This window comes from Engraulis encrasicolus, chromosome 16, assembly GCF_034702125.1.
Source record: "Engraulis encrasicolus isolate BLACKSEA-1 chromosome 16, IST_EnEncr_1.0, whole genome shotgun sequence".
NCBI classification, from domain to species: domain Eukaryota; kingdom Metazoa; phylum Chordata; class Actinopteri; order Clupeiformes; family Engraulidae; genus Engraulis; species Engraulis encrasicolus.
The window spans coordinates 17,235,440-17,357,335 of NC_085872.1; the positions used below are offsets into that span (position 1 = coordinate 17,235,440).

Consider the following 121,896-nt stretch of genomic DNA (forward strand, 5'->3'; position numbering starts at 1 on the left):
TAAAATGTAATGAACTTTATCATCTTAATCATGAACATCATACTTCCACAAGGCAGTAATGTGTTCTGAAAATCACACATAATGGGCTTCCACAATCTTGTTATCAGCCATATTCACAAAATATATTCCATCTAAATAAAGCTTAACCTCCTGGCTTGTTGACACTCTTATAACTTAAATACTATATTGCTTTAACACAATATAATTTATTTTTTCCCTTTACATGTCTACATGTCACTACTGGTATAACAGTCAACAAACAGGAGCATTGCTGTGTTTACAACAGATAGCAACACTATAAAAAATGAAAATGGCCAATGGGATTCTGAAAACAGCAAGTTAGTAACAATAAATGTCAGATTCCTTACTTGATTGAACCAACAATGTTGTCCCTTTGCCGAAAATTATTTTCCATGTCCCATCCTTCACACAATAATTTGTGGTTGAGCAAAAAGTTTGGGAGGATCTCTGATGTAATTTTTACAAGTTAAGTTATAATGCATGTAATGACTGTAAAAGTAGAAAACTAAATTATAAGGTACTCCAGGAACATTTTTCATTCATAATCTAATTTGTAGCTGTGATTTGTAGTTGCTCTAAAAATACTTTCATAATTCTAACACTAGCTAGGCACACAAGTTTTAACACTTTTTACAGAATTTATGCTGTTCATTCACAAATGTGGTCTTTTTTCACGAGTAGCCTATGTACTACCACCATCAATTCCGAAGTATTCATTATTTGAATTTTGAATGAACAGTCATAGACATGTTTGACTGTAAAATCTACTCTGGTCAGATGGACTAATATACAGTATACGTATTTTCATTTTATTTACTTAGTAAATATGAAAAAGGTCACATTTGTGAATGGGCAGCATACTGTACATTGTGGAAATAAACACACTGGACCTTTAGGAACATTGTCTCTGCTATTTTGTTTTTTGATACGAGTTTGACTCATGGGAGGGTAACTGGCAATTTTTAAGAAATACATGATCAGAATATTTAAGGTTAAAAGTCTTACTTGTATGAACAAATAAAGTTGTGCCATTTCCGAAAATGAGCTTCCGCCCCCCAGTATCCACACAACATGGATGCTCTTCACAAAAACTTAACCTGAAATACCACCTTCTGAAAATTCTGAAATCTTGTAAGAATCTACAATTAGCAGGTAACAGACTAAAATGTAAAATGGCAAAGTATACTAGTTTGCTGTAGATAAAATTTCATTCGAATTTAATCACACCGTGTTTACAGTTTTTTTTTTTAGTTTAAGACTACTGATTTGTTCTATTTACATAATACATGAGTGGATATAGGCCTAAAACAAACATTTCCTGTTTGCAAATATAAATGTAATATGTTTATGAAGAGCATCTTACTTGATTGTACAGTAATGAGGGTTCCTCTACCAAAGACGATTTTTCGAGTTCCATCATTCACACAATACAACGCAGTTCAACAAAAACACAGGCTCCAAGAGATACTAAGATAACAGCTATACATGAGCATTCAATAGAGCTTTTTTAAGATAGCAGAGGAACATTTTTCACTTATAATCTAATTTGTAGTTGCTATTTGTATTTCCTTTAAAAATTACTTTAATAGTTCTAACACTATCTCAGCACACCAGTTTTAACACTTTTATTACAGATTGTATGCCGTCCATTCACAAATGTGCTCTTTTTTCCTGAATATACTCCATTAATTTCTGAGTATTCATTATTACAGTTTTGAATGAACAGTCATAAAGTTTCACTGTAAAATATGCTCTGGTCAAATGGACCAATATACTGTATATATAACACATTAAATATATTGAATTTTATTAACTTAGTAAATATGAAAAAGGTCAAATTTGTGAAAGGGCAGCATACTGTACATTGTCGAAGTTAACAACTAAAATTACACACTTGTTTCTGTTATTTCGTTTCTTGATACGAGTTTGACTCACTGGAATGTAACTTTGGCCATTTTTAAGAACTACACTATCAGAATATTTAAAAGTCTTACTTGTATGAACAAATAAAGTTGTGCCCTTTCCAAAAATGAGCTTCTGTCCCCCAGCATTCACACAACATGGATGCTCTTCACAAAAACTTAACCGACATAACACCTTTTGAAAGTTCTGAAATCTTGTCAGAATCCGCAAAAGGCAGGTAACAGACAAAAATGTAAAATGGCAAAGTATAATAGTTTGCTGTACATAAAATTTCATACTAATTTAATCACACCTTGTTTACAGATTTTCTGCAGTTTACGACTACTGATTTGTTCTATTTACATAATACATGAGTGGATATAGTCCTAAAACAAACATTTCCTGTTTGCAAATATAAATGTACTATGTTTATGAAGAGCATCTTACTTGATTTTACAGTAATGAGGGTTCCTCTACCAAAGATGATTTTCAGAGCCCCTTCATTCACACAATACAATGCGGTTCAACAAAAACACAGACTCCAAAAGATACTAAGATACCAGCTATAAATGAGCGTTCAATGTAGAGCTACAAGGTTTTTAAAATTATTTTCATGGCATTAACTTTTCATAGGGTGAATTATATTTGATATTTATAGAATTTGTTATAGATCAATTATTTGAAAATCATCCATATACATGCCGCTATTAATACTTTCTTCATTGTGGGAACGCAACCACCTAATCGTAGTAGTGAACACATTTCTTTTAGTGATTACAGATTGCATTTTAATGTATGGTGTCACTATAAAATACCAAAGCGACCCGGGTGAAATCACAGTTAACATATTATTCAATATATGGCATATATTAAACTTACTGCTCTTTATGTTCAGTTTTGTGCCATTTCCAAACAGGAGTTTCTGTAATCCACTCTGTGTCACACTATGCAAGAGTCCTGTTCAAAAAACAGCTCCAGGTCTACAACTGTCTTAGGGTGATGATATACAGGGCAACTTTTTGGGCAATGTTGCTGGGCAACGAATGGTAATAAATGGAATTTCCAACAAATTGATGAAGTTCTGCTGATAGTATTGTGGTGAACTGTCCAAATAAAGTGCTAAACTGTCGAAATATAATATACCGTAGCCCAAAAGTGTTGCAAAAGCAGTTGTCTGGTGTATCATGGATTTTTACCACTGACATTTGACATATGCCTTTATAAAGACCACAATCCCAACTTTGGACACTGGCTATTCAGTTAGTAATGATGGCAATTGGTGTTTCAGGTCACACATTTTACTTTTTCAGATGACCAATCAAGTCCTGGCTCCACTCTGCAGGTGCAAATTTGCCACCTACCAAAATTAATACATGATATGTCTTTCATTTAATATCTGAAAATTGCCACTTCCAAATCACTAACTAGAGATGGTCAAACCACAGGTCTGATAGCTATGTACAGCAATTACAGGAATAGATTTTTTGTCATGCAGTGAATCAATAAAAGATTACGCATAATTTGCATAATTTCATGGGCCTGATAAAAACAAGATATGAACAAGAATTCCTTACTTGGACTTATCGTGAGTTTAGTGCCTGTTGCAAAGATACGCTTCCAGTCCCCTGTATTCACACAGCTAAATACAGTGTAGCACTAACCACCCTCTTGCGTTTGCAGGTGACTATTCAACAGTTAAATTCAACAGTTATATATACACCTCTGCACAAAAGGTTACATTCACCTAGCCTGGACTTTGATGGATTTTGAAGAGTTTGTCATATTGTGCAAAATAACAACCTTGCATTCTGATGAGTTAACATAAAGTGGGGTCAACAATGATGCTTACTTGAATTGACAAATAGTCTTGTTCCCTTTCCAAAGATGATCTTGTAGCCTCCATCATTCACACAATGACTAGTTGCCTACCAAAAAGTACCGTCTCATGCATACAACACTTAAGACCTCAGACTAAACTATTCTCTCAAACCTTGATTAAAATACATAAAATGTAAAACAAATTAACTTTACATGGGAAAGCACTAGGCCTATATAAATACACTGCTGTACGATATAACACTGAATACAATCAATTTAGTATGACTTCCAAACAAGGGTTTAGAAAGACCAGTATGTGAGTCATTTTGCAATAGGTCTTCAGTAAACTGTTGCATACAAACCAACACTACCTGTAGGTAGCCTATTTGTTAATGGAATAAAAAAACAGTGTTAAAAAGAAAAAAAAATACACTAGACAGTAATACTAACTGTGTTTTATAGCTGCCTGAAATAATCTAGCCAATGTCCTCACCTTGTTTGCAATTTTATCAGTAAACATGTGTATGAATTCTGATTTGAAGTGGAAGCTTACTTGTTTGAATGGTTAGTATTATTCCGGAACCAAAAAATATTTTTCTTCCATCAGATGTCACACTGTGGCAACATCCTAAACAAGTACTCAGTTACTCCTTTTTACTGCAATGAGGTTGACTAATCTCTCTGCAAGCCTTATTGCCATGCAGTTGATAAACTGCCGATATATCTATTCAATTCAAAATGTTTGTATTTAAATGTATTTTCCCCCTTACCTGAAGCAATAATGAGCCTTCTGGTGCTTATAATTATCTAATCTTTATGAGTTAAATGAATTGAATGTGTTGCCACTCTTGATATCTAGAAGAACACAATAATCTATTACTAACTGTTTCATTAAATTTCACAGTGCTGTCTTGAAGGAATGAAATGAAACTGACGTGCAAATTACATACAGATATACAATACAAAATGTTCCTTACTTGGTTCGACAACCAATTTTGTCCCACTTCCAAAGATGATCTTTTGACCAAAGTCATTCACACTGTGACAACTGGTTAAACAATAGTACCCTCATCTGTCTATGGTACATGATATTCATAAAATTACATACAGCTACAGAATTTGCAACTGCACAAAGACATAGGTCCTTAAACAGGACATAATTATGACTCCAATGATTTCAGGAAGAAAATGTATGGAAATAATCTGTTCTTTGCCATATACTGTTCACGTAAAGCAAAGGATTTATTCACAAATTGCTGATTACTTCATTTTCAAACAACTGTTTTGCTGTCATTTGCAAATTCACTGAATTGATCAATGTTGTATAGACAATACTCATTAAAATATACTTACTGGAGTCAACGGTAACTTTTGTGCCCTGACCGAACACAAGCTTGTTTCCATACATCACACTGTCATCATCTCTATAGCAATAACTTCTTAGCGCATCTTTACATCTACATTTCAGGTTTATTGCGAACGCAAATGTGATAATCCACTCTAAATGTCCTCTACAATGTCTACGTATAATGAGATTTAAAGCAACCATCTGGCTAAAAAATAATGTGACACTGTGTCACTTCTATATTTACCAACATGGGGCTTATTGCTGTCTGTCATTAAAAAAAATCAATAAAAATAAAAATAAATGGCGTTTACAATCACAAAAAACAATACTCACTTGTCCCAATTACAAGCTTTGTACCAGTGGCAAATATAATTTGCCGTGTTCCTGTGTTAGTCACACAGTCTGTTTGTTCCTAACATTAACTTAGACTCTTACTCACTTGTCAATGTTACGTGTAAGTAACCTAATAGCAGTGTAGGTCTCAAAGTAGTAAAATTAGCAATGTAATTAATTGGGTCAATCTCATAACGACCTCTTCAAATATACTTTGATTCAATGTTTTAAGTCATCTTAAAACCGAATGCCTTAATGTGTATAAAAAACATGAAGGCTTACTTGTTTTTATGTATAAAGCAGTCCCATTTCCAAAGATTATTTTAGTTGCGCCCAAAGTCACACACTGTTAAGGCCCATTACAATAATACCAAACAAGATCTCAAGTCATCTTTTGAAAAATCTGTACGCACCAACTCTATAACTACGTGTCATTCACTTACTGTTGTGAACTATCAGCTTTGTACCAGATGCAAGGAGCATTTTGAAGGCATTTGATTACACACAATGTATTTATGTTACTCCAAAAAAATTCTGAGATGATCACGTTATTGCGATCTCTAAATAATTGTTGAAGACATTATTAAAATTACGGGTACTCCGGTTGGAGAGACTATTGAATGATGGTTAAAAAACCTTCAAACTTCAGTGCACCAACCTCTGCAAAACATTGATTTGGACCTAGAACAGATGATGCTTTTTTGTAAAATTGCTGCCTTTAAAAGCTAATTCAGTTTGAGTTGCATTGATTTGTCCAGTCTAGTAGTTACAGAATATAAGGCATTCTAAGAGAAATAACCTATGTACATACAGTACATCTTCAACATACGTTTTGGCATATATCCTTCTGCTAATTAACACAAGACAAAGATGTAAACAACTTACTTTTTTCAACCCTTAGCCATGTTCCCTCTCCAAACAGAAGCTTATACCCCACTCCTGTCACACCACTGAATTCATTTGCACAAATACACCTTGCTGTATTCAAAGTCTAAAAAAGACCTTTTAAAAAGTTTTTTTTTAAATGCTGCCATGCCTACTCAATATCCATTATGATTTAATGATGCTTTGTTATAGCTTCATAGGTTTGCATTACAGTCACTCTTATCCCTACAAAATAAGTATTTAAAATCCATACATGTTAGGAATCAGAGAAATTATTGTCACTGTAACATGCAGGAGAATGAAATTATGGTTCTATATTATATAATTGAATACTCACTTGATTCAATAAGTAACTTGGTGCCACTACCAAAGATAAGCTTGCTGAATCCACTACCAGAATTCACACACTACGCATTGCCCTGACATAAACGTCTCCCAGTGAATTTCAGAGTTACTTTATTTCAGTCTATCCCAGATCGTCTCTAATAGCATGACTCTTAAAGCAACAGTCATAACTTGCTAGAGCATCTTTACATATACATTTCAGGTTTATTGCATACGCAAATGTGATAATCCACTCTAAATGTGCTGTACAATGTCTATAATGGGATTTAAAGCCAACATCTTGCTAAAAAAAAAATAATGTGCATGCCATAGAGAATGAATAGTTTGGGGTCACTTCTGTATTTACCAACATGGAGCTTATTGCCGTCTGTCATTTAAAAATAATAATAATAATAATAATGTTAACAATAACAAAAAACGATACTCACTTGTCCCAATTATAAGCTTTGTACCAGTGGCAAATATAATTTTCCCTGTTCCTGTGTTAGTCACACAGTCTGTTTGTTCCTAACATTAACTTACACTCTGTATCAATGTTACGTGTAAGTAACCTAATAGCAGTGTAGGTCTCACAGTAGTGGCATTAGCAATGTAATTAATTCGGTCAATCTTATAACAACTTCTTGAGATATTCTTTGATTCAATGTTTTAAGTCATCTTAAAAACGCATGCCTTAATGAATGTAAAAAACATGAAGGCTACTTGTTTTTATGTATAAAGCAGTCCCGTTTCCAAAGATTATTTTAGTTCCGGCAAAAATCACACACTGTTACAATAATAAGTCATCTTTTGAAAAATCTTTACGTACCAACTCTATAACTACATGTCGTTCACTTACTGTGCACAATCAGCTTTGCAAGGAGCATTTTGTAGGCATTTGGTTTCACACTATGTATTGATGTTACTCCAAAATTTGTTAATTTTTGTAAAACTGCTCTTTCATGCAAAGCTAATTCTGTTTCAGTTGCATTCATTTGTCCAGTCTAGTAGTTAAAGAATGAGGCATTCTAAAAGAAACAGCCTGTACATACTGTAATACAGGTATACATCCTCAACATACGTTGTGGCATATATCATTTCACTAACTAAGAGCAGAAAATGATGATTATATAATTGAATACTCACTTGATTCAATAAGTAACTTGGTGCCACTACCAAAGATAAGCTTGCCGACTCCACTACCAGAATTCACACACTACGCATTGCCTTAACATAAACATCTCCCATGGAATTTCAGAGTTGCTTTATATCAGTCTATCCCAGATTGTCTCTAAATGCATGACTCTTAAAGTCTGAAGAAAGATTTAACACTTATGACAATGTCACTATTAGTGAGATACACACAAAACGTGTTTCAATTGCCTTACGTCACAATACATTATTTTGTATTAGGCTATATCTTATAATATCTATAGGCTATATATAGGCTAGTTTATGTTTATCAATGATCATATCAATACAACTTACTCATAAACATACCAGTACATTTTACTTGTAACTTAAAGACATTAGTTTTGTACAAAAGAATGAATGAATTGGTACACTTACTGGTTTGAACAATTAACCGTGTTCCTTGTGCAAATATTAGCTTTACTCCATCAGTCACACATTGCTCTGATGTATAGCATTTACCTCTGGGCACACAATTGTAACTAACAATTTAATCATTTCCTTTTTCTGGTTTTGTTTCCCACCACACATATATATATGTGTGTGTGTATGTATATATTTCAGTAGAAAAGTTTAGAATCATATGACATATTGGCTATTTAATATTTATACTTACTCGAAGAGACAGATAGTTTTGTTCCCGTTGCAAAAAGTATTTTATCTCCTCCATAAGTCACACAACATTAGCTATCTAGACAAAAACTAGGCATATATTATTTTAGGGCCTAGCCCAAAAAGCACTGAAGTGATTCAGTATGGGTTGTTGGTATTGATCATCAAAAATTGAAAAGCAGGCTAAGCTAAGTGCTCTAGCCAATATTATGTTATGTTTTGAACAAAGGGTTGTAAGAATAACTCAAATACAGTAATTATACCATGATAAGGTGAATACTCACTTGACTTAATAATTAACTTTGTGCCATTTCCAAAAATAAGCTTGTTGAATCCATCAGATGTCACACATCACTCAAGTCCTTTACATAAACTCCTGGGATATGTATTAAATGGCCACAGACATAAATGTTAAAATGTATGCTATAAATTGGAGCCATGTTTTTTAAGCTTAACCTAACTAAGTATGGTATTGTGTTCAGTGCTTTTTTCAAATTAAATTTTGATTAAGACATTTTATTAGATAAGCTTTTAAAAAGGTTTTCATTTTGAAATGCTTTGAATCATCTTAAATATTATGTATACCTTTTTGGGTCAACTTATTCACAACAACAAAAAATCCTTTGTTAATTACCTGAATAAAAGTGATATTTTTACAGCAACTCATTTTTTTGGAGCTGATTGGCATAGATTCAAACCCCCTTTTACATTAAAAAACTAACATACCAGATATAACATTGTATACTTACTCGTTTGTACAATGACTTTGGTACCGTTTCCAAAGTGAAGTTTGGCCTGATTACCAGTATTCACACAGTGTCATACTTGACTACATGAACCTGAATGCTCAACCTCACAGGTAATAGTTCCGAAATTCATGGTAGTCTATAATTTAATACTGTATTACACTTAATTTGTCTATGACATGAAGGCCACACACTAAATATATAATATCTAATCCAAAATGAGATGAAAAGTAATTAGACTTACTTGTCTCCACAAGTATTTTGGTTCCATTTCCAAAGATAAGCTTTGCACCAGCAGTCACACCACAACAAATGGCTTGTCAAATATGTCACTATCTAATTTTACAGTCCAAAGCACAAAATATAGGCCTACCACTTAATTTAGTACACTGTACATTTTTAAGAAACACGTTATAACTTATTTCTGGGTACTTTATACTTAGGGCATTTAATTTTAAAAAAGCAAAATGTCAAGGCAATAACAAACCTACAGAATAATAAACAAGGCACCACTTACTTTGTTGAATTAGGAGTTTGGTCCCTTGGCCAAATAAAAGCTTCCCATATCCACTACCAGAAGTCACACATCATGTATGCTCATGACACAAACAACCCCACTGACTGTTAAAAAGACACTTGATAATTGTCCTACAAATGCAAGACTAACAATAATTATTTACTGGATTTGGTATATCCTTAACGGATATTCTGTGATATCCTGCTCATTGCAAACATTTTACCTTTATGTTGATATCTCTGCTAATACCTTGTGCATTTAACAGCATTTGGAGGTTCTAAAAAAAGTAGCCTATGTAATTTTCAATACTAATAAATCCACTTGGTACACATAAACTCATTATGTTACACAGACCTCGTGCCTGTGCACTGATTTCTTTGATTTAACTTAAGAAGTTTCACTTGCCTGATTCCACAGTTAGCTTGGTTCCATTACCAAAAATGATCTTCAGCCCACCCTGATCAGTCACACTTGGAAAGACACCATGCCAAAAACCTTGACCTTGAGCACCTCATGTCATGATTATGAGCAATAATTCATTAAATAATATATTATATTAAATAATATAATTTAATTATTTGTTGTATTCAATCATTGTGTTAATCATATTCCAATATATTAATTATAACCCATGAATTTGATGGGAGTGTACTTACTTCTCAGAGCTTAATTGATTTAACGATTAGTCATTTTGGATGTGCACACTTTCTTCCCCCCTCCCTAATGGTAATTTGTAAATAGCTTTACATTTAATAATATCTTACTTGCCTGACTGCACCGTCAATTTTGTTCCTTGACCAAAAATGATCTTCACTCCTCCCTGAGTAGTCACACTAAGATAGACACTATACCAAATACCTGATAGGTACAATTCATACCAGCTAATGCATAAGTAAAAGAACACACAGTTTTGTTAAATTTGTAGTTGTAATAAGTATTGAAACACTGTGAATTTGTACTGTGTGTGCACATATTATACAGTATGTTGGATAAGTATATTTACTTGCCTGGTTCAACTGTCAATTTAGTTCCATGCCCATAAATTAATTTCAATCCCTGGTTAGTCACACTGAGTGGAAGACAATAGCAAAAACTTCCACATCTGCGAATAGCATCATACAAAGTATTCTTAAACATTACTTTACAATGATTTACACACTAGATGTGTACTACTATTTTTTTTAAATATGGCAAAATCTGGGTTCTATTGAAAATTTGGAGAGTAATATAGAGAAAATATCATATAGCTAAAATAGCCATAAATAGGGTACTTACTGGGCTGTATAAGGAGCATTGTGCCATTGCCAAAGGTCATTTTTCCTCCAAACCCACTCATCACACAATGCATTACAACACAACAAATACCCCGTCACTGAAAATGTTCACCCATATACAGTACAGTATATTTTTGAGACTTACTTACTTGCTTTCACGATTAATTTTGTTCCTTGGCCAAAAAATATCTTATATCCTCCCAGGCTAGCCACACCAAGAAAGATTCAACATCATAAACCTACCACACCACCTACCACAGACAGCATTTGGGAGACCAGACCTGGACATACAAACTGGGCCCTTTTGTGAGAGTTTGTAAAAATGTTAATTCATGACCTTAAACTAAAGTACTTTTGATTAGCAACTTATATTCATCTGGCCAAGTTTGTGGAAATTGTCACAGCACATAATAAGCCAGTGTTATAATATATGTTTTCCTGACAGAGCTTAACTTTTATTTAATAAAATGACTTGGCTGATATCCAAAATATTTGTCATGAAGATTTTAGACATATTTGGTATACGTTGCTTTCATGTGTGTTAGTTACTTGCCTCCTTCCACAGACAGTTTAGTTCCTTGACCGAAAAATATTTTGTATCCTTGGGTACTCACACTACAATGTACATCATATCTAAAACTGCGCATGACCTCACCTCTTTTGATACAAAATATGCAGGGCCTACATACACCTTTGCATCTCTGAGTCTCTTTGAAGTAATACCGTAAATAAAATACCACTTAATGCTTCAGTTGTATTAACAATATTTAAAAAGAAGATCCTAATATTTCACACAAAACGCATTTGTCAATAGGCTACATTGGTGAAAGTTCTTTACTTTGTTGCACTTGAAGGTGAATCCCTTTCCCAAAGATATGTTTAATGTCAGCCTCACTGACACATTACTTTGTAAACCCTTTACTTTTCTCTTGACCAGACTGAATGCTAAGTTTCCATGCCAACACTGGGATAATAGGTCTATAGATTTACCATATATGTAGGCTTTTTGTATCATACAATTTCAGTATCACAGCATTGCACACAGAGAAAAAAGAACAGAACGAATCTCTGAAGCACAGAATGTTTAAGGCTATGCGCCACGTTCCATAGTGTTGGTGAACTATAAAATATTTCAACTATGGATCAGAAAATACCATTCACTTACTTGAAAGGATTAAAAGTTTGGTCCCATTTCCAAAGAACATTTTTCTAGCACCACCAGCTTCCACACATCAGTATACCTGATTACAATTTCCTGCTGCGCATTGGAGATCATTGTGAACTAATCCAGTTTATTGGCAAACATCCTTCCCTTTGTTATATGTATTATTTAATAGTATAATATAATTACTTCATCTAAAGCATGTTGTTTTAATGTTGTGACTTGTGATAACAACTTAATAACTTCATCCCAAGATTTTTTGAATTTTAAGACAAAATGTATACAAAACAAATCTGCCACGGTAGCAGATATTAAAAGACAGATTTTTAAAATGTGGGATAAACTCACCCGAAAAGACATAGAGCTTAGTTCCATCACCGAAGGTCAGTTTACCACCAGAATACACACATCACTACAACGCACTACATTAACTAAGGAACTAACTCTCTCATTAATGTGCAGTTGTATAACTTTGTAAAAGTGCATATAGGCAATGAAATTATACTGTAAGCTTCTTTGTACATTTAAATTGCAACATAGTCTAGGGATTTTTCCCAGAATGTGTCTACAAAAGCCATTTATATGTGATTTTTTTTTAAATTTGATTTTAGGCTGTACTGGGGCAGTTAGAACTGGGGTAATGTAATTTTTCCTTTAGTTTAGTTTGTTTATGGATATAGGGAGACACATAATATCCAAGGGATTACATGTGTTAAATACTTTAAAAAGTGTTAAATACTTCTTTCCAACACGATCCCTCGTCTATGATCCTTGCCGAAATCAAACGTCAAAAAAGTGATATCACTGATATTAACGGACAAGAATAACTATTCCTTTTTGAAAAAAAAATTAAAGATTAATAATTGTGCTACATTGCAGAAAAACTCTTACTGCAGAGTCTGCATTATCTGCAGCTATTGAAAATCTAAACATTATTAGTTTGGACAGACCTTTACACAGAATAAGCTATTTATAACGTGACCTGTTCAGATTAACTAGACTAATGAGTGTAATTTCAAAACAAACTTACGGGACTCCACGGTTAGTTTTGAGCCCTTTCCAAATATGATCTTTTCATACCCTCCAGATGTCACACTGGAGCACAGACCATATCAAATACTGCTTCCATGAACTGACATTTACAGTACAACCTAGCTTTCATACAATTGTGGTGCATAAACAATCTGAACATTTTACTTGGCTATGACAATAAATTGTAAAATACAATAATTTGACATGGACAGGAGATGCATTGCCAAGATTGTGATGTCTTTCATTTTTGTCAATGAGTTGAGATGATCAACGATGTAGCTTCTAGTTAAAAAAAAATGTTTAACCTACACAAAAACACAAAATACTGTAAAACGTGAGCCAAAGGTTTTGTACTCACTTGCACTAACTGAAACTTTGGTTCCACTACCAAAGAAGACTCTTCCAGTGGAATCAGCAGACCACTGTGGTGCAGCTAGGCACAATAAGCTATGGTGTGGAACCAGCATGCTTATGTATGGATCACTACAACAAATTAATTTTAGATACCAAATCTGATCACCTAATCAGCTGTTTCTAATTATCACAATGCTTCAGCCAGGTAAATGAGTTAATTAGTGATATTGCCAATGTAACCGGCACATGTTAAAAGCCTTTGCGCTTCAGAATTCTAAATCCAGATTTATCACTTGTCCAAATATTGTGAAACTTTTTAGATTGACATATAGCCGCTATCGTTGATATAGCATATACAGCATAGAATGTAGTGTGTACCACAAAAGCCATATTACAACAGGAGTACACATGCACATATGTACACATTACTGTTTAACTATAAAATGCTTGCTCGTTTGGAATCTCTGAGGTTTTAATTCAATGTCCTTTAAATAGTTTTGAAAAAGTGAATCTGGAACTTACGTGATTCTACAGTCAATTTAGTGCCTTTGCCAAAAATGATCTTGTTGACTCCCTGCTGCATCACACCAAGAAAGGCCCCATGTCAAATACTATGAAACTTCAGCATGGCATTCATGTTATATTACACACTTAATTAAGTGTGCAATATAATGTGAATGTCATGTCGAAGTTTCATTTAATTATATTGTAAAGTTATATTATATTATATATTATATATTACATTGGGGACACCCTAAAAACGAGATATCTTATCTCAATGGGCTATCCCCTTAAACAAATAAATTGGAATTATATTAATTCAACTTAACAACATAATTACACAACTCTCAATTGTTACATATTATCACTACATTATAACTACACTGTATTGTATTTTTAAAAATCTTTCATATGTACACACTTTCCCATTCATTCCTACACTGGAAAGGCAAGCTTAAAACAATGGAAATCAAAAAGTTGTTAAAATAATGAAACTTACGTGGTTCTACCATCACTCTAGTGCCATTGCCAAAAACAATCTTGTCAGTTCCTGCATTCACACCAACACTAACACTATGCCAAAAACCACTTGGGTAATTGTTTCAAGTCTGCACTGCAGCATCACTAAAATCCACAACCTCAGATATACCTCATCATTTTGATAAAGTCTGTTTTTTTGTTTTGTTGCAATCTTTAGGCCTTTATTCTGACATTTACCAAGTGCCATGCTTTTTTTACAGGTATGTTGAAATATGTATGCCATTGTATACTACCAGCAATCATTTTTATAAATATCCACTTACTTATTTCAATGACCAGATTGGTTTCCTGCCCAACAAAATATTTTTCCCAAGTTGCCAGCAGTAACACCCTACAATCTAACATCACAATAACTGGCCATAACCTTTCTCAAATGATTAACAGTAGCATGTTTCTACATAAAACTGAGTTTTCACATCAATAATTTTGCCAAGTCATGACAAATTAAAGTACAACCTTCCTCATTTGGGATTATTGAAAGATACTCTTCCACTCATATCAAACAAACTTATTGAAAACACATCACCTCACACAGTACAATGTTGACTAACTGTAGCCTATATTCTATGCTTGACTACACCAACATTATTCATAATGTATATTGTATGGCATGTGGAACTGGCTAATGAATGGATTTTTGCCCATTTCACTCACTTGCTTGAACAATAAGTTTAGTTCCCTTCCCGAAGATCAGCTTGTAACTTCCAGTACCAGTAGACACACTAAGCCTCATGCTATGACATATACTATGTCCATAAGCACTGAATTGCAGTATAGGTAAACAGACTTTAATTCATCACTTCGCCTCTCCATATACAATTGGCAGTCATGTTTCTTTTACTGTAGGCTGTCATTACAAAACAAAGGGGTCATCTTGAGCCACAGTCTAAAGTCATTCGTGCAATGCTGTAGATTAAGTATAATTCTGTAACTCCTACATATTTCAATGTCTAATTACATTTTGATCTATATACAAAAAAATACCAATTTCACTTTTGACAAAGTTGGACTTACTTGAGTTGATGGTTACAGCAGAACCACTACCAAATACGACTTTGTTGTTGTTATTCACACTGTCACAACTGCCATATCACAAACTACTCTCAGAAGCACTTTCCTACATGAGTGCAATGGAAAGGCAACAAATATATCAAAACTTAACACACAACTGCACTAATTTGGTTTTCCAAAGTTATATATTTTGTTTATAATTATGTAAATTTATATTATAACTTGATATCATTTATATAACTTGATGCTGGTTTATGCTGGCCCATGCATGGGGAGGATTTTTCCTTGGATATGATTTTAAATATCTCAGACAATAAAAAGCATTTTGACAGATTACTTGGTGGAGACATATAAAACTTACTTGCTATAATGGTTAACTTTGTGCCTTTTCCAAATATGATCTTGCCAGTTGACCCACTTGACACACAACCATATACTCCATGCCAAATACAGCTCAACTACATGAAAGCATTAGAGTAAGCATATGCCAGAAGTATGCAACATCTTACTTATAGAATAAACTTGACTTATTGCTGCTTCCTCACCATCTGTATTACAGCATCACTTCAATCCACAACTTCAGTCATATCGCATAATTTTGCTAAAGTAGTTTTTTGCAATCTGTAGGCCTATATTCTGACATTTACCAGGTGGCACATTTTTATATATATATTGAAATATCTATTCCATTGTATTCTACTCCATACATTGTATACTACTTCATACAGCAATGCTTTTATAAATATCCACTTGCTTATTTCAATTATGAGATTGGTTCCCTGCAAACAAACTTACTGAATACACATCACCTCACACAGTACAATGTTGACTAATTGTAACCTATATTCTGTGCTTAAACACACCAACATTATTCCTAATGTATTATATGGCATGTGGAACTGGCTAATGAATGGATTTTTGCCCATTTCACTCACTTGCTTGAACAGTAAGTTTAGTTCCATTCCCGAAGGTGAGCTTGGAAGTTCCAGTAGCAGTAGACACACTAAGCCTCATGCTATGACATATACTATGTCCATAAGCACTGAATTCCAGCATAGGTTAACAGATTTAAATTCATCACTTTGCCTCTAAATATACAATTGTCGGTCATGTTTCTTGGCAGTGATTACAAAACAAAAGGGGTCACCTTGAGCCACAGTCCAATCTAAAGTCAAGCATGTAATGCTGTACTAGATTAAGTATAATTGTAACTCCTACATATTTTAATGTCTAATTAAATATTGATCTATATCTAAAAATACCAATTTCACTTTTGACAAAGTTGGACTTATTTGAGTTGATGGTTACTTAAGTATAATTTTAACTCCTACATATTTTAAGGTCTAATTACATTTTGATCTATATCTAAAAATACCAATTTCACTTTGACAAAGTTGGACTTACTTGAGTTGATGGTTACTGCAGTGCCACTACCAAATATGACTTTGTTGTTGTTGTTATTCACACTGTCACAACTGTCATATCACAAACTACTCCCAGAAACACTTACCTCCATGTGCAAGGGAAAGACAGCAAATATTTCAAAACTTAACACACAACTGCACTAATTCTATTTTCAAAAGCTATAGGTTTTCTTCATAATTATGCAACATTCCAAAATTTTGCAAATCTGTTAAATATAACTTGATGCTGTTCTAGGTTGGCCCATGCATGGGGATGTTTTTTTTTCTCTGGATATGGTTTCTAATATCACTGACAATCAGGACTCTAAATTCACTTTTTTTCCATCACCAGCCAACATGGCCAGAGTGAATGTTAATCTTCCAAACACACACACTAATGGGTCAAAGTTATACCAGCCAAACTGAAGTTTCACCAGCATTTAACCAGTTGGCTGTTAATTTAGAGTCCTGCTGGTAAAAGAACAGATTTTGACAAATTACTTGGTGGAGAAATATAAGACTTACTTGCTATAATGGTTAACTTTGTGCCTTTTCCAAATATGATCTTGTAGCTTGATCCACTTGACACACAACCATATACTCCATGCCAAATACAACTCAACTATATGCAAGCATTAGAGCAAGCTTATGCCAGAAGTATGTAACATCGTACTTCTAGAATAAACTGATTTTCTACTTCTTTCACACCATCTATCTAAAACACGCTTATATTACAATCTTCTGAGATACATTTCAATAGTAAAACTACAGTATGTAGAATTTCAGTGAAACTTGAAAAGATTCCTATCGACAGTACCACAGCCTGAGTAAATGTATCTGTAGCACTTTATAGTAACTGCACACATTAAAAGGCAAATGAATGGTTTATTATATCAATAGTGACTACATTTTACTTAGATATTGTAGGCCTATTATCAGTTCATGGAAATAAAAACAAATGGATATTGAATTAGTGATGTTCTATTGATTTAGTTGGGAAAGTGTTGCAAATAAAAATTTTCATGAACTGATAGTAAAATTATATGCACATAGCATATTTATTAATCATTAACTGCTGGTTAATTAATGACCTACAAACAGTTAAATATGTTATTATAGTTGTGAAATGAACAATTAATTAGTCATTTACAGTGTATGGTTGATTTTAAATGTGACACAAACTACTACATGTACCAATCAATGGAATACTGTAAACAGAAGACAGATTTTCACTAACCTGCTTCTACAAAGAGCTTTGTTCCATGCCCAAAGATAATTTTGTCTGCAGTACTTCTCACACTGTGTGTTGTACCACACATAAAACCTTAACGATTCAGTGACATGACCCTCTTAAGATACATTGGATATCATTTAAAACTCATATTGAGACAGATTTGCTCTGGACCGAAAAATATATGTTTGTAAGCCCTTACCTTTCTTCTACTTTTCATTAATGTGATATATACAGGCTACAATATAAATAAAAGGCCTACTAATAATGTATGCAAAATGATAATTACAGTGAAAAACAATTTTTTCACTTACTTGGGTTAATGATAAGCTTAGTACCCTTTCCAAAAATGACCTTCCAATTTCCAGAACCAGTAGTCACACTGAGTATCATACTATGACATATACCTAGTACTGACTATTATGTAAGAGATAGAGAAGATGTGCTACATACACCAAGACGTTACTACTCTTAGCAAAACTTAATACACAACTGCACTAATTAGGATTTCCAAAGTTATATTTTTGTTTATATTTATGCAAATGTATATAATTTGATATTATTTCTATAACTTGATGCTGGTCTATGCTGGACCATGCATGGGACAGATTTTTTTTTCCTGGATATGATTTTTAATATCACAGACAATAGAAAGCATTTTTGACAGATTACTTGGTGGAGACATATAAAACTTACTTGCTATAATGGTTAACTTTGTGCCTTTTCCAAATATGATCTTGTAGTTTGATCCACTTGACACACAACCATATACTCCATGCCAAATACAGCTCAACTACATGCAAGCATTAGAGTAAGCATATGCCAGAAGTATGTAACATCTTGCTTATATAATTGACTGATTTTTTGCTGCTTCCACACCATATCTAAACCCCACTTATATTATAATCCTCTATTCAAGAGTAAAACTATGTATAATTTCAGTGAAACTTGAAAACATTTCTTACGACAGCACCACAGCTTGCGGGAATGTATCTGTAGCACATTATAGCAACCATACACATTAAAAGGCAAATTGTTATGTCATTGTTTATTTTATCAATGATGAATAAATATTTGACTTCGATATTTTATCAGTTTATGGAAATATTTAATTATAGCCTAGGTTATGTTCTATTGATGTCATGGGAAAGTGTTGCAATTTTAACATTTTCATGAACTGATAGTCAAATTATATGTGCATAGCATATTTAGTAATCATTGCCAGCTGGTTATGTAATGACTTATAAACAGTTAAATATGTTATTATTGTTGTGAAATAATAAAAAAAATAGCCATTTACAGTATATGGTAATTAGCCTACCAATGTATGCTATCAATATCAACGTATTTTGAAAACACTGAGACCCAGCATACACTGGATAAACAAGATTTCAAACGTGACACAAACTGCTAAATGTACCAATCAATGTAAAACTGTAAATAGAAGACAATTTGTCACTAACCTGCTTCTACAAAGAGCTTTGTTCCATGCCCAAAGATAATTTTGTCTGCACTGTTTCTCACACTGTGTGTTGTACCACACATAAAACCATATTGATTCAGTGGCATGGCCCTCTTGAGATACATTGGATATCATTTAAACTTATATTGAGACAGATTTGCTGTGGACCGACAAATATATGTTTGTAAGCCCTTACCTTTCTTTTAGCTTAATTAATGTAATATATTATAGGTTTACAATATAAATAAAAGGCCTACTAATAATGTATGCAAAATGCAAACTGCATCATTACAGTGAAAAACAACTTTGCACTTACTTGGGTTAATGATAAGCTTAGTACCCTTTCCAAAAATGACCTTGAAATTTCCAGAACCACTAGTCACACTGAGTATCAAGCTATGACATATACCTAGTACTGACTATTATGTAAGAGATAGAGAAGATGTGCTACATACACAGAGACGTTACTACAATATGAATACATTTTCATTTACAATCAACTCCCAGGTTTAACCCAAACATTTTAACTGTGGTTTTCAATGCTTGTATGTTCATGTTACGATAAAGAGGGACTTACTCAAGTTTATAATCACTGCAGTGCCTCGACCGAATATGACTTTGTTGTTGCCAGTCACACTGTCACATTCTTCATATCACAAACTACTCTCAGAAGCAAAGCTTGGCATTGGATAGTTTTTTTTAATGCACATCTAACATTCTACAAATGCATTTATATTCATTATATGTAATATATTAATTGATTATTGTTATATGGATATACTATATAAATGCATTGTGCATTTCAAACCAACATCTATGTAAACTTGTTGAGAAAAAGTGGAGAGCTTTGGACATTTCAAAAAATAGTGATTTTGTTATTCGTCACACGATATCCAATAACTTACTCATTTCAATGGTTATCTTTGTGCCGCTCCCAAATAGAATTTTGTCATCTGATGCAGACACACTCTGTTACGTTCCATACCAAATACAGCTGGACAAATCATTACTCCAACCCAAAATGTTGACTGATTTCTCCCCCCTCCACTTCTCATATAAAAATATAATGCATATCAGTCAAACCTGTTTCCTGATAAAACATTAAAATATTGTGTTCTTAAATCACTTTTGACGAAATAAGTAGTGGAAGGGCTGTTAAGCTTACCTGCTTCTACATAAAGTTTTGTTCCAAGTCCAAAGATAATTTTGTTGCCAATATCATTCACACTGTGTTTGCCATCATACATAAAAGCTGAACTTGTATCCTGTTTTTGCCAACTAATCTTCAACAGCTTCATTTTGACTACAGTATTTAGGCGTTTTGACATTAAGCACATCCTATGTTTCAGAATTATTAGATTTGATTATTTATTGATTATTAAAACCAGTTGTAATGTTCTACTGCTCTGAAGGTGAGGGTCAATTTTTTTAGCAATGTTGATGAGCAACGACATGGCTACCTCCAAATTTTCTGATGAAATAATTAGAAAATTTGTACACTGCTAATCCAAGTTGTCTTGACAAAAAAAATGTTTTTAATCCAGACAAAATCTTTTCCCTGTGTATCATCATCTTGCAGTGCAAATTGTATGCAACCTGTTCTATAATGGGTTTTTTCCTGTGTTTTTAAAACATTTAAGAAAGACACAAAGTTGTACAATGCAGCCTTTTGATAAATTGTGTAGATTATAGAAGTTACAGTACCTGATTGAACAATTAGTTTTGTGCCTCTCCCAAACAGGAGCCTGTAGTCTCCCTTGCCTGACACACTACATGTCACCACATATCAAATACTGATCAGTCAACTGCTGACATATTGAATGTTATTAACATAACATACCTGATTCCACAGTTAATTTTGTTCCTTCACCAAATATGATCTTGCCAGTGGTCCCTCTAGTCACACTAACAGAAATTCCCCTACAAATACTCTTGCTTGTATATCCTCATTAGCCTGGCATGTCGATTTCTTTTCAAGCAGACTTTTTTGTGTTTATATATGTAGTACATCACTCTTCTTGAGTTTGGATTAAGATGCAATAGCAGAATATTAATCTTACGATCAGCAATTTGCAAAGGCACCTTGGATTAAATTATGAACATGAGAAATTATAGCCTACATGACATAACATGTAAAAAATAGACATGTTCATGACAATTACAGCATCATGTGCAGATAAAATCAACACAATCAAAACTTACTTGATTGAATGATTAGTGTAGTGCCTTTTGCAAACATGAGTTTCCTTCCTCCTGAATCAGTAGTCACACAAGGCTAAACACCATATCAAATACCTATGCAAGGGCACCTGTTTCACTAAATCACTGTAAAAAGTGAAAAGTAGTACTACCTCCTTAAAATGTGAAAGCAAATTTAACCAACGTCAATAGATCTTATTTGTTTTCAAGTTGGTTTCACGTTCCATGCTTTAAATGTAAATGCTTAACTACACCATCTTAAAAAAAAATATTCTGTAATATTTTTTCACGTCATCTAGAAAATGTGTAGGATACTTTGTTTCACCCTTTCAGGTAGTGTGCAAACATAAAAAGTAACTTACTTGAATTCACAATCAGCTTTGTACCCTTTGCAAATATGATTTTGTTGGCCCCTCCAGTATTCACACTGAGATATACCCCATATCAAAAACTTTGGGGGGTGTCATTGGGTGGCCTAATGGAAAACTATAACAACAACTTACCTAAACAAGTAGGCCCTACATAAATATGAAATATTGCTTGTTAAGATACACCAGCATTTAATGATTCAAAGAATGTTGGGAAACACCCCATCACACTATCATTTTGAAGTATAAGCACTTTATATTACTGACCTACTCGAATAAGTCAAGGTTGGTGCCATACCAAAAAGTGAGCACAAAAATGCCTCTCAATAATCTAGTGCACTTTTACAAATACCACGTATAAACACGTACAAAAATGAACAACAATCATTGACTAAACCTTCTTTGAACAACATAATGCAGCACTTGGTAATTTGCTTACAGAATTGTCTGGGACCGACACAAGTGCAAGCCAATTATGATCCAAGCAACTATTCTACAGCTGGGTTTGACCCATTCTGTCCTTCGCTAATAACAACATTGTGTGCTTTACCTTTAAATTAAGTTCTTAAATGGGAAATAAATATGGACTTACTTGACTGCACATTCAGTTTGGTGCCTTTGGCAAATATAATCTTGTTACCCCCCATGCCAGATGTCACACTAAGATATACACTATGTCAAATACCTGATGACGATGATGCAAGCAGCAAGTGCACCAAAATTTAGCCTCTAATAATATAATCTATATCACCCAAACCAAAACAACACTGTTATATTGATTTTAGAGCATGCTGTGTAATTACGCATGTGCACAAGCGAATAATTTTTTTTATTCTCTTGACGTCCACTGAATTCCATGAATATCTTAGAAAATATTTTGGGTTTAAATATAGGTTTGTGATATTGTGAGCGGCAATGGCCAACTGTTGCATGATATAGCTATAAAGTGTGGAAACTTACTTGCATGCATACGCCAAGTACTTGCATGCAGGCAAGTTTAGTTCCAGTGACAAAGATTATTTAAACACCTCTATTGGTATTCACACACTCAGGGTTCCAACTTCCAATCAGATGTAATATTCCCTGACTTTTCCATGACCTGCCCTGACCTAAACTGTAATATCCCATGAGTTATGTCTGGTGTACGGAAATGTCTAATATAATGATGAGGCACATTTAAACCAGCCAAACTCATCCCAACATTTCAAGGTACTAAGCCATAACTTGTATGAGGCAGTCAATAGACTACATCCATTACAGTAAACTTTCTGAAGCACATATTCTCAGTTTTTACACCAGACATGTTGAGGGTTTGGACAAAACAAATGACTTAGATAAACAAGCAGCAATTGAATTTCAACCAAAATTCTGATATTGCAGAGATTTATCCAATTCACAAAGTTTTTAACTATTGTATGAGTTTAGTTGTCAGTAGTCAGTCTTCGGACAAATAGCAGTTACTAATGTATTATTTTAATACTTAAAATATTGCAGATAAGATTTATGATGATAATCAACTTCACTTACGCATTTCGATAATGACTTTAGTGCCTGTTCCGAAGATGATTTTGTCCCCTCTATTCACACCCCGTTCCACATCATGTCAAAAACTACCAGCGTCCCCATAACTGCATTATATTTTACATATATTGACTACACAAGGTCCAGTTGCAGAAATAGTGTGGGCATAATCTAAACAAACATCAACAGAATAACAATCTTGAAGTGACTTTTGACAATGAATGACTTTCATGACTGTACATTTATAGAATTACACTCTTCAATGAATGACTTTTATAACCACTAATTTATGACCTTTAAATTGAGAACATACGTTTGTAAATGAGAAAACAATCACACTTACCTGATTCAACAATAACTTTTGTGCCCTTTCCAAAAAACATCTTGTATCCTCCTCCACCAGTTGTCACACTGCATTAAGGATCATATCAAAAACTACCCAGTGCATCTCATTTACTGTTCTGTCATTAGGCCATTGTGGAATATTTCATTGATGCTTAAACACCAAGCTTCAACTTTTGATTATTCTTGGAATACTCAATGTCTGAGCCTTGTGAGGAATATTTTTTACTAAGAAGTTAATGTGCAAAGTGCAGCGTATTTCAGGATCATATATTGTTGTCATAAATAAATACGCCTAATTGCAGACAAGTTTACTATCAGACTAGGGTTGTTTTTGATAGATATGACAAATTGTACTTTCAATGTCTTTAGAGCACACATTTGCTGTAGTATCAAATATTAATTTGAATCAAAAATGTTTCTGAAACATATAGAAAATAAAGAAAACATTGATGAGATGCAGGGATAATAATAAATGAAACAAACTTACGTGATTCTATAACTAGTTTTGTGCCATCTCCAAATAGGATCTTACTGCCTGAACCAGTATTCGCACTACAGCACACAGCATGACAAAAACTCATCGCATCCCGGGCCAGTTCAAAATTAGTGTGAAATTGTCCAAAGTTAATTTGAGAAAATGATTGACCTTTATTATATGAATACCACCACAGTTTTTTTCAATTAATGGCCTTTTGATGTCCAGATGTCCATGTCAAGTCACTCATATAAACATTACTTTTCTGAATTGATTTCTCAGATATATTAACAGTGTTCAATCATAAATTTGTATGCTCAATCTGTTCAATTGCCCAAATCAATTCAACAGAATCATCTTCGTAACGAAAATAATGTGACAAGCCAAGATAGGGAGCTGGAATCAGTAACTTTATACTGTATGTCTTCTCTTCTTACACATCAATGTTTCACATTTGAATTATGTGTAAAATAACTTTTGGATTGGGGACTTCTGGGAACTGTTTTGTTCAGAAAGTATTAAGGCTATTACATTTTACTAATTAAGCAATTCACTGATCTACCTGTGTAATTATGAGTGTGGTCATTAGGATTATCTGCTTCAGGAATGGTTGGATAGCCTGTTCTCAGCAAATGATATAAAATGGAATGATATACCAATTCCTATATGATGCATTGTTGTTTTTCCACTTGTGCTTCAATGCCCATCCTTCACCCTAACATGCAGAGTAATTATTTTCTGGGTTTGGGATCTCCTCCTCCATAGGTGCCGCAAAGGGGGATGCAGTGGTTGCATTTGGATCCCCACTATTGTGCTTCCTAAATGCAGCTTTCTCAACTTTTACTGCAGACAAATGAGTGGGGTGCAGCAGCAGCAGTAACATTTTTAAGAAATAAAGAATAAGGGGCGCTGTGGCGCAGCGCGCTAAGCCCCCCACGTTTGAGCTTACAGTTCATGCCCACGGGGACGCCGGTTCCAGTTCAACCGGGGTCATTTCCCAGCCCTACCCCATCTCTCTCTCACAATTGTTTCCTGTCTCTCATACTGTCCTGTCATAATAAAGGCCAAAAAGTTTTTTTAAATGATTTTTAAAAAAAGAAATGAAGAATGAAGAAAAAAGATGCACCACCACTTTAAAACTCGTTCCGGGGGCCCTTGTGCACCTCTGGAAGTATTATTTTGTTACTGACCTGTTATGTTGTCTAGAAAACCTCCATGGGCACTGAGGCATCAGTAGATCCATCGGTGATGATTACAAAAGTTCTCTCCACATCCTCTGGGGAAAAGAGGCACAAGCTGTTGTGTAGGTTAGGTCTCGGAAGCAAGATATACATGCACTATTAGCACACAGAATATAAAGCATAGATTCACAACAGGCCCAAAAACCTCTCTATTAATTTCAGCAACTCGATATAGAAGATGAAGGCTCCGGTCCTGCACAAAAAAGGAACTCTTCCATAAAGTGCAGCTTATCTCCTCGCCATGCATGTCAGTGCCATCCAAAAGTCACTCCGGTATAAGAGACTGATAAAGCGGAGCCATGCTGTTTAGTACATATACTGTCGACCTAGTTACCTACATTAAGCTGACAACCATACGCTGCTCACAGCAGACAGTCACCTGTGACCCACACATTTTTAAAGCAGCATTCAAACATCTGAGTGAATATTCTTACACTGACAAACTATAACAATCTAATAGTGTCTAGTAAGGATGTGTGTAGTGTGGTTTAAATAAGGCCTAGGCTACTTGTTTAAACTACTTGTTTATGTGCAATCTAAAAAGTTATGTAGGCCTATGTACTGCATAGAATTTCCATTGGAAAATAACATTAATTTGCAATAGTGTAGGCCTACTCCATTAGTTCAAAGGTTTATAAAATAAAGGTGTTTCACAATACCATCCTACAGTATAGTTATAGCATCCTATATCCAATATACCATACTCACAGTAGACACTAGGGGGCACCAGTTCACTCTGAGGATCTGTAATAGATTTACAAATGCCATATAAAGTAGTTATTCCTACAAGGATGGTGCCATTTCACAAATTTAAATTGTTCTTGGCTTAATTAATACAATAGCTTAGCTATGCATGCCATGAAATAGATCATATATCTAAATTTTGATGGTAAGGACATTGTTTAAAAAGGCATATTGTAATGCAGAGTGGTAGCCACCTCAAAGGAGGATGACCGAGGAAGAAGATATGATTAAGGTTCTACCGGTGTTTATTATCTTTTCCTTCTGAAAGACAAAAAAAACCCCAGGCAAAACGAGGTGTTGCTTGCTACCCAAAGCGACAAACCTCTAATTATCACACAGTACGCTGAACTGTATCTGGTCGTTTTTTGTAATCTCCTCATCTCTTGATTAAACTTAGTGAATGTCTTAGAACCCTGATCAACAACCCTACCCCGTACTTATAACCCTCCTATCTAATCACATAATTACTCACTTGCCAACACCTCCACCCAATAAAAACCCACCCAATAAAAACCCACCCAATAAAAAGCCACCCTGAAAGTGATTGACATACTGACAACACAAGAGGGGGCAGGAGACTACATTCACAGGCACAAAGACACACATGTTCAGAGAAAGAGGGGGGAGCACAGTGAGTGGGTTCATTCCATTACCTAACCTCCCGTACACGTCTTGTGCTTGTGGCCTCATCATGCCAGGCAAGACGTCGTTGACGACAGAGGTTTTATTCAATATCTTGCAAAAGCACAATTCAAAAGGTCATTTTCTCATTTGCAGTCGGAATGTTGAATAGGGAAAAGTCCCCCAAAAGTTGTGTCCAGGCTGACAGGGGGAAACTTAACTGTTTTCTCCATGGAGGTGAGAATTCAGCCAAGCATGAGGCCAAAAGGACAAGAGGTTAGATAATGGACCCAGGGTGCACAACACACTGACTGTGCAGTTCAAGTCAAAAGGGGTAAAGCTTGACAATATTATACTGACTTACTGTACTACCTACTTTTCACCACAAGGGGGCCAGAGGCACTGGCTGACAGACACTGATGGTGGCTGATATCAAAAACAATTATTTGGTAACACAATGATTTCAAATTTTCTTTAATATGTTTTAGTTTGTGTTTTTATGCCAATTTTAAGAACCTTCCAGTCAGTGACATATACTTCCAGTGTATTATTGCTTATGACAATGCCCAAGAATGTCTGTGCAGATTCTGATCTACTCTGATCCAAACACTCGAAGTGTTTAGTTGTAAGAAACACGAATTGTTGTGAAGAGTCAGGGCTTGTAGCCTATATATTCCTGACATAGCCTGGTGTTCCCTCATATCCTAAACATGGTTGTGTACCCCAGTGCTGGGCAGAGGCATAAATGCAATTTCATTGTGCACTGTGGTGTGCCTCGTCACATTGCCAATGCCATGTTACCTATCCCTGCAATACAATGTAATATGAAAGGTTTCCCACATTACACATTCAGAATTTTCATAGCCTATGTATTTGGCTACGGCCTATAGGCTATCTAAGGCCCTTGCACCCAACGTCTTTGTGTTCAGGCTTAGCCCTTAGTTTATTCATTTATTCCATTAGAATCCAGGCTTATTTGTCACACTTTCTTGTCACAATGCCGCCTATCAGCACTTACCATGCTCCTGCAGCCACACCATAAAATACATCCCAGAGGAAACACTTCTGTAAAAGACAGGTACAAGCATGCTTCACTTACAATAAATAACATAAAAACACAGCAATAAATTCAAGTTTGCTGCAGTGGGCGCCAGTTTATAAGCAAGTCTTTATAACAGGTGGCATAAAGCACTCTTCTTTCATTTGTGTGTCTTCAAAAGTAGATAGATACAGCCCCGGACATGAAGAGGTGAGGGTGGTTCCGTGATTAAGTAGGCCTATGTCACATGATATGTGTGTAGCCTATTTGTGTATTTGAATTGATTTATCTGCTCATGTTTCACATTATTTTCTGTTGGCGACAAAACTTTTGTCTATCCTTTCAGTGTTCATTAAATTATTCATCTTTTTTCGGCACCACACATTTATCTTTGTACATAAAACTTCATTTGTGAGGGTTGTCTTTCATATGAGTGACTACTGAAGTCAATTGATTAAGTGAAAGTCAGGTTTTTAGCTGGATAGACAGAAGAAAAAAAACAGCTCCGGGGGCTATACACACTAGACCTACTACCAAAGGCAGGCTTATGCCCTAATATAACCTGCCCTAATATAACCTGCCATTGTCCAAAATGTTTTGCTATCCTATTTTGGACAATTCCCTGCTCTCAACATTGAGGGAACAGTTTGGAGCGGGCCTCTTCCTCTTCTAAAATGAGTATGAGGGGGGGGGGGGGGGGTGGGGAACAAAATCCTCCATGCCTGAGGGACATTATTTGGTATGATAGCCCTCTGGAAGTGGTAGCTTTCTTATATTTTTACTCACTTTTATAATGACAACCAGTGCATTTCGCAATACATGCCTATATATGGATGTAGGGGTATGCAAGTGTCTGTGATGATGGGATATATTTTTATTGATGTTATATCACATGTAGACACCTTGGGGATTTAAAAAATATACAATTTTGTGGATAATGGATAATGCACTTTCCTATGAATTATATAGGTCAAAATATATCCGTCGTACACTTTTTCAGCAATATAATGCAAGGTTAGATTGATGCAGAAGCCTGTAGGAGGGTGGGTCAAATCCTATGACTTGCTATATCATGTCTGTGGGGTGTGGGCTTTCAGAAAATATATGTTTGCTAGCAAAAGCTGACATTTTACTTAGTTACCATGCTAAATAACTGAAGTTACAATACATTTCAATGTCCTGGATTTTAGTGGGATTTATCCAGTGTGGTGGGTCAGAAAGAGGCAAGAACCTGGTAGTTTAGTGTAAATGCTGCCAAAAACACCTCCTGGATGGGAGGTGAAAAAGTCATGACTCATGAGCTTGATTTACACTGTGATAAATTGCCAGATCCATATTTAGGCCTACAGTTCTTTTGGCGAAAGTAACTAAAGTAATGCAAAAGTAGTGTAATGCCTTACATGTCAAATATGGTAATTATTTTGAAAAAACGGTAACATGTAATCAGTAATGCATTACTGTTTTGAGTAACTTGCCCAACACTGGAAGTAAGATAAAATGATAATGGCCTGGTGTGACGGAGGTCATCTTGCACCTGTTCACCCCCTCGGGGATCGAACGTGCGACCTCGTCAACTACAACGGTTCGGCAATGGGAGACACAGTACGATACCGCTGGGCCAAGAGACTAGTCTCTCGGCCCAACGGCACGAGACTGTATGAAGCTATCGGAGGGAGGTTTACCAACGTTATACGCCAACTCTGTGCTAGTTAGCCTCCGTTACACTGGCATCCATAGTAGCCCTCAACTTATAAGTGCTATGCCACGGGTGCATGTCTATATGTTCCCACAGCCCAATGGTCCCCACTAAGACTTAACATTCATTTTTAGGCCCATTGGTCTCACAGCCCATTGGTCCCGCAGCTTATACCTGCTGGCCCATGTTCCCACATTTCTAAGAATTTATTCAAATTTAGGCCCTATGTCCCATGGCGGGAGGAAGGGCATGTTCTCTTAGTTTACTCTGAAATGTGGCTACATGAAGTTGTTGAACATAGGACATATTTGAATACTTTCTTTACAATGAGGGGAAATGGGAGCAGCAAGAATAAGCTCTGGGACCGCTGACCCCAGATGCCACGCCATTATCATTTTATAATGTAAGTTATATCACTTTTAATATAAGTGCAACTCCTGAGTTCTATTGCCTTCACTGAATGGGTCCCTCTTGTTTTCACAGTGAATTCACTACAAGTCAAAATCAGATAAACAGACAGGAACATCAGCCTTCTTGGTGCCAGATGGAAATACTTGAGAATAGCAAGAAAAACGGTAAGTCTAAAACTACACATAAGATCATAATTAAGTTAAATGTGACCTGGTGGCATTATTGCATGACTGCTTAACATTCAGAAATGATTGCTATACTGTCACTCATCATCTAGAATACATCTTGGAGTTAAAACGTAAGAGTCTATGGGCTTTAAGAAAGAAAAAAAAGAGTGAATGAGGTAATCACAACTCTGCCAAGAGTCTGTTTTGGTGTTCATTAAAATTAGTGTAACTATTCTCTTCCTGTGCTTTGGTTTTGTTTTAGGTTCAAGTAGGCCCGACAACAGAGATCACAGACAACCACAAGAAGTGACCCCAGGAGGGGGACAGACCATATGTTGGCAGTTTTTGGAAGGCAGGTCCTAGCCACGCACTCATATACCGGAAAACCACCAGTAAAATTCAACAAAAAAACCTCATAAGTGAGTACCTTTTCACTACAATACCTTGCTTACATAAACAGCAAAGTTCTCAGACAAGGAATAGTTTTTATACAGTACATCCAGCAAGTACTGTCAGCACTTCACTTTTTCCACACATTGTTATGTTACAGCCTTATTCACAATGGATTCAATTCCTTTCTCAGCTTGCCTTTCTTTTACTCAAAATTGTACACACAACACCCCATTATGACAAAAAAAAAAAATGTGCAAAAGTACAAACAGGTAGCTTTTCCCATGACACTCAAAACATGTGAATTACTTAGCCTACGGGATGCACTGTAAATGTCTGACAATGTCACAAGATTTCCATCCATGCTACACGCATTGTTTTCAACAACACAAAAAACCCTCTCCCGCACATGCCACAGATTCTCAATAGAGTTTTAAAGTCTGTTCAGTAGGCCTATGTATTTTCTCATGTCTTAATTTTCCATGTGTTGGTCTGCTCTGTATGTTTGTTTGTTTGTTTTTTCAGACTACATCACAAACAAATTTGGATGTGGACACTTCAATGATCAAGCAAGCAATGGCACAGGACTGTTCAGATGAGGCAAAAATGACACCCACACAATGATCAAATAATGAAATAATAAATATATTTCGCATATGACCATTTCATTTGCTGTGTTGTTTTTTTGCTTTATGTTTATGTGAACTATGTTTTAAAATCCTATTATAATAAATCCCACAGAATACAAATCCTATAGGAATAGAAATCCTGTAAGAATAAATCCTATAGGAATATAAATCCTATAAGAATAAATCCTATAGGAATATAAATCCTATAGGAATTATCCCATCAGAATCCTATTGGATTTCTATCAGATTTTGGAACAAATAATCCTATAGGAACATTGAAATCCTAAAGGAATCCTGTAGGATTCTGCCTTCTGGATTCCAATAGGATTCCTGTAGGATTTTGGTTCCAAAATCTGATAGAAATCCTACAGGATTTACCTTACTGGATTCCTTAAGGATTTTTTGATAAGGGTTACATAACTAAGGTAGGCCTATAGAGGAATGTAGGAAGTTGGGAGATGTCACAATGCACATTATATCACATCTGGAGTGTGTAGATCTCGGAAAATAGATGCAGGGGCGGTTCTACCATTGGGCAAGGTCGGGCAATTGCCCGGGGCCCCGGACTTTCAGGGGCCCCATCGTCCCCCACTTCAAGTCCACCTGGAATAAGCATTCAAGCTCTCGAGGCCCTTTATTACAGCACGGGGGCCCCCAATCCAGACTGGCGGTTTCTACGCGACAAGCAGGTCAATGCTCTACGTAAAGTTGAGACTCTCGCGTCTACCCTGCTCATTAAGAAAGATTGAAATTTGCCATGTAAAATATATAGCCAGTGCCACACTTCAGCACGACGGTGGGACTTAAATTTGAACACAACATTATGTCACAAGAAAATTAATAGTAGGCTAGGCCTACTTTTAGCAACTGTAGGTCACATGGGTGGTAGAATTATACAAATAAATGTTTCAAATATAAATGAAGTCCATAAAAGAACGATATTTATGTGAATTTTCTTTGATTTTTTTTTGTACATTGCGGCCTTGCATTGTGGGATACATTATAGCCTACCGGTAGTAGCCTGTCTGGCTGTTTGGAGAGAGCGCCAGTTGCATCGGCAATGTTCTACCGTTATTTCTAATGTCAGCCTGCCCTAGAGAGCTGATTCGGCCCTGACGCGTGGGAACTTGTCCTTTCATGATAATAAGCCACATAAGCCACATTAAGTCATGGTTGTCACGTTTGCCTATGTTGTAGCATGCCTTCTTGACCTTGTTTATGGATGTAGGCAGAACCTGATTTGTGCATCTTGATAAAAAGTCCGTGTTACAAATTGCCCTGCGTTACTTTGTGCTCCGCGCTCCTCTACTTCAGAGACAGAATTGTAAAATGACCAAGTCCCTTCAATCGCCAGTGCTAGCATGAACATAATGGATATTCAGAAGATATGTTGTACAGAAGCTACAAAGAAGGCACGGTAGGGGTTTATTCCTTTCAATCATGATGTCCGCCGCAGCACAATTTTGATACCGTATCATGACATACTTCACGCATTGTTGTCATTCGGTGTAACTATAGTCAAAAGTTGATAGCTCTAATGTCGGTTCGCTGCATTTATTTCTGGTTAGCATGACGGACGTTTTGCTATTGTAGTCTAGCTGTTATATCACGTCACGAAGCAAGCTGGTTCACTTCAGAGTTGTGAGCGATATAGTTATTAGTTAGAACTAGAGAGGGGACTTGTTAACTATTCAACAGATGTGTGCACGCGCAGTTGGCGCAAGGTGCCTGTTGTTTCTCGTTTGTTGCCTAATTTCGGTTTCTGAAACACAATAGTGTCGACTTCAGTCACCGTTTCCTCTGTATTGGGTGTTCACTGGCTCAAGAGTGCAGTGTGCGTTAAGGTGCACCGTGGTGCGTCTGTCGAATCGTGACTGTGTTTTCATCGGTGTGTTGAGCTATGGGCTATGTTTTAGTTGAAGGGGCGCATCACCATTTTTTTTTTTTTTTAGTTTTCTTTTGTAATCAACCCTCTACCGCGAATTGTCTCATTCTATCTTCTTTTCCCATTTATGGAACGAGTGTGGGTCTATCCTGGCTATTTCTCACGTGTTGCAGGCTGAATGCTCACATCAACAGCATAACTAAATCATTTGTCACCTTAAGGAGAAATTAATCTCTGCTTTTATTACATGCAGAGTTGGCTATTGTAAAAGTCACTCAGGCAGGTGCAACTTATCCACATGTTGCTGCTAGAATTCTAAATAGCAAAAGAGATCACAACACTCCAGTATTTGGTCATTTCACTGGCTACCAGTGAGGGTTTTTTTGTTTTGTTTTGAGAATTTAGTTTAAAGTAGTCCTGATAGTCTTAAAGTCACTAAATGCCTTGGGCCCTAAATATAGGCTATTGTGGATGTGCTTGAGCAATATCATCCTTAGATGCCTTAGGTCTTCTCTGGTAGTGTCTAGGGTCAAATCAAGTGAAATGGCATAGTCATATGCTGCCTGCTGGGGCTAGCTAGATGTCCAAATAAGACCCACCCCAACAGTATGATTTCAAAAGAAATCAAAAGCAGCTTTGTTTTCATCTGCCTTTGGTGATAGTTATCTACTATCTATAGCAATATATTTTTCTCTCTTCTCTTTCTCACACTGAATGACAGTTGTGTATGATAATGTGCCATATAAATATTGATTGAATGTGGGGCCCACCTAGATAATCTTGCTTATGGGTTCCGTTGTTACGCCACTGCCTGCATACATCATCGATTATTAATTAATCATTTAAAGGGGGCCTCAAAATTGTTTCTTGCCCAGGGCCTCAGATTTCCTAAAACCGCCCCTGATTGATAGATTAGGCCTACTATACTGTAAATTCAGAATAATGTGCAGTCAAAGCAGGTATCGAATAATTTTGGTAGCTGTAGGCCTAGAGCTCTTGGCCTAAATTGGCAATGAAAAATGGCAATGCATAGCCTACCATCTCGAGGGATAACGCTTGGTAAGGCTCAAGACACTTGCTTTCGTATCGTCCGGTTTAACTTTATTTATTTCTTTACTCACCTGCTGCCACAATATTTATCTCAACATAAGCTCTGCACTGACGCCACAAAGTTGTAGCCTAGCATAAAAAAATATGTTCTGACTAGGCTACATTGCGTTTGTTGCCTTGTTTTCTACTGTGGTTAGCTCATTTCGGTCGCCACGATAGCTCTACATTTGTAGACCAGACTTAATACCTACCTGTCATAATTTGCCACTCGGCTTCTGGTAAAGACCGTGGTCATCTCTCTCACATCCTCGATTAGGCTACGGCAAGTCCGCGTGACTGCGGCGGCGCGCTGTGGCCTACTCCAAAAAAAAGTCCAAAGGCGCGCGCTGAAGGCTATGTCAAGGGCTTTGTGTAGGGTTTAGACCCAGAGGTGCGTTAGTGGCATTTGACCAACTGCACAGGTGAGCCAAAACACTATTTAATCAACTATATCTATTTACCTTTAACCACAACATCATAGCCATGAACATAGGCCTACTTAAATGAGGCAGTCATTAATTAAAAATATGGTGTCATATTGACATAGGCTACTGAACATATTCTAAAATATTGAAAATTGCTAAAAAATACTGAGAATTTTTATCAAAAATGCATGATATGTCTTTTGGGCACCAAACATTTTGAATGTTAAGAGAGGGAAAAGGACATATCTGCTCATTCATGATTAAAAACAATGTGATTAATAAGTCATGATTTCTTCCTTTTATTTCAAATACTGTATACAACAAAGACATTCTGATGTGTCAGTACCTCCTCTTCTCAGTTTAGTGTAAATGCAATGTACCCTGGCCATTTCCATCCTATACAAGTACACATTTCAATGCTCACCCCTGTTTTCGCATCCATTTAGTGCTCCGATCTCATTTATCACTTCACATTCATGTTTTTAATTTCAAACACTTTAAAAGTGTAACATTTACTGTACTTACAAGCAGTTCAATTTCAATTCTATAGTTTGTATGCACTGCACTTTAGCTTAGGCCTTCTGAGCCTATCTAAGCCATAGGCTAGATGTGAATGAAGATACGCCCTTTTGCCTCCAACACTGATGGCCACTTCTGTGTTAGGTCTTTGTTGTTTTGTTCTTTTATTCAATATAGGTTGAGTTCTGATATTTCTTTTTGGTACAGTTAGATAGAGCTCATTAAGACCTTTAATTTGACATACAGAACTCATTTTTGTCAAAAAATGCCACTTACGCCCCTCTGGCTCTAAGCCCTCGCTATAGTCATTACACAATAGACTACAACTTCAACCAATATTCACCCACATTTTGTATTTGCTGTCTTATGTCCTCTTCTGTAAGTTGCTTTGGATGAAAGTGTCTGTCAAATGTGGGCTATAATATCATATCATATCATATCATATCATATCATATCATATCACATCATATCATATCATGTCATATCATATCATATCATATCATATACTATGATATTATATTATATAATATCATATCATATCATATCATATCATATCATATCATATCATATCATATCATATAAAATAATGTAAAATATGGCACATTAACTCCTTCATGGGAAATGTAACTGCAAAAATAGTTAATGGTTCAGTTGTTACGCTCGTAAAGCAGTGTTTTTTTGGGGGGGTATATTTTCATGTGTATAGTATAATAATGGTAATTTTCAGTTACTTATGTTTACTGAACAATTCTCTAATCCAGCCATTGCAGACAAAACAAAACTTATGTGCTGCTGTTTCTTGGAAACCATGCTTTGCAGCAGATTCTTATCTGACAGTGCGGTTAGACTCTTTGGCTGGTTTCACTGTGCAGTTAAACCAGTGGTTTAAGGTGCTTCAGTATGTAACTCCAATGCATTCATTCATGACACCATGCCATTTAGACTTGTAAAATGCAGTTTTAATGAGATGTTAATGAATTATTAAAACAAACCAAAGGCATATAAACAGGTTATTGTTCATCTAAAATTGTGAAAAATGCAAGCAAGATTCTAAATGTATTAATAATGATAAATCATAGACAGCATAATGTGAAATATGTGAAAGCTAATTTGGCCCATACAGTAGGAGTTAGGTTGCCTAATGTGAAATACAGCAAAAACTCTGAGGAGACTACAATGTAAAAATGAAAATATTGTCAATGCACATACACACTAATGTCGGTAACACTTAGAATAGGGTTCAAAGGTAAGCCATTAATACATGCATAATTAGGCTACTATCGGTACAAGGGACTCTACCAGTGACACAGGCCTACTAGGTGTGATAATATGAAGTTTGAAATGAGGCCTTATTGGCATCAGATAAGAAATTTGTGAGTACTCAACCAACAAAAGAAGACCTGTCTTATAAGTCACTTATATAGATACTTGGGGATGTGCAGTGTTAGTGGCTAATATGTGAATACCTAAATGCCACAAGCTAAGCATAAACAGAGGAGAGAGGCAGTATAGACAAAAAGATGTCAAACATAGTGACATGTGAAGGGCTAGAAAGTTTGCAAATCAATCAAATGAAGTTTTTTCCATAGGCCTTCAGACAGCCAAGACATGTACTGTAGGGGGAAAAACAACAACAACAACAACAACAACAACAACGGGATTTAGTTGGATCAAGACATGAAACATGTAGTGCTGACAGACTGACAATGAATATTGACATTTGAAAAGGTACATATCAAATGAAAATGACAGTGTATCACATATTCATAGCCTACAAACACATATTACGTAAGTACAGTATAGGCCCACAGATATTTTCGGAAGTTAATATTAATTTTTAAATGTTCTTGGCTAGGTGTTTTTTTTTTTTTTTTACAAAAAAATGCAAACATACCTCTACATCCACAGTACTTTGACTGTCAGGATGACATTTAGTGCCACTGCTTTAGAAAACACAATCCTGACTCCAGTGACCAAGAGTGACATGAAATTCAGTTTTGGATCTGGACCTGAAGACACTGAAATAATTCACAATCACATAATAAAAAAAGTTGGAGTTATTGAAAAGTAGCAGTTGAGCTATACATGGCATCTAGAAGTGGTATCCTTTCTGCACTTTGTGTTGGGTGTCTAATCACAAAATATAAATCTTAGCGTTTTTTTAAAGGAACATTTCTAAGAATATATTTACAGATATAACCATAGATTATGAACTAAATATGCTTAACAATATACATATTTCTTGCTAATTTAGGGTGGCATATAACATCTTATTAACTTAGTGCAGAGCCTATGTTATAACATTACTGTCACCAAAATTGTAATGGTCTTAATCTGTTACTTAAGTCTCTTGGTACTGTCATAGCAATGTTGTTATGATGCAGTTGAGTATTTTCAGCAAATAGTGAATAGGCCTGCCGGCGACCCCATCTGCAGTAAGAGGCTACAAGATGCAACATTCATGATAAATGTAGTAGCAATTCACCAGTCTGGTTGGATGAGTTGCCAGAGACACAAGGGTGCGTCTTTGCCACTATTCCCTCAGTAACGGGCGCTTTTGTTGTTTTAGCTGAAAACACAAAAACAAAATATTCGACAACAATGCCCTAAAATTATTATTTTACAGCCAAACTCAAATACTGCAACTTTAACAGATGACACATGCATGTTCATGTTATCAAGCATGATAATGTTGGTCTTACAAATGTCTTGGTCCCCTGCTCTGCCAGCCGCAACATCTCCCACTCGACATGTTTCTATTTCTCCAGAGGCAAAGGCGACAAAGTAGTAGGTTTTGCTTTTGATGGAGAGAACTTTTTTCAGTTCAGGGGGGGTTTCAGGGGGCTTTGTCTGCCATTCTATAGCCTGACTCCCGCCGGCTTCAAATGACTCTCCCAGGCACACTTCAGGCTCCCGCGCTGGTTTTTTCTCTAACGCTGTCAGAATTGACAGTGAGGGCGCAAGTTTTGGAGGATTTTCTGTGGAAAATACAGTATATTATGATTACCATATCGCCAAGTAATTATAAACGTTTTATTACCACATTATAACATTTCAGCAACAGTAAAAACACATTCCGATGCCTTTAGGTCAAACAATGAAAACAAACAGTAAGACATAATTAAAGTATTCAATTTGGCTTATGCGGGTCAAATCTTAAGAATCAACGTGTTGGTGACGGATATGATAACTCAATAAAGGGAGAAGAATAACACACTCCTATTCTCATATGGCAATGGTTGTGCAATGCTTTATCCTACACAGTTTTTGAAGTTGTTTTTATAGCTCTCAACACCCTTAACTTCCTTAACACCTTTAGATTAAGCTTTTTATTCACACTAATCCTCAGTTGGTCAGAGAAGAAATTGGCAATACGTAGTTCATATTTTTACTAAGGAGAATGCTGTGTTCATGCAAACAATAAAACCATATTGATGGTCATAGCTCAATGTGTATCACATGGCTACCGCTCATAATTCACTGTCTTAAAATACTATGTATTATTATGAAATAACATGTATATATATAGTACATTACTTACAATTATCTGAATACTGAATACCTCTTACACATTTGAGGTACACTGTAGACATACACATGCAAGACTCCTAATAGCCTAATGACTGTTTGGTAATGCAATATCGTGCACGTTTCCCAATTTTAAGACTATACTCAATTGGAGTTAGTATGGTACAATCTGAATAATTTTACAGCATATATTATTTCCCCTCTACTGTATAAAATCCTGACACAAGTTGATGTAAAAAAAAAACTAAATTCAACATAATACCTGCTTTCACAACTTATTTTTTGTTGTTGTTGTTTTTGTTTTCTATACTCTTCCATAAGATGCAAGAAACACCATATTCACCGGGGTGGTGTAGAAACAAAGACACACTTTTTTGACAATCTATAAACGCAATAAATGTATAACAGACATGCCAATTCAGATTATATTTTCATCCTTTAGCCAGGATGCTACTGTATATGCAACAAAATAACCTTCTAATCTGTTAGTTTTCCTGGATCAGCCATAAAAAGCACTAAGTAACTTGTGAGCCACATCATCAACCCATAGAACAATATTTGAAAGAATGTACTCACTTGGAGTGACTTGAAGAGAAATTGCCTTTCCAAAAGTCAAGGGAGCCGTAGTGGAGCACTGACTATGTGCCCTCTACAAAAACTCTTCCTGGTATATTAGCATACCCCAAGTAACTTAACTAACTGCCAATGTTTAAAAACACAATACTTAACATGCATTACCAAGTCCAACACAAAATCAAATCTACAAACTAGCTCACATAATAATCTACATTTCTACTGTACTAAATAAACATTATAGGCACCAGTCTTTCTTAACACAAAGCAGAGCTGATCTTGCAAGTGACAAATGGGGACCAAAAGGAAGACATAGGCATATCACACAAAATATGCAGCACAAAAATAGGATAAAAGCATGACTTTTCCTTGTAGTAGAGTATGTACTCACTTGGAGTAACTTGAAGAGAAATTGCCTTTCCAAACGTCAAAGGATCAGTAGTGGAGCACGGACTATGTGCCCTCTACAAAATCCCCACACGACATGAGAAGACTAAGAATCTCTCCCCACAAACTAAGTTACAGCATGTTCAAATTACAAATGAGTTTATGTTACCACATCCAATATGTAAGTGGCATAGACATAGGAACAAAACATATACAATAATGACATACTTACTGGGGGTGACTGTAAGGCTGATGGCTTTCCCGAAGGTTAGTTTATCATCCACAGAGTAGGACCGTCGTACAAAAACCTCAAACATCCAACAACAGGAAAAAATGCAATAGTCCTTTCCATTTCTCAATTAGATTTGTTGATGCAGGTGCGAGTTAGCCATTAAATAGCTTCCATAGTCTCCTTTGTCCATATATCAAATACATTAACTTCTGCTGTACTTCTGTTCAGCATAAACTTATCAGAGTCAGCTAATCCAATACATGAAATGTATCCAAAGGCTGAATACAAATACAATACAATCTAAAAATACAAACTGATGCACGGCCTGTAAGAACACTTCAGAAACAAAATGACCAAAAATATAGCTTGTAAGGAGTAGCTGGAGTTCTTGTACAGAGCTCAACGTCAAATGAACCACTGTGTAAGTCCGCGTACACAGTGAAAATTGCTTAGACAAAAACCCTGAAGCCAGGGCTGGACAGGGAACGAAAAACGGCCCGGGCATTTTTGGCACAGGCTGGCTCCTAACAGAGACAGGCCCATTTCATACCGCCTGGCTCCACTGTCTATATTGATGATGGAGCAATGGGGCTCCCCGTGGCCCAATCTCCAGGAAAACAACCACATTAACGACAGCACTGGCTTCCTGAGGACTGTCGGCCCACCGGGAAAATGCCCTGTATGCCAGATCCAGCCCTGCCTGAAGCACTGAGAGTCAAGAGCCCAGGGTGGCTTTTCTTCTTGGGAAAATAACAGTTCACTGTTGGGTATTATTCCTTTCTTTCCAGCATGCATACTGTATAAATTATTGTTAAAAAGTAAATTAATAAATACATTCATTAATTTATTAGAAAAAAGTTAAAAAGTAAAAATGACAGTAAAAAATAATCCCTGAAATAGACACATCAAAATGTGGTAAAGTGAATACAATTAAACAATGTTTTAACAGAATTAATGAAGAATTGAAGACAATATGTAAAAGTGTCCCCCGTTTAATATAATAATTATTGATTAGCGAAAAATAACTTAACTTACAGTAGTTAATGCAAAGTGATAGAATGAAATTTAATGCAATCAGATAATCCACACACACCTATGGAGAACCTCTGGGGTTTTTGTACAACCATGTAGGGGAATGTAAATGCTGTGGTAGCCCCATGTACACAGTGATGTACTTCAAAGCAGAAAGTCCCTGCCAGTGAAGGGGCTGGCGCACAGAGGAAATAAACAAAAACAAATGAAAAGTTACTACTGGAATGTGGAGTAGCTAGTGACTTTCTGTTTCTAACTTTCTAATTGTATATCTTACACTAATTTCCATAGCCTATCTGTTATGTCTTGCAGTGTTTTCAGCAAAGGTTGATGTTGAAGTTGGAAATTCCCACAGTAGTGAATCTACAAGTCAACACCATGTGCTATTTAAATATATTCAATTAGCAAATGTTAAGGCAAAACATTCCCTTATTTCCTGACATTATTCAATATGAAGATGGTACAAGAAACTAGTGAGCTAGTGAGCAGTAGATTTAGTCTCAGTGTGCAACCAGCGATCTTCGCTATGGACAGCTAATATAACCCATTTTTATTTGGGTACTCAGTGGGTACTTGATTAGGTTATGTGACATTACATTTAGGCATCAGATAAGCAATGCAATCTCGTGTCAGATCAATGCAATGCTGTTCCTCAAAGTGGACATCAAACGGTGAAGACGACAGGAATGATTGTCAACTTTTGTGTTTCTTGTTTCAGAGTAAAAACATTACAGAAAGTTTACTTAATCTTACAAAAATAATTACATGTTCAAAATCTTTACATTTGGTAAAGCCCAAATGATTGGTTTACAGTTGCAGTTTCATCAACAGTTTTTGCATCATAATCTGCACCATCTAAGGTTTTTGTACAGGGCTCAATGGATGTTGTATCACTGTGTGTACCCCAGTCCAATCCCACAGCATGCAACTACATTACAAAAACCACCACGTCTGTGTGACACTTTCCAACATAATTCCAATAGCTTGCATTACACATACAAGATTTAATTCACTAAGTTTTGTTAAAAGCTTCATCAGGTTGTTTCACGAGTGAGGAACTTATTTTCGTAAGTTAGACCACCACCATCAAAGACACACCTGTCTTCTGCAGAGGCATGCAAAAGTCAATTTCCTTTTCATTAGCCATTTTGCCCTTCCCTACAATTTAACGAGACCCATTTGAAATTTACCACCACCTCAAAAAGCTATTTTCCACAAGACTGTCACACTTCATGTGCCTTTTGAACAAAATATAACATGTAATTATATTGAGAACTTACATCCATGCATCCAGCCACACATAATGTGGAACATAGTAGTCTAATGTGTATTTGTTTTTCCTGCTGTTCAATGCGGCGGAGAGGTTTGTGAAATGATCATTAAAATTATGATCAAATTTTGATCATGAGCAGCTGAAAATGTTTAAGCACTTGTGTGATATTTTTACGAAGCGAGATTTTGCAGTGTTTCACATTTGGCCCAAATGTTCATTAGAAAGCAAATTTGAATGTTTCAAAGGCCCCTTTGAGTATGTGTGTATGTCAGCGATGGGATACTTTGTACAATTGTGCTAGATTCAATTGTGAAGACACTGCATTTGTGTGGGCATGTGCAATGACGAACTGATGTACATTTGAACCAGTTAATCCACAGCAGCCTAGTCTTCCCAAAGAAGCAGAAAAACGTCTATAGCAAGACATCAGTACACCATACAACCACCAATGATCCCAGTTCACACATTAAGTTTTAATTATGCCCCATGCTCTCTACATTGGGATGATGTTGCATGTGAATTTTGAATGCTTGGCCAACCGGGGTTGGACAGATATGTAATCAGTGATGCCATGCATTCATTTCAAAAAGTGTTTCACAACACTTGTGTTACATGAATGATTGCCATACAAATCTCTACACAGTCAGTCCACACACAGCAATAGGTTTCCATAGTAGCCTATCTCATGCTGTCAGTTCTACTAGTGTATTTCTCTGCTGGTGTATTCTGTTAACCAAAAAGGAATGGTTCATGGAATGGAAAATCAATGCAACTCAAGCCTCACGACAACAGCTTATTTGAAAGACATGGATGAACTTGACTGGCTTGCAAGTGTCACAGGAACAGCTTATTTGAATTTAAGGGCATCAGAGCCCTAAATCAAGCGTGTCAAATATACGGCCCGCGGGCCGCATCCGCTGTTCTGACAGATTTTCCTACATTGTCATGTTTGTCAAACTGTCCTACATCGCCAAAGCCATAGATATCAAACATGTCTGTTCAACAACTTTTCCTGATTTTTCCGAATGTCCTTCTACTAACATGCTTCCGCAACGTCCAACAACTCTGCCAAAATGATCACAACCCAAACAAAAACGTCAGAATATGCTTATAGCCACCATGTTAATGTAGGACGTCCTGACGATTCAAACGTTCTGATGCTTGCAGAAGAGGCTAGGGCCTACTTCATCTCGTATTTGTGCATTCTTTAACCAAAATGTTGGAAGGTAACAGAGAAATACCATTGCATGCATTCCTCATTCAAGCCCTCCAAGTCCTGTAGCCTGTCACTCAGGAGAGGAGTCAGGAACGACAGCACCACCTTTGTCATCGGAGGAGAAAAGATCCCACTACTCGCAGAGCAACCCATCAAAAGCCTGGGGAGGCAGTACACTGCTGAGCTTTCCGATAAGCAGATGGGGAAAGTTGTCATGAAGCAGCTCTCAGATGGCCTGGCGAGGATCGACCAAAGCCAACTCCCGGGGAAGTACAAGGTCTGGTGCTACCAATTCACTCTCTACCAGAGATTAATGTGGCCTCTGAAAATGAGCGAGATCCCCTCATCGACCGTGAGTAAGATGGATGGGAAAGCCAACTCATTCATCCGAAAGTGGTTGGGGCTGCTACGGTGCCTCTCTGACACCGGCCTGTTCGGGAGAAACATGCTCCAGCTACCACTGAAATCTCTGCAGCTGGGGTACAGGCAAGAAAAGACCAGATTGGTGCTCGAGCGTCGGGAGTCCACAGACGAGTCAGTGAGGAAAGCCAATGCCAGGGTCCTAACTGGCCGCAAGTGGAATGCCCAGACAGAGGTCGACCAAGCTGTCAGTCGGCTGCAACACAAGGAAATCGTGGGAAGAGTCCAGGTAGGAAGAGCAGGCCTAGGATGGGGAGATGCACCACGCTTCTGGTCCAAGGCCCACTGCAAGGAAAGGAAGGAGATGGTGGTGGCGAAGGTGACAAGAATGGAGGAAGACCGCTACAAGATCAAGGCCGTGTCTCAGGGTCGGCAAGGAAGCTGGACAACCTGGGAGGGAATCTCAAACAGAAACATCAGTTGGTCAGACATATGGAAGATCCCACAGGCAAGACTCAGCTTCCTTATCCGCTCAACGTATGACACGCTTCCCTGTCCTCGGAACCTCAGCCAGTGGTTTGGAAAGGAGGAATGTTGTGCACTCTGCAGTGCTCCCAGCGCAAGCCTCCAGCACATCCTGTCAGGCTGCAAAATCGCGCTCTCTCAGGGTTGCTACAGATGGCGCCATGACCAGGTCCTGAGAAAGCTAGCCGAGGTGCTGGAGGAGTGCAGACAGGGTAGCAGAATACCATCGCCTGCAGAGGACTCTACCATCTTTATTGCGGAAGGAGGAATTGGAAGCATCAGGCAAAAAGAAACAACAAGGCCCTTCACTCCCGGCCAGGAGTGGAGCATGAAGGTTGACTTGGATAGAAAGCTTCACTTTCCCACAGAGATCACCACCACATCTCTCCGGCCAGACATAGTGGCTTGGTCTCATTGACAGTAAATAGAATGGACGCCAAATCAACGCTATTTGCCATTCAACGCTTTGAAGCCAGATTTGGGAACATTCCAACTTACATTCCACCTTAGCAACGCCAAACGCAGGTGCTGATTGGACAACAACAAGACTTCTAACGGTCAATCAAACCATGTTCTGATGCTCATTGGTCAATTTAACTTTTAATATCTCTCTAAAATAAAACATCACCACAAAAAATCACCACCCTGGTAAGTTGGAGAGCAAGGGGACCTACTAGTTGAGCGAAAAATGATCCCCCTGGAGTGGCATTTAAGGGAGATACAGGGTTTTATGTCTCTCATAGGAATGAATGGGATTTGGCCATTTTTTGGTCTTTTTGGGTCCAACCTTGGCTCCAACTTGGCTTCAACAATGAAATAGAATTTTGGCCTCCATTCTATTTACTCTCAATGCTTGGTCTGCAAAGGCAAGAGCGGTAGCTCTAATAGAGCTCACTGTACCATCGGAGGAAGGGCTTTTGGCAGCCTTTGAACGGAAAAAGGCCAAGTACACCGAACTGGCTGCGGAGTGCCGGGAGGCGGGCTGGAAGACTTCCATATATCCAGTCGAAGTTGGATGCCGAGGCTTTATGGGGCTGTCGACCATACGCCTTCTGAAGGATGTGGGAGTCACTGGAGGAAGGCTAAAGAAGGCAACAAAGGAGCTGGCAGAGGAGGCAGAAAAAGGTAGCTTTTGGCTCTGGCTGTGGAGGAAGGACAGGAGCTGGGGGAATAACAACTAACCCCCTGAAAACAGCCGCAGGGATAACATCTATCAGTTGCAGGGGGTGACAGGGAGACGTCCCTGTCACTGCCCCGCCACCGTAGACGTTTCGGGATTAAAGGGGCGAACTGATGACCCTGCAGCTGACCCATGGGCACCGGAGGAGGTGCAACAGGCAGAAATGCCCAGCAGGATGTAACACCTTCCTGTACAAATCCTTGCATGCATTCCTCATTCAAAACTTGTGTTTTGTTTTTAACCAAAGTACTCCCCGTCAAAATGAACTGTCCTGTATTTTATTCATTGACAGTTGGCAACCCTAGTTGTGTTGGACATTGAAATTATGAAATCAATGAAATTCTACATAGGATTATCAGTATTGCATTGCTTTCTACATAGTCAACACACATTTAAAACATGCTGAAAAGATGAGGCAATAGTACTGAAAACTAATCCTCTGCTTTAAGAGTTTTTTTGCGGTGATGTTACTAATGCGGCCCGCTTGAGATCACATGGGTTGTATGCAGCACACGAACCAAAATTAATTTGACACCCCTGCCCTAAATGTTGCACTGTATAACAATGACTGCAGATGAAAAGAAAGAAAGCTGGCGAAATCTTGACATGACAAATCTTGACATTGTCCCCCTCAGGACAGCGCTCAAAGTATCCAAACACATATTGGCCCCATCATCCCTGTTGACAGTGGTTCCCAACCAGAGTGTACTGCTAGGGGTACGCAAGCACACCTCAGGGGGTACGTGGAAAAATGTAATAACAAATATATGGAGTGTAGTCATGTTGGAATAGAGGAACCGACATAGAGCATGAGTGAGGGGGGTTCTCATCATGATACAGTATATTGGCTTAGACTTAGAGGATACTACACAGGGCAAAACAGCTTGGGAAACGCTGATCTAGGATGCTAAAACATTTTGGACTTTCATGAATTCCATGCTCCATGTTGTGGCAACAGTTTGGAGAGTACCCCTTCCACTTCCAACATGACTTTGCACCAGTGCACAAGCACTGCAAGGCCATAAAGACATGGATGACAGTATGGTATGGATGAACTTCACTGGCCTGCAGAGAGGCCTAACCTGAACCCAATAGAACACCTTTGGGATGAATTACAGCGGAGACGGAGAACCAGCAGGCCTTATCGTCCAACACATCAGTGTATGACCTCACCAATGCACTTTTGAAAGAATGGTCAAATGTTCCTTTAAATTAACTCAACTTTGTGGACAGTCTTCCCAGATGAGTTGAAGCTGTAATAGTGGCAAAAACTGGACCCATATCACATTGAACCCAATGGGTTACTTACGGGTGGGAAGGCATTTAAGTTCATAAGTGAGTCAAGGCAGGTTAGCGAATACTTTTGGCAATATAGTGTATTCCCACGGTGTTAAAAACACTGCTTCCTTCCTCTCAAGTTAATAAGGTCAGACATGCTTAAAGTTTCAACTTCGGATAAACCTTTTTTGTCCTCAGACATCACAGCTAACAATGGAGAAGTGATCTCAGCCAGCACAGAGAAAACACCTTTTGTCTACACGCCTGGGCATGCCCCTTTATACGAAACAAAAGTATAGCACATTTATTCATAAACTAGTGAATTAGAGCCAAAAGATGCCGCTGAGGGGCAAGTCTTTGTCTACTTTTGGTGTAGTTTGCAGGAAAAACAGAGCAGGGGACGGCTCCAGACAAAAAATAACAGGGGGGCCGAGGTGGGGCCATTATTTTTTCAGGGGGGCACATAAATTGGCAAAAGAGATACAGTTTTAATGTTTTGAATATATGAATCTAAAAAAATATGTGTATCATGTCAAGGTCATTGGCTGCTCAGCGGCCTGGCCACAACAGGGGCCAGGAGGAAATCTACAGGGCCCCTGGCCCACCCTGGCCCCTGTCTAGAACCGCCCATGAAACAGAGACGCTTCATAGTGCTATAGGCACAGAACTGCAGTGGACAGGTGGAGGACAGGGACGGCTGTGTTGACGTTGAATATGAAGTCTCTTAGAGTTGCGATTTTATTGCTGTGGTTAAGTCTGGTTGTAATCACAGCAGACGATGTAATAAAACCCAAGAATGAGGGTTTCAACCCTGAACAACCCTGCCAGCCTGACATCCACATGGTGCTGAGAGAAGTGAGTGTCCAGATAGCAGAGCAGCAAGTGGAGCTCAGACAAACCAAAGAACAACTGCAGGCGGTGGAGAAGAGGGCAGAGGCCGTGGAGAGCAGATTGAGAGCCAGTGAGAAGACGGTGGAGGAGCAGAGAGTTGCTATCAAGGAGCTGAGGGAGAAGCAAAAGGAGCAGGCATCAACTGTGGTAGCAGTAGGAGGCCGGTTGGAGGAGCTTAGAAGGGACAGAGAGGCCAGCAGGGTGTCTTTCTCCGCAGCACTAGGGGATGGATACTATGGACCGCTCGATGTCACCACCCCCCTCATTTTCACAAATGTCATCACCAATGTCGGAAATGCTTACAATGTAAACACAGGTAGGCCTATTCGTTTTTTCAAAAGCTTTTTCAGTGGAATTGAAAAATCTAAATGGACCAGATTGCCGTTTTCACAGAATATGCAGTCAGTTAATGCATTAATATATTGCTTACCATTTCCCTTAGTAACCCAACAACAAAGTCATGTATCTGTTTGGACTTACTCACAAATGTTTTCAATGTAAGACAAGGAAATCCAACATGCAACATTGAAAACTTAAGTACATTTCAAAAGCATTTGTTTATCAGCAGCAATATAATGGCTACAAAGATGATGTTTGATAAACAACAAAGTGGAAAACTGACAAACTATATTTTAGACGTAAATGGTATGTTTTTGTCACTCTATGTCTATAGTCTATAAAATGTCAGTCTTGTAAGTTATATGTCTTGTCCTGGCATGTTATAGAGAGAAAACGTAATTTCATTTTTCCTTGTATGTCTTGTGCATATGAAGAAAGTGACAATAAAAGCTGACTTGACTTGATGTTTGGCAGGTGTTGACAAAAGACTGATGTGAGAGTCTTAAGTAACGCCTTAAGACCACCTGCTGTGCAAACATTACATACCTACACTACATTCTACTACTACGTGTATAGAGCATCGTTGCACATTACTTATCAACACTTCGGTAACACTTTATTTTAGGCATACATCTATAAGCACCAATACATGCAATGTTAATGCCTGCATAAGTAACTTGTAAGGCATGAACTAAGCAAACGCTAAGGCCTACTAGCCTAGTAGGCCTTACTAAGGTTAAATTGGTAATAAATCCCTTATTGTGCATGAACAATACATTTGCGAATACATGCCTAACAGATGTTTGATTTTGCTTTGTACTTACAAGTTAATTATACAGGGACATTGTATGCAGTGTTGCCAGATTGGGCTGGTTCCCGCCCAATTGGGCTGCTTAGGATGGCCGTGTGCGGGTAAAAATGGCATTTATCAGAAAAACCCGCCCAATTTTTGCCATAGACATCAATACAATTGGGCGGGATTTTGTGCTTCTAGGCGGGTTTTGAGCACTTTTTGGGCTGGAAATCATCAGCCTCATCTGGCAACCCTGATTGTATGTATTAATGCTAATAGATGTATCCCTAAAATAAAGTGTTATCAACACTTCTTTTTTGGTTGTTGTTTTGTCTCAGGTGTGTTCACAGCCCCAGTGCGAGGCGTCTACCACTTTGTCCTCTTTGTGTTTGGAGATGCCAGTTCATCGACCCCAACAGGGGCCTCACTACATCACAATGGCAAACACGTCGTCGTTGCATATGCTGTCCAGGTGAATCCCAAACATGTTAATCCCGCCAACGGGGCGTCTCTGCTGCTGGAGGTGGGAGATGTTATCCTAGTGAAGCTGTGGCACGGAGCCCAGGTGAGGGACACCGAAGATCGCCACACCACCTTCTCTGGACACCTCCTCTTCACCTTGAGATGAAGCCTTCAGACAGACACAGGGCTTCAGAAACATGTAACACAGCTTTCTGGATATGGCACAGCACGTACTGTATGTCACAGTAGCTAAGGTAGTGACGTCCCATCCATGCGTTAATCAGTGGGTGGAGGGGGCCATACTATAGTATCCAGTATCTAGTATCACTAGTTAGATAGTCAATAGGGATAATTATATAAATCTGCTGGCTATGTATCATTGTCAGATACATGTACATGTGGAACGTGAACATGTGGAACACCCATGTGTAGTATTTGTCTCACACTGCCAGTGTTTTCTGTCCAAAGTAATCAAAATAAAAAGACCACTGACAAAAATGGAAAATAAACATGCAAATTTGCTTGAACAAGAACAGTCTCCTGTGTGAATGTACTTTGATTTATTTAGAAAAAGAATGAATACATATAATTAATAACAAGTCAAAACAGAGATGTGAGCGTGTGAGTTCACAGAGCAGTCATGACATCGTGTTTTATGTTGCACTTTGAGGTTTTGTGCTACAGTGTCATTCCACTCCAACCGAACAAATCTCCACACACTTGCCTCTAAAAATATTCTGAAACATTACCACATGATCCTTAAACACCCATGAGAAAGGATTGACATCTCCTTTCATGGGTGCCGACAAGGGGGGACAAAGGAGACAATTGTCCCGGGGCCCAGGGAGAGAGGGGGCCCAGAATTGGGACCTCATTACATTGTTTCTATGGGACTAGGGGAGCCCTTTCAGATGACTTTGTCCTGGGCCCGGCCAAAGCTGTCAGTGCCCCTGTCTCAGGGAAAAGGTATACTTTCCAAGTTACCAACTCTTTTACAACTGTTCAACAACATTTACATTAATATACATTATATACACTGTATGTGACCGTGTCTATAAAAACTCAGCTTAACCCTATCCAGACCGGGCTTTTTTGGCATTCCTGGGACCGGGGGGGGGCTCTTTTGGCCCCCACCTCATAACTTAGGAACCGAATGGCGTATGACCACCAAACTCGGAGGAGATGATCGTCAGCCCAAAATCTATGATTGACATCAGTTTGGTGTCATTATTGGGTATTATGACGTCATTATGACGTCACTTCCTGGTTTTATTGCCCAAAATGTCACTGTGATGTATTTTCCATCTAACTTGGGTAATGCACATCAATTGTAGTTATTATGTGCATCAGACCACTTCAAATGTAGACAAGGGTTTCTGATGCTAATGAAAATGTAAAAAATATGAAAAATTGTGTGACAAAATCACGTCGTAGATATGGCAAAGCGGCTTCAGTTTCGTATAACATAGCCGCAAGCATTCAGCCCTCAACAACAGGATATATTATTACCAAATTTGCAGGCCATGATCTACATAAGACACACAAGCAATGAGAAATAAAAAGAAGAAATAAAATTGAGCTGAAATGTGCATTGGGAAAGGTAAAAGTAGGTATTTGATGATGTCATCAAATTAGCATAAATTAGCATAAATTAGCAACATTTTATAATAATTAATTTAGCAAATATTATATTTGGTTAAGTTATGCTAATGTAATGGAATAACTATACAATAAGTAGTACGCAATAAGGAGGGTACACTGATGAGACTCAGATCAGTGATTTTCTGTCAGACGTACCTGTCAGAAAACCGTTGCCATGGCAACAACAAAAATGATAAACCTAATCTTTTGGTATCACACTGAAGCCAACTTCATTTTAGGAAAAGTCACAAAGTTTCGTAGTCATAGCTTAAGTCATTCAGGAGTTATACGATGTCAAAGTTGGTGCGGGCACTTTTAGCCCCCCCCCCGGTCTGGATAGGGTTAAGTTTATCATATTTGGGTGAATCTCAACTCTATGCATAAAACACTTCTACATAACATCAAGAACATACTGTATTCTGAAGATTTCAGCTCCCTATATTTAAAATTGACGGAGTAAGGCCATAGGAAAGATTCTGCTGCATACAGGCTCAGAAAAACTAACTTTTGAGAAATTCCAATGGATTTGGAACTCAAAATTCCAATGTAAAAATACCTTCAACACTGATGCATCTTAGGATCATAATTATCCCGACAGTGTCATACCAAATTCAAGCTTAGATTCTGCTTTTTCAAGTGATATCTAACAAATATATAGATAAATGTTTTGTTTATTTAAAATGTTTAATGTCTTTTTAGTATGATGAGCATGCCAAAAAACCAATTACACTGAAAATAATGGGTAACATGAATGTGACTAACATGAATGACAGGGTTATGCTTCGAAGCTTGCCTGTTATAACCCTACAGAGAAGGTATTGAATGTCCGCATTATTTTTATTTTGACCAGTGCCGTTGTCTGCATGCAGATGCATGATTCTCTTTATGTTCTCATGATTTTATGCAAATAACTTATTGAACATGTTTTGAATAGCTCATATAGCCTACCACTTCTAACTCGCTTTTGAAGATGTTTAATATGTCTGTTTTACTGAGTGTGAATAATTTCAATGCCATATGTCAGTGGTTAGATAAGTAACATTGTTAAAGTTGGTGATAATTTGCATGCAAATACCCTCCTTGAATGAGATCAAGCTATTGAGGGGTTACATGAATGATTTTCCGATACAAAATATCCTTAGTTACTTTAAACCAAATGCAACCGTTTTAGATTGTGGGGCTGTGAGGAGTTTTTGCACCAGCATCAGCTTGTCTGTTTGACTGTGGTAGCCCACAATGACAAACGGCTCAGCAAAAACTACACTATTGAGTTTGAATGGAGAGGAGCGTCCCAGGTAAACCATGTGTGCGTTTGGTAACAAACCGGAAACCACTCTGGTTTCCTGTCAGGATGTGGGTATGGCGTAGAAAGAATAAGACTGACAGGGTGCATCCCAATATGTGACCTCGCCTCCTCCACTTGCCTCCTCCACTCGCTTCTTGTCATGATGACATCACTGACAACAGCATTATATTTCAATATCTTGCAAAAGCTCAATTGTAGAGTCTTTTTCTCATTTGCAATTGGGATGGTGAATGAAAAACAGTCCATCAAAAGTTGTTGTCGCGAGGCTGACAGCTGGGAAACTTTATTGTTTTCTCCACGGAGGAGGGGCCAGGAGGCGGGACGAGGAGACAAGCACAAGTGGAGGAGGCAAGGTCACATATTGGGATGCACCCATACTGTTGTCACTTTCGAGGAATCGCTGCCAGTACACGGCACAAGAGTTAGTGGCTCCACAGTACCGCATTTGTAAAGTCATACATACTGTCTTTCTGTATGTCCGCAATGTAAAGCAGGTCCCAAAGACTATGCTTGTTTTTTTAAGTAGTCAGTAGTCCTAACAACATGCTTGTCAGTTTCATCAAAGACTTATTAAAATGCAAAGAGTCGAATTTAAGATTACAGGCCTAAGAGACTTCACTTCCAAGTACCGGTAATAGGTCTCCTTAAAGGGACACTGTGTGAGATTTGTAGTTGTTTATTTCCAGAATTCATGCTGCCCAATCACTAATGCTACCTTTTTTATGAATACTTACCAAAGCATCAAATTCTAAGTATTCATTATGACTGGAAAAATTGCACTTTTCATACATGAAAAGGGGGATCTTCTCCATGGTCTGCCATTTTGAATTTCCAAAAATAGCCATTTTTAGCTGCAAAAATTACTGTACTTGGACCATACTAGAAAATATTTGTTTATTACTTAGTAAACTTTCGTGTAAAGATCAAATTTGGCAATAGGCAGCCCAGTTTCAATGAGCAGCATAGTTGCAGTACCTTTTTGACCATTTCCTGCACAGTGTCCCTTTAAAGTCCAATAAAAAGTAAATACATTTTGGATGTCTGTGCATATATGGACATGAATTTAGCGCCCTCATTAAAATACCTTCAGTATGTCACCAGGACTAAAAAGGTTTTTGAAGGTCAAGAGGTAACACTTTACAATAACTACCCAAAAAAGCTTAATAAACACTTTAACATTTAATTATAATTAACATTTAACAAAGCATTTACAAATGTTTGTAAATGAGTAAGAACCAAACTACGACAGCAGAGTGGAAAGGGAATCAACTTCTACTGTGTGAATTTTATGGTGTGTGGCATGTGGTTTCATGCCTTCTGGTCTTTGGAGGATAAACTTTCAGGACCGATAAGACTGTGCTGTGTCTGTTGTTTTAACATAGTATTTCTTGCCCATTTATAAACATTTGTAAACATTTTGTTGATAATTAGATAATTATTTATAAAGGGTTTTTTTATAGTTATTGTAAAGTATTACCGGTCAAGACTAATAGTCACATCACAACATAGTTTGTGTTTCTTGTGCATGAAAGAATTGGTGATAAAAATCGAAACAAGCATCACAGGATGAGGACATGGTTTACTTTATTAAAGGCATAGCTGATCTCAGCATTTCCAAATGTCTACAGAAAGACAAAAACAAAAACTTAGAACACAAGCCCATAACAGGAGACATCTCTACCCTGCTAACTGAACCCTCCATCCACAGGGACACAATAGCCCATAGCTCATAAAAATGTGAACGTCTCCCTTCACCCAAAACACAAAGTATTCTGAAGGCCATATTGTCATGCAGAAGTTAAAGTCATTCTCTTCTGGCAAGCCAAAATTAAACAGGGGTACAAGTTCCACATTTATTTATTTTTTTTAGATGTGTGCTATATGCTACTACCACTTAAAAAAAGAAAACAAAAAGAAAATTGGCGGTTTTCTCAGTGGAAACACCCTGTTGGGATTTCAGAATGGAATGTTTGAACTGCCTCAAGGTGCTGGGTTAGTCCTGTATTCTGAATACGCAGGTGTACATCACAGTAAATATAGCCATATTTAGGTTGGGGAAACAGTTTGCTGCACTTGCAGCGCAGTCAGTACACAGAAACAATGGCAGTTCAGCAACAAGAACATTTTCAAATGGGTTGCCAGGGTCTGCTTTTAGAATACCAACTTAACACCCACACCTACAGGTACAGCACAAACTGCTGGCGTCTGGTCAAGACCAATACTTTTACTTCACCTCTGAAATCAGCTAAAGAGCAGTGGATCAGGACAAGAAAACCCCTCAGTGATGACATGAACGTGTAAAATAAAAAAACAAACAAATAAAAAATAAAATTAGTTAAAATAAAATAAAAAGGCAAATTGTCAAACACAGATCAACTTCATCAGCTTGTCAAACCTGGCCTACATTGTCCCCATAAGATCAATATGATTTGAAATTTGTTTCATTTTTAAGTACAATTTCTTTTTAAATGCAACAAGAGTAGCACAATCACACGGCAAATAGACACATCATTAAGTTGTCTTTAATAAATGTTCTCTACGCGAAAATAAACACACACTTTTCCCTCATACAAGATAATCAGTCTTTCTTTAAACGCTTTTCCTCAAAAATGTGTTTACTGTCTGTCTGAACCATAAAGAAATTACCACTGTGGATACATTTCCTAGAATTCTACCCCATATACAGCGACCTCATTTTTTCAGACTGCTGCTGTCCTTTCACATAACAGCGAGAGAGAGGCCAACCTAATGGTCCTAATGGGAGATAAATCCTGTCTGGTCTATAACAGCTCAATCCTAACACTTGATCTATCGCTTAAGATAAACCAGCCAATACAGTCAACACAAATGTGCACCTGCTGCACCTATTCTGATGCCTGACGCCTGACCTACAAAACGGACCATCTTGGGATCTCAGAATAGAGACAGTACAGGGGGATGCCATGGTCAGTAGTAGTAGTGTGACTAGTTCCATGTGTTGTGCTGATCTGTGTAGCGCAATGCTGGCTGTTATCACCCTGTATCCCCTCCCTGCTGACCTAGGGCCTATTACTGAGACGCTGGTTCAGGAGAAAACCAGGTTAAGTTAAAAGGTAAACCATCTAATAGAATAGCCTTCTTCTATTCCTTTCTTAAGAACATGAAAACTCCAGGCTCTTCTATTACATGATTTACCTCCTAACTTAACCTGGTTTACTCTTGAACCAGCTTCTTAGTACCACATGCCCATCTGTCCTGCTGAAGAAGCTAAAGAGACACAGCTACTTTGCAGGTTGGCGCCACACCTCTTTCTTGGACTCCTTGGGCTTTCTGTTAGTGAAACAGCCTGTGAGGCAGGGTGGCGAGACGCTCGTCCACTGATCCTAGTACACCTAGTGGTTGTGTGAAGTGCTCCCTTGTCCCAGATTACTGTCACCGATGGCTTGTGTGCCCCGTATTGCTGAACCAGCAGCGCTGATGCTGGACCCGTTTGCTCGTCTTAACTCTACAGCAGTGCCAGCCATGATGGATAAAAATCACTGTGTGTGTGTGTATGTGCACGCGCGAGATAGAATGTGTAATTTTTTTCTTCCTTTTTTTTCTTCTTTTTTAAAGAAAGGGAAAAGAAAATGTAAAAACACTGAACAGGCACAAGCGTTCATAAAGCTGCTTAAACTAGTAAAAGGCAAAAAGAACAAGAAACAAAAGAGAGTTTGTCAGTTATGTAGGTAACTAGAGCAAAAGACATACTGAAAGAAACAAGGGGGGAGGCAGAAGAGAAAGCAGGGGAGGAGAGTCAAATATATTAAGACCTCCGCCAGTTTTGCAGTAAACTATTGAACATATGTACGCAATTATATTTCAGAAAGCTGAAACTCTACAGAACAAGTCACAAAATACAGTATAGTTAATAATTGCAATCTCAAATGTATGTAGCTAATAATACTACACCCTAAGCTATGATCTAAACCCCTATTTTCCTTTTGAATCGATTGAAGTCATTATCTCTTTGATGAGCTATAGTAATATCTCATAAGCTTATAAGAGCATCCCCAGGCTACAGTGCAGTGTGGGTGCACCCCTCGCAAACACGTTTCCACTCATGTGAGCAGAGTGGCTGTCTAAAAAAAAGACCTTTCCCAGTCCACTCCTGCCATCTGGTGTCTGTGTTTGGTGCCGTTCTTCCCACACAAAACGTTCAAATCTCCAACTCGTCCGTTGACCAACAATTCTTCCTCGACATTCATTCATTCCTTCGTTCAGTCTCTTCTCTTACGGTTTTCCATCGCCAGGCACACAACTGACTGCCCTCCTATTCCATTTAGAAAAACAAACAAATTCAGACTTCGGAAATTCAAAAAGTCCTTCTCATTTTTTCTCCTTTACCGTATGACATTATTGTCTTCCTTTTCCCTTAAAAGCATCACTTCCAGCAACCTCCCCCTCCCTTACACAACACACTCACATACACACATCTCCTCTTGGTATGTGCAGTGTGCCAGCAACACACACTCCCGAGTGAATCGTGCACATCATAAGGGGACGCCGTTAGCAGAGCATGAGTCAGAGAGGAGTCTGGGTATGAAGTTGGGACTGGGAGGCAGTGGGTGGTTTTGGGGGGTGGGGGTAGTGTCTTTGGGAGTCAAGACGCCCAAAGGAGCAAGGAAGGTAGCCTTGAGCCCAACTCCCCTCCACCACGGAAGCATGGGGGCTGGGGAATGGGGGGTGGGAGGGTGCCCAGTCAGTCAAAGAGGAAGATGTGTTTCTCTTCCTCAGTGTCAAGAGTTACGTGCTGCGGCTACGTGCTGAGCAGCGCGATGGGTCAGGTGCTTGCATGCCCTCACTGCCCCTCTCAATGGGCACAGGGTGAGGGACAGAAACAGAGACAGAGAGAGAGAGGGAGAGAGAGAGAGATAAGAGAGAGAGAAAGACAGAGCAGAAGAGAGTTCTGCACCTCCCTCATTTCGGTCAGGCGAGCCGAGTTTGGTGGTGGGAACCTGTTGCTACGCATCAGTCGCCGTCTCCAGCCTCCATAACGCCACTAGTTAGCGCCGGTAAATTCCGATTGGAGCTCGTTTTATTTTTTTCCCCCATCTCTTCTTCTTCTTCTTCTTCTTCTTCTTCATCGTCGTCGTACTTATCCTCTTCTTCCTCTTCACTTTTCAGTAGAAGGTGTATAACTCGGGCGCTGGCCTGTCGCCCCTCCCTCCTCAGTGTGGCGGGTTCATGGGGCCGTGGCCGCGCTGCTGCTTCTGCTTCTGCTGCATCAACAGCTGCTCCAGAGCAGACGGGCCGGGCTGCATCATGGAACTGGACCAGATGGACTGGGGAGGAAATTACACACGCGCACGCACAACCAGATCAATCAATCAATCAATCAATCAAAATTACTTATATTGCACATTAGCATACATAATTGTTATTCAATATGCTAAAGTGTTCTAATGCACTAAAAAACAAACTATATTGTGTTATACAAAGTAGATAATTAACCATCACCAAAGACAGATGAGAATAAAGCCGTTTTTTTATTTCCTTTTAAAACAAGATACTGTTGGGACAGTTCTAATTTGGACAGGGAGTTGGTTCCAGCATTTTGGGGTATAATGACTAAATGCCATTTCACCCTGAGTAGATTTGACCCTAGGCACAACCAGTAGAGGGATGACACTCTATCCAATAGGTTTTCTTTGTCCAATGATTACATACGGGAGTCCGCACTTCCATCTGACTTGGTGCTGCATGTCCTCAATCAAAAATGCTAATAGTCTATGCTTTGTGCATCACAATCTTTCACATGTTACTTACTGAATATGTATTCAAGTTTTTTGTAATTATTCTTGGTTAACAAAGCTACTGGTCCAGTCGATCACGCCAATGTTGACAGAGATAGGATGAAAAGCATAGGCAGATGTGGCAAGTTACCAGGGCCGGTTCTAGTCAAGCTGGTGCCCTAGGCAAGCACCCCCTTTCCTTTTTGTGCATTTAGAAATTGGCATTTGTAAACATAGCGTTGTACTGTATATCTAAAGCATGGCTGATCTATATATTGAGTGGCGATAAATAATCATTGACCAATGTAAAATGTAATACTTTTTTTTCGCTTGATGTTCTAATTCTGTGGGACTCACGGAGGTTACTGCCGCCCCCCAAGACACTTGGTGCCCTGGGGGACCTCCTTGTATGCCTAAGCTTAGCGCCAGCCCTGCGAGTTACCTTGAGGCTGTCCAGCAGGTTGTTGGAGGAGTCCTCCATGGGTATGTCCTGGGTGGCCCAGCTGCTGGTGGGCCCCCCTTGGTGCCAGCTGGTCTCTGGGGCTGTGGAGGACGAGGCAGCGGGCAGGTAGTCAAGCCCAAAGCCTGCAGGGCCTGCACAAATACAAACACAAAGTCACTAGGGATGGGATATCGGTATCGGTGTATCGGTATCAGGTTCATATATCAACATATTTCAAAGATCGGATCGGAATTTTCCCCAAATATCGGAATTTTCCTTACACAGACATTGACTCAGGTGCAATGTTAATTTGAAATCATAACACTTGCATATTAGTTTTCAGGATGGGATTGTTACTTTTTTACTTGTTACTTTTTGCTTATTAATTGGTTTCCTGTTCTTCTGACTCCCTTTTCTGACCAAATAGTCTGTTTGGGCCTACCTCAAGTTGAAACCCATGCATATATGTGATTTTGGTATTGGATCGGAGTAGTATCGGTATCGGCAGACATCCAAAGGAAGAAAGTGGGAGAGCGAGACAGGGGAGGATCAGGAAATGACCTCGGGTCGTGAATTGAACCCGGGTCCCCGGCGTAACAGTGCAGTGCCCTACCATTAATGATACGGTGGTGTCTGCCATGAATAAGTCTAAGTCAGCTTGCAAGCTTACCCGTCTTCTCTGCCTTCCAGCGGTCAGTAACTCTTCGGTCCCGGCTGTCGGGTGTGCCAATCGGCCCGAAGTTGGAGAAAGGCAGTGAGCCGGGGTGGCTGTGGGTAGGTGGGGAGGAAGGCAGGCTGCTGGGGTTGGATGAGTGGGGGGACTGGCTGGCAGGCGTTGAGTGGTCTGACAAACAAAAAACAAATACATTTTTTATATAAACCAACTTCACCTCACTTTGCGGCAAAAAGGGAAAAAAAAGAAAGCAGCAACTTCCTTCACAACAGATAGGCAAGCCCTCCACATTGACGATTTCAAAAGCTTGGCTACAGACGTTAAGATGTGAGTGACTACAAGAAGGCAAGGCAACTATGAAGTACACATCAAGGTCCTCTCAAAAAGTTCACTGCGGACTGTCAAGCATCATTGTTGTGTTTCTTGGCACTGTAACCATTGCAGCAACTGATTCATTCAGACAAGTGAATGTGTCACACAAGGGAAAACACACACTAAAAAAGAAGATCAACACTTCAGATTTTCTTTTGCCTGTCTTTTAGGTAAAAGATAAAACTTTAACATGTCTTAAGGCAAAAAAAAATCTTAAAAGGGACACTGTGCAGGAACTGTGAGGTCAGAAAAGGTACTGCACCTATGCTGCTCATTGAAACTGAGCTGTCTATTGCCAAATTTGATCTTTACATGAAAGTTTACTAAGTAATAAACACATATTTTCTAGTATGGTCCAAGTACAGTCATTTTTGCAGCTAAAAATGGCTATTTTTGGAAATTCAAAATGGCGGACCATGGAGAAGATCCCCCTTTTCATGTAGAAAAAGTGCAATTTTTCCAGTGATAATGAATACTTAGAATTTGATGCTGGTGGTAAATATTTATGAAAAAGGTAACATTAGTGAATGGGCAGCATGAATTCTGGAAATAAAGAACAAAAAAATCTCACACAGTGTCCCTTTAAGTGTTGAGTTAAAAAGTTAGACATAATGAACGTAATACATATAGAAAAGAAGATGACTTGTACCAGAACTGGCAGGCAGGGAGGGGGACCAGGGGTTTCCTTCAAACAGAGAGTAGAGCGAGTGCTCCTGGTACATCATGGGGACATCAGGTTTCGGGGTGGGGGCCATGTTCTTCCCATAGGCCTCGCTGAAGATACTGTTGTTCTGATAAGAGTTCTCCTGATGATTGATGAGAGAGAGAGAGAGAGAGAGAGAGAGAGAGAGAGAGAGAGAGAGAGAGAGAGAGAGAGAGAGAGAGAGATTGTTCAGAGATATACACATCATCCTTATCACTCCCTTATCATCCATTATCACACAGAGTGAGCTGAAGCAAAATCTACAAAGCCCCCCCACTCGAGTCCCTCTAAGCGGCCCACAAACTTCCCATGCAGGGGGTCTAAGGATTTACCACCATAATCATAATTTTTTTCATAATCATAACCATAATCATCTAATGATTTACCTCTTAACTTAACCTGGTTTACTACTGAACCAGCTTCTTAGTATAGGCCCCTAATGTGGCAAACACCGTAGATTATGTTCACCTTAGTCCTACAAACACTGGGAACAGAGGCAGGCATTAGCAATTTGTTGCACCTTCCCAGCACTTCAACATGCATTTGTCTAGCCGAGGACAGTCACAGTCATAGGCCAGCACATTCACAGCTCCAGGGCAATCTCTCAAAAAGTCTTCCTAAAAGACTAAATCATCAGGTCAGGCATGCATGGACCTGACAGCTGTCCAAAGTGTGTAGTTGCGAAGCGGGGAAAGGCTGTGTGTGTGAGAGCGAGTGTGGTTATAGAGTTGGCCTCTGTCCAAGAGTTTACAAAAACACTCAATGAAAATGTGTATGAATTTTTTTCATCCCAGCAAAAATGGCAAGTATATATTCTTACTAGCCAAACACACACTCACTAATGGGTCATGGTGGCTAGTAAGTTGGTCTATTCTACCAGCCAAACTGAAATGTCACCAGCATTTGGCCGGATGGCTGGTGGTAATTTAGAGCCCTGGTTACATGAATGGATGAATTTGTCTATTTCTCTCTCACACTCAGTCAGAAACAGAAGAGGCAGACAGTGTGGTAGGCAGCAGCCTTACCTGGATAGGGAATCCAGAGCGGGGCAGCAGGGAAGAGGACTGGCTCATCACCTCCGCACTATCCATCCTAGACGGATTTGGCATCTGGAAAACATTAAACATCCTCTGATGACAACCACACCAACCGTATTATTTAACACGCATTTATACATTTCAACTGATGGTAAATCACATCAATAGATTTGGCACATAACCAGGCAGTTATACATGTAAGATATCGGTTATCTTACTGTTATCGGTTATCTTACTTATCTCTCCTGTTCATTTCCTGTTTGTAAACATTCTGTCTGGTTCTGTAAAGAGGGTGAAAACCCGCACAGACCCCGTTTTATTACAGGTTAAAAAGGTCCCACAGTAAGCCCTGAACCGCTAGTCTAGGAGTGACAAAGAGAAAGTGACTACATACAAACATGTTTCTTCTAGGAGCTGAGCTTAGAGGAGCAGACATAGCCTGGTAGAAGCCAGGAGGCTTAGCAAAAACCAGTTCCTCCTCCTCCTCAAAGTCCGCAAGAGTTTTTAGCAGGTCGGGAGGAAGAAGAGGAGAGCTCTTGGTGTCCTAGTGGAGGAAACGAAGCAAAGTGGAAAAGGAAAGAGGACAGAGAGAAAGAAAGAGGAGACAGAATGCCCATAAGAAAAAAAGGAAAGGGAGGAACGGCAAAAGCAGGCAGCCGGAGGATAGGAATATTGTCGATCAAGTCTATGCTGATCTTTTAACAGCTCGTTTTGGAAAAAAAGACAAGACTGAACGAATGCAGTACTGCACTTGGAGAAAAGCCATGGCATGCAAGACAATTAGTAAAACGGAAGAAGAAACGGAAACAAAGCACGGCTTCATGCAAAAAGAGAAAAGCAGCTCTTCAATCCTTATAAACACTAAATGTACTACTAACTAAACTTAATTTGTTTGTCCTGGCGTTCCATCTGATCATGTTCAGATTTCTGTGAATTCCGTGCATAACTTTGCTGAAAAGTTAACACCATTGGCTGAAATGGTTTCATGCTACTTGGGCATGGACATGTAGCCAGGCTGTGCCCTCCTACTGACGCAACACTTTCAGCATTGCAAGTAGTCAGGTCAAGAGCAATGCAAGTACTTTCTGAGTTCCCGAAAATACGGGAACTCCTTCTTTGTACGGTAAGCAAACAACCATAAGCAAACCAAGGGAGGCGGGTCAACCATGCCATTTGGGAAATGTTAATTGTTATGCTCTTGGTCTCGAAGAGATTTGAACGTCGATGATAATCAGGCTATGGAGCATGACCTGGTACGTTGGTCTCCTCACCTCAAACGGTGGGCCTCTGGGGCCGCTCTCCTGGTCAGGGCAGAACACCCCTGGCTGCCGCTTGTTCATGCGCTCCCCCATGCTAGCCCGGCCGTCGGCCATGGCGGCGCGGTACAGGGGCTCCCAGTAGAAGTCCTGCTGAACCTTGACCTCTGGGAACTTCAGCTTCTTGTCCACCATGCTGGCGTTGTTGGATGGGGGCTGCATGGGGCCGCTGGAGGACATGGAGTGCTCGAAGAGCTTCAGCGGGTCCTGTGGAGGGGGTATGATTTGATTGATTGTTTACATTTATTGCCATTTCAGCAGTTATCTCTATATCATGGCCAATACAGACAGAAAAAAAAACATCACATCACATTTACAAAACTAACAACCATGTAAATAAATAGATTAAATACCTGTGGGGGCATGAAGAAAGGTGACGGCTGCTGCTGCTGCTGGGGCTGCTGCTGCTGCTGCTGCTGCTGCTTCATGGCCATCTGCATGGCCATCTTCTGCATGGAGGCCTGGGCCTGGGGCTGGCTCCACATCTGCCCAGTCTGATCAGCCACAGACATGTACTGTTTCAGACAAGCAAGCAGAAACACAGGGGAGTGAGTGGACATGAGCAACACTCGTCTTACGGCAGCAGCACTGCAGGAAAGCTTCAGCATGGTAAAACAACTTCCTGAAGGAATGTGAGAAGAAATATTGACCCACTAGAGCCTAGAGCAAGTCAAGGGGGGGAAAATGTGAATGTATATCGGCTCACAAAATACTACACAGACTGAAAATGCATGTTTAAATTTAAATTTAAAAGACATGCCCTAAATCTCAAATGGCACACTTGTGCACTTCGGGCACTACGTTTCAGTGTGTAACTAATATGCCATACGCACTAAAACGAACACTGAAGTGCACAAGTGCACCATTTGAGATTCAGGGTCAAATCTCAAATGAGCACCTGACATGAGGTGCACATCCTGAGTGATTACCAACCTGCTGCATGCCAGGGTGGTGGGGTGGGCTCTTGCCCAGCTGGGCAGCCTGCTTGGTGGGCGACTGCTGCTGCTGCTGCTGCTGCTGCTGCTGTTGCACCTGGAGCTGAATGGACTGGGGCAGGGCCTGCTGCCCCTGCTGCTGTGGAGGGGGCTGCTGGCTCTGGAGGCCCTGAGGGGGACCCTGGGACATGGCACCGGGGCCGGAGGGCCTCTGCTGGCTGTAGGGAATGTGCGAGGGTTTCCCAGGCTGCACCTGGCTGGCTGGCTGGGCGCCGTGGGAGGTGGCCTGGAGGAAGGGAGCCGGGACAGACACGCTGGCGGGGAAGGTGAACCCGGGGCTCATGGAGAAGGCCACGGGCGGAGGGATGACGTAGGGCGGGGGAGGGAAACCTGACGACACACACACACAAACATATTATTGTCGTTGTTACAAAAACTAGCCGTTACCAAAGTAACTAACAGTACCAAGGGAAACAATGTACATTTCAGTTCATCATGTTTAAGTTGTCATAAACTCAGGGATTAAAGCAAAAAAAAGTCATCTGACTGAACTTTTTTACTGGTTAGGTACCAGATCGAGTATCACTCCGTAACCCTACGAAAAACAATGTAGCCAGGCTCTGCCCTCGTAACGAAACATACACTGGTTTTACGCAAGGAATGGTGTCAGAGCCAGCGCTAGACATAGGCAGACAGGGCAGTCGCCTAGAGCAGAATAGGCCTATGTCTTGAGGGTGCCAGTAATACCAAAAACTGCCACAAAATCAGAACCAACATAAAACTTTACACTTCACATTAACAATGAATATTCATTATACACTAAGTAGGTCTGTATACACTCAATATGAATGTACCTGTAGGTACTAGATCAGATGTGCTCAATCAGATGTAGGCCTACAATGCTATGTTTACAGATGCCAATTTCTAAACACAAAAAAGGGAAAGAGGGAAAGGGGGCAGGCCTAGGCCACCAGATTGACTAGAACTGGCCGAGAATGGACTATATCAGACTGCAAACACTGAACTGCAATTTGGGGCATGTTTTGGTTATTTCCTCTTATTTCTACCCATTATTTATGAATTGTTCACAACATTATGCAGAATGGATTCACAATGAGTGTTGCTTCAAAATGGTAGCTGATCTCACAGAATTATTGACTTGGAATTGCAATGCGTTGATACAGTGATCTCATTATGGTTTTTGTTGTTGTTGTAGTAGTAGCAGGCTACCGGTATATTTTGTCTTTCACATCAGAATGGGCAAACACTGTTCTGGTGAAAGCACTGGTGCGCATTGCTTGCAGTTGTATTTCTGATATTTAAAAAACAATGCACTGTGGTCATAGCAATCAGAGGGAGAAAACTAGTTGTTGGTTATTTGTATGTTTTTCACAAATTCACTATTCATCCTGTTACAAACAACTTGTTGACGTTTACAAACAGGGTGCGGTAGTCTGCCTCTGTGTTCTACCGTTTTGAAAACCTATGGCTACTTTTTTGCCTCTCGATGTGCGGTGCCAGGCACACGCTTACCATTGATATAAAAAACGTCCCCGATTCCTGCACGCACTAGTGTTCTCTCATACAAGCTGACACGACGCACGCAGACACAACACAGTCACAGTCAGACGTCTATCGTAACACACTTTCCCAAGCTTGTCGCGCAACTTTCCACTCGAATCAAGGCAAATCGCCCACGCATCAGCCCTGAGTGCGCAGTGCGCAAATAACTGAACTCAAACGAAACGCATAGTCCGAGAAGATGGGCACAGACGTTGAGCCACTCAAAAACAAGCACACACACAACTGTTGCGGCACACTATTCCAGTTAGCAAAAATAGCATCACACAATAGCCTACAACAAGCCTTGAAAGTGAAACAAACATCGAAACGGCATTTATCGACCATATGAGTCCACCCATCAGAACACTGCTTCCCAGAACAAGACGTGGCATAAAATATTGGCTCTGCCTGGGATAGCAACAGTGACTCCTGTAAAATGCAACCCATTTTTAAGTTATTTATTGAATATATATCGGCAACAACAAAGTTAATCTGCTATGATTACAGATGAGACAGTAAAGTATCCGTTGTCAGAAAGACAACTAGAGCTAGTTTCTATCCATAGCCCCGCCTTTTACGCAGCCAGTCAAACGCGCTAAACTTTGAGGATGAAACGCGTGGTATCCTAGCTAGCTGCCAATGATATCCGTCCCATTGGGGCTATGAATAATGTTAGTAAAAGCCACAATGCTTAAAAGGCAAACCCTTCATGAAAGTAAACTATTCTTTTTTTCTAACAATCTGCCCCGGCAGGTGCAACGATAATGGAAACGTGTCCTACCTTCTTCCAGCTATGCATTCCATGCATTATTAGCCCATATTGGAATCTCAGTCCAACTCGTTTAACGATTGTCATTGCACTTTAAAGACATAGTATTACACGTATTTTCTTTTCTGCCATCAGCAACAATGTTGGCTTTTTTTTGTCTCTCGAGCTGCATCGCCACCGAATTGTTGACCGCTCGTGCTGTACTTCTCCCTTTTTTTTTCTTTTTTTTTTGGAAGAACGGGGATAGCTCAAAACTATTGATGAGTGAATCTGTTGTAGGCCTATCACACCAGTGGTGCAGTGTATAACTAAATCCGTACACCAAACACACCTCTCGTCACCTTCTCATGACCAGGTGTGCTCTCGATTTGTGTTCAGTTGGAAAGTAAAAATTGTAAATTAATTGACATAAATTATACGGACGGAAATCCGTCCAAACGAAAATCCAACTGACGGAAATCCGTCGTAGCGACGGAAAACTTTAATCCCTGTAAACTATTTTAAATTAGGGGCTGCAGTCTAAGAGTGCGTTCCAATATGCAACCTTGCGTCCTCCACTTGTGCTTGTGGCCTTGTCAGTGATGTCATCACTTCCTGGTACAACAGCATTATATTTCAATATCTCGCAAAAGCTCAATTGTAAAGTCATTCTCTCATTTGCAAACTGGATGGTGAATGAAGAATAGTCCCCCAAAAGTTGTTGTGGCTAGGCTGACAGCGGGGAAACTTAATTATTTTCTCCACGGAGGTGGGGCATCAGCAAAACGTGAGGCCACAAGCACAAGTGGAGGACGCAAGGTTGCATATTGGAATGCACTCTAAGACATGCTAGTTTGTGAGCTGCACCTGCTCGGCTGGGAAGTGGTGGGAATGCCCCAGGGTGATGGATCGGGATGAACTGGGAGGTGCCAGTGGTCTGAGTCTGGGTGACGGGGGTCTTCCTCGCTTCTGACACGGGAGTCTTCCGCACCTCAGTCTGCTGCGTCTTCACCTTCACACAGATACACAGAAATAGCTTACCAATTACTGCAATGCCACACATGAACATCAAAAATACTAATTTAACCCAGTTTAGCCTGGAGACACGTATACGCTGCATTCAGGTTATTGAGATTGAGGGTTTTTTATTAAAATCTGGGTATGTTTGAGCTGAATGAACACATTCTAATGCAAAATGAGGGTCATAGCTTTTAAATGCAACTTATTTGATGTTTGTATGTGCTTTGGAGACTGCAATATTTAGAATTTAATAGGCAGAGGGCACCCTTTCCCGAAAAAGGCTTAGGCTAAAATAGGTTAATAGATAACTGGTTGTCACAAAGTGCAGGTCATGTGACTGCTGCATACCAGTCTTTACCTTCACACAGATACACACAAATTGTAGATCAATTACTGCCATGCTATACAGTAACATCATATATACTAACTTAAAAGAGATAACAGTCTATTGGCACTGACAGCCATTCCTGTGACATCTGCATACCCAAAGAGGGTAGAGTAATAAAGAGAATTCAAACCCCGCCCACCCAATGCAAAAGAGTGTGCTCAAGTTGGGTCTCCTAAAGGGGCGTTGTTCCCTCCTTCTTCTTCTCTTGTTGAGGTGTTTGCACAAGAAGTGCGCTACCACCATCTACAGCGCTAAGAGGACTCCATTTATTCTCAACCCGAAGATCTCCTAAAGGGGCGTTCACCCGACATCACATGGATACCGGAAAAGAACTAGAATGATGTATCTCTCTCGATAAGATCTCTGGCATACCTGTTTCCCAGCGTCTGCCATCTTGTCGTGGCTGTTCTTCTTGGCCTCGCTCTTCCTCTTGCCCTCCTTCTTCTGCTCGTTCTTGCCCGCCGCCCCGTTCCCCTTGCCGTAGCCGGCGCGCTCCTTGGCGCCGTCCCTCTGGTGCTGGTTGCGCCCCTGGCCCTGACCTTGACCTTGGCCCTGACCCTGACCCTGCTCCCGGCTCTGCTCGCGGGGCTTGATGTTCTCCTTGAAGGTCACCACGGGCCTCTCGGTGCCGTCCAGCGCGCTGCTGTTCTGGGTCTTCCCCGCGGACAGGACCGACTTGAGGCCCAGCGAGCCCTCGTGGGACATCTGCTCCCCGTTGGAGGACTCCTGGAGGACGGGCGTGTCCTTCTCCTGGGGCTCCTCGATGACCTTCTCGGGGATGTCCGTGACGAACAGCAGCACGCCGTCGCTCACCCTGTACTGGATGAGCCTGGGAGCACAATAGTAGAGTAGAGTAGAGTAGAGTATCATTTATTGATCCCAGGGGGAAATTAAGGTGTCAAGTAGCATACACACATAAATAAAGACATAAAGACATTGTCCACAAGACATGACACACATATTTACACATAAAATAATCATATATAGCTCACTGTTGCATAGTTATTGCCAAGGCATCTCTCTCTCTCACACACACACACACACACACACACACACACACACACACACACACACACACACACACACACACACACACACACACACACACACACACACACACACACACACACACACACACACACACACACACACACACACACACACACACACACACCAAAAATATAAAGTGTAAAGTGTCCACAGTGTTCACATGTGCCTTAGCTAAGTGGCACATAGTAGCCAAGACAAAGTGGCCATAAAGTGTCCAGGAGTGTCCATAGTCTCTTTCCTAGAACAATGTCCATTGTATTCCTTAGAAAAAGAGATGGGGGGTTAAACACAAGTCACCCCCTGTGTCACTCCACACACACACCCACACACCCACACACACACACACACACACACACACCAAAAATAAAGTGTACATAGTCCAGGAGTATCAGTAGTTACACACATCGCAAACTGAGTATCTACCCACACACACACACACACACACACACACACACACACACACACACACACACACACACACACACACACACACACACACACACACACACACACACACACACACACGCAGCTGTGCATTCCGCTGAAAAAGGAGTCGAAGGGTAGAGAGTCCAGGTAAAAAGAGTGTGCAGGAGTGGGATCTGTTTATGCAGTCCAGTCCCCTATGATGATCTCTCTTTGTGTGTCCTTCTGTGCAATGTTGAAGAGCTGAATGGCCCTGGGTACAAAGGACTTCCGCAGCCTGTCTGTCTTGCAGGAGATGGCGCGCAGTCTGTAGCTGAACAGGCTTCTCTGGTTGTCGAGGACTGGGTACAGTGGGTGCTTGTCATTGTCCAAAATAGAGTCCAATCTGCTAAGTGTCCTCTTGTCGGCTGTGGTTGTGAGGGCTTCCAGTTCTGTGCCTACAACAGACCCTGCTTTCCTCACCAGCCTGTCAAGCCGTCCAGCATCTCTTTTCCTAATGCTGCCACCCCAGCATGCCACAGCATAGGAGAGCACACTGGCCATGGCAGACTGGTAGAACATCTGCAGGAGTCTGTTGCAGACATTGAAAGATCTCAGCTTTCTCAGAAAGTAGAGCCTGCTCTGGCCTTTCTTGTACAGTGCATGTGAGTTGGCAGACCAGTCCAGTTTAGAGTCCAGGTGAACACCCAGGTACTTGTATGTGGAGACTGTCTCCACAGTCTCCCCCTCGATAGAGACAGGCACCATGGGTGGGGTGGTTCGCCTGAAGTCAATCACCATTTCTTTGGTTTTGGTGGTGTTCAGCCGCAGCTGGTTGGTTCTGCACCATTTGACAAAGTTCTCCAGTCCCACCAGTCCCGTACTCCCCCTCCTGCCCATCTTTGATGCATCCAACAATGGCCGTGTCATCCGAGAACTTTTGCATGTGGCAGGTCTTCGTGTTGTAGTTGAAGTCAGTGGTGTACAGCTGTGAACAGTACGGGGGAAAGCACGTTCCGTTCCTTGTGGAGCTCCAGTGCTGCTGACTACAGTCTCTGATGTGAGGTCACCTAGTCTGACGAACTGGGGCCTTCCTGTGAGGTAGTCTGTGATCCAGTTCACCAGCCCAGTCTCCACTCCCATCTGCAGTAGTTTGTTTCTCAACAGGAGTGGCTGTATTGTGTTGAAGGCGCTGGAGAAATCAAAGAACATGATTCTAACAGCACTGCTTCCTTTGTCCAGGTGAGAATGCACTCTGTGCAGCAGATACAGAATAGCATCCTCAACTCCCACCTTCTCCTGGTAGGCAAATTGTAGTGGGTCTAGTGCGTGGTGAACTTGGGGTTTCAGTATGTTGAGCAGAAGCGCACGCTCGAATGTCTTCATTATATGGGATGTGAGGGCTACCGGTCTGTAGTCGTTTAGTTCTTTGGGGTGTGGCTTTTTGGGTACAGGTATGAGGCATGAGGTTTTCCACTGTGTGGGCACCTTACCCGCATGCAGACTCTTATTGAAGATGTGTTGCAGTGGCTCAGCTAGTTCTTCTGCACAGGTCCTGAGGAGTCTGGCGCTGACCCCATCAGGTCCGTTGGCCTTCGGCTTAAGCCTCCGCAGTGCGCTCCTAACTTGTCCAGTCGTAATGGTGGGGGGTGGCTGCTCCGTTTGTGGTGGGGGATGGGTGGGGAGAGGTTCCATCAGTGTAGGTGTGTCAGTGCAGGTTACTTCAGAGGAGGTGGGAGAAGGAGGAGGGGAGTCCAGTGTGAAAGCTGAGGGGAGAGGGGGGGTGGAAGAGGTGCAGGGGACTTCAGAGGAGGGAGGAGGAGGAGGGAGGTCCAGTGTCAAAGCTGGGGGGAGAGGGGGGATGGGAGAGGTGTAGGGGAATTCAGAGGAGGTAGGAGGAGGAGGAGGGGGATCCATTGTGAGTGCTGGGGGCTGAGGGGGGATGGGTGAGGTGAGGGCTGCACAGACCAAAGGTGTTGAGATGTCTTCAGTGGTGGGAGAGTGGGGAGGGGGGCACTGCGTGGTAGGAGTTGTGCCACTAGCCGTGCAGTCTACAGATGGGCAATTAAATCTGTTGTAAAACAGATTAAGCTCATCTGCTCTGTCTTTGTTGCCCTCAGCCCCTCCACTCTTGGCGCCAAAACCGGTCATCGCTCTGATGCCCTGCCACAACTGCCTTGGGCTGCTTTCCATCTTCCTCTCCACTTTCCTCCCATACGCCTCCTTAGCAGCCCTCAGCTCTCTCTTCAGTTCTCTCTGGGTACTCCTCAACTCCTCAGTGTTGCCCTCCTTGAAGGCCCTCTTCTTGCTGTTTAGGAGTTCTCTCACCCTCCTAGTCACCCAGGGTTTGTTGTTGGGGAAGCAGCGCACAGTCTTGGTTGGGACTGCGACATCCATACAAAAATTGAGGTAGTCAGCTGTGCAGTCAGTGATTTCCTCCAGGTTTTCACTCTCCTGCAGTACACTCCAGTGTGTGGACTGAAAGCAGTCTCTTAGAGCCTCTTCTGCCTCAGGAGTCCACACTCTGACAGTGCGTGTTGTGATGGGGAGCCGTTGTACACTTGGTTTGTACACAGGCTGTAGCTGTATGATGTTGTGGTCAGAGGAGCCAAGTGGGGAAGGGGGAGGCGTTGTATGCATCCCTCACGTTTGTGTATAGAAGATCAATTGTCCTGTTTTTTTCTTGTAGCGCAGTTCCACCGTGCTGATAAAAGTTTGTCAGTGTGGAATTTAGAGTGACATGGTTGAAATCGCCCGAAATTGCAAAAAAGGCGTCCGTGTGCTGTGTTTGCAGCCTGGCAACTGTAGTGTGGATGATGTCGCACGCTGTGTCTGGGAGAGCCCGCGGCGGAATGTAGACGCAGATCATAATGGCGTGCGTGAATTCCCTCGGGAGATAATACGGTCGCAGACTCACAGCGACCAATTCCAAATCCTTACTGCAAAAAGTCTCCTTCACAGTAACATGCCCTCGATTGCAGTATCTCTCGTTGATGTAGACCAACAGCCCTCCTCCCCTCTTCTTTCCCGCAAGTTTATTATCACGGTCCACTCTTACCATACTGAAGCCGGGAAGTTCGACTTCAGCATTCGTGATGTTGTTGTTCAGCCATGTTTCAGTTAGACAGATCAAGCTGGCTTCACGGTACTCCCTTTGATCCCTAACCAGAGCAGCCAGCTCGTCCGTTTTATTGGCTAGAGAGTTCACATTTCCCATGATAATCGCTGGAACAGGGGGCTTACATCTCCACTTGTTTTCCCGACGCTTAATCCGCACGGCCGCTCCAGAACGCCTTCCACGAAAACAGAACAAGTCCTTCGGAATATTTGCTGGCAGAGCGCACGGAGACTTGCGAAGTGCCATCAGCTGATTCCTTGAGTATGTAAGCCTCACGTTGTCCGGACGAACTGGAAACTTATTCATATCCATAGGATATAACTTAAGACACCTTGTGGTGTTCAGGGTTGAAAAAAGAGACAAGTTGAAAAAGAACAAAAAGACGAAAAACAGAGACAAACACGGTGTACTCAACTTGCAGCCTTACACCAGGCGCACCGGAAGTTAGATAGGGAATGGAGGAATGGAGGGAAGGAGAAACCAAATAATCAGACCAACAGTCGCCACTTAAAACTGTGTTTGTCTTGTCATACCAACAGTCATCAATTAAACCTGTTGAGGTGCATTAAATACAATACTCACCGGTCTATACTCCTTCTCATGCTTTGAAATCCGCAGCTTATATCATGTACAGAGTTGCAGTACTAATGTTTTAGTGGATATCCTGAAACCTATGGCTTATACAGAGTGACCTTTGTATGTGCAATTATTTTTTCTTATTAATTTGAGTGGGTGTGGCTTATATTCAGGTGGTTTACAGATTTATAAGTGGTTGTGGTTTATAGGCCAGAAATTACGGATACTTCTCTAGAAAAGATGACAATTGAAAAACAGATTACCATATACGCTGAAGATATAAAGGACAATAAAATCTTAGTACTACAAAAAAAATTATGTGCATGCTTTCATTTTCAGTTCTTAACAAGTGAAACTGAATGCATGGCATGTGAAAAGGCCTGAGGGAAAAGAGAAAGTGAAGGAAGTACAGTAATGGGGGTGGGAAAGTACCAGAGGTTCAGTGAACAGACCGGTGCGGTGCGGTGGACAGTGCAGAGCATGTGGAACTTACCCAGGCTGGTTGTCGGCCACCCACTTGCCCAGGTTGACGAGTCTCTGATGGCGAGAGTGTACCAGAAGCCCATCCTTACCAACAGCAATACCCTGGTGCCCTTTGGAGAAGTCCAGAGTCCTGTGGGACATGTGCAGCATGTCTCAGATATAAAGATGCATTCACAACAATGCCACAAAATTATATAGTGCATTTAATAACGGCGTAATAATCTAAAAGGATGCCTTCAACTATTTCTTGTCTGGAACTCACCGTAAGGCAGGACGGAGGGCCAAGAAGCCTTGCAGCTCAAACTCTTCAGGGAGTGGGGTAGCTGAACAAAAGACACACACAATTACGTGATGGAACACAAAACATGCATGTACAGCAGCAATGTCTCCTCACGTCCATTACTAGAACTCTGGTACAATAGCTAAGCAGGCCAACACAGATTTGAGGCACAGTGAGAGTTGAACTGAGACTTGAATTATACCTGATGAACATGAATTATCATCTTCCTTGGACTGGAAACCGTTCAGAATAGACACAAACCAAGGCCAAATACTGGAAAAAAAAGGGAGCGGAGGTATAGGATTAATGACAAGTTGCTCACAAATCTCAAGAGAAAAAGACACAATAATTGCATGTTCAGCCATGCAAAGATCAAAGAATGACAACATTTTAAAGGAACCCTTTCCTTACTTCGGATTCAGCGCAGTTCATACCCAATTTGATTTCTAGTCTCTGCCCCATGTTATCAACTCGAGCATGGAACAAGGCTACAAACAAAACTTTGTTTAAGAAAAGTACGGTAATAGAAACATACTATTGTCTCTTGTCAACCACACTTTCTGTGAAGACAGTGGGTCGCAACTTCAGCCAGTCCAGGGAGACTTTGATGGCGGGGAGAGGACACTCCCCCATGATCTCCTCCCTGGTCCTGTTCAGCAACACGCGGCTGCACATCACCCCCAGGAAAGACACTGAAGGGGAAAACAAAACAAAAAACAAGGAAACAGCAGATTAGAGGAGCATTGAAATTTAGCCACTCTGGTCAGGCCAAGCAAAACAATAACTGCTCTTAGCAAGGAAAGGAATGTTTAATAAAAAGCAACGACCCCCAATATGTGACCCTGTTAATAAACATCCCATAAACAAAACATGTCCACACTTTCTGTAACAGACAAACATCCCGCTCCATCCCCTCAGCTGAATTGATTATAAACCATGCTAAATGATGATGATAATAATAATAATAATAATAATATTTTCTTTTTATGTAGCACCTTTTTTAAAACACCTAAGGTCGCTTAACAAGGTATCATGTAGGAAAGTGTGCGCGTGTGTGCGCGTCAGTGCGTGAGTGTGAGTGTGAGTGTGAATGCATGCAAGTGAATGTGCGTGTTATTATTATTATTAAATTATGTGTCAGCAGCGTGGCATTCAGTGTAGCCATGTTTGGGGGTGAGCTGAACATACTGAAGAGACTTGAAGTGACTCATATCTGATATTTTGCTTCAATGTGACACATATCCGATATATGCAACCCATATGTAAACAGCAAAAAAGCACATGAATTCCGATAGTCTCAGATCAGATACAGGCCCTTTCCAAATGTGAATGAATGAATATGAATCGGATATATGTGAATGTGTCTTCAGTGGAGCCATGTCATACTTGGGGGTGAGCTGAGGTAGTCAGGCAGTGCAGTGCAGTGCAGTACAATACATACTGAAGAGACCAAGGAGCTGGAACCAGCTGATCTGCTCGTCGGAGCTGAAGCTCTGGTCGTCCGCCTCGTTGCTGAAGTCCCGCAGGTGGTGCAGTTCAAACAAGTTGATGACCGTGATGTGGACCAGCTGCTGAGAGCTGAACGCCTTCTGAAGAATCAACCGCTGCAATGAAAAAAAACGACATTAGACTGAAACATCCTACACCTGGAGAGTATTCCAAGAACCTGGCTTGGTAGTAAACCAGGTTAACTTAGGTGCCGTTTCCACGTAGCAGGATATTTTTTTATCAGGGTATTTTTTTTCTCCTGTTAGGTGTAAACGCAACAAGTGGATAAAAGTAAATCCTCCATTGTAACGAATGCGTTTCAGCCCCCTAAACAGGATATTTTTTTCTCCTGCTTTTTAAACCTGGATTTTAAATATCTGCTACGTGGAAACGGAAGGCCAAAACCAATGCAAAACCAATACAACCAGGAGAAAAAAATATCCACATATGAAAATATCCAGCTACGTGTAAACGGCACCTTAACCTTGAGGTAGTGGAAATCACCTAATAGAAGATGACTGGATCCCTAATTTTCCTAATAATAACTAAATCACATCATTGGGCTATCTTTTAGCAGGGTCACCACTTCCTCTAGGTCGATTTAGCCAGGATTATCACTTAACCATGTTCATGGAATAGCCCCCAGGGTGATGAGTGAGTGAGTGTGTAGTTCAAGGTATTACTGACTGATGCAACCAAAAGAGAAAGAAATGTTTTGAAGTTGCTATGTTTTTGGGTCATCTTCACAAGTTATCTACCATGCCTCAATAAATCCCTCAAGGAGAAGTTCATTTGACAAGTCAAGTGATTGCTCCACTCTGCACAGGAGGCTGATGCAGTCTGATCACAACGTGAATAGCTCCCATAAAATGCATTAAACGAACAGCACATAGAAAAACGCATGTGGAATAAAGAAGATTCAGCTGAATTTCTCAATGTAAAGAGATGACAGGAAATGCTCGCTCTGACATTTTATTTATTATTTATGTATTTTCCATTAGATCAATAATAATTTCTGGTGGCATTGGCTCATATTTAGTAGACAACACATCATTGAAATAATTATCTTCAATACTGACACGCGCGCGCATGTGTGTTGGGGCAGGGGTCAACATAAACTTGACCCAACTGTGTGTGTTGTGTACACCCTCCTGATCAAATTCATACAGTACAACCATCTTACAGATATAGCAAAATGTTTCTGCCTTTAAAAGCTTCAATCATAAAGCCAAAGTCAGCAGCTTCTCAAGAGGTCTGTAACACTAGTGGACCCAACAAGTCCAGTGAATATTGTCCAATCCATTTAATCATCAACTTAAATTATTTGTGTAGCGACAGACATGCTTTGCCCAGGGCAGCATCCATATTAAATTACAGCCCCATTTAGTTCATGTGTAATATGCTAAATTACTGGATATAAGATGAAACACCGATACTCATTCAGTTGTGATCACATGACATCCATCCACAGCCATATTGCAATCGATTTTATTTCCACAAAATAGAATTCCCACACACTACCAGCAAATTTTCGCAAGTAAGCCTACATGACGCCACATTGTCACATTTCTTGTATTTGCATAAAGTTGACAGCCTTGCAGAAAGCCTGCAAGCAAACAATCTACAGCCAGTCTACAAAACAGACAGCATGCATGAAACAGCATGAAGTGATATTACACCATGACTCTTGCACCAGCAACTACTCTTGCCACGTTATGAAGAACACCAAATTCTGATGTCATTGGCTCCGGCTATACATGGGTTCTCAGTGTTTATCAACACGATGTTATGAGGAGGGGCAAGACACTGGCAGCCAACCACGTGAGCTCATTTTTTGACAGACATCGGTTTCCAACAATCAGAGGTCGAGTTGTGCACAGCTAGGTTCGCGCAGTCAGGTTATAAACAAAATTTAGAACCCATGTATAACAGGAGCGTCCCACAAGGACCCAGCGGCGAGATTTCTTGCGAATTGATGTGACCTGTCCAGTCGACAGGACATAACTAGTCAGCTGCATCACATCAGCACAATGTGGCCTCAATGAGAGTGAGCCACTCGGACCTGTCGCTTTGAAACATCTTTTACTCAGAAGAGTGACACAGCCACCCCGCAAGCAAAAAAATTAGAAACATTTGATGGCGGCAAACCTGAAACTGCTCCTCCAGCTTCTCTCGGAGGGTGTTGAGCTTGTCCAGACTCTTGCTGAGGTACACATGTCCATGGAATTTGATGAAGGCCTTGATGAAATCGGACACGCTCCACTTGGTCTTCACTTCATCACGACTGCATGACAATAAATAAATAAATAAATAAATGAATGAATGAATGAATGAATGAATGAATGAATGAATGAATGAATGAATGAATGAATGAATGAATGAAGGTGAAAACAAGGAATGGCAAATTCCCTGTTAGGGTAAAAATTAAATCCCTAACATGCATTATGCATGTTTTTCTTGGCACAGGTGATTTCATAAATAAGCTCATATACAGTCCCAGGAAAAAGTTTGTACACCCTTTGAAATTTCTTACATTTCTGTCAAAATTGATCATAAAACATGGTCTGATCTTCCCGGAAATCTCGAGAAGGAACAATCAGAGTCTGCTTTAATTAATTCCACCCAAACATTTACATGTTATCATATTTGTATGGGTCATAAGACCATAACATACACAGGAGAGCAGGGCATAAGTAAGTACACCCTTGCATTAAGCAGGTTTTAACCCTCAGTTATTTGCAATATCATCAACCAGACTTGTCCTGTAGTTACAGATCAGATTAACAAAACAATCTGTTTGTATCTTGCCTCATCTTTAGAGAACTGCCTCTCATCAGCAAGGTTTGTGGGATGTCATAGCTTTCTTGACTTCGTGCCATATAATCTCAATTGTTTTTTTGTCAGGGCTTTGACTGGGCTATTTCAGAATGTGTATTTCATTATTATGAAGCCATTCTAAAGTCGATTTGCTTCTAAAGTATGGGTTGTTGTCACTTTTCAGGACCCATACTCTTGTGTGCTTCAACTGTGTGACAGACTTCCTCACGTTTTTTTCTGTAAAATATCACAATAAACTTCAGTTCATTGTTCCACTGATAATAGCAAACTGTCAAGGGCCTGAGGCAGCAAGGTAGCCGCATATAATGATGCTCCCGCCACCATACTCAGAAGAGGAGATGTAACCAAGAATAGCTAAAAATGGGATTCATTCTGCCAATCTAAAATTAATGGGGTTTCTGTCCAAAAAATATTGCTGCACCTTTGAGGTTTGCGAAAAAGCATTTATATGCTTCATAGAATTACTGCAAAATATTCTGTTGACCAACGTTGAAACCAAAGTTGAATTGTTCAGGGGAACACATAGTATCATGTTTGGAGGAGAACTGGAGAACCACACCTTCACCAAAACATCATCTCCACCTTTGAGTATGGTGGCGGGAGCATCATTATATGCGGCTACCTTGCTGCCCCAGGCCCTTTTCAGTTTGCTAATATCAGTGGAACAATGAACTCAGAAGTTTATCGAGATATTTTACAGAAAAAAGTGAGGTAGTCTGTCACACAGTTGAAGCACACAAGAGGATGAGTGCTGAAATGTGACAACAACCCATACTTTAGAAGCAAATCGACTTTAGAATGGCTTCATAATAATGAAATACACATTCTGGAATAGCCCAGTCAAAACCCTGACAAAAAACAATTGAGATTATATGGCATGAAGTCAAGAAAGCTATGCACTCCAGACATCCCACAAACCTTGCTGATGAGAGGCAATTTTCTAAAGAAGAGGGAGACCAGATACATCCAGATTGTTTTGTTAATCTGATCTGCAACTACAGGAAACATCTGGATGAGGTTATTGCGACTAACTTAGGGTTAAAACCTATTGAATGCAAGGGTGTACTTACTTATGCCTTGCTGTCCTGTGAATGTTTACATCTTATGACCAATGAAAATATGAAAACTTGCAAATGTTTGGGTTGAATTAGTTAAAGCAGACTCTGGTTGTCCCTTCTTGTGATTTCCGGGAAGATCAGACCATGTTTAATGACCAATTTTGACAGAAAGGTAAGAAATTTCAAAGGGTGTACAAACTTTTTCCTGGGACTGTATCTGACTGAAGGACTGTGTGAATAAATTGTTTCAGTCAGCATGTCCATTTCTGGCTAAAGGTTCTCTCCTGTTATGGCCAGGGCTTGAAAACGAAATAATTTTTCAAACGTTCCGTTCCGAACGGTTCAGGCAAGTTTCAGTTTAACGTTTTCGTTCCTGCAATCGTTCCCCCATAAAAATATCGTTCCTGAACCGGTTCGGAACGAAAAATAACGTTCGTTCTTAACGTTCCTGCAGTGTTTAACGGCCATATTAAGTCTATTTTCATGGACTTTATCTTAGAATAGACGTACTCATTATTTCCCCTTGATTTACACAGCTATTCTCAAAAATAATAACACACCCAAAAACACTCAGATGGGCTATCCATCCTGGCAGATTTAACCGGATGCCTATAATTCTTAGCCCAGTAGCGGTGGGTGGATGTTGATTAGGGAGGCACAATACAGAATAGCCAGAGAGAGTTTAAAAAAATAGCCGGAGAGAGTTCCTAAAAAAATCTCTGGAATAGCGCAGGTAAACGTCAGCATAAGAGGTGTCGATAGGCATGGATTTCAGTTCTTGCCTAGCTCTATTTAATAGGCCATGATGAGGTTTGCAGCAAGTGAACCGTGTAAGTAAAAGGGACACAGTTTGCTCCACAAAAAAATCCCAAACTGTTTTGAGATGTGCACGATGGGTTGCATAGTCTGAAACCTCGGGTATGCTCTCAGATATCGGCTACCAACCATTCCAGTGCAAGTCCATCACCACAAAACCGGAGACCTTTTGTAGCCTAACAGACAAGCGTCACAAAATAGTAAGAGTTTCCACGTAGTCCATCCCATCAGCCCAGCCCTCTGCACGACAGAAGAGAATAATAACTTAAACAAATGCGCTGTCTTTCTCTATCCCTGCTTGTTGTCACACGCGACCTACTGTTATTCGTGATGACAGCCAGGAAATATTGCGCAATACTAAGGAAACCATCGAAACATTGAGCGGGCCAGCTAACGTCAGCTAGCGTCTGTCCATCTGCCACGAATGACTTTATCCCGCATTGACCACAACAACAGATAAATAAGACGTCCTTGATTACAGCACATAAAACACCAGCTCTCACCTCTCTTCTCTACAACCGACAGTGGGATACACTGCGCACAACAAAAGCACTTCAGTAACTTTACGACAACATAATTTGCCATAACCGCATTGAACATCGAGGCACTCGGCGGTGCCATTACAAGTAGTAAGCTAAACATGACTTACCCACCAGTTGCCTCTCGAGACGAGCACTCTGCGAATTAGGTTCATCAAATCGCCTATCCAATTCCTTTGCAAATCATAGACTGTATGGTCCAAATACTCTGTCCCTGTAGGAATCCCAACACCGATCTCAAGACATGTTCTCTTTTGCTCTCCATGGTGTCAATATAAAACTCTGTAGGCGGCGGCCTACTGTCCGTGAATGAGACTGAAGAACAGCGCGGGTAAAGTGTGTCATTTCTCTTACAAAAACTTATTTGATATTGGTGGTCAACAACTTTAGGGCGGGTTTATTAGAGCCAACTTCCAATCACTACGAGAAAGCCAGGAGAACAGACAGTTTAGTTCTAGTTTCCTATCAAAATCTCTGAGGAGAAGCACATCCTAAAATTTACCCAGGAAGTTTCTCCATACAATGCACAGTCGCACTCTGATTGGCCAATGCTCCTCAATATTTTATCAATCGGCGGCAAGAGCTCAGGTGAAGCAAAATGCTGTTGCTGTATGCATGTTTCCCCTCATACACGTCAGTAGCCGAACTAAAAGACTGCTCGTCGCCATGGTTACTCCTCAAACAAAATCGTGCACTTGTATGAAATATAGAGAACGGAAAAAAACCGTTATTAACCGGTTTGTGGATTTCAGAATAACGTTTTTGTTCCGGAACACTTGAAGACCATTTCGTTTTCGTTTCCGTTTCCGTTCCTTGTAAAATTCCATAAAATTTCGTTCGTTTTCGGTTTTCGTTTTCGTTCCTTGAACCGGTTCGGAGCCCTGGTTATGGCACAATAATCAGACAAACAAAACACTACACATTGCAGATGTTCATTCCCCTCCCATGTGGGTGTGTGTGTGTGCATCCTGGACTAATAACCTCAGCTGTGTTAAAACTCTAGTCAAGCAGTAGATCTCGAGGTGCTCTCACGGCTAAGACTGACACGGCCCTACTTGCTGAGGCGTCTTACCTCTCGAGAGCTTTAGAGAGCGCTTTCTGCAGGTTAGTGGAGGCTGCAGGAAAGGGGAACTTCACCGCAATGCTCCTGCAGTAGTAGAATATGGTTGTGAGGTGATCTCCCTTGGAAGAAGCCAGGATGGCAAGCTGATTGTAGGGCTGACCTGTGTAGGAACAGGAAAGAAGTTAATGGATTACACCTTTCCCCTTAAATTACTCCTTAAAAAAAACAGTACAACATTGTAGTTTTGGTCCAACAACACCGTGTTGGAAAAAGTATAAAATTACATATATCCAGTTATGAGACGAGAGTGAAATCAATGGAAAAGCTACCACGTAAACAATATGGTTCTTGACCAAATAAGTGATTCAACTTTGTCAAGTCTGGTTAATAGACATTACTGTTCAACAAAGACGCTTTTGCACACCTCTGTAGTTGGGCAGGTGTGTAGGATATTATCCCAGTGGGGTTGTCATTGAAGTGTAAAGAAATCCAGCACCCAGTCCATACAACGTCTCGGTCATCCGACCGGACCTTCATGTTTACCGAAACGTTGCATTTAAGTTTGTTGGTGGAATGGACAGTGTGCGGGATTTCTTTACACTTTAATAGACATTACTACCACACTTACCATTTGATGGGACAAGCTGGGCTGCATGCCTGTAATAGGACTCGGCCTGGCTGGTTTGATTGCGGTAGCGCGCTGGAAAAGAAGAAAAGAAGTGGCGGGAATTCAGATCTCCATTGCCCAACAGGTCACACACACATACAAAAAAACATTTGAGGCAGTTTACCAAAATGCAAGTGAAAGTGAACTTTTTGTCTCACCAATATCTCCGAGATGGACAAGACAATGCTGGCAGATGTAGGAGCAGGAACTCGGTTGGGGCTTCACTATGCTGCTGGTACTACTCTGTTTATTGCTGATGATACCCAGCTGAGACGACTTCACACGACAAGGCAAGTCCACATTGAAAACTGTGCAGAGCTCTTGCAAAAGCTGAGTGGAAGACAAGAGGGGAAGAATGTCACCACTCGTGCACCCATCGACAGATCGTAGCAAACAAACAAACAAAAAAGAGCAAGAGACTGTCGCTTGTTCTTTTGTTTCAAAATCTCTTGATTTTTCAATTGCTAGAACAAAGCCCTAAGGTCAATTTGCAGGCATGACCAGTATTGCCTCCTGTGAGAAATGTGCCACCATAGAAAATCCCTGGAACTTGCCTGTGTGTAGAATCCGCTAGCTGCCTCCAGAAACAGCGACAGGTTTGCCTGCACTTCACTTCGGTTTGGGTTGGCTCTGTTCTTGGCTTGACTCTGAAGTGTTGTTATTTGATTCTTAAAAGCATGGTTCCAGCTGAGGGGAAAAACAGAACTAACATCACTGATTTGCTCTACCATCCATCTGATTGAGAGACCAGTCCTAGAATGAGATAATCTTTGAGGAGACAGTACACCCTCAAATCAGTTACTGAAATGAAAAGTATCCATCAAATCACAATTGCCGAACACATTTGGTTTCTCCATTCAACACTAAAACACATTCTGTCTACTTGACTGCTACAAGGAATTGGGTTTTAAACAAGCACGCTGTTTAGTCTATTCATAACAAATGAAACTCCTTACAGGTCTTGTTCCACTTTCTTATCCAGTGCATACTCCAGGTCTGTCACCAGCATTTTCTGGTACAAATCCTGAAGTGCCTGTCGTGATGTCCAGACCTCTGCGGCACCAAGCTTTGAATCTGTATAAAGAAAAGTGTACAATTACATTTAGAAAGCTGTTGCTGTGCAATACTAAACTTTTTACATTTTATGACATGCTTATTAAATGAGAACACAATTAGCACACAGTCTTGATTTTTCAAAGTTACTTGGTAACAGCATGCAACACCATGGATACCAAGAAACATTCAGATGTTGCTGAGGACAGTCGTAAGGCACATGAGGCAAAAATAAATCTTGGCAAAACAATCTTCACCAGAAGAGACCACACAGCTTAAAGAGAATATTGCAATGTGAAGGTTTAGCATACCCGTCATGTCAGCCTTCAGGGCTTCTGCCTGTCTGCTCAAAGACATAATGGGGGGAAAAAATAGTGTTAATGTCCTGCCGATCACAGGGGGCAGAAAGACAACATTTTTGGTCCTTTTGTTGGCATCATCATTGCACCCATCTTAAAACAAAATGAATATGTTAAGCAGCCTAACTGGCTTATATTACAGGGCCTTTAAGTCACCCTGTCACGATTGTCTACAACAAACGAGGCAAAGGTGATATTGAAAACAATTTTGTACAGTACCCTGCAAGACAATTTCAGCCTGTGTGATCACCTATTGTACCAGATTGGTAGAGGATAGAGCTGAACTCAAAAGGAGCACTCAAAACAGCCATGACAGTCTCAGTTGATAGAAAACATTATTGACAAATCTGTGCTGCTTCAAGCATCAATTCAATTCTAGTTTAGCAACTTCGCTGCCTACGACAATGGTCCACTATCAAGAAAGAACAGTGGAGTTGCACTCTACAGCTGAACACCAATGGTCAAAACACACAGCTGAAATTCGCACACATCAACCTATGACTTTATTTCCTGTTGTTAAATCAAAAAGACTGCCAACAACTACAATCAAAGACTATGGTCTGAAAACCGGAAAGTTCAACTGCTAACACATCAATGGTAACGTTATAGTTAATGAAACAAAGCAGACCTGATGTGTGCAATAACAATTTAAACATTTACATGAAATTATGAAAATTGCTGTACATCTTACACACAATGGATCAAAATAAAGATTGTATGAAACTAACATTTCCAATACTTGCTTGAAATATTTGAATTCATGATTAAAAATATGTAATAGTCGAAATTTCCTTAACATTGCTGTTATGACTTAGGACATGATACTGAAGCCTGATGCTGCCTTGGATGAGGTTAATCTTAGACACTTTGTGACATGTTGTGATAAATGCACAGAGTAATAATGCACACTTCCTAAACATATCAGCAAGTCATGTAGTAGTACATGATACTTGACTGACTAATCATTTGCTAGCCAACTCATGTTAGAGGGAAAATCCATGTAATTGGCAAATTACTGATAGGTTTTATAGGCACTATTCTTTAAAATTACACAGAAAAAAGGTTGAAGAGAAGAAAGGTATGGCGTTTCGATGCGATGCATGCTTTCTGACTACAACTTGAGTGAAACGGAATGGATATTCACAGGACTACAGCATCACCCCAACAATCAAGTCAGCCAACGGAGTGTCGATTTGTTTTGATTGTCCAGGTGGACGCTAAAGGTGGAATCAACCTTTTACCCGGCGGTGAGAAACCTCACAATAAGGTTCGGGGAATCACGTTCCTTTTTCACACTCAATTTTCACGACATGTAGTAGCCTACTAGCGTCTAGCACAAAAAGATGAACGCCATCTGCCTTGATATTTGCACGATATTATTGACAGCCATCCAATGCAACACATTCTTTCACATCATCCTGGTTACAGTCAGGACTAAAAGGCTACTCTTTTCACCCATTGCGATGTGGTGATGCACACAAACACAACAAGCATCTCACCACGATGATTAAACACACACATTCAACACACCACATCTAAAATTTACAATTGCACACACTGGCGACTACGTTCGCAGTCACAGGTTAGACAGGGATAGCAACTGTTACCATGATTAACCTCAAGGTTACCAAGCTAAACTGTGGCTAGCTGTGGACCTGTGTAGTCTACATGGATCAGAGGCGAAAAGGTGACGAAGCGAGCTATATTTTCCATGTTAAATACCAACATCATCAAAACCACCAAAAAGCAATGGTTAAGCTGCCGACTAATATGACAGCGAAAATAAGCACAGCATCTTCAAGATGCTGTCACTCGCATCGCACCTGATATTACATGGTAGTTCTTGGCCAAGGTACCCAGGAATGCTTGAACTTAGCTAACTAGGCTATACCTCGCCACAAATCGCACAATCTATCGGTGATGGCACGATCTTAACTGCCCCTGACTGCCAAAGAATGCGCTGCATCCTTTACCATTGCAAATAATTACACTTGGAAAAATACATTCTCAGGCATAGCGGCAGCGCTGTCTTCCATCACATTAGAACTAGCATTGGCCAGCATTGCCTTACTTAGCAGACTCAAGCTAGATCTAAATTGAGCTTCAGTCGCTAAGGCTCTCAATTTTCAGTTTAATAACTAGGAAAACACAAGTCGTTATCCATAGCCAAGGCATTATGGCTCAACACTAATATAGTTTCAAGAGACTGGCGTTTAACAACAAGTGGCTAGAAATGCTCTAGCTTGCGTATTAAGCTAACGTTTGCTAGACAACAGCTATGTCTGGCCCAAGTTAACTTGACAGATGTGCTGTACTGTACCTCATTATTCCACGTTTGACTTGAATTGAAACGACAATTGTGCGGGTGTTTGGTCCACGTTAAAAACAACATAGCCGTATCAGGAGGATGTGTGCATTTTGGAGTGCATACTCGTATGTCAGTTCAAGATTCTGACACCACAACGTCCACCGCTGGATAAAAACACTGCCATCACTTCCATTTTTGAAGGAAAGCTAGCAACACTGTGTTAGCTGGCCTTAGCTAGTTGGCTCTACGTACGCAGTCGTTTGCTGTCGCACGAGTAAAAAATAGAAACACTCGACTTCAGACAATCTGCTGATTACCATCTACCAAACACTATGATGAATAAGGGAACATAGTATCTACAATTAATACACACTGTCCCAGAGCTGTTACCTGGCTGTTGTTTATGAGTATGGTAGCCTGTTCTGCTACGACTTTAGCAAGCTAACTGCTTAGGAAAGCTGTTGAGTTCTGTGATAGCAAGTGCTATCTTGTTAGCAGCTAAATGTTAGCTTACTTCCGACAGCGTTTTCGACAAAGTTTGTCCATTGAATCAATGAAAAAGTAGATTATTGCGCTTCGAATACTCAAACGCCATCCATACATACCGCAAATATTGGGCGCAGAGGTTCATCCTGCCCGATCGCCGGTCTTTAGACAACGACTCCATCAAAAGCTAGAGTTACTCCCGGCGCCATATTGTTCCTCACTAGTCACTGGCTGGGGCCGAGGAGGGGAGGGCCACTTTTGAAGCTTGAGTGTAGAAACTCAGCATCGCAGGTCAGCAGGCTGTATGATTGTTGACTTAAAACATAGCCCAATTGATTGTGAGTTTTGCTTTTATTTATATTTTCATTAAATTACTTAAGTCGACTCCTATTTAGAGAATCTAGAGACTAGAGGTAGCCTAATTAAACTTGGTTAGTCTAGCCTAGGCCTATATTGACTAGGCCTAGAGCCTAGCCTATCTGGTCTGCTGTTGGAGATGCTCAGCCTAAAATTCCAAATAAGAACAGGGCATGGTGGCCTTTGGGACATAGAAATGGGGGAAAGTGATATTTTGTGACTTATTCTGCAATTCTGTTTCCTTCTGTTCCAAGAAATATGACAAAACTGAGCTGTCAGCACTAAAATATTTTTGCTGAATAGGAAAATCTTGGAAATGTTGGAATCATCAATCTCACAATTGTAGGCTCGCTGAAGTTAATTGGCAGTATTAGGCCTATCTACTATTTTTTTTAGATTTTTTGTGAGACATTACATCCAGGGCCAATTTGCTAGTCATTCAACAGCTGTGAAATATGCTAGAGAAGAGAGTAGGTTACCAGTGGAATCTAGCCTGGAGATGATCACATGACACTGCTTATCCCAAGCATGTCAGGATCCATTCCAGATCATTAAAGGCCTAACCAAGCTGGGCTTTAAATTCAGTTGTCTGATCAAAACACAGCTGATTTCTATCTATGTCCAGGGCTGTTGACAGCATTGACCATGGCCAAGAACAAAGTCATCTGAAAAGACCCCATGAAATGAGAACCCAAATTTACCCCCACCCACCCAACAGGCTCGTTCGTGATGAAGCAGTGATGCTTTTGCTATGCCGCGCGCATGCGCATGTAACAGAGGTGTTCCCGCGCAGTTAGTCCCCCTCGGGGACTCACCACCTCGTCAACTACATCGCATCGGTTTGTCAATGGGAGGTACAGAGCGAGACCGCTGAGCTAAAGGGCCAATCCGGTATCCCAACGCTACCACACTGTATTGAGGCTTCGGGAGGGAGGTTTACTAATGTTCCACGCCACACTCTGTTAGTTGGCCTCTGTTACACTCTCCCCCCTAAACCTCACTCCCATCCCGGGTCAACGGCACCACTGTGACGGATGCGCATGTAACAGAGGTATTCCCGCGCAGTTCGTCCCCCTCGCGGACCGCAAACTCACCACCTCGTCAACTACATCGGTTTGGCAATGGGAGGCATTGTACAAGACCACTGCGCTTAAGGGCCGGTCAGATAGCCCAAAGCGCACTGTGTTGAGGCTTCGGGAGGGAGGTTTACTAGCATTCCACACCACACTCTGCTAGTCATGGCCTCCGTTGCACGCACTTTGCCAGTTTTACACATTCTGCTTAGAATGCATCAAACTGGCAAAGTGCATGCACGTTGCATAGTAAAAGCATCACTGGCCATTACATTCAATACATGTAATGAAATGAAAACCCATTCTGCCACACCCCCCATCCAACACCACACCCCCACCTGACCCTTAACCCCTTTTGGTTTCCCTTTCTGTCATATTGTAAACTATGTCATCATGTAAAGTGTGATAATTTAACATGGCCTTTCCATTTTGATCTGATATGCACTTCAATTGGGTTTCTTCAATTGTAGCATCAGTAAGCGGTTAGGGTAATGTTTCTCAATGGGGAGGGTAAAGCCCCCCAGGGGGCAATGGGGAGCTCTAGGGGGGCGTTGAGAAGGATACAGTTGAGAGGGGGCGGTACTTAGTTGCCATTTGGGGGCATTAGTGCATTTCATTTTTTAATACTAAGGGGGCATTGTCAGGCTTATGATGAGGTCAAGGGGGCGTTAGGAAGCTTGTAATGAAGCCAAGGGGGGCGTTTATTTAAAAAAGGTTGAGAAACACTGGGTTAGGGTGTCATGCTTGTAGCCCCAGGGTTTGGTTTGATTCCCGACTCAGGTTAGAGCGGGGAGTGATTAACCATGCTCTCCCCTATCCTTCTCCATAGGCCTACATTGAGCATACCCAGGGAAGCTGACAAGGGGGAACGAAAGGGTCAGTTGCCCCGGGCCCAGGGAGATGGGGGGGCCATAATTGGTCATTACCAAAGAGGCTTGAGACAAGAGGGCTTACTCACATCATAACAGCGTAATATGAAATGATGGTGAGGGGAGTACGGAAATTTTATTCTTCTTCTACGGTCAGTATTGGAAGCATCAGGGAAGCATGCAATGAGCCCGTTATGGCCGCAATAATTAGGTTATTGGAATACACAGGTTATTGGAGTAAACGGTTTATTGCTGTTTACATGCAGTTCGTCGATTGACTGTGTTCCACTAAAGTGTGTGACACGAAGCTAGAGTTTAAGGCTTGTGATTGGCTACTTATCCTTCTAGAATGTCAATAACCTGACAATAACCCGATTATGCTGGTTACATGACACGAGAAATCAGTTTATTAGCCAAAAACCTACCTGTGCGAATCAGATTTCTCATAAACCGATAACGGCAATAAACCGTTTATGAAAACTTTTCACGGTTTATTCAGTTTACATGTACGCTCGAATAAACCGGTAACTCCAAAAATCTGATCATAAAACGGTTTATTGATGCGCATATAAACGGGCTCAATGACACTTCGGCGAGGGTCAGAGTGTGGAACAGGTCATAGGACAGCGTAAATGTTTGTCAGCTGTCCTTAATTGCCACCAGCAATTACTGCGGACCAACAGCTGCCGTTGATTTGGCCACAAATTATCCATCATGGTGTCGCCCCCACTGACCATGCGCAAGGAAGTACGGAAATTGTATCCATCACACCCACTGATCAATGACCATGCGCAAGGGAGTTAATTTTCCATCCACTCGTGTCCTCAGGCAACGCCCCCGTACTACACCGTGGCCAATGCACCCCGAGAGATTGTTCTTCTGTTGAGTTTCTTTGGTCATTACATTGAATGTATTGGGTGGGGGGCCCTTTCAGATGACTTTGTCCTGGGCCTAGTCAGCGCCCCTGAGCGTACCATCCCACCACATTGCTCCCTTTTGGCACCATGGGCTATCCCCTTGCAAAGGAGAGGCATAAATGCAATTTCGTATGTGTGTGCTGTGCACTGTATGCTGTGGAGTGCTGTGCCACACAATGTGAGTTTTCCAGGTCGGCCTCCACTGTCACTTGAAGGCTAGGCCAATTTATGTGAAGACAGAACTAAAAACGAGGCTAAAGCACAACATATCAGTAATTGATGGATATGATCAAGGAGGCAGAATAATAAGCTATGAGCAGATTTCCTCTCTGTTGTAGCTATGTAAGTTTGACTATTTTTTAGCAAAACAATAAAAAAAAATTTTGCTTTAAATGAGGGACAAGTATGTGCAAGATGTAAATAAATTTGAATGAACCCCAAAAAAATAATTTATATAGGGCCTAGTGGTATTTCTAGCCTATACCTAAACTCTTTGAGGTCATAAATGACCCTGCTCGGTCAGATTAGAAAAATAGGCCAGTCACTTGAGAGTTTAAGACATTGCATCTTGAGGACAATCCGAAGTTGATCCAGGTGTAACTTAAACTAGCCTTAAGCTGTTTTGACCCGTCCACTGAACGTCATACCGACACACAAAAAAATCAAAACACATCCTCTTTGGCAGTTGCATTTAGGCAAATGAGACCACATCTTGCCTTCACTAAGATCTAGAGCTCAAAGGACAAGACAGCATTGATGATTGAAACTTGTGGTGGCCTGCAGACTTATATGCATATGGCAGAGAAAAATAATTGTATTCTAAAGCTACTATTGCACTTTATTCTCACAGTGAGTATCGGCGCCTTTAAATTGAACAGTGAGAAATACCCTGTGACGCCCTTCTTGACGAGGAGACGAGGATACTGCCGCATCCGAATGAACCTCGCCTATTGCTGCGGTCGGGAAAGAAGCATAACAAAAGCAAAAGAAATCAGCCACTTAACCAAAGGGTGGCATTCCATACTTGGATGATGACAGAGTCAACTAAAACGCACGTTATTCTGCTGTCATGTGGAAGTTTTAACCCTATCACTAAAGGACATATTCATATGTTTGGTAAGCATTTGGGTCCTCTTGTTTTCGGGAAATTGGTAGCTTATTGCGCATCATATAAGATGCCCTTTGTTAGTCTTCAGCGTCAGCAACAACAGAGAAATATCTCGATTCATTACATACAGACAATTGATTTTATTTTAGAATGAGGTTGTTTTCATCGCAGGCCGTAGCATTTGTTTTGGGTGCTGATTTGGAAAATCGCTGTCCAAACTGGTGGTGCTGAAATGGGCGACGGTCCCTGTCAGGGATAACTGATTGCGATACGGATTGTGCCATGTACTTTATGTAGGCTAATGGTGCTTGAAATTAATAGAATGGTAGCCCAAATTATATTCATGATTTCCCCTAGAACTACCATCACAATATTTGCTCGAGCCTATGCGTTTCACAGCGCACCTGTTTCTTCCACGCGTGGTAAGCGTCCATGGCTAAAGGGAGCAAGGACTCGCCTACAGCTACGTCTTCAAATGTTAGATGTTAGGCAGTGACCACAAGGGATTGACAGGCCTAGGAATCATTTGAAAGGACTCAGCTCACTTACAAAATCAACAAGAAGAATTAGGCTACGTTTTGGCTTACTGTTTATCAGGATATGCTTACTGCGCCATTGTAGAAATTATTAAACTGTTTGAATCCGCGTGGCCTATAACACGCGTGTGGGAATAGACTATTAAGCTTCGATTATACTTGGATGAAAAGACCAAATATCTTAAATTACTCCAAATATCGCATGCCTGTCAGAATTTACCCACCTATGGGCTACAGTTGGATATGCGGATAGACAATCTATCTATTAATGAATGAATGCAACTGATGCCAGAGGCTACGCAACAAATAACACAACTTTGGTTTGGAAAAGTGGCCTACGGCTTTCGTTGACTGAAATGACAAGGCTATTACAAATGAAACAGAGTAGGCCTAGGTAGGCCTATAGATATCCTCTGCGTTTATTGTAACATAAGTTGAGTTATAACTTGGACATCATGTCCCTTGTATTTCATGAAATCTCTACTACTTCAATAAGCTGGCTGTGATAATGGATTTAAAATATATATATATTATTAGTATTTTAAAAAAACGTGGTCCAATAAAGATCCATTTGCTATGTTCTAGATGAGATATTTGTCATATTTGAATAAATAAATGAATAAACATGCTGTGCTCCCTACCTATGGATAACTGGATCGGGAGTTTCCCCTTGTGGGTGTAGGGGGTGGTGGATGCTTTCATATTTTCTATGACCTATTTTTCAAATCCTCTTCTTTTGCTCTCTGCTTCAAAGCTGGTTAGAGAGAGAGAGAGGGTGAGAGAGAGAGCGAGAGAGAGAGAGATGGAGGCAGGAGGTGGCTCAAAATAAAGGTCAAAAGAAAAAATGTCTTAATTATAAATAGTTCATTTAGCCTACAGGTGGGGACCTATGTGGCTCAAGCACATTTCAGTGTTTCCTACATTAATGTTGCAATGCCTGAACGAACAAAATGAAATGCATGTTCCCTTTCTTTCTTCAAATGTAATGTGTTTAATTATAGATACCATATCCCCTTCTATACAAACAAAACATATTATGCAACAAGGGCACAGTAAATAAAAAATAGATGAAAAACCACTAGTAGACCAATCAATCAAAATATCAAAACCGTTTTATCAGACTGAGGTGATAACATTAGGATTGACACATGAGGACACACCGTACTGCCCTCCTGACTGTAGCGTTAGAGGGCTGGAAGTTCAGAGAGACATAGCCAGAGGGAGGTCGCTGAGACATGTGGCACAGCCGCACATTTCAAACAAGAGACCTTGAGTGGTGGTGCACCTCTCTCAAGATTTAAGATGCAAGATTTATTTTTCTTACATCTCATTGTAGTTATAAGAGAGTAAAATTATTTGTGTTTTGTCTCCTCAAAAAGGTAAATAAATAAAAGGTGTGTGTGCTGGGTGTGTTTGCTTTGAGCAGCTCCAACGGCCCTGGGTAGAGGCGTGTTCAAGGCAGTGACGTGGTTTAGAGATGTTAAATTTCGGCACTTTTCATGCTGAGGAAGGGGGGTTAATCAGGCCGTTTGGGAAACGTTATTCGTTATCTTCTTGGAAAGACCAACATCTTGGTACAAGATTTGAAAGTCGATGATAATCAGGCAACAGACGGAGATTATTTGAATTTTCTTTGGATTTCATCATTTATATAGAATTGTGATGAGGCCATGGTTTCATATATAAATATGTGGTTACAGTGCCATTATTATAGGCCTACCAGAAATTCTCACTTAACCCTTTGAGGAGTACCATCACAAATATGTGATTAGAATTTTGCCCAAATTTTGAGTTCTCATTATGATGTCATAATGTCTTTGAGAGATTTTTAACACAGACGTCTATGGGAGCTGTAGAGTGTTCCAGTAAAATTCTAGAAGAACCTCTAGAAATTCCTTACTCCTCAAATGTTTTTTTAATTGTATGTAATATATTTACAAAGATTTCTGATACAATATCATTATGGAGTATTGCAGATTTCACTGTAAGTACAATGACACCTATTCTCCATATTTCAGAGAAAGCCAGGGAGCACCTGCACAAGACTGGTCGGTTTATAGTGATTGGTGGCATCATTTCTCCTGTGCATGACTCCTATGGCAAACCGGTAAGAAGAATCTGCTGTCTCTTGTATATTCTCCAACACACCTAAAAGTGTCTGTCTGAGACTTAAAGATTATGGAATTAAAAACAGGAGGCAGTACAATTGATTTGATTAAATGCAAGGAAGTTTTTTCAGGGGCGGATCTAGCCATTTTTGGGCCCTACACTGTAAAAAGAGATCTATAGGATTTACTCAATTTAATTGGTGTAAGGATTTCCACAGTCCTAAATAGAGTATTACGTACCCCTACATATTCAGTTAAGATTAACCAATTCCAGAAGTTCTGTTATACTGACCACATCAAAGTAAAAAATACTGGTAAAAATGGGGTAACATTTGCTCATTTCAGGTAGCTTTTTATCACCACTTGTTACTGTTAAAAATTGGTTAAAATTTACTCATTTCATGTAGTTTTTTATTAACACCTATTACTGATAAAAAATTGGTTAACGTTTACTCATTTCAGGTAGCTTTTTATTACCACTTTGTTACTGTTAAAAATTGGTTAAAATTTACTCATTTCATGTAGCTTTTTATTAACACCTATTACTGATAAAAAAGGGTTAACGTTTACTCATTTCATGGAGCCTTTTAGTATTACTGCTTATTTATCAACTGCTAATTATTCTGATTACTTTATTGCTGTGTATTCTTATTCCTATTAACCAGAGGTGAAAAAGAGTACTAAAATATTTTACTCTGAGTAAAATATTTTAGTACTCTTTTCACCTCTGGTTAATAGGAATAAGAAAAACACAACAATAAAGTAATCAGAATAATTACTCTGTTGAAATTGTACTCAATCACAAGTAAATGTACCATTGAAAGAATCTACTTAGGTAAAAATAAAAAGTATATCATTTAAAATTAAAATAAACTTTGAGAAAAACTAAAAAGTTACTTTTTAACAATCAGTGTTTTCTGCCTCTACTGTGTTGTGCAAACGTCCACCAGGGAAATTACAATTACAACAAACCTGTGCATATCAACCAAGATGTTTTATTTAAAGGGATATCGCCAACAGGAAAATGTGAAAAATGAGCAGATATTCAATGTTTCAGTTTATCTCACAAAAAGTAAACAAACATTAACAACAGGACCATTTAATTCACGAGTTTGCCCTGGAGTATGGTAACCATAGTCAATAGGCATAATTCGATGTTAGCTGGCCTCTGTCCTGGGACCCTGCGGAGATCATGCGGCACGAGATCCGCTTCCACTCCATAAGTGTAGGGGACATGTAGCTGGGTGATCCAGTGAGATGAGGGAGTAGGGGGAGGTGCTGGGACAATTAGGATAGCATGACAGGGGAAGGAGGGAAGGTGGGATTTAAATTTACCCGAAGGCGGAAGCTTGACATGGCAACTGTCAATAACTCTCAGACTTCCTCCAGAACTAGGTTTATATAAACAATATGTAGAATTTGTAGCAGTTTTTGACAGAAATAGTCACATTTTGTTCCGCTTTCACTTTGTTACTGATAAAGGCACATCAGTGTATACTGTTCTACCATTAAACTGCACACATAAAAAGGATACCAGTTTCTTTTAAAAAAGGATATCAGTTCCAGTCTATTTGGTGTCCAGGACAACAGTTTCAAACAAACGGGCTGCTCTACTTTTCAAAGACTAAATCCAAGAATACTCAGAATTCGGTTTACTCTTTGAGGAAGACATACAGCAGTGAAACATCAGAGTCCAACCATACTGATAACATTGCAAAGATCTCCTACTTATTACAAAATCACTTGTTTAGTGGTAAATAGTTGGGATACGGGACAATTAACCGGTCAGGCCACTCAGAGAAACCATTAGCAATTACAGCATACTGTATACTGGAGAGGTCAGTAGAGCTGCAAACTGGCTCACAGAGACCGGAGGTGCTGTGGACGTTGAAGGCACGGTGGATGATGGTGGCAGGGATGACCCAGGTGCTGCAGGCACAGTGATGGCTGGCAGCATGGTGGGGAGTGGCACGGATGACCCAGGCGCTGCAGGCACGGTGATGGGCTGGCGGCACGGATGACCCAAAAGGTGGATGGTGGCAGGGACAACCAGAGCATGGCAGTATGGTGGAAAGAGCTGCTGCACCGAGTGGAGGGACTTCAGGGATGGGCACAGTGAAGTCTTCAACCTTTTCATGATTGTCCTCCACTGTGATGCCCCTTTAACAATAACACGTACTGATTAACTACATATGCGAGTGAAATACAGTATGCCAAAAAAGAGTAAAAAAGATAATGGACAGAAAAAACAACGTACAGTGCTGTATTATATGCACCAGAATCTCCTCTCGTTCCTCTTCAGGACCATCATCTCAGGTGTGACCACAGAACACTGTCGCCTTCTTTCATCAGGCTGCCCTTCTCCCGCTCCTGGGTCTTCTCAATGTTGTCAGTTGTCAGCACCTGAACACAACCCTGGGACAAGATACACTATTAAGAATACTCATTGGTTAAACTTTTTTCTTTAAAGGTACATTCTATGGTCTGTTTTGGTCATCTGTCTAGAGCTGAAAAAGTAAAGGGGTTGAGTTATTAGTAACAGTTGTGACCAATCCACAGTGTATTTGCCCTCTACACAGCTCTTGACAGCTTCACATAGAAGTTAAGTCATCAGACTGCTCACGCATGTTGACTCAAACACACACACAGACAGTGCAGATCCTAAAGAGAGAAGACCTGCCATCCTTTTTTTTAAATAGAGACCCTAAAAAGAACACTTGTTACGCTATTCTACGGGAATAGGCTGTTTCAGAACATAGGAGTTTGTTTCAAGAAATTTAAGAACGACCGGACTGAGGCCACCATAAGGAATGAGCGGTTCCACTTCATATCTGAAGTTATCGTGACCATCCATTTGCTTATTTCAGAAATAACACCTGGCTAGTTTCTTTACAAATGTGCATACATGGTCCATTGTGCTCCAACAATGAGAGCGCAGCTTGATTATGTCACATCTGTATGCAAACAGTAAAGGGATCTATTGACCTCAAAGGCGCACTGTGAAATGTATTTGGCAGTCTCATTCCATAATTCATGTGGCCCAGTCATAAATCTTTTTCACTGATTCTTACCACCACCATCAAATTCAAAATATTCTCTATGACTGCGCAAATTGCAATATTAGTTATAATAGTACTAACTGTAAATATGAGTTTATTATTTAGTTGCAAAATCTACTCTGCCACCATCCTACATAGGGATGGCGAAAATTGAAAACACTCTTAACCGGTTACCGAGACTCATTAACCGGTGGTTAACCGGTAATCTTAAATTTTAAAACGTCTGCGTGCCTGATATGCACATCACTGATTTTTTTCATTTTTATTTTTCACATAAGCTTTTTTTTTGCTGCGCAGACAGGACCTGCCATGTCCAGCCATTGTTGCCAGATGGAAAATGCTGAATTATCATACTAAAATCTCAAAATTATCGTTTTTTGGGAGGAAATTATTATTATAATTATTAATATTATTACATCTGGTTAACCGATAGCAGAAAATTTGAGCCGGTTAAAGTTGAACCGGTCGATTACCGGTTAACTGGTTACTGGTTAACATCCCTAATCCTACACAGTGCACAGTGCAACAAGGACAGCAAGCCTGAGTGAGTGAAAATGGCTATTCATAAACAAATAACATGACAGTGTTATGGCCTTTAAGTCTGTTTATTTTTCTTCAGTCGGCGACTTACCCTGTTCCAGAATGACTTCAGGACAACCATGCATATAAAAGATGCAACACCACTGCCTGAAACACATATTAAAAGCACATAACAATTAAGTTACAAGTAAGTCATTCTTGGTCATTAATATGCTTTACTTGCCACACACCACATGAGAGGTAAGCAGTTACCGCCTTTTCTCAACTCCTGCAGTAGGCAGAAGCAGAACACCTTCATTATGCACAAAACATTGTGAATAATTTGACATGGATAAAGTTTAAGAAGTTGTACTTTTACACTCGATTATTATGTAAACNNTTCTACTCCTTGCAATTGCTATCCGTTTAGAAGCATTTGTTTCACTTTTTATACTAGTTGTGAAAATATAGGCTACCGCCGGTCTCTTATCGTTGGACTGCCCTTCCTAATGTCAAACGTCATCATTTCGGTACAACTGAAGTGTGTGCGAACTGCGGAGACCAGCGAGAGAGAGAGAGAGAGAGAGAGAGAGAGAGAGAGAGAGAGAGAGAGAGAGAGAGAGAGAGAGAAGGGCTGTGCTTATGGAACCTGCACGTGTCTGTTCATAGCGAGTCCTTCGACTATGAAAGCAACTATCAAACTATCGTTGTCAAAACTAACCCTGAGATTGAGTTTGCAACGTCCAACAAAAAATAACTGACTTCATGTTAGGTGATGTTATGACCGTGGATGATCACATTGGGAGGTCCCTCGCCAAAAACCTCCTCTCACCACTACTCAGAGTAACATAAGGGCGTGTTGGTCTACATAGGACTACTTACTATGATACATTTAGGCTACAACAAACTAATCAATGTCTCCTCGCAATGTTAACGGATTGATCCTTTGTTAGCGTTTATTCTCAGCAGGATTTAGCATGTCTAGGGTAGCGTTGTTTAAAAAGTTATTTGATGATCGATTCCTCTCGCTCCCCCTCTCCCTCCCAGTAACATAGGCAGGCACCCGGCATGCACACACCGTCTGCCTTGCTCCCCATCTTCAAACTGTCATTCAAACTAAGAATGTCTACGATTATGATTAATAATACAAAAAAGTCTTTAGTTGACTCGGCACGGAGGCATCCCAGAATGATGACTGTTTACGCACACTGCTTTGACAGTTGATATGAAGCATTTCGTCGCGCATTTCATTGATTTGAAAACTTGGTGACCATAGGAATTTACACATTTTTAAAACAACAAAGAGGACGATTCGCGACGGGAACTGCTGAAAGACTTACGAAGGATTCAGTGACCAGCTACAAACGTAGCCGTTCCATGTTGAATGGATTTATTGTGGAGAATGAAATAGTGAAGTAATGTGCCGTTCGTAGTCTGTCTACGAGCACAGTCCTTTAGGTGCATGTAACTTGTAAGATTATCACACTACAGCCTTGTGTGAAAGCAAAAAAGGAGGCTATCTTGTAGAAGTTTCTCCTCCGTGCTTTCGCGTGATGCAAGTGGCAGTGGCAGCGCAAACAAGTGGATGGAACATTCGGCAACAAATATTTGTAGAACGACACACGAGGTCATGTCACCACCAGCAGCCAGTCCCAGTCTGCGCGCCAAAACTAGCCAACAAGGCAACATTTGAGAATGGAAAAAAACTTTGCTGCAGTGGGTTTCATTCTACAACATTTTGAAATTGGTAGTGCTATCCGTTCATCTTTAACACAGGGCATACTTGTTGCCTTCTCCAAACGAAGTTTGAACGGCAGCTTACAGGTCCATTGACCTGTCTGTCTGCCCAGTGCGTTACTGATAGCAGCTGCCTGAGTCACAGTCAGACAGTCGAGGCAACTACAACTCTAGCGTGATTTAGTTTCCTTTTGATCATTGTTCATGTTTTGTATCCCATGTTTAATGCACGACTGGCCAGCTTACCTTCTGAATTTGTCCCGTCCATTGGAAGTTAACTTCATCCGCTGCGAGGCTCGCCACAGTCGTCGGTTGATTCTTCTTCCAATGAAGTCCCAAAAAGCAATGCGCATTGCGGGCCTTAACCAATTTCAATAGGTAGTTTTGACAGAGACGGTTTGGATCATACTAGCCAATAGTATTAGTTACAGTGTTGGAATGTAAATTGGGTAAAGTTTAGTCATTTATAGGTAGTTTCGACACTAGCCATTAGTATTAGTTATAGCGTATGAATGCAAATTAGGTATAGTTTAGTCATTTCTCACCAGTACTAAGTCCTACTCCTTATTTATAGGTAGAGTGAGTATATTATACCCCTTGCATCAGAGTAACCTCAGCAACCTAATTTGTTGGGGTAAAAAATATCAATTTTTTGTCAGTGAAATGTACTGCCCCTCAAAATCCTTTTTATCAGTGTAGGCGAAATATAAACATGGGTCCCTCAAAAGTCATTATATAGACATAAAATTCTGTGTTTTGGTGTTGTTCAAGTGTTTCAACTCATATAGATCTTTGATTACATCACATAAGAGACACATTAAGATCAAGCCTGCTTTTTTGTATGTGTTTACCGTGACTGGCAGGACATTTGGGGCCCCTATGGAGGACTGATTTGGTCGGGGCCTATAGGCAATTACCTAGGTTTGCCTAATGGAAAGTCCGTCTCTGAGTGTTTTCTATAAATATACAGTACCATAGAGAACACCAACGCATAGTTCAAGGCTGTATCGTACAGTTGCATTGATAGCAAACACTTTGATCTGTAGGTGTATATCAAATGGATACGCGTAAAGTAAATCAATGGCACATTTGTCATGACGTATTCTCCCTTTTATCTCTCTCCATAATGTCAATTGCACTTGTAGGCCTTTGTCTAGAATTAATGAAAAGCCTGGCCTAGTTTCCCTCTCTCAGGCTGACAAATTCATAAATAATGCATGCACAGGAAGTACAGTTTCTGAAAAAATGAATCTGTTGAAGGAAATCTTACACCATCTTATCCATATAAGTATACTGTATCAGACCAATGAAGTTGAATCATACTTTTGGTTAATGATGTTGTATTAATACTTGGCATTATGGATGATGACATGATACGATAAGATTTGATCAAACTCTCAAAAAACCCTACTAGGCCTATTACAACTTCTGCTTCTGCTACTGCAACTACTAATACTACTAATGCAAATGTTCCTTTTTTGACTTAACGTGCACAAAACTGAAAGGTGTACTTTGCTGAAAGCTATTCAAAAGCAATAGATTCAGCCATCAAGTCATGTATGTCCTCTTAATCTACTAAAGAGGCCGACTTACACACTATTCTGTTGTTGTACATTAGGATACATAAAAAAATGATTCAATTGACAAACTTGTCTCTGCTCTCATAGGGTCTTGTTCCCAGCAAACATCGCCTCACCATGTGCCAGATGGCGGTTCAGTCATCTGACTGGATCAGGTAAATGTAAATTCTTGTAGCCTCTTAGTGCAGATTGGGTCGCCGGCGGGCCTATTCACTATTTGCTGAAAATACTCAACTACATCATAACAACGTTGCTATGACAGTACCGAGAGACTTAAGTAACAGATTAAGACATAGCCATTACAATTTTGGTGACAGTAATATTATAACATAAGCTCTGCGCTGAGGGGTTAAGTTAGCAGCACCAACATGGCCATCATCAGTTTAATAGTGAACCACATACGGCATGTCAAGTCAATACATGGTCAATAACATACGTGCATCTTCACTGGCACTGGGTCTGGCACTGGGTCTGGTAGACTTGTCTAGTCATTAACCCAGCTGTGTGGCATTTTTTATGGACTGTCTAATTGGCTGCTGTTGCGTGTACAGGGTTGACCCATGGGAGTGTTACCAGGACACCTGGCAAACCACCTGCAGCGTGCTGGAGCACCACCGAGACCTCATGAAGGTAAGGGAATCTACAACCCTTTTTTAACATCAGAAGGCAATTGTAGTGTCCCTTTCGGCAGAACATGTAAGTCAAACTGCCTTTTCAATCAAAGGGACAAAGGAACTCTCTACCAGATGGCTTTTACGTATATGTGCTGCTAGCTGCATCCACCACTTTCAAAAGCAAAACAAAACCGTGGCTAGTTGAGCAGCAGGTCTGTTCTAATAGCTAGTTTTCACAACTAATTTAAATTGTTTGTCTTCTGGGCTTTTTAATTATCGTTACTATTTTTGCTCTTTTCATTCTTCTATTCTTTAAAATAATAATAATAATAATAATAATAATAATAATAATAATAATAATAATAATAATAATTACTATTATTAGTAATAGTATTATTAGTAATAGTATTATTATTATTCATTCATTCATTCATTCACTCATTTGTTAGTCTATTGCTACTTTAGTCATTTGCATTATTATCAATAGGTGGTGTTGTTTTGTTTATTCATTAATTTGTTGTTTGTGTGTTTTATTGGGGACAAGTGTTGTCAATTAGCTTTGGGTAAAATGCTATTGTACATACAGTACATCAGATGGCTGTCCTAGATACATCAGTGTTTCTTGTATCTGTCCCTACCCAAATAAAGTGTGTATGTGGTGTTGGATTCTGGTGAAAGTTTGAATAGAATGTCTAGGCTCCAAATGGGTCAGTTTGAAAAGCAATTTTGGTAATAATAGAACTATTAACGGCTGAGTTTTTCAGAAATGAATTGGGCAGACAAGCACACAGAGATGCCGTCCCAGTTGTATTGCTACATGATTATGCCAGAGAGCAATCTGAACACCCTATCCTATATGTAAACAAGCACAAGATCCGATGAGTCAGGAACTTAGAGGTGACAAATTGTGTTGTGTTTCTCCCAACAGAGAGTGACAGGATGCATCCTCTCGAATGTGAACACACCCTCCACCCCTGTGATTGGCCAGCCACAGAATGAGACCACAACAACAATCTACCAGAATCGCAACATGGCCAACAAGCCCACAGTTGGTAAGGCCTTTCTTCTGCCGCCCACAGGCATGTATGTGTTATTGCATCTGCGTCGTTCGATTTTATTGTGATTTTTTTATTGATGTTACTTTCAGAATAATTATGCGTCGCTTAAGGACATTAAAATGCTTTATGAACAAGGTCAGTGAGAGGCTGCTTAGCGGGTCTCAGTCAGCACTCTGAAGGATACTGGATGTACCAGCATGCTTGAGTACCCAGAGAGAGGGGTCTTTCCCCGTGCTTATATGTGCCTGATGTTAAAGTGAAACTTCTTACAACAGACTGAACTGATTTAACTCTTTTCATTATCAGTGAAACTGTGGGGCAAGATGAGTGAAAGCCTGGGTAAAATCTGCTGCGTTCGCCCAAACATGGACCGCTTCACCTTTGTGGGCAAGTGCAATATATTCCTCTTTCTTTCACACATATCCATGATTCAAGTATATTTATATGTATACAGTACATTTTGGGCATGCACAGGTTACTGTTTTGAGTATGGATGACATGGCTGTTATCAATGTGAGCTTGGTATGGAATGGAATATGGATGGTGTTCTGCTCATGTCTGAAGCCGTAGCTTATTATTGCTGTGCATAATTCATAGCTACTGTACCTTGAACAGGAAGAGCATGCATTTAACATGAGCAGCCATCTCTGCCAACTCCACAGCCAAGTCTCAAATCTACTCTTTTCTCGTTCAAACAGATGAAAATGCCAACCTTGGGACTGCCATGAGATATGAGGAAATTGGTAAGGGGTTTTCTTTTTTGCATGTTTTTTTCTTCTTCTTGAATTTGCAAAAAGATGCAAATCTCCTTTAATTTAATCTCCTTTAAATGAAAGCAGATTAAGTTCTGTTCCCTTGGTTTATTAATTTACATCCTTCAATGTTCCAATTATTTAGTCATATTTGATTACTATTATCATGATCATTTGTTGGCATGATAATATATAATGTAAGGGCAGATTATGATGAAGACTAATCGTGTAGTCATACAATCAGGACTACCTCTCTATTGACCAGATTGTGTCACTTTATATTTGCTGTCTTGGAAAGCTGCTATCTGCTCTTTCTTTTTCTTTTTGTGTATACCTTTCCTGATCATTGTGTTTTGTTTTGATATGTTTTGTTTTAAGTACTGGTTGTTCTGTAATACAATGGTCGACCATGATGTGTTTTCAGAGCTGCGTATCCTTCTCCTGTGTGGAAGTGATTTGCTGGAGTCCTTCTGCATCCCAGGCCTATGGAAAGAGAGCGATGTAAGCTGAATTGCGCTGTACAACAGCAGACCATACCACTCTGTTCTTTATTCAACTTTCACACAATTGAATTAGAGCAAACTAGAACAATGTGACAGAGGACCATGCAGCCCAGACTCCATCTGAGTTAAACATTTTGTCTGTGTCCTTATCAACAGAGGCTTTTTTGTTCTGTAGCTTTGGCACTTTGGTGGTGCAGTGCTGCAATAGAAGGAAATGATCATTGACACACACTGTGCTGAATGGGGCGGCCTTTTGTTTTGCAGATGGAGGTGATTGTGGGAGACTTTGGGATTGTGGTGGTGCCTCGGGATGGAACTGACACGGAGAGGATAATGAATCACTCGTCTGTGCTGCGCAAGCACAAGGTAAACCCAAAGTTTAAACTACCCATTCACAGATATGCGGAAGCAGTTAGGACAGTCTTGAAAAGGATCGCTGTTACCATTTCCAGAATTATTTTAGCTTTTGCGTGATATTATGTGTTCTGCACTGTCTGCTGTAGTTATACAGGTAATGTTTAAAAATGATGACTTGTCTCATTTTGCAACTTTACAGGACAACATTGTTGTGGTAAAAGATGACGTCAACAACCCAATGTCTATTGTCAGCTCTACCAAGAGCAGGTAGGTGGAGGATCCCACAACTGGTCACCAGTTGTATAACAATTACAGTACTTGCTAGCATGGCCGTAACTACCATTGAGGACACAGAGGTCATGTCCTGTATTTTTTCAGTATCGTAAAATGTATCTATTGATGAAAACCGATATATGATCAACAATGATAAATTCAGTCTATATACGCCACCCCCATTTATCCTCAAGGCAGTGCTTAATGAAAACAAACTTAAGAGTTTGACTGAAGTGTTTGAAGCATTCTAAATGTACACTATGCAGCATAGCACACAGTATTTGATCCCGGCATTTGGAAATGTCTGGTTACGGCCCTGCTTGCTAGAATCTCAAGTGTTGTCCATGTTGCCTTGTGACACTTGTGACGAGAGAGTCTGTTCTACTGTGTGGTCTGTAACAATGCCAGTGCAGTACACATGCCAATGCAGTTGTCTGTCTCCCTCTTCGCAGATTGGCCCTCCAGCATGGCGACGGGCATGTGGTGGACTACCTGAGCCAGCCCGTCATTGACTACATCCTGCAGAGTCAGCTGTACATCAATGCCTCTGGATAGGAGGGGAGGGGAGGGGAGGGGAGAAGCATCTTGTCACACATGTATTGCTCGTCTGTCTCTGTGTGTCAATCTTACAGTACTATACTCCTCCCGTGCTGTTGCTTTTCCATATAGAGGAGCATTAAGTATCCATGTCCTTTTCTTACTGTCTCATAGTGACCCGTCCCACTGGGCCTGACTGAGAGTGTACAGTGTTGTGCCTGAGAGCTACATTTACATATGGACCTCCTCCACCAATGGGATAATTGGAACTTGATTGTGTGGCTGGAGAGGGGGCCAATGACAAAGAGAATGAGAGCGGACGGAAAGACGGAGAATGTTTTTGTTTTGTCGTAAGAAAGTGAGGCAGAGAGATAAAAACATTACCTGCTGTAATGTTGGTCTTTGCTTTTAAAATTTCATATCAATGCTTTCCTCAAGTGCATGCATGGATTTTACTTTTCTTTGCGCATGAGAGCTTACCTTCCGTATGTAGACGCTAGTCTGTTGTTGCAAAGTGTGCAGAGAAGCTATTTGCATCCAGATGCATTCCATCTCTGTCTTCATTTTATATTATCGCCTGTCATTGTACATAAGAAAACTTGATTGCTGTGGTGTTGCTATAGGAACACTCATGACTCTCTCTACAGTGTGCTATCATACAAACATGCACATTGGTTTGCACACTGATGTACATCTTTCTGTTTATGGATCTAATTTCACATGGCACTGTTCTTTGCTTGCTTAACGCTTCAGAAAAAAAACACAGCTATGTCTCAGATACTAAGTAAAGAGATGGACATTTTTATTCCAATTATGTAGTGGTGTCACTTCTGGTATTCCTCTGGTGTAGGGGAATACAAAAACATTGTCGGAAAGAAGAGGAGGACGCGGTCAGACTTTACACCGTTTGTTGCAAAGTCCCTATCCATTCAGGGAGCATGTTTCACAAAGAGGACACCGCAAGGACATACACAAACACAAATGCATGAAAGCCCTTGTTCTTCAGAGGCACGTGTAGTGCATACTAGGCTACAGAGGTGAGGTGGGATTGGACCACTGTGACAGGACTGTGATGGAGAGAGGTAAGATTAAAAGTGAAAGTGCTAGGGGCAGCTGTCGCCATAAAGGAGCATGTCCTCAGGGAGGGCAAACAAGGTTGGCAGCAGTGGTAAAAAAAAAGAGCATGGATGGTTTTTCAGTGTGTTTCCCCAAGGGCACAGGGATAAGCCTGTTGTCTGTTACACAGTGTACTGTACATGATTCAGAGATTATCCAAATCAATCTGTACCAGTTTTGGAGATTGCAGATTTATGATCATTGAAGTTGTAGATGCCACATGCAACTTCCCTCCAGAGATAGAATAGGAGACACCAGTAAATAGCCTACTGTGAATATAGTACAGTACAGAGATGGGAAAATTAAACATAAAACTATCTGATTCAAAATCATTACTTCCGTACTGGAAACAGTTATAACATGGTTTTACACCTCTCTGCCTTGACCCAAACTACTGGCAGTTTGTTTCTGTACAAACTTTGTTATTTCTGTGTACATTAAGTTTAAGTATTTGGTGGTATCTATATTGCTTTGGGGTGTTTTTTTAACAAATTAATTTTATCGGATTGTAACCACTGATGTGGAAAAGGCTTAATCTTCAAATGATACAAATATTTGAACTTCATAGAACTGTGACCAATTCAACACACATTCAGAAATGGATTAGGCCTATCAGGAATATGAAGGTACTACATGTTGAATTTAATTGTTTTTCCCATATTGAAAAAGACAAAGGAGAGACCAACATTCCTAGCAATCTGTATGCAATGACCAATAAACCGTGTAGTCAATACAATGAAAAAAATAGTGCACGGCTTTTGCTCATCTGTCATAAACCATGACCTAACCTAAGTCGTCATGCTGCCTCACTCATGCCACTGTTGAAGCAAAAGGGTCATCTTTGCTGTGCTTCTGCAAAGATGTGAAATTAAGTCTGTCAATTTGAGATGTCATTTCCATCTAGTCTCAACACAGATGTATGATGATAAGAACTACTAGGCCTACTACTACTAATGTATCATAACACAATACTTTAGTAACGATTGCATGGAATTATGTTGTATAAAAAAATTATGTGCCGGGAAAATGAATAGGATAGTGACATTGTATGCGTGTTATATTTTCGGTTTTCAGTGCACCACCAATGACTTGATTCAGTGGGCCAAATGTACACCAATACACACAATAGGACAGATCACAGGAACCCCCTCCTGTGGTGAAGGACAATCATAAACCATGTAGGCTAGTTAATGCAAATTCCAACACCAAGATGTCTATTAATGAATAGCAGACACAAAGATGAACAACTAACAATAATTGATACTCACCACATTTGTAATGTTTTATTTATGTAGCTAGTAGCTACACAAAAGGTCAATTACATCAAGAAAAGATTAGCTGCTTTGTTCAAAAATAAATGTACTGTTCAGGTTAATAAAAAGAACAGAAATGACAATTGCACACTTTTCTGCATAAGTCCAAGTTTTATTGATAAGCAAACTTATAAATATTGACATGCTTTGTTTAAAATGGTGACAGGACAACATAGCCTCTGTTTATTTTGATTCAAAATCGTACTTTTTGGTGGAAGTCATTTAAAAGAAAGGACGATACACAGAACTTCACAGCTCACATTCGACATGTTGCTTAAGTAGGAAAACACACACACACACACACACACACACACACACACACACACACACACACACACACACACACACACACACACACACACACACACACACACACACACACACACACACACACACAAACACAAACACACACACACACACACTCGATTGCACTCAACATTACTCTGTAAACACAAGAAACACATGTTCATAAAATCAATTACAAGTGTATTGATGCAAATACAAATACAGTGCATGATATAAATTACTCTGCCCTCTTCTGGCATGTGCAGCGTGTTTGGAAATCATAATGCGCACGTTCCCAAAGTGGTTACAGACAACACATTCCTCTGATAGTCCTTTTAGGCTTCTTCGATGGCTGTGGTTTTGAAGCAGCCCTCCGGGATGGCTTTGTGGATATTCTCTAGGTTTTTGATGTCGGCCAGAATGGCGTCGATGTCTGCACTCATGTTGGCGAGGTTAGCCCTCTGGCGCGCCTCCATGCCCTCCAGCTCCCTCAGGCGGGGCTTCAGCTCCTGGTTCACCCGAGCTGTGGCACTGTTGACGGCAGCCTGGAGCTCCTTCACCTTGTCCTGATCCACGGGGCTGGTGGTGCCTTAAAGACACAAATGTATAGTGTTAGGGATGCAAAACACACTAACTGTATTGCTACAATTACAATTCAATACCATTTCAAAATTCTGTGTTTCTTTAAATCCACAGATACTGATTTGGCCAAAGCCGAAGTTTACTTTTTAAACTTTCCTTGAGGTCAGTAACAAAGTACTGTATATTATTATAATAATGTGTGAATACGCAAATTTGTTGAGGTGTCCCTACCAATGTTATCAAGCATAGCTGACACCGTCTGTAGCACATCGCCGACAGCTTGTCTGGTGGTCTCTGCTTTGTTTAAGGCAGAAGCAGCATCTCCTGCAACCTAAGGATTTTAAAAGATGAAGGATGTTAGCTGGGTGGGGGAGAGAGAGAGAGAGAGAGAGAGAGAGAGAGAGAGAGAGAGAGAGAGAGAGAGAGAGAGAGAGAGAGAGAAAAGAGAAAGAGAATGGCATACCTGTTCTACTTCGCCTCTCCTGGCGTCTTCGGTGTCTATCTCCTGTTCGATAGTGGTCAGTGTATCGTCTGCATCGTTCTTGAGGTTCTCCACATCTCCTCTGAGGACACCAGCATCCCTCTCCAGCTCCTTGGACAAAGTAAGCACATCGGGCATTCCCTGGAGAAAACAACATGACATTCTTTAGTTGGAATTTGGGCTCATACTTGGGGAACTATTCTAAATGACAATGTATTCGTTGCTTTTAATTTGTTACTGCTCTGCTGCATATTTTGGATTTGAGCTAAAAACAACATGTTCATATCTGCAGGTCTGTTTTCATACCTCCAACTTAGTGACTAAGTCCTCCAGTTTACTGAACGTAGCAAGGGCTCCATTGTATGTTATGTTGACATTGTCCAGTGTAGACACTGTCTTGCTGTTGGTGCCAACTGCATCCCGAATGGTACCGCTGATGTCTGGCAGCTTGGCAATGGCCTCTTCAGCCAGTCTCTTGTTAGCGTCAATCTTATCATCAAATCCTACAAATATACAAATTGACATTTTAATTAAATTTAACATTTTAATTAATTTATACTTCTCTCACACATGAAATCACATATTCTGGTAACTCTCTACTACAATAACATACACATCCTTCCCTCATATTTCTTGTTCATAGCAACATAGTGGGGATAAAATAACAGGCTGAAGTATGAGCGCCACGCACCTCTCAATGACTCGAGAGCTTCATCCAGACCGTCCATGTTTTTGTTGATGCCCTGGAGGGCCAGGTCTGTCATTTCCTTAGCATCATTCACTCTTCCCAACAGCTTGTTGAACTCCTGAACAACAGAATCACAGTCTCAGACATGCTGTATAGCATGGTGACAAAAAGCCACATATTTGGGGATGACAATTGAAATCGCAACCGAAATGGACAGTAGCTACAGTACATAATTGTATAGAGTAGAGTACAGTAACTTCATTCATGCCCAAAGGGAAATTAAGGGTAAATGGCAACTGCTCAGGGCAGCGCCTCCAAAAAAGTACAACTAGTACAGTATATACATCGGGTGAGGATGAGGAGTAAAAAAATCCCATGGTTCCACATTATAACAAGTTACAACGTGTATGTCAAAACTACCTCATGTGCGGCTTTTCCTTCAGCCAACAGAGTCTCTGCTTCACTCTGGTCAGCACTGACGCCTTCTTGAAGCTTTTGGTAAGCTGTCAGGTTCCCCTTTGCCCACTTCTTCAGGTCATGGAGTGTGGATAACGCTGTATTCATGTTTTCCTGTAATAAACGATAAACCCAATAAATACACAAAAGGAAAGTGCTTGTACAGTACATAACTCAGCAACCACTCATCTGAAAATGAATTTAAGTCACATCTTCTAGGTTAATGGTGGTATGTTGTTAAGTACGATAATCTAACACGATCTTAAATATATTGTGATGTAGGCTACTGTTTGGCATTAGTTGTTTTGTGTGTAATTGTCAGTTTTCCAGTCACTTGTTGCATTCATTTTGACACATTATCGATATCAGCACTGTACATACTGCAGGAGGCTGAGGTAGTTGGATAGATGAGATCTGTTTCAGCATTCCAGCTGCTATGGTGCTCTCTCCCGATGCTGCATCGATCTGATCAGATGCCTGTCTCTCCAGGGATTTCACATCAGCGCCTGCTTTGTCAAACCTATAAATATATAAAAAAACACAATTAGTTTCAAATTATACATCGTCCATGTCATTTATTAAACTCTGTGCTAGTTTACATATTAGACAATGATTATAAGAACAAACACTTCAAATACGTAATGTATAGTATGTTATCACAATATATGACTTACTGGGTCTTAAGGGTAGATATTAACTCCTTCACTGCATTTTCGCCTGTCATGGCTGTTTGCATCAGACTCAAGGCTTTCTGGGCATCTGACAAGGCACTGTTGGCTGTTTTGTCAATGTAGTCTGCTTTTCCTTGGTGCCTGTTGAAGAAAACAACAAACCATAATGATAAGGAATGCATTTGGATTTCTGTTTAATACTATGGTATAGTACATTGTGGTATACAGTAGTGTATGTAGTATACTATAGGCCTGTAGTCTATTAGGCCTATAGTATAGTATAATATGATATAATATAGTAGGCTATAGTATAGTATAGTATAGTATAGTATAGTATAGTATAGTATAGTATAGTATAGTATAGCATAGTATAGTAGAGTAGAGTATAGAGTAGTACAGCATAGATATTGTCAGCATATGTGGTTGTGAGTTTGAGCATATTACATTGACTTACTGCTCTGCCAGGGTGCTGGCCTCCTTGGCTAATTCAGACATACCGTCAGCTCCAGCAACGCCATCTCTCAATGGGAACTCCTAATATAAATACAGAGGACATGAGTTCAGTTCATCCCTTCAAATAAACAAGTCAGACAGGCAGACAAAGATGCGTCCGTCTATGCACTGCCACTCTGTGGACACAGGAAGGAATTACATTTTATAGAATGCGTTTCAGACGGACGGACGGACGGACAGAACGACCGACAGACAGACAGACCGACGGACGGACGGACATACCCTCTTATAGAGATGCTTAGACGCATCTAATACATTGTGACATATAAGACATTCACAATACCGGTGCAGATGTGAGGTGGTAAGAGATGGAGGGACATGAACACAGTCAGACAGTAGCAAATAACAGTGGAACATGTCCTGGTGTTATCAGTGACACAGTACACTGAAGTGTGTAATAGGAAAAGACACGCAAAAGAAGATTGAGGTAGCCTACTGACACACTTACCGCTTCCCTAAGGTCCTGCTTGCCTTGCTGTAGTTTTTGTTTGGCACTCTCGATGAGCTGCTGGATGGTAGAGACTTGTTTCTTGTACTGCTGCTCCTTCAGCTTGATGTTGTCCATGGTCTCTGCCAGAGATTGTATTTCTCTGTCCTCTCTCAGATGCCCCCTGCTGACTTCATTTAGTCTCTCCACAAGATCCCGCTCCATGTCTATTGAAGTGAGAATAAAGGGTCAGGCCATATCCGTGTGAGTGTGTGTGTGTGTGTGTGTGTGTGTGTGTGTGTGTGTGTGTGTGTGTGTGTGTGTGTGTGTGTGTGTGTGTGTGTGTGTGTGTGTGTGTGTGTGTGTGTGTGTGTGTGTGTGTTACAGAGAGAGAGAGAGACTGAATGTGTGTGTGTGTGTGGGTGTGTGTGTGTGTGTGTGTGTGTGTGTGTGTGTGTGTGTGTGTGTGTGTGTGTGTGTGTGTGTGTGTGTGTGTGTGTGTGTGTGTGTGCTTGTGTGTGTGCGTGCTAGCCTGTGTGCACATGAGTGTGTGTATACTATACTCTACCTGTGAGTTTGCCCGCTTTTTTCTTCATATCTGCCACCACCACTTCTGCTTCCTGAATGGCTTTCTCCATCTGACCATTCCCCACTGGCACCCCACCACTCTCAACCCCATTCAACATGGCCTCAATCTCACGCACATTCACAGCGAAATTATCGATCTGCAAAAGAAAAGACATGCACGTTTAACTACCTTCTGACATACAGTACATTACATAACAAGAAGAACAAGAAGAAATGCAATACTATGTGAATGCCAATGTGTAAAACTACACGTGCACATTAAATCTTCAAGTTTCTTTTGATTCAGACATGTAAAAGTTTCTATCTTTTACCTGACATGTTTTGACGGTGAAACTTCCGTCTTCATCAGAGGGTCACATGGATACATCATACTTCAACATTCATGTGACCCTCTGATGAAGACGGAAGTTTCACTGTCGAACCATGTCAGTTACAAGATAAAAACATTTACATATCTGAAACAATAAAATCGGGAAGATTTAATAAATCTATTAATAAAGTTTAAGACATAATGAACGTCATACATCTATTACACGTGACCATGCTGCTGCCTTACCTTGGTCTTGATTGGGTCAAAGCAGGATGGGCAGGAGGAGCGGTGGCACCTGCGGCCCTCGTAGCCCTCCCTGCAGCTGCACTGGCCCCCCTTACTGCAGCTGGAGGACACGGCCCCATCACGGTCACAATCACAGGCTAGAGGAGAGAGAGGGGAAAACATTGTTTTAATTTATGGCATCATTTTCGCAATTCAAAAACATCAGCAACTTTTTAGATAGCGGGTACAGGTGTTATTTCTCATTCTCTTCTTGTTACATTTCTATTCTTTGTGAAATTATTAGGGATCGAAGCCAGCAGAAAGTATCTGACTGTGCCTATTTATTTATTTTATTTCTCCTTTATTTTACTAGGGTAGTCACATTGAGGTTTTCTAAGTGAGCCCTAGCCAGGAAAGCAGCCAAGGCACAAAACGTACTATGATGCCTACAGCCTTAATGTCCAGACTAGAGTCTAAGTACCTTTGCATGCGTCTGTGGGTTTGAGGTGGTAAAAGCCTGGCTTGCAGTCCTCACAGGACGGTCCCCTCGTGTTGTTCAGGCACCTCAGACACTCCCCCGTGGTGCGGTCACAGTGTCCCTCGGCCCTAGGGTTCACATGCCCGTTACACTGGCATGGCTGGCACGGTCTCCTCGAACCTCTCTCGCCAAGGGGATCACCGTGAAAGCCATTGGCGCAAAGTTGACAACGAGAGCCTGGTAAAGAGATTAGAATCACGCTGTGCACTTTCAGTTTTTTTTTTTAAACTGTGAAACATAGGATCATTTTCCAACATTGTTATTATGTCTCCATGGTGGCACAAGGTCCTGCAAGGTACTGACCTGTAGTCCCTGCTGGGCAACGGTCACACTTGACGTTCAGGGTCCCAGGTGTCACTGAGCAAGTGCTAGCACCAGGGCAGTTGCATGGCACACACGTATTGGGCCTCTGTGGGTCGTTATAGTAACCAGGGGGACAAGACTGCCCAGTGGAAGTGCTATCAGAAGAGTAGCATTCTCCTGTTGTAAGTTAAAGTCATAGAGTGAGGAACAGTACACACATTTCTTGTTCATGGTATTACACATCACACATGTCCGCATATTTGTAATATTTTGCCTATTTTGACAAATGGATCAGGCATTGTGGGAAAAGTTATTCCAACTCCACTCACCAGTCTCTGGGTCACAGCTTCCTGCCTCGCAGGCACAGGGCTCACAGCTGCTAAGTGGGTCATTATTATAGAAGTGCCTCTTGAACCCTGCCGCACAGCGCTCACAGAACTGCCCCTCATATCCTGTGGGGCAACGGCACTTCTCAACCCAGCGTGCTGGGCTTCCAGGCCCCTTGTGAGCAGACACTAGAATCACATTGTCCAAATAACCACGCCCTGTGGAAAATGCAGGAAAAAATCTGTCAGTTACAAGCTCAAGATATATGGTGAATTCAGGCAAATTGGGCCACTTTTCTGCATACTTCTTTCTTTGTATTTAGCAAACAACATAAATAAGGCGTGTACACTCACCATTTTCACCGAATGTTCCCCTGATTTTGATGGCCGTTAAGTTGCTCAAGAGTTTCTGGAACTGAAGGGATGACAGCCCAGGCTGCCATTTACTTCCAGGCAGTTCATCCAGTCTGCAGTGACAAAAATGTGATGAAACAGTCAGAACAAGGTTTCAACAATGCTAGCATAATAGCTTACATGATGTTTTTAATTCCGAATTAATAATTCGAGATCGAGTTTAGTCGAGTTTACTTTGATCTTTCCATTAATTCCAAATTAAGAAGTGTTTACATGAGGTTTTCAAAGCGGAATGAAGCTTCATCTAGAATTAAAGTCAGTTAAATTTGAATTAAATGTCTTGTATAAACGTAGCAATTGTGGCTGTTTCACAGTTAGTTTGCAAGCATTGGTAGACTCAACTAGTTAAATGAGCACTTGAGTTCTTTGTTTATTCACATGGTCACCACAGTTAGTACCTGAAAGTGTAAGTGATCTTCTTGGCACAGGGCACTATAGTCCTCAGGTCACCCAGAGAAGCGGCCACTTTCAGTCCAGCACCTTCCAGCACCACATCATTACCAGAGGGCCGACGGACTCCTCTGTCGAGGCGAAGAGAGAAGGACAGGGTCTGGCCATAACTGAGGGCCTGATTTCCCAGGAAGGAGGCTGTAGAAGACAGAAGAAAATTTCATTTTAGATTTAATTTCATCATAGGCCACTGCTCATCTGTTTAGAAGGTGCAGGATTCAGTTAAAATTTCTGTATAAAAAGGAGACAATCCGCACACTTTGGGTCTTTTTTTGCGCAAAGAAGTTTTAAAAGATTTCATTTCTTCAAACAAGGTGAGTGTTCAGTGTGCAAATGGGATTATGCTGTGTATGGAGTACGGATGAAAAGTACTTACGTGGAGCATAGAAGTATGTGGGCATAAAGTCCTTGGATCTGACCTCTAGGTCACCATGGGTCTCCGACCAGCGGAAGACTGACGGAGCCTCACCCTGAGCCGTAGCAGCTCTCCAGGCTTCCTTACCTATGGACATGCCCAATATGGTTATCACATGGATATCAGAATGACTGGACCTAATACCATTTTTACCTCTATGTGATATGACCAATCTTTGCAATTTTCTCAGATACGTAATCCAATTGGTCAACATACAATTAAAAACAATAAATTAAAGTTCACAATAGTGAAAGTACCTTGCTCGAATGTTGAGGTGATGTTGTGAACAGAGTACCCTGCTGCTGTTGAGCAGTCATTTGAGTGTCCGTTACAGAAGCAAGGCAAGCAGTCAGTGGGATCAGTGGGGAGCTGGCTGCCACCCCGTACCCGACAATTTAAGCTGCAATAGAAAAAAATAAATGTATAATTTAAAAAGTAATAATTTGCAACATTATGGGATTACTCGGAAACAAAGCTGAACAATTATCTAGTACAAGCCAATGCAAAACTAATTTATGAGATGACAAGTGGGTGCGTAATTCTCAAATGATGGCCAAGTAAGCCATATCCAAAAACATAGTATCCTGCCACTGGCTCACACGTTAAGAGGGCAACTTGCTCAATGACATTAGCCTGATTATCCTCGACTTTGAGACTCTTTGAAACTTGTTCTGACCAAGAGCATAACAATTAACGTTTCCAAAACAGCATGGTTGACCCGCCTCCCTAGGTTTGCTAGTTGACTGGTATCAGACAAAGTGGGTGGAGTTCCCAATTTTTGGGGCGATCAGAAAAGATAATTGCATTGCTCTTGGCCGGACTAGATACAACATAGAAGGTGTTGCGTCACTAGGCTACAATAACATACCCTTGAGGCTCTGAGCGGTCGCACTTCTCCCCCTGGAAGCCATCTTTGCAGCGACACTGGCCCCTGCTATCACACTGGGAACTCTGCGAACCTGCATGGAGAGAGACACATTTCCAACAAAATGGTTGCTTACTAAGCAATGAATGTTAACCGGATAAGGCAAATCCACATCTCTCAACATCTATGACTTATTGTAAAAGAGGGACATGTAACCTTTGAATATGAATATATCACACGTAGAGAGAGGGAGGAAGAGGACATGATCCACTCATGCTTGTTGAAATGAATAGCTAAGCCTCATGATGTGAGGTATGGCCCTGACTACCAGTAGCTCAGTTTTATGCATTTGTATCTAGACTGATTGGTTGGAATTAAGGTTGACTTAAGGTTGGCTACATGTGCAATAGCCTACTGCAGTGGACAAATTATATCTCAAAAATAAAAACTTTTTAAACAAAAAAATGCGGGAATATCCTCATTACTCTTCAAATAATTCACAAATGAAATGAGAAATTCTGCAACATATCTTTCTCCTGGTTGGCAGGAGGATATTACTATGACACCTTCACCTTGACACTCACCTGTGGGGCTGCAGTTGCAGGGCTCACAGCTCTGCCCTGCCCTCTGCTGATAAAATCCTTCCTTGCAGCGCTCACAGTGGCGGCCCTCTGAGTTCCCCTGGCACTTCACACAGCGCAGACCCTCAGCATCTCGCACACAGTAAAGGGCCTTCCCGTTGCACTGGCACCTAGCTGTGGGGGGATTACCAAACGTGTGATTCGTCAGCACAGCAATATCGCCTTGTCGATTGTCGAAAAATTGCATTTACTGTCAGGAGATTAACCAACAGCGTGGTGTGCTGTAATAAAGCTTGCAAAGTGCCTTGAGTCAAAATAGCGGTGGGGCTTTGTAGGGCTTGGTATAGCATCATGGCTGAAAAGAGCAAAACCAAAAAAGCCTCAAATGAGACAACACCTCCCAGGGAGACTCCAACATTCAAGATTCCCATGAGACACATCAATAATATTTACTTGCGCCTGCCACAATTCTCATTACACCACACCCATCGAGACCAGTGTGGTGTGATGAACCTGTAATAAAGTGAAGTATGCACCTTCTCAGACATGTCTGGTGGGTATACTTTACCAACTCAAAAAGCTAACAAAGCTCGCTGTTTAATCAGCACTGGATTGTTCCAATGAGATGTGTTATTTCATCAACACTGGATTATGCTCATTTAATTCAGTTGGTTTCCCATGGCTGGTTTTTGAGCTATATGTACTTCCCACAGAGAGAGCTCATCCTATGCCAAGTTCATATAACAATAACTTTGTGGATATCCATATCATTCAGACTTAATCTTATGCAACATTTCAAAGTCTCTGTGGTCTGAACAGGTCCACACAGGCAGGACCAGGTAAAACGACACAGCCTCCTAGGCAATAAAGTATGACACAAAGTCAACACGACCCATACAGTTGCCATGCACGAAGAGCATTCATGCTGACTTTTCCCACAATGACAAGACACTTGGTACGTATGTCTACCAGCATGGACCTGCCCTCCTCCGCAAATAAAGTAGCCATCTACACGGGGTCGGATTAATGCACAGGCTATGTATGGCTGAAACATAGGGGCCCCCCACCAACCAGGGGGCCCCTGATTGGTCAAAGGGGGAAAACTACTTTTCTGAATTGCAGATGCAGTATTAAAAAAATAATCTCTTTTTAATACTGCTCTCTATACTTGGCAGGCTTAATTTATAGCTTGGAATTATAACAAGTTTATGTAATTTTGTCATGATTTCCCCCCCCTGTGGGGCGCCTATCGCAACCTGTAGATGGCCCCAGGCCATCTTAATCTGGCCCTGCTTCTATACATATTTAGTTTAAAAAAAACAAAACACATGCTAGAATATTAAAGTTCACAATAATGATTAAATACTTTTCAAATGAATACAAACACCATTATAAGTGCAAGTTATGGGCTACTGATGAATATCGGACACAGTTAATCAACTTAATTGATGTCAACAGAAGTGCTAATCACACAAAATTGCCAACTGAGCAGAAAGATATAGCTCTATAATTTAATCATCAAGTAGGCCTATTGTTTAACCATTTGCGTCAGGGTGTGATTTGTAGGGGGCCCCCCTTCTGGTTTTGATATTGCCACTTTTTCTACATGATTTTAATAGTGGCTGTATGTAACTCAATTGATAATGCTTAAAATCTCAAACATATCCCCCCTTCTGGTTCTTCAACAAATCACACCTTGTGTAGCATCTTTCTTTTTTGGTATTAGCACCATCCATCTTCTGTCAAATATCATCCATCAAATATTACCATAGCCTAACGACAGGAAGTATCATCAGTAACTGTGCGCTATCAAGTTCAACACAAAATGTTGGTGTACTTACATTCAGATGGATAGGTTCCATGAACAGAGTAAGTGAGAAATACCACGCCGAGAAGTATCCCAAAGCTCCTCATATTAAGTTTAAATAAATGTGTTTCGCCAAAAAAAACGTATCAGATTAAAATTGTAGTGTATGTCCGCGTATCACAACGGACACCTGATTCTGTTCGATTTGGTCCCTGTTGCGCCTTTATAACACCTCTTCCATGACATGCATCAACATGCAGCGCGCCATGTCTCAGCTGGCGCTTTACTCACCAGTGAATCAGCGTAGCCTATGCGTGCCCAACAGGAAATGTTTCATGGCATAGTTGTCAATAGTTCTCTGTTACACCAAATACACAACAGATATAGGCCTAACACTCGAATATATTGTCACGCTGGGGCTTCATGGCGTTCATAAATCGCCACAATTGACGCCTAGGCCTAATGATCTTAGCTCTTTGTGAAATCAAACAAGCAAGTGCAATTTTGAAACAGTTCTTTTGATGAAAGATGAAAACACTGTCAAAATGTTAAGGCCGAGAAAGAAAACAAAATGTAGGCCTACTAAACAAATAGGTCTATATAGGATTTGTTTTAAAATTAATAGATGAATAGGGGAGATAGCATTTCCATTATCCACAAATTAGGCCTACTTTTCATAGGCCTAATTCAAATGAACAATTGCTGCACAAGTCATTTGGGAATAGCCTATGTCAAGGCAAGACAAGGTCCTATCACTACAGAAAATGAGTTACTATTTGCTTGTCTGACTATTGTCTTGTAGTCTATGCACTGTTTGCAGAGTATCTAATGAATCACCACTATATTTTCATACCAGATTTAATGTACACTGTAGGCCTACTGTAGTTATCAGTGGTTATCAGTCTGCAGATCATTGACGACCACACCCTTTATTGAACAAAAAGACAGAGGCAGACAGAACCACACAGTCATACACCACCCTTCTTGGTAAGCATTTCAGATAGGGGGAACAATTCTACGCCGCAGGGCAGTGATTTCACTGAGGTGAGAAGACACACCCTTCAGCTTGAAGGAGCTGCCCTGGGGTATAGTGAAGAGAGAACTGAATCACATTCACACCGCAGTGCTCACATGCCGTCAACACACGCACGCACACACACAACCCCACCCAACTGTGTGAACACATGCTTAGACATCCGCCACTGCAAAACACTCACAGACACACCTTGCCCATGGCCACACCTTGTCTACCATGTACTTTTCCTCCTTGCCAACGCCACACCCACAAAAAAAACACAGTGCGCTTGCATATACTACCACATCACAACACAAGCCATACGCTACAGGGCAGGAAAGGTGATTAAAAAAAATATCAAAATGATCTTAATTCCCACATGCAGAGCCAAATGAATACCTGTGAGAAAATGGCCCAAACTAAAAGGACCAAATAAGGCAGAGGAATTGGATATAACCACCACACATACATTGGCAATGTAACTGTTGCAATCCTTGTGGCTTGTCAGGTAGTCTACTGTTTGGTTGAACCAGTGAGAGTAAATAGAATCAGTGGTTTGGAGAAATTCCATTAAACTTGTCAATTTAATCCAGGAGAAGTGCTAGTTCATAAGGGAGAGATGCTGAGCGCTCTTCTTTGTTAGATCAGTATACTCCGATATGCTGGTGCTCTTTAAGTTAAAAGACAAAGTCCATTCTTCAAAACGTATTGGCCGTTGGGCCTACTTCAGGCGACTCTTACATAGAGACAAAATTTATATTTTAAAACCCCTTTATTACACACCATACAGTAGTGTACCACATATAGGCCTACACCATACAGTAGTGTACCACACCATACAGTAGTGTACCGCACTGTGTTTTTAGATACAGTGCCCTCCATAATTATTGGCACTCCTGGTTGAGATGTGTTAAAAGCCTTAAAATAAATTCAGTGTTTATTGCAGAAAAATACTGTCACACTGAAAATTGTAGGAAAATGTAGCCTTCAACTCAAATGAATTGTAAGAAAATAAAAAAATCCCTGACTAAAAAATAATTATTTTTCATTAAATCATCTGTTCCACAATTATTGGCACCCTTAACAATTCCCAGGAAATAAATATAATTGAAGCATTTCTGTCATTTCTACAGTAGTTTACAAAGTTTACCAGAGTATGTAGGAACATTTAATTAGTAATTCATCACTTCCTGTTTCCCTGGGGAAAATATATGACGTGACACCGAGGCCATTTCTCTTATCCACTCTTAAACATGGGAAAGACAAAGGAACACAGCATACAAGTGAGGCAGATGTGTGTCGACCTTCACAGGTCAGGCAGAGGCTACAAGAAGATTGCCACTCAACTGCAGCTGCCCATATCCACTGTGAGAGGAATAATTAAGAAGTTCAAAACAACTGGAACAGTGGTAAACAAGCCTGGACGAGGACCCAAGTTTATTTTGCCACCACGCACAGTGAGGAGGATGGTAAGAGAAATCAAAAGATCTCCAAAGCTCACTGTTACAGAATTACAACAAATGGTAGCATCCTGGGGTCACAAAGTCTCCAAATCAACCATCAGGCGCTGTCTACACGCCAACAAGCTGTTTGGAAGGCATGCACGGAGAAAACCTTTCCTCACTCACAATCATAAACGCAAGCGTCTGGAGTTCGCCAAGCGGTATTGGGGCTTCAACTGGGACCGTGTGCTTTGGTCAGATGAGACCAAGATTGAGCTTTTTGGCAACAAACACTCTAAGTGGGTCTGGCGTACCACGAAAGATGCGCATGCTGAAAAGCACCTCATACCCACTGTGAAGTATGGGGGTGGGTCAGTGATGCTGTGGGGCTGTTTCGCTTCCAAAGGCCCTGGGAAGCTTGTTAGGGTGCATGGCATCATGAATGCTTTGAAATACCAGGACATTTTAAATCAAAATCTGTTGCCCTCTGCCCGAAAGCTGAAGCTGGGTTGTCACTGGGTCTTTCAGCAAGACAATGACCCTAAACATATGGCCAAATCTACACAGAAATGGTTCACCAAACACAAAATCAAGCTCCTCCCATGGCCATCTCAGTCCCCTGACCTCAACCCCATTGAGAACCTGTGGGGTGAGCTGAAGAGGAGAGTACAGAGGAGAGGACCCAGGTCTCTGGATGATTTAGAGAGATTCTGCAAAGAGGAATGGCTGAAGATCCCTCTTTCTGTCTTTTCCCATCTTGTGAAACATTATAGGAGAAGATTAGGTGCTGTTTTGTTGGCAAAAGGGGGTTGTACAAAATATTAACACCAGGGGTGCTAATAATTGTGACACACATTATTTGATGTCAAATAATTATTTCTTTATGTGGGATTTTTTCCCCACTGAATAAATGCACTTGTATTGAAGGTTGGATTTTTCTCTTTTTTTCCATTAAGGTCCCATATTATTTAGAAAAAAAATAAAATAATTGGAAGCTAAAAAACACATCTCAACCAGGGGTGCCAATAATTATGGAGGGCACTGTATATACCCCAGTTTAAAATAAAGGGTTTTTAAATTATAAAATACCATACTACTCCTTGTTACATTATTACAGTTAGCCCACATACACCAATAATGTATAGCGTAACAAGACTTAAACATGAAATTTGTTGTGTCACAGGAGTGGGCCAAGACCAATGAAACAGCTCACACTCATGTGCAACACAGTGTATGCAGGCACATTTGAACATCCATATATGATGGAAAACAGTGTTTGTGAAATTTAACTATGAATATGAAGTGCATGCATGCACAATTTTAGTCAATTTTTTACAATAAATATTGAGTTCGGCCCTCGACATTGTTCCAGATTTTGATTTTGGCCCTCAGTCAATTTGAGATTGACACCCTTGATCTAGGCCTATAGGGTATGCCCAAAAATTTTTTTCACTTTAAATCAACGAATAGTTGGTGCATATTAAGATTCACATCATGTTCATAGTGTTGAAGAATTTACAACATTTTTTTCATTTGTCAAAGTGACCTCTGTTCTGGCCCAGGCACTGCTGACGACTTGAATAATCCAATTCTTGGAACCTTTATGCATTCAACTTCAGTGACTGCTATGGGTACCATAGCATAAACTTTTTAAATAAACACCTACTTAACAGTGATTTGAAGTGTGTATACTTTTTGTGACACCCTATACATAGAGATTGGATCTGGACATTTGATGTGCTCTGTGAAGGCCTTTCATTTTCTACTTCTTGGTCCATGCATACCTCAAGATCCCATCACAGACGATCGAGTCATACATACTGTTCAAATCATCCATCAAGTAATCAACGGTCCACCTACATCATCATGTGGAGTCCTAGTTTGACTGAATGTACTGTAACAGACAAATGGCTCACATTAAAACCCAGAGGTCCATGATGGTCAGTCTAATTTTGGACAGGAGCACTCAACAGCCCATCTCATGACTGTGACTAGTCCAGTATGCTCTGACCCTTACGACTTTCAACAACGGCATCTTTATCCATATTTTGGGATGAGAGCACAGTGTCAGAGAAAGCCCTGCATTGATGCCATGTAAATGAGTTTGGGGAACACATATGGCACGAGGGCAGAGAGCACTTAAGTCA

The 121,896-nt window shown here is 40.3% G+C and overlaps 4 protein-coding genes and 1 long non-coding RNA gene across 8 annotated transcripts; 2 read left to right on the plus strand and 3 right to left on the minus strand.

The window, feature by feature from the left end:
- Window positions 1-36,447: 36,447 nt before the first annotated feature.
- On the minus strand, window positions 36,448-38,161 carry LOC134466349 (uncharacterized). Its single transcript, XR_010038280.1, has 3 exons — window positions 37,917-38,161; window positions 37,326-37,449; window positions 36,448-37,044 (listed from the first exon to the last, which is right to left on the minus strand). It is a non-coding gene; the product is annotated as an uncharacterized LOC134466349 (long non-coding RNA).
- An 8,889-nt stretch (window positions 38,162-47,050) lies between these two features.
- On the plus strand, window positions 47,051-49,666 carry LOC134466015 (uncharacterized). The gene is made up of 2 exons (XM_063219912.1): window positions 47,051-48,222; window positions 49,377-49,666. The coding sequence occupies exons 1-2, from the start codon at window positions 47,730-47,732 to the stop codon at window positions 49,664-49,666; spliced, it is 783 nt and encodes a 260-aa protein (XP_063075982.1). The 5' UTR covers window positions 47,051-47,729.
- A 4,348-nt stretch (window positions 49,667-54,014) lies between these two features.
- Window positions 54,015-86,196, minus strand: smg7 (SMG7 nonsense mediated mRNA decay factor). 2 transcript variants are annotated; one of them, XM_063218907.1, is made up of 24 exons: window positions 86,101-86,196; window positions 83,140-83,171; window positions 82,732-82,849; window positions 82,330-82,462; window positions 81,934-82,105; window positions 81,737-81,808; window positions 81,118-81,268; window positions 76,943-77,078; window positions 74,748-74,910; window positions 73,842-73,998; window positions 73,509-73,579; window positions 73,289-73,349; window positions 73,037-73,156; window positions 67,770-68,226; window positions 66,857-67,001; window positions 63,677-64,068; window positions 63,097-63,258; window positions 62,699-62,950; window positions 61,822-61,971; window positions 61,416-61,499; window positions 60,337-60,493; window positions 59,313-59,486; window positions 58,643-58,794; window positions 54,015-57,750 (listed from the first exon to the last, which is right to left on the minus strand). In XM_063218907.1, the coding sequence occupies exons 1-24, from the start codon at window positions 86,160-86,162 to the stop codon at window positions 57,637-57,639; spliced, it is 3,687 nt and encodes a 1,228-aa protein (XP_063074977.1). In that variant the 5' UTR covers window positions 86,163-86,196; the 3' UTR covers window positions 54,015-57,636. The 2 variants fall into 2 exon arrangements, with proteins under 2 accessions (XP_063074977.1, XP_063074978.1); XM_063218908.1 differs by lacking the exon at window positions 61,822-61,971.
- On the plus strand, window positions 83,972-104,375 carry nmnat2 (nicotinamide nucleotide adenylyltransferase 2). 3 transcript variants are annotated; one of them, XM_063218910.1, is made up of 12 exons: window positions 83,972-84,454; window positions 90,048-90,313; window positions 92,860-92,948; window positions 99,932-99,999; window positions 100,396-100,474; window positions 101,387-101,510; window positions 101,823-101,903; window positions 102,215-102,259; window positions 102,693-102,769; window positions 103,036-103,137; window positions 103,328-103,395; window positions 103,854-104,375. In XM_063218910.1, the coding sequence occupies exons 2-12, from the start codon at window positions 90,226-90,228 to the stop codon at window positions 103,954-103,956; spliced, it is 924 nt and encodes a 307-aa protein (XP_063074980.1). In that variant the 5' UTR covers window positions 83,972-84,454; window positions 90,048-90,225; the 3' UTR covers window positions 103,957-104,375. The 3 variants fall into 3 exon arrangements, with proteins under 3 accessions (XP_063074980.1, XP_063074982.1, XP_063074981.1); XM_063218911.1 differs by lacking the exon at window positions 83,972-84,454 and adding an exon at window positions 84,810-84,874; XM_063218912.1 differs by lacking the exon at window positions 90,048-90,313 and having other exon boundaries at window positions 83,972-84,874.
- Window positions 104,376-104,738: 363 nt separating this feature from the next.
- Window positions 104,739-117,496, minus strand: lamc2 (laminin, gamma 2). Its single transcript, XM_063218909.1, has 22 exons — window positions 117,327-117,496; window positions 115,489-115,659; window positions 114,908-114,998; window positions 114,297-114,439; window positions 114,001-114,126; window positions 113,573-113,762; window positions 113,115-113,227; window positions 112,764-112,979; window positions 112,435-112,611; window positions 112,075-112,308; window positions 111,615-111,751; window positions 111,039-111,195; window positions 110,492-110,697; window positions 109,985-110,064; window positions 109,534-109,671; window positions 109,241-109,379; window positions 108,824-108,973; window positions 108,407-108,521; window positions 108,022-108,218; window positions 107,698-107,856; window positions 107,466-107,565; window positions 104,739-107,241 (listed from the first exon to the last, which is right to left on the minus strand). Exons 1-22 carry the CDS (start codon window positions 117,397-117,399, stop codon window positions 106,988-106,990), a joined length of 3,366 nt encoding a protein of 1,121 aa, XP_063074979.1. The 5' UTR covers window positions 117,400-117,496; the 3' UTR covers window positions 104,739-106,987.
- Window positions 117,497-121,896: the final 4,400 nt, after the last annotated feature.

Bases quoted from the DNA above. Each gene is read 5' to 3' on its own strand.
- LOC134466015 (XM_063219912.1), top strand. From the start codon at position 47,730: ATGAAGTCTCTTAGAGTTGCGATTTTATTGCTGTGGTTAAGTCTGGTT. The intron at 48,223-49,376 runs GTAGGCCTATTC...GTTTTGTCTCAG, and splicing joins TGCTTACAATGTAAACACAG to GTGTGTTCACAGCCCCAGTG.
- smg7 (XM_063218907.1), bottom strand. From the start codon at position 86,162: ATGGAGTCGTTGTCTAAAGACCGGCGATCGGGCAGGATGAACCTCTGC. The intron at 83,172-86,100 runs GTATGTATGGAT...GTCTTTGAGCAG, and splicing joins CTCTGCGCCCAATATTTGCG to ACAGGCAGAAGCCCTGAAGG. The intron at 74,911-76,942 runs GTTTGCCGCCAT...TTTTCATTGCAG, and splicing joins AGCTGGAGGAGCAGTTTCAG to CGGTTGATTCTTCAGAAGGC.
- nmnat2 (XM_063218910.1), top strand. From the start codon at position 90,226: ATGATGACAGAGTCAACTAAAACGCACGTTATTCTGCTGTCATGTGGA. The intron at 92,949-99,931 runs GTAAGAAGAATC...CTGCTCTCATAG, and splicing joins ATGACTCCTATGGCAAACCG to GGTCTTGTTCCCAGCAAACA. The intron at 100,475-101,386 runs GTAAGGGAATCT...TTCTCCCAACAG, and splicing joins ACCACCGAGACCTCATGAAG to AGAGTGACAGGATGCATCCT.
- lamc2 (XM_063218909.1), bottom strand. From the start codon at position 117,399: ATGAGGAGCTTTGGGATACTTCTCGGCGTGGTATTTCTCACTTACTCT. The intron at 108,974-109,240 runs GTATGTACAGTG...CGTTTATTACAG, and splicing joins AACTACCTCAGCCTCCTGCA to GAAAACATGAATACAGCGTT. The intron at 108,522-108,823 runs GTAGTTTTGACA...TCTGTTGTTCAG, and splicing joins AAGGAAAAGCCGCACATGAG to GAGTTCAACAAGCTGTTGGG.